A 144,179-nucleotide genomic window follows, 5' to 3' on the forward strand; every position below is an offset into this window, starting at 1 on the left:
CAACTTCAAATCTCCATACTCCATACATTCTGGATTAAAGTCACAGCGGAATATCCTGAGATTGCCACAAAAGCACTGAAAAGCCTGCTTCCATTTCCAACATCCTATCTTTGTGAAGCAGGGTTTCCTGCAGTGACAGCAACCAAAATGAGATTACGGAGTAGACTGGACATAAACAACCCACTTCGGGTGTCCCTGTCTCCCATCACCCCCAAATGGGAAGATATAGTTGCAGGAAAACAAGCTCAGGGCTCCAACTGATTCTGCATTATGGTGAGTTGTATAATTACTTCATTATATATTACAATGTAATAATAATAGAAATAAAGTGCACAATAAATATAATGTGCTTGACTCATCCCGAAACCATCTGCCCCACACCCGGTCCATGGAAAAATTGTCTTCCACGAAATGGGTCCCTGGTGCCAGAAAGGTTGGGGACTGCTGCACTAGAGGAAACTGGGAGTTCAAAGTATAGTGGCTTTTCATTGGTTAAGTTGTGACTGTCTCTCATTGTCTGAGCCATGCCAAGCAAGAAGAAAATCTCTCTTCCTCCTGCTGGTGGTAATAAAGTAGTATCATTCCTGTAGGAGATGGAAGGTACTTCTCTTCCTGTTGGGATCTTATAGACTTCAAATGGTATCTGTGTGACAGCTCCCCCTTCTGCCCTCCCAACTCTATTTTAGTGAGGTTTCCCTTCATTAAGAGAATGAAGAATGTCACCAGGCTTATCAGTAAATAAAGGATGTTGGGGCCATCAAGCCATCGACCACTGCAGATGCCCCATAATGTGCACCATGAAGAGATTCAGGATGGAGAAAAGCAGGATACCAGTCCTAGAGAGTTAAGGTGCATATCAAAGGAATAATTTTGATGAGCCCAGACTCTTGCATCTTCCCATAGATAGAAAAGTGCTAACTTGAGATGTCTGGTTTTCTTTAGTTAGCAGTAACTTTTGATGTTTTGAGTACCTGCTTTTAGTTGCAAAAACTCCTGTATATCCTGGATCCTCCCTTGCCTCTTTGGAGCAGTCCCTTAGAGCTATCAGAGACATTAAATCTGTGAAGCCGCAATGCTTGCAAACAAGGACCCTGGGTGGTGATTATTTTCACAATTTGCCTTCAAGACTGGGTCATCTACCAACTTCAATCTGGGCCTCACCGCACCTCCTGTGGCTATGAGGATGATTCAGAGGGCTGAGCAAAGCCTGAGACACATACAGTGAGCACTGGCATTCTAGCAGATAACATACATCCAGGATAACCCACAGAGGTGCAACCTGTGGCCAGGACAAAGCCAAAACCTATGGAGAACGTAGCTAAGATGCTAGCTTCCAGGCATCGGCAACCTAGGGACAGAGAGACTCCCACCAGGTATGATCTGTCCCAAGCCCTGATCCCAAGGCCTTCTACTTTTCATAGCAATGTCAGCTTCCTGGAAGGAGGAGGGAGTCTTCATTTCAGGAGGGCGGGAAAGGCCAGTTTCATCTATTCTTTCGATATCCCCCAAATCTGTGAGTCCTTAGCAATTTGGCATTTGAGTCTCAAACCCACTTTTCATACTTCTCAAGTTTTTTTTCTCAAACTAAAATCTCTGCCTTGAGACCTCAGAAGCCTACTCTGTAAATCAAAAGCCAAGAATTTTGTTATCTTCAGTCTTTTTCTGATCACCTCTCCTGTGAGGCAGAATAGTTGGAATGTTCTAAATAGATGAGCTCCAAACATGTTCGATCTCGAAGTTGAAAACCTTTTGAGCAAGCACCCCCATGTGTGAATGTGCTTCTAATGTGTGTCCATATATACTACTGCTAATCTTTACATAAAAAATTGGCAAAGCATAGCTTTTTCTCTCTGCCTTGGATGTCAATTAAATTCAATATAAGTTCGCCCAGCTAGAGTGCGTGCAGTGACTTTCTGCTAATGATAATGTTGTGTTGGTAGGTGGTGGAGGCTAAGGGGAAGAATTTTTAATTCCAGGAGATATGGTTTTTGGTTCTCAAGGACAAAAGTCAACTGGCCCTTTGAAGCTCTTCTTGGAGTAGTATCCGGCAAATCATTCCTTAATTACCCTGTTCACCCCTTATGTTCCAGGCTCCTCAGTGGGCTCTGTACCCCTCCTCCATTATTGCAGTCGAAGAGCTAGACTTCTGAGGGTAAAGGAAAAAAAAATGTTCCTTGCTATTCCAGTTCTACAACCATCAATCTATTAACCACTGCAGTTGCCTGTGCACCTGAGGGGAATTCAGGATGGAGAATAACAGGAAGCATTCTGGGTTTTGGATACCAGCCCCTAAGTAGTTAAGATGCATATCTAAGGAAAAATTTCAATGACCCCAGATTTTTGCATCTTTCCATATACAGCAAAGCACTAAAATCATTAACTTTATATGTCTGTTTTTTTTGTGATTAGCAGTAATCTGACGTTCAACTACATGTTTTTTTTGTTTGTCTTTTCCAGCAAAAATCTCATATATATGCTGGCTTCTCCCTTACTGCTTCGGAACAGTTTCTCAGGGCTGAGAGGCTGTCTCCTTGTCTACAGTCCTCAGCAAGACACTGAATATACTCAACTCACAGCTCTTACAGTGTGTGTGTTTTTTAAGTCAACATGAGTCATCGATCACCCTTGGGAAGAAAAGGAAGATGAAGGATTTTTTTTCTTGTTAAAACACTTTCTTACTAGAAAACTCATGCATACTTGCTGTAAAAGATACAAAGAATGACAGAAATGTATAAAATGAGCTCCACCTGCACCTTCAATGCTCAGGGAAGGCTCCTGTTGACCTACAGGGTCCTTCTTTTATTGGAAAAGTTCCTTCTTTTCAAAGCACATTTTGGATATCCTTGAGAGTAGCTCTTTGTACACATTTCAACTACTTTGTGGGGTAAACTTTGTTTTTTAAATCAATATTTGCTATATCAAAGTTACAAATTTAAAATTAGTGAATTCTAAAATTGTAAAAACCTAGTTCTTCTTTAAATAAACTTATAATTCATATTATTCTATTTATATATCTAGCAAATCTTTAAATAAATTTTAAGGCTTTTATACAACTTAAGTCTCCTTAAACATTTAACAATATATTTGATTTCCATCAACTATACTTAAATAAAAAATAGCAAAATACGTATATATGTGTGTATATATATGTGTGTGTTTGATTTCCTTTGTGAGTACTTTGGTTGTTTGATTAGTGAACAAAATTTTCCCAGTAATCACCAATCTTCATAAATTCATGAATTGTAAGTTCTTTTATTTATTTTTAAAATTTTTTTGCCGTATGCGGGTCTCTCACTGTTGTGGCCTCTCCCGTTGTGGAGTGCAGGCTCAGCAGCCATGGCTCACGGGCCCAGCCGCTCTGCGGCATGTGGGATCTTCCCGGACTGGGGCACGAACCCGTGTCCCCTGCATCGGCAGGCAGACTCTCAACCTCTGCGCCACCAGAGAAGCCCGTAAGTTCTTTTAAATGGTAATAATATTTACAAAGAGTAAGATTTTCTTTTAAAATTAAAAAAGTCTTGTCAGTTATTTAATTACACATTTTAAGCTGAAATTACAAGATTGTTGGGCCCCAAATCTCTGAAACTTTAAAAATACTTAAAATGCTAAGTATGCACAAAAATATTAACTCTATATGTTTGATTTATGAATTAGGTCTACACATACTTTAGATACATTGACACAACAAAGACACAAGCATGTGATGCCACCTGAGTGGAGTGAAGTAACCATCCCAAGCAAGGTTATTCTCTCAGCTCCAGAAAATCCAGGTGATCCTTCTCAAAATAAGGGACATATTTCTGTACCAAAGGGAGTCCCAGCCCATGTTTCAATCACTCCAGTTGTACATTATCTAATTCCTATCCGAAGATCAGCAGCCTCCCCCTTAAGATGGTACCTAACCTCCTTGCATTTGGGATTTTTGTCTTTTTGTGGCTCTTAAGATATTTAAGTGACATTATCTCCCAAGGCTCTAACTCTGCACCCACAAATTCTAAGGTCTGTGTTGGATTCTGTATTTCCCAAGGCTTTAACTCTGCACCAACAAATTCTAAGGTCCTTTGAAGGAATTCAGGAACACCACCCCAAACTATGCCTCTTTGGTATACTGATTATTTTGATCTGAAGGTACTTGAAAAAAGCAAATGCTTATCTGCCTAAAGACAAATCCTCCAAAAAAAACCAGGGACTTCCCTGGTGGTCCAGTGGGTAAGACTCTGTACCCCCAATGCAGGGGGCCCAGGTTCAGTCCCTGGCTGGGGAATTAGATCCCACATGCATGCCGCAACAGGTCCGCATTCTGCAACTAAAAAGTTCCCACATGTCACAACTAAGACCAGGGGCAGCCTAAATATAAATAAATAAATTTTTTTTTTAATTAAAGAAAAAAAAAAAAGAACTCAATTGTCATCAATTCCCTCCCAGGAGTTTTTCACTCACTAGGGAAGATTGACTCTTATCACAGGAGAAGAGACAGGAAGTCACCACCACTCTTAAATTTTGTCCCAAGCTACCACACCTTCCATCTGGTTTTTTGGGTTTTTTTTTTGTAAATCATTTACTCTCCCCTAAAATGCTCACATCCCTTCTCCCCTTCCCCTATTATGACAGTATATAAGTTCTCAAATCTCATCACCATTTTGGGTATTCACTTTTTTCTCTGAGACACCCCCATTCATGTGATGTTCAAAATAAACAAATTTGCATGCCTTTTGTTCTGTTTACTGTGCCTGTTGTCAGTGTGTTTCATAGACCCAGCCAGGGCAAGTCTTTCCTCCTCTACCCTTTCCAAACACAAATCTCTTCAAAGATAGTCTGGAGAGACAGGTACACAGAGTGAGGGGAGAGGGTGCTATCCTCCCTCACCTGCTACATCAGTGAAACAGATCTTGCCAATCAAGAGTAAGCAGTGAAAAAAAAAAAAAAAAAAGAGTAAGCAGTGTCCCCTCCTGTCTCTCACAGGAGCTGGCCTGTGAGCTGGGCCCAGGAGGACAAATGAGGGACATACAAGCATTCAAGCAGAGGGTCCTAGACCCACTGGCCACTCCTCCCCTGCCATCCTCATCTCTCCATTCTGAATGTGCCCTTTGTTTTCCACATGCCAGGGAGATTTTCCTTTGTCACTCACTTTAAGCAATTTTATTATGATATGTTTTGGAGTAATTATCTTCATGATCCTGCTGCTTGGGGTTGTTCAGTTTTGGTTTTTGTTCTTGTTTGTTTGAGCTGTGGGTTTATAGTTTTCATCAAATCCCCTCCCTCCATACTTCTAGGACTCAAGTCACAAAAATATTAGGCCACTTATATTGTCTCACAGTTCACTGATACTCTGTTTCATTTTGGATGATTTCTATTACTAGGTCTTCAAGTTCATTAATCTTTTCTTGTGCCTTGTCTAAAATGCTGTTAATTCCATCCAGTGTATTTTTCATCTCAGACATTATATTTTTTATTTATTGAGGTCCTTTCTATTTTTTTTTTCATATGTTCCAATAACTCTTTTATACATATGTGTTCCTCTGCCTTCTTGAACATCTGGAAAACATCCATAGTAGCTATTTTAACATGCTTGTCTACTAATTCTATCATTTGTATCATTTCTGGATCTGTCTCTACTGATTTATTTTTCTACTAATCATGAGTTATAGTTTCCTAGATCTTTGCATATTTGTTAATTTTTTTATTGCATGATAGATATGGTAAATATATTCTTGGGTGTAGGAATTTTTTTTAGTATTCCTTTAAATGTTACTAGCCTTTATCCTGGTACCTACTGAAAGTATTTGTAAATAGTTTGATCCTTCCAAGACTTGATTTTCACTCTAGGGCTAATTTGTCCCTACTCCTAAGCCAATACACTATTGACTACTTTTCTCAACACCCTGTTTCTTAGGAGTCTTTCCAGTCTGGCTAGTGGAACATGAATTATACCTGGACTGTGTGAACCTGGGGATTGTTCCCCTGATCCTTTCTGGTGATCTTTCTCTGGCCTGTCTCCTCAGGTACTCACACTTTTCAGAACTCATTCACATATCTGCAGACAGATTTCTGGAGTTCTCTGTGGAGATCTCTCCTCTGGGGCACTCTATCCTGTGAAGCATAGCTGCCTTGGCCACCCCCATCTCTGAGCTGTGTCTCCTTAACCCAGGGATCCTGCCACTGCTGGGCACCCTTTATGATGCTCCATGGCCAGCAAACCATCCAAGCAGTAATCCATAGTTGTTTCCTATATTTGATCTATTTTTCAGTTGGGTAAGGCAAGATACAAATTCTGTCCCCTTTATTCCACTCTTACTGGAAGGAGAATCACTCCCTTTGTGATCTTTGAATGGTCAGTTCTCTAGGACCTTCATGTTTAATGAATATGAGGCTCATGGACCAGCAGCAGCCCCTGGGAGACCCACCTGCTACTGAGTCACATTCTTCCTTTTAACCATCTCTCCTGGTTCTTCATACACAAGTTATGTGCTGCCTCAGGAAACAAGCTCAAGAACAATAAAATTCACACTCTAGTTTAAATAAAACACTAAAAACAGTGGAATGCAAGTTAAATAAGAACACCATCTATACATGGCATGCAAAATGCTGTATTGTTTAGCTTGCCTTTGGTCTAGAACGATTGCTGCAAAAGTATCATTACCACAGGGATCCTTGATCACATATTCTTTTCATTAAATTTAGCAAAAGATCCCCTCTATTTTGGTCTCATTTTGGTTTTAATATAAAGCTATCCTTACTTGTAAAGCTTTTTTAATCCTAGAATGAACCCAACACTGAACTGGGTCTTTTCATTTCAGCTACAGCAGACAGTGTCTGTAGCCAGAGAGCCTGCTTCACATTTAGGCAAGGAAAACACATGACAAATGTGTAAGTTATTCATTTGGCATTTTAACTGAACCAAAGAGCAATTCATTTTTGTAGAAAAAAATTTAAATTGCCTGGTTTCTCATACCTGGCTGTCAAGCAAACAAAGGCATAAAGTAGGATAGAAGATTCATTTGGACATATTCCAACAGCAGGTGTTTTCTAATGTAGGAAAGTAGCAAAAGCTCTCATCTTTCAAAGCATATTATTAATAAGTTCAAATAATATCAAAACAAATGAGTGCATAAATACTTGGAGGTCACTATGTATCTATTTTAATGACTCATTCATTTTCTAAACGTAGTAATACTTCTGATAGAATTTGACTCATTCAGAAATGTGACCCCACACTCTAGGTGATCAAATTCTTTAGACCACTTTTACACCATAATGGTGGGATTTTTATGTATTCATTGAGCATCTACACTGTGTTTAATTATGCTTTATTCCGATAAATTTACACCTTGCACACCAGAGATTCAGAGAGTCAGAGGCATAGAACTAGTGAACAATGACAAAGTAGGTTGGTGTTCATTAACCTATGAGAGAAAGCTCCTTAAAGCTAGTGAGTTTCCAGGTTTAATAAAACACTAAATAATGTATCACAAGGTTCCACGTCATAGTGAGTAACATTATTTCACAAATTTTGTAATGATAATTATAAAAGGTTTGCTTGTAAAGCATTTTAAGTACTTTAGTAATGTTATTGGTAAGCCATACTATGTAATTTATATACCTATGGTCAGTGTATCTGGAGATGGAGAACAAGATTATGCTCAACTGAAGGAAAAAATCATGACAATGGTAATAGCAGTTCTTTAATGGGGCAAACACGATTCTGGCAAATCCCACTCTAAAACCATCACAGCATGTAATAACAGCAAAATGCTAACATGATTTAAAAAGAAGTAAAAAAAAAAAAAAAATCCACTGAAATTTGACAATAAAATTCCCCGACATGGAGATCCCTACAAGATGCTGCCATTTTTTTGGAGTTGTTTATGTCAAAAGTATAGAAATAACAAGAGTCTTCAATTTATAGTTACAGATATCAGGCTTCCCTCCCTGCCCTCCTGCCCTTATTCAGTTAACAAATATTTTTTGGATGCCTATTGAGTTTTTAGGCACAGTTAGGTGCGAGGGATGTCATGCTTAATAAGACGTGAATAATGCCTGAAAAAAATGAAGTGCAACTACGACAACAAAAAAGGAAAATCAGTTTCCACCAATGAAGCCTGTGCAAAAGTTGTATCCTTTGGTGCCAGAACTTCTGCCCAGTCCTTGAGAGACATGAGGCCACAGGAGTCAGGCATCTGAGCCTCAGTGGTAGGAAACCACATTATTCCAAGTACAAGTTCCCAGAAATTGAGAGCATGTGTGGGGTAGAAGAGGCATTCTTCCTGTTTGTCTTTAAAGTATTTGTCTAGGTTTAGATAACTTAATTTATCTTTCTAAAAAGATTTCATTGTATTTTTCTCTTTTTTTGCCTATGCCGCGTGACTTGCAGGATCTTTGTTCCCCGACCAGGGATCGACACCAGGCCTCAGAAGTGAAAGTGCTGAGTCCTAACACTGGACTGCCAGGGAATTCCCTCACTGTATTTTTAAGTTAGGAGGTCTGGCCTTTTGAACATGGAATGATACATGAGAAATGTCCTACAGGGCCTTTTCGGACATCCTAAGAGATCTTTATAGCATGTATTGAGATATAATTTACATAGCATACAGTTTATCCATTTAAAGTGCATAACCATCACTACAATCGGTTTAAAATATGTTCATAACTCCAAAAGACCCATATCCTTAAGCAATCACCCTCCATTCCCTCCTCCCTAGGCAACTACTAATTTGCTTTCTGTTTCTATGGATTTACCTATTCTGGATGTTTCATATAATTGGAATTAAACCATTTGTGATTTTCTGTGACTGGCTTCTTTCACTTAGCATAATGTTTTCAAAGTTTATCTTTTTTCAATGTAATGTAGAGAATCACATTAATTGATTTTTTTTCTGTTTTTTAATTTTTTTTTAATTTTGGCTGCATTGGGTCTTCGTTGCTACACTTGGGCTTCCTCTAGTTGTGGCAAGTGGGGGCTTCTTTTTGTCATTGCAGGGGCTTCTCTTGTGGAGCACGGGCTCTAGGCACACAGGCTTCAGTAGTTGTGGCTCATGAGCTCTAGAGCACAGGGTCAGTAGTTGTGGCACACGGACTTCGTTGCTCTGTGGCATTTGGGATCTTCCTGGACCAGGGCTGGAACCCGTGTCCTGTGCATTACCAGGCGGATTCTTAACAACTGCGCCACCAGGGAAGCCCACATTAATTGATTTTTGTATGTTAAACCATCCTTATATTTCTAGGATAAGTCCCAGTGGGTCATGATAAGCCTAATTCTTGATATATTACTAAAGTAAATTTGCTGATATTTGTTAAGGATATTTGCATCTGTCTGTAATTTTCTTTACTTGCAAATTCTTAATCAGGTTTTGGTATCAGGGTCACACAGGCCTTACAAAACAAGTTGTGAAGTATTTCCTCTTCCTCCATTTTCTGAAAGAGCTTGTATAGTATATATATTATTTCTATCTTAAATGTTTGATAGAATTCACCAGGAAAGACCTCTAGGTCTGGGCCTTTCTGTAGAGGGAGGATTTTTTTTATTATGAATTCTTTATAGATTTGGGACTCTTTAGATGTTCTTATGTCATATTTGCTAATTATATTTTTCAAGGAATTTATCTAAGCTTATTTAACTCTTGAATGTGGGTTATAGATCAAAAGGTGAATGAATATTTCAAGCATAGAAGATTGCATGGTCAAAGGAGTGGAGTGTGTGCATGTGTGTGGATACAAGCAGTTGTTGCTGGAGCATGAAGTAAAGGCTGAGAAGTGATGGAAACAGAGAGTGAGACCAAACTTTAGACAGCCTCCTTTTTGACTATGCCTTGTCCTTGAGCCCTGTCCTTGGCCTAACAAGTCAAGCTATAGCCAAAATCCTGCTAACTCAGTTTAGAGAGAATCCCCTACCCTTGGTATTGTAGGGGAGGAAAGACTTTCCCTCTACCTTCCTGGATTTGATGGTTGGGTCTATGAAGTACCCTGACAACAGGCAGATTAGCAGAAGAAAATGTATACAAATGTATTAATTTTTTTCTTTTGTTTTTTTTTTGTTTTTTTGGCTGCACCATGTGGCTTGCATGTTCTTACTTCCCTGACCAGGGATTGAACCTGAGTTCCAGTATTGGAAGTGCGGAATCCTAACCACTGCGCCGCCAGGGAATTCCCAATTAATTTTTAATGTTACGTGCACAAAGCCATCACAGGAAAAAAAGTGAATACCTAAAAAAAACATATATAAGTAAGAGCTTATATACCATCTTAATAGGGGAAGGGGATAGGGAATATGGGTCCCTTAGGAGAGAGTAAGTGATTTTCAGGAAAGATGTCGGAGCCCTTAAAGGAATAGATGGGAGGTATGATAGACTGGGACAAATTCTGGATGTGATGTCAATTACTAGTCTTCTCTCCTGGTGGATGAAACTCCCAGGGATATGATTTATGACAACTGAATTCCTTTTGGAGGATCTGGCTTTAGGTGAATGAGGGGGGTTCAGACAAAGCCTCTCCCTGATTTTCTGTTTTTAAAGTGCCTTCAGCTCAAAATAATCAATATACCAAAATGGCATATTTTGGGGTAGCATGTTGTCAGGATTCAGGACAATCCTCTCAAAAATGTGCATGAGGATTAGTTCGAGCTAAAGGCAATTGAGACCCTGCTGGTTTAAGAGAAGCTATTGCTCCTCCCTTAAATACCTAGAAGAATTTAAACTGGGGATTTTTCCCAGAAAAGTTATTACTGGGAGATAAATTTTATCTAAGTGGCCCAATATATACAGCAGATCAAACATCTAATTACCAAACACCTGCTCTTCTTTTTACTGTCCTGTGAATTACCTCCCTGTCCTTGGAAGCCCCAGGCCCCTATCCCATTCCTTAGCTCAGGATGACATATATACCTCATTTTACCTTTCTGTCTCTGAACTGCTCATGTATGTGGGGTCTCTGACTCTCTCATGTATGTGGGATTTCTATACATACAAAATTAAATTTGATTTTTTCCTGTTAATCTGTCTCATATCAATTTAATTCTTAGACCAACCAGAGGAACCTAAGAAGGGTAGGGGAAAGTTTTCTTCTTCCCTGACAGTGCCCTGAATGCCTTCAATATCTGCTCACCCTGGATATCTGATCAAATTCCTCACCCCTGCACCCTTGATATCTGACAACCCCAGCCTGCCTTCAGCAAGAATCCTCTTAAGTTAGTTTAGCAAGAATCCTCTACCCTGGATGTATCCTCTTAGTGATTTCCTATCCACTGACCCCTCACTCTGATTTTTGGCTATAAACCACCAGCCAACTTTGCTGTTTTTGGAGTTGGACCTATATCTTGCCCCTATTGCAATAGTCTTGACACCTTTCAACATAGTGCTGAAGAGAGTCTTCTTTACTGTTTTAACAAGTGTCATAATGATATTTTCTTTAACAGGGCCGTAGTCTTAGGAAGTTTGGATTGGATTTTCTAAGTTTTGAGAGGTTATAAAAAAATCTAACTCATTGTTAGATTTTTCAGTATAAAGTTGAAAGTAACGATTCCTTCTGATGGGGTTCAGAACATCTTGGCACCTGGGCATATTGAATATTTTAAACTGAAGGCATTTGAGAAATGACAGGTTCTTGGAAGGGTTCTCTGACTTTCCACTTCCCCCAAAGCAGGTCATGAGATCCTCTTATAAGAGGTGCCCTCCTTATACCCAGAGTAAAGGAACCTCCTTATCTCCAGGTTGGAGAGACACTGAGAAGATTCTGAGCACACAGGCCTTGCTGTTTCCCCCAGTTTACTACACTGACTTCATACCCTGTCCTATCCTGTTCCTTCATGACCGTGCACTCTTCATCAAACTTAGCATAAAAACGCTCAGTTTTAACTGTTTCTTTAGGTCTTCATTTTCTTATGAAGGCTCCCATGTCATATAAAACTTATATTAAATAAATGTGTATGCTTTTCTCCTGTCCATTTGCCTTTATCAGTTTAATTTTCAGACCTAGCCAGGGACCCTGAGAGGGTCATCCCTCTTCATCCCATACACTTCCTTCCGATAACTGTATGAGGTTTTATCATTGTGAGCTAACTTAAGTGAAGTGAAATGAATGGCAATCTACTGTTCCCAAAACCGAAGGAAAGGCTAAAGGCCCAGGCTGAGAAAGGACAGGGAGACCGAGAAGCCTGAGAGGCCTGGAGCAGGAAGAGATGTGGTGTCTCCTCATGGGGAGCTTGGCCATTTTCAAGCCCTACATAGCTCTGCTTGAGGCTCCAATTCCAGCAAGAGTTGGGTTTTTGTCTCCCAGAGCTGCAAATCTCTCTAGTGACTGCACACTAGAATCTCCTGGGAAGATTTAAAAAAACATGCTGATTTCCCAGCTCTACCCCAGAAATTTTGATCAATGATAATTGGCCTGGGCTACAGGGCCTTGGTCTTTTCCAGAGTACCCTGGCACTTTAGGTGTGGCAGGAAGAAGAGCACTCCTTGGGGTAGGGGGCTGAGTCTGCAACCACCTGGAGGTACACTGGGCCAGGTGTGCTGGGGCTTGTTTTTGGCCAGTGTGGGGCAAATATAATTGCAAAATCCTTTCCCACCCCAGAATACTGCTCCACAGAAGCAGAAGAAAAAGAAAACAACATTATTATCAAATAAAGCATTAAACCAGAATTCGATGCACATCACAGGCATTCAATGTAACTCACTAAAAAGATTGAAAAGATAGAAAGAAATCTCACTCTTTGATACAGCCAAGGGCATACAACCCATCAAATTAGGTAGCCTTTGCCATTTGGAATCAGGTGACAAGTCTGGTCCACATCCTCCCAGGGCATCTTAAACTCTGTTATACTACTGGTATATAAATCCTGCATCATCATGGTTGTCCTTAAACATGGGCAGTGCATTTGGCCACCAATCAAGATTTGGGATTATTAAGGGCTATAGGGGATCAGAACAGGCCACCCCAAAACATGCCACATGGGCATAAAGATTATTTTGAGCTGAAGACAATTGAGAAACAGCAGATGCCAAACAAAACTCTCCAGCCTCCCCATCTGCCTAAAAGCACGATATAAATCCCCATTTGTAAAAGTGTCCCCTGTACTGTACCAGGAAGAGGAGGATGGCTCTGAGTCTCTTCTCAGCTCTCAAAATAGCAGGAGAGGAATCTATGTAACAAGGCTACTAAAATAACACTTATCTTCCATGAGTTCTCCCCATATATTTACCTTCCCAAGTTTGCTGCCTTTAAATTTTGAACATCTTTTCCTGAGTCTTGTCACATCTCTAGAGATTTATTGATTTTTGTTAAGATGTTATATAATCCCAAGTTCTAACCACCCCTTTGAGTTACTCATCCCTGAGTTTTCCCATGTCTATGTGTGTTGCACGCATTAATAAACTCTGAACTTCTCTACTTAATCTGTCTCTTATTAGTCTAATTTGCAGGGCCCCAGTTGGAGAACCTAGGAGGGAAGAGGGAGAGTTTTTTCCTCCCCTACAGAGCTAATATGTTTCCTCATAGTGGGGTTGGATACCCTTATCAATGCCTTGGGGATCCAGAATACTGAAGAGCAGCAGCAAAGAGAAGGAGGCATTGGCATGCCAGCCAGAAGCTCATGGTGCCATGTTGGGAAAGGAAAAAAATTCCCTCTACTCTTTCTAGGTTCCTCTAGCTGGTCTAAGAACCACACTGACATGAGACAGATTAACAAGAGAAAATAAAATTTAATTACATACTACATACCTACGGGGCCTCCATAAGAATGCGAGTTAGGTAATTGAGGCCTATATGTCATCTGAGGGAAGGAGAAAGGGTAGGGGTTTGGGACTTCAAAGGGGAGAAAGACAATTCACTTGGAAGTGGAAAAACAAATGTTTGGTGAACAGATGTTTGCTATGCCATGCAGAGACAGTGGGACGCAGAGAGCACTTTGGTCTCCAGGCCCTGCTGAGTGACCCCTGCCACACCCAGCCAGTATTCTTTGTAGATATCTCTGGTGATGGGGCTCTTCCTGGGTCAGGGCCTTTATCTAAATTCTTTAGGCAGTAAAAGGGAGGTAAAAAGAAAGACTTCCTGAGTCTTCTGTTTCTTAAAAATTATCAGCTTGAGATAATCCTCATGCCAAGGAGACATTCTAAGAGGAAAAATGGGGTTTGTTCAGTCAGTCAGTCAATTAAACTTTTTTTGAGCATCTATGTGCCAGCAGTTAGCTAGACTCTGTGGAATTACTGGGATTAAATAAAACAGCAAAATGAATTCTCCTATTGTCAGGGAGGAGGGAGGCAGGGAGAGAGAGAGAGGGAGGGAAGCTTCCCTGACTTGTCCTCCTCCCCTTTCCTTCTTTCCTCCCTTTGACGCTGCACCCCAGCTGCCTTGGACATCCCCATCCCCCCATCCCCGGTGTCCTGGGAGTGTCTGCATTTTCACCTCCCCTCCCAGACTGCAGGCTCCTCAAGAGTGGGGTCAAGATCCTCAGCACCTTCTCAGGGCCCAGCTCAGGTAGGTGTTCAACAAATGTTTGAGGACTAAAGGCAGAGTCCTCACCCTTAGGGTTTAGTATGCAGACTGTCCAGACATTGTGGGAATGAAGCCAGCCAGGCGGAATCCTGAAGGATGAGTACGACAGTGCTGTGGGCCAGTCCCCCCAACTCTTGTCTCGTTTCTTTGAAATTTCCCTGGCTGGTTTGTCTCCAAGACAAATAGCTGTTTTTCCCTGGGATTATAGTTGTATTTCAAAAAACAGATGGAGCAAACCTTTACTGGTTCAAATCTCTGGATAGAGGCAGGGCACCAATCCCCAAGCAGCTTGGAATGGAATAACTGGGCCTAGGGAAGTGACTTGTCTCATCTAAAAATACACTTGTTTCTGCCTCTCCCATTCCCATAATTAAACACACGTACATGCACATGCACATACGCTTGCTGCCCACATTTTTTTTTTTTTCAGTTTTCACATTTTTATTGGGGGATCCAGGGAAGAGGACCCTGCCCTGTCAATGTAGGTGCTCACAGTTTCTTCAGCCACTCTAAGCTTGGGCCCTGTGGGTCCTGTGAGTGGCTGGACCCATTGGTTATGTTCCCATGGTCTAGGAGGAGCACTGTGTGGTTGTAAGGTGAGGCCTGGTTGATCATGATGGCATATTTGGTGCAGGGGCTGATTGTGGGCAGAATTATAATGAGGCCCCCGATGGTGAAGGACACCACCAGCACCAGCTCCTTGGCCCAGGCATTCTTGAGGAAGGAAGGAGTCTTGCAGTTTCCCTGGCTACCCCAATTTAAGTCAGCTGGTTCACAAGGACTCTCTGTTTGACCAAACTTTAGACAGACTCCTCATCCACGGCCTGCTAAAGACAATCTTAGCAAAAAATCCTGCTAAGTCAGTTTAGCCTGATTCACCCACTCTTGATATCTGATCAAACTCCTCATCCCCCACTATTGGTGTCTCATCCTTGATGCCTTCAGCAAGAATCCAGTTAGACAGGTTTAGCTAGAATCCCCCATCCTGGATGTCTCCTCTTAGTGATTTCCCATCCACCAGCCTCACAGTCGGCTCATTGGCTGTAAACCCCTAGCCATCTTTGCTGCATTCAGAGTTGGGCCTGATCTCTTGCCCCTATCGCAATAGTCTTGAGAAAGGTCTTCCTTACCATTTGAACAAATATCAGGATAATTTCTTTTAGCTTGTTTGAGAAGGAAAAAGAGAAGTGGTCCAGTTGTTGCTCCTTGGTTTGTTCCTACAGGTGACTGGACTATGGCCAGAGTGACTGGGGAGAGAGCTGTCAGTTTCTGTATTTGGGAAGTGAAGAGTGGACTGCATCCCCAAATTTCTGTCCTTTAGAAGGATGCAGAAAAAGAGGTATGGGCAAAGAGATGCTCAGGAGAGGCAAGGCAGTGACCACCAGGGAGTTGGTAGGAAAGTGTTTACTTCTGCATTCTCAGAACTAAGGGAGAAGCGTGGTGCCTATCCATTAGCCTCTGGTGTTGGAAGGAAGAAGGTGGGGAAACACAAAGCAGGGCTGCAGCCTCAGGGAGATGTCTACATGTGTTCCCATGTCCCTGTAGTTCACAAGTGGACATTGCAAGATCCTTCTATCTACCTCAGATTATTTTCACATTAATATATATATATATATATATATATATACACACACACATATTTATTTATTTATTTATTTATTTATTTATGGCTGCTTTGGGTCTTAGTTGCTGTGCATGGGCTTTCTCCGGTTGCAGCGAGCGGGGGCTACTCTTCGTTGTGGTGCACAGGCTTCTCATTGTGGTGGCTTCTCTTGTTGTGGAGCATGGTCTCTAGGTGCATGGGCTTCAGTAGTTGTGGCATTCAGGTTCAGTAGTTGTGGCACACAGGCTTAGTTGCTCCACAGCATGTAGGATCTTCCCGGACCAGGGCTGGAACCTGTGTCCCCTGCATTGGCAGGCGGATTCTTAACCACCGTGTCACCAGGGAAGCTCCCTATTTTCACATTTAAGGCTTAATATGTGCTGAAGAGTGCTCCATCTGCTCCCCATTTAATTTTTTTTTAAACAAAATCTTTTGTAAAGAGAAAGGGAAGGAGGATGTAAGAGCTACATTGATTCATGACCAAACATGGATCAGATAGGACTATGTCATATTACTTATATAGTCCACCATCAGAAATGTTGCATAGTAATGGAAATAAATCAGTTAAGCAAAACCGGTTATATTAGTGCTACTGATGTAAATACCGAGACTTTGTTTTCACCCTCTGCAAAGTACAGAGACAAAAAGGGGTCATGAAGGAAAACTGACCCACTGCACAAGCACATGAGAATGTGAAAGACGCGAGGACCTTTCTCCCCTGCAAGGTTTCTAGTCTCTGTGTTTAACGTGTTGAATCACTTCTACCTTCTGAGAGCTGTTTAGTCACCATTAAAAAAATAAAGATCTTTGGGCTTCCCTGGTGGCGCAGTGGCTGAGAGTCCGCCTGCCGATGCAGGGGACATGGGTTCGTGCCCCAGTCCGGGAAGATCCCACATGCCGCGGAGCAGCTAGGCCTGTGAGCCATGGCCGCTGAGCCTGCACATCCGGAGCCTGTGCTCCACAACGGAAGAGGCCACAACAGTGAGAGGCCCGCGTACCGCAAAAAAAAAAAAAAAATAAATAAATAAATAAATAAATAAATATCTTTGATACAGATTGTTGATACTGTTTCTGCAGGAAAACACAGATTTATGCTTTGAGGTCCTATATGGAGAGAATATTTGGCTTCTATAGCTGAAAAATTTAGAGTTCTAGGGAAAAAATTTCTAGACATCAAATAAGATTTATAAAAAAAATGAATCAGTGCTAATATAATCCAACATAGTTTATATTATGGTTTATATAAAACCCAGAATAGATAATGTATGACATTTTAAATTAATATTTTATATCGTGATTTCTTCTTGACCTGAAGACTAGAAACAAGGTCCCAACTGCCAAGAAATTAAGCGGAGTAAGGGAGATGGTGATGTATGGGGGAGGGACAGTGGCTTTTAAAACCGCAGTCTTCACTAGAGAAACAGAACTATAAATACCAGAGCAGTTAACAACTCAATAGAATAAAATACAGTCAAGCATCTAGACTTTTTTCAAGGTGATAGTGAATGTGCAGTTTTTTGGGGAAAAATATCAAAACTATCCATTTTTCTTACAGATATTAGAGCTTGCTGAAAGGTAGCAGAATATGCCACCCCAAAATATGCCTCTTTGGCACAAGGATTATTTTGAGAAACAGCTGAGGCCATAGAAGCTCTGAAAACAGAGTAGAAGTTAACTTTTTGTAAGGGACATTTACGTTTATAAAGTAATTATCCATTTGTATGGTTATCACCTATTATGTACAAGGAAGAGGACGATGACTCTAAATTACAAGAGAGTCTAATAAGTGAGGGAGGCACACACTTGAATCTATATAACAACTTTACCCTTGTTTACTTTACTCTTCCTGGAAATAACCCCCACCATCACCATGACTGGCCTCCCTTCCCCAACGTCTTTCTTTTGTCTTTAGCTGAAGATGGTATTTAAGGTGGTGGCTTGGGTAATCTGGGGATTTACAGTTTTCCTGGGTATATTCCATGCACCTATGAGGTATACATGTTAATAAACTTCTGTTCTTTTTTTCTTGTCAGTCTGTCTTTTATTATTAAGAGGGTCTCAGCCAAGAACTCAGAGGGTAGAGGGAAAATTATTTTCTTCTCTTACACTTCCAAGCATGAATTTAAGTTCCCAAATTAGTTGTTAAATCTGTGAAAAATATTAGCTTTTCCAGGCCCAAGTTTCTGACCTCCAAAATGAAAGAGGAGGGCTAGCAGTTGGAGTATTTGTCCTATGCCTCCATGACCTGTGCGATTTATGGTTTAACGGTCTTTCTAATGAGGATGACTAAGAATTCTTTTATCCCCTGTGTCCATGGAATAAGTGATCCCCTTTGGCTACCAAGAATAAAGGGAAGCATTTCTCTTCTAGTCTTCATGACAGGCGCGTCATGGGAATGGATGTTGAGGGGTTAACACGTCTCTCCTCAACAGCTGAGGCATTCTGGCTTTAGCTGTAACAAGCAAGATGTGATTTGTCACCTGCTCCCTGACACTAATGCCCACAAGTTGATTGGCTTCAGACAGCTGACTTCCCAAGGGGCTGAAACACATACGTTCACAACGGGGGTTTTGTCTTATTACCTCATCTGCTGGGGCATCATCCATACACCGCCTCCACAGAGGAGACCAGTGGAAGGTGCCTTCGCAGTGCAGGGTGGTTATTCCTCACCTCTTCCCTGGGGAAGGCGTCTGTTTTCCTTTGTTAGGTCTTCAGGGTAGTGATGCCTTTGGTGAGGCTGCCTTCCCTCTTGTCCCAAGACAGCTGTATGTCGGAGGCAGACACATCCCAGGATGTGTGCCGCTTTCCAGGCACTTTCCCAGATGTCAAATCGAACAACTTCCGTTATCATCTCCTTTGGTACCACAGCTGCAAGAAGAACCATGCCGAGTAACTGGCCCTCTGTCTTATTTTTCATTATATTCTGTTTTTTTTTTATAATTGTAGTCTAATAGAGATAACATAATCGTAACCACTGTTTTTTTTTTAGTTTTTATTTATTTATTTATTTTATTTTTGGCTGTGTTGGGTCTTCGTTTCTGTGCGAGGGCTTTCTCTAGTTGTGGCAAGCAGGGGCCACTCTTCATTGCGGTGCATGGGCCTCTCACTATCGTGGCCTCTCTTGTCATGGAGCAAAGGCTCCAGACGTGCAGGCTCAGTAGTTGTGGCTCACGGGCCTAGTTGCTCCGCAGCATGTGGGATCTTCCCAGACCAGGGCTCGAACCCATGTCCCCTGCATTGGCAGGCAGATTCTCAACCACTGAGCCACCAGGGAAGGCCTGTAACCACTTTTAAGTGTGCAGTACAGTGGCATCAAGTGCATTCACACTGTTGTGCAACAATCACCACCCTCCACCTCCAGAACTCTTTTCAACTTCCCAGACTTGAACTCTGTACCCAGTACACAGTAACTCCACATTTATCTGGGTTTTATGTTGGCGAAAATCTTCTTACATTTCTCCAAGTATGTTAGAGACTTTTCATCTTATATGTTGTTCACAAATTATTGTTCCATGCCTGGCCATTTGTTTGTGTATTTCTCTTGTAAATTATTGGTTCTCTTTTTTCTGCATGGTGATTGGTGGATGTTTGTTACAGGAGAGCTCAGTGGCCAATGGAAATTTATGCTGTTGTTTTGGATGGAAGTCATGTCACCCCAGGGATCTTTCTAGTGAGTTTGACTGGGAACTCAGGGGACCACCCACTGACCAGCAGACTTCATTCAGTGTGTGTCGTCAGGGAGCTTTGGGATGAAGAAGGCACTGCTAGAAGCAGGAGGTCTCAGACAAGTGGAAGGTGGGATGTCTCATTGGTCTGCTGTCCTGAACTGGACTTTCTTATATCCTTTTAAACCACTGCATAGTTTTCTATAATATTAAGGTGACACAGTTTAATTAAATTCCCCTTCTGATGAACATCTAGGGTGTTTCTGTTTTTCATTATGATAAACAATACTTCTATAATCATCCACTTAACATTCATGATTATTTCTATAGAAGGGCTTTTTATAAATGTTATTGCTATCATAAAGTATATGTACACTTTAAAATCTGATTGATAGATGCTTACAAATAGTTCTTCGTAAAGTCCTATACCAATTTCCTACCGAAAATGTATAAGAATAAGTTTTCCTTCCCATGCCAGAAACATACAGATTCATTTGCTTACACTAGATATTATTATTTTTTTAAATAAATTTATTTATTTATTTATTTTTTGTTGCGTTGGGTCTTCGTTGCTGAGCACGGCTTCTTTTTCTCTAGTTGTGGCAAGCAGGGGCTGCTCTTTGTTGTGGTGCAAGGGCTTCTCATTGCCATGGCTTCTCTTGTTGCGGAGCACGGGCTCTAGGCATGTGGGCTTCAGTAGTTGTGTCTTGTGGGCTCTATAGCGCAGGCTCACGGTCTTAGTTGCTCCACAGCATGTGGGATCTTCCTGGACCATGGCTCAAACCTGTGTCCCCTGCATTGGCAGGCAGATTCTTAACCACTTCTCCACCAGTGAAGTCCCTACCCTGGATATTATTAATCTTTAATATTTATGCTAATCTAATTAGCTTAAATGATATCTCACTGTTTTAATTTTCATTTCTCTGATAACTATTACGAGAGAGTGTTTTTGTTAACCATTTGTAGTTTTCTTTATCTAAACAGTCTACTCACATCCTTTATGCATTTTCCCTCCTGCTGGGTTGTTGTAATTTTCTTCTTATGTTAAAAAAATTTTGTGCATTATTTGCTTAACTTTTTTTTGGTGTCTTGCCATATAGAAGTTTAAATTTTAATGCAGCCAAGTCCAACCTATTTATTTTCTTTATGGCTTTTGCATTTCATATCCTCATTAGTAAGTCATTGTCTTAGTCTGCTATAACAAAATACCATACATGGCTTACAAACAACAGAAATTTATTTCTCATCTTCTATGAGCTAAAAGTCCAGGACCAAGTCACCATCTGGTACAGTGTCTAGAGAGGACCCACTATCTGGTTCCTAGACAGCTGTCTTCTCACTGTGTCCCCACCTGGCAGGAATGAGGGAGATCTTTGATGCCTCTTTTATAAGGGCACAAATCCCATTCATAATTACCTCTCAAAGGCCCCACCTCCAGACTCCATCACCCTGGGGGTTAGGATTTCAGCATATGAATTTGGGGGAGACATAAACATTCTGTCCCTAACAGTACTTTTGTTACTAAACACAAGATTGTGTGCCCGATGCACAGTGAGGCCAAACAAACTGAAATGTGGGAGTCTGGAGTAGAGAAAGGTTTATTGCCAGGTCAAGCAAGGAAAATGGGTGGTTTGTGCTAAAAAACCTGAACTCCCTGATGGTTTTCAGCGAGAAGTATTTAAAGGTAAATTTAGGGTAAGGGCTGCAGGGTGTGTGACTTTCTTCTGATTGGCTGGTGGTGAGGTAAAAGGGTGGTGCTCCAGGAATCTCGTGCTCAGCTTGAAGTTACCATCTTCTACCTGGGTGGGGACCTTAGCTCCTGCAGAAGAATTCAAAGGTATTATTATATATATTCCTTCAGGAAGAACCAGGACCCAGCCCCAAGGCTGTACTATTGTTTCTTGACTTCTCCCTTATTTCTGCATTCCCTCCCTTCCCTGATTAGCAACTGTTTGAACCTGCCTTTTGGGACTCAGGGAAGGTCATGGAAGCTGAATTAAGCTTATTTTCTGCAAACAAGAAACAGGGAACACAGAAAGGATTTGTACCGGGAGACCCACAGGGTTCTGTTTGGTTTCACTTTCCCACCCAACAATCGAAAATATTCCCCCTTGGTTTCTTCTAGTACTTTTATAATTTCACTTTTTAACATTTACATCCTTAATCAATACAAAACATTTTAAGGCTGTGTGATTTTTTTTTTTTTTTTTGCCACACCACGTGGCATATGGGATCTTAGTTCCCTGAGCAGGGATCAAACATGCACCCCCTGCATTGGAAGTGCATTGTCTTAACCACTGGACCACCAGGGAAGTCCCAAGGCTGTGTGATTCTTAAAATGATGTTGGGGAAGAAGAAATTTTCCTCTACCTTTCCAGGTTCTTCTGGCTGGTCTAAGAATTAAATTGACATGAGACAGATTAACAGGGGAAAATCAAACAAAATTTTAATAACCTGTACATGGGAGAGACCCAGGAAAACTAAGTAACTCACCAAAATGGCCAAAACCCTGACCTTAAATACCATCTTCAGCTAAAGAAAAAAGAGATGTTGGGGATAGTAGTTTGGAACTTCAAAGGGGAGAAAGGCAATTCACAGGAAGTTGAAAAAGCAAATGTTTGGTAAATAAATGTTTGCTGGGCCAGGCAGAGGTGAGGGGACACAAAGCAAACTCTGGTCTCTGGGTCCTGCTGAGTTTCCCCCACCACACCTAATCTATATTCTTTGCAGATAACTCTGGACAGCTTTATTCTGTAAATAAGCCCTTTATTTAACTTCTTTAGGCAGCTAAGGGGAAGGGAGAGAAAAGACTTCCTGAATCTCTTGTTTCTTAAAAATAATCAGCCTGTTTTAATCCTCATGCCAAAGAGACACAATTTGGGGTGGCAGATTTTGCTCCCATACACCGGAAAGACATCTCAGATTTTCCTGTATGAACAGACAGTTGTCTCAATACCATTTAAAAAATAATGCATTCTTTCTCTACATTTTTGAACTTTGACTTTGTCATGTGCTAAATTCCCATTGGTCAAGTAGCCTGCAGCAGTGCAAAGCCACACTATTTTCATTTCACAGCCATCAGTATTTTACCTGTGATAGGACAGTGTGCTCTCATCATTCCTCTTCTTCAAAAAATCTTGGCAGATATTATTTATCTTTTAGAAAAATTTTAGAATTCACGTTTCAAGTTCCATTAGGTTTAAGATTGGTTGAATTTACTGAGTAATTTTTTTATAGTTTTTGTTGGGATTATTTTGCATTACATTTCTAACTGGATGTTCCTTGTAAGGTTGTTCTCCTATGTGAAAAACTATTACCAAACCAAACTTACATTTGCTCACCTGCCATGTAATAAAGCCAATCTACTGACACCAGGTTGTGGTGAAGGAAAGTACAGTGTTTATTTGCAGGGCACTAAGCAAGGAGAATGGGTAGCCAACGTTTAAAAGACCCAAACTTCCTCATGGCTTTCAGAGATTTTAAAGGCAACATTAGGGGTGAGGATCATAGGGTGCATGATCAGCTTGTGGACATTCTTCTTTTTGGTTGGTGGTGCAGTAACAAGGTGATATTTCAGGAATCTCAATCCTCAACCTTCTGGTTCCAACCAGTCTGATGTCTGTGTGCTTGTGGTTAGCAGTTTCCAACCCGGGGTTGGGGATGGGGCGGTCCTAGTTTCTGTAAAAAACTCAAGGATATGCATCGGATTGTTATCTATATCCCTTCAGAAGGAACTAGGAGTCCTGTGACTCTATTGTTCAGGCTTAGTACTTTTCCTGTTTGACTGCTTTTCCTTTGTTTCTGCGTTTTCTCACTTCTGTAATACTTAACTGCTTGAGTCTGATCTTTGGAACTTGGGGAAGGCCTAGGAGACTAAAGCTTTTTTTACAAATCGGAAGTCAGGACATGAAGGGACTTGTACCCAGGAGGGCCCCTCAGGGTCTGGCTTGGTTTCAGGGTGAATGGTTATTGTTTGTTGGAACCATATCTGCCCACCTAATGGAACTCTCTTACTACTTCCACTAGATTTTATGTTGATCATTTTGAATTTTGTAAGACAAGCATCATTCCATTATTTAACTTCCTAGTTTTTGTCTCTTTATTACATTGGCTAGGACCTTAATCACTGTGCATCCTTGTTTTATTTGAAAATTCAATATTGTAAATTAAAGTAGGCAATTGTATCTTTATAAAATCGTCAAAGTAAAACTTGTAATTTGAACTCTGAAATAGTCACTGCAAACAGCAAAAAAAGAAAGAAAAAGAACACATCACTAATGAAATTACACATTCAAATATAGAACATCATGAAATTTCTACTTGGTAGTTAAAGGCTTCCAACTGTACCCCTCCCCCCCACCATGTGCAACATTCTAAATTCTGAAAAAAAGAATCCAAAGCATCCTCTGGGCAATTTTTTTTTTTTTTTTGCGGTATGCGGGCCTCTCACTGTTGTGGCCTCTCCCGTTGCGGAGCACAGGCTCCGGATGCGCAGGCTCAGCGGCCATGCCTCATGGGCCCAGTCGCTCTGCGGCACGTGGGATCCTCCCATACCGGGGCATGAACCCACGTACCCTGCATCGGCAGGCGGACTCTCAACCACTGCGCCACCAGGAAAGCCCTGGGCAAAATATTTTTATAAGATACAAAAATCAGTCAATATATTGGGATATAGGACATTTATCTTATATGAAGCTACAAAGCTATACAAGAGCAGTTGAATATTGTGTTTTGCAACTGCAGAAAGAATATCAGTCTTAGATGGAACATAGTAGAATATGTTTCTACTTCAGAATAGTAGAGCTGTGTAATCTACCAGATTGCTTACTGTGAAGATGAAACTCAATCCACATCTTGTTCCGAGGACCCTATGAGCAAATCCCTTTTATGAAAAGAAATGGCATTGGTAATTCTTGAGTGACAATGTCACTATTTGTAATCACAGATTTTGGTTTTTTTTGGCCACACTGCATGGCATGTGGAACTTCCCTGACCAAGGATCAAACCCATACTCCTCTGCAGTGGAAGCATGGAACCTTAACCACTGGACCACCAGGGAAGTCCGTAATCACAGATTTCTCATTTTAGTCAATAATTTCTCACCTGGCTCCATACCTGAGCCCCCTTCACCTGGAATGTTCTTTTGTTCTTTGCCTTGCTAGCTCCTTTGGTCCTTCAGCTCTTAGCTTACTCATCACATTTCAAGGCAACTCTTCCTGATGCCTAGGCTGGGTCACATCTCCCCTGGGGAACCTGCAGCTTTCTCTACTTTACATTCCAGTTTCTGGTGTAAAAGAAAAATCAGAATGGAGTCAGTATTGCTGAGAGAGCTCTCTAAAATGGAACCAGGAGGCCACTGATGAGGTGGGACTTATGCATGTCTCAGCTTGGATGGAATCTTAACTTTTGACCACTTATTGCCTTAACACAGGCATCCAGATCATCTGCACAGTGTTCCAGAAACCCAAGATACTTATGGGACCCTTACCCTAAATAACTTGTGACAGCCTCTCTCTCTCTTTTTTTAAAAAAATTTTTAATTAAGTTAATTTTTGGCTGCTTTGGGTTTTTGTTGCTGTGGGCGGGCTTTCTCTAGTTGTGGCAAGCCGGGGTACTCTTCATTGTGGTGCACGGGCTTCTTATTGCGGTGGCTTCTCTTGTTGCAGAGCACGGGCTCTAAGCATGTGGGCTTCAGTAGTTGTGGCTCACGGGCTCTAGAGCACAGGCTCAGTAGTTGTGACTCACAGGCTTAGTTGTTCTGCAGCATGTGGTATCTTCCCAGACCAGGGATCAAACCTGTGTTCCATTCATTGGCAGGCAGATTCTTATCCACTGCGCCACCAGGGAAGCCCTTTCAGCCTATCTCTTCAAAACAAGTATTTCCCATAATAGCCAAGACATGGAAGCAACCTAAATGTCCCTCAACAATGGATAAAGAAGATGTGGTATATATACACAATGGGATACTACTCAGCCATAAAAAAGAATGAAATAATGCCATTTGCAGCAACATGAATAGACCTAGAGATTATCATACTAAATAAAGTAAGTCAGAAATAAGAAACGCAAAAACCATACAATATCACTTATATGCGAAATCTAAAAAAAAAATGATACAAATGAACTTATTTACAAAACAGAAATAGACTCACAGACATAGAAAGCAAACTTATGGTTACCAAAGGGGAAAGGTAGGGGAGAGGGATAAATTAGAAATTTGGGATTAGCAGATACAAACTACTATATATAAAATAGGTAAACAAAAATGTCCTACTGTATAGCACAGGGAACTATATTTAATATCCTGTACTAAATCATAACGCAAAAGAAAAAAATAAAGGAACAAATATTTCTCTTTTGCATCAGAGCCAATTATAAGTCTTGCAAGACAACTGTAATAACCTTGTAGCTTTTGCCTTTATAACCTCCTGTTTCTCTTCCCCAGAACACTCTTGGTTTTACCTGCATCTGTGTCTGCTGAATTGCAATTCCTAAGGCTTCAGACAAAACTCTGTTCTTTTCAGTCATGATGCTGATTATTATTTGATGTTGGTCACAACTCTACCTGGCCCTTCTACCAGAATAGAAGCTCCATTGGGCATGGACCACATGTGTCCCCAGCTCCTTAGTCCACACTTATCCAGATTTGTGGAGTGAATGAATGGATAATTTCATTCTTGAGTTTCTTAAGCATTTTTTTAAAACTAATTAATTATTATTTTTTTGGCTGCATTGCTGTGCGTGGGTTTTCTCTAGTTGCAGTGAGCAGGGGCTACTCTTTGTTGTGGTGCACGGGCTTCTCATTGTGGTGGCTTCTCTTGTTGAGGAGAATGGGCTTTAGGCACATGGGCTTAGTAGTTGTAGCACATGGGCTAAGTAGTTGTGGCACGTGGGCTCAGTAGTTGCAGAGCGCAGGGTCAGTAGTTGCAGCGTGTGGGCTCTAGGGCATCCGGCCTTCAATAATTGTGGCATGCAGGCTCAGTAGTTGTGGCTCGTGGGCTCTAGAGTGCAGGCTCAGTAGTTGTGGCACATGGGCTTAGTTGCTCCACGGCATGTGGGATCTTCCCGGAACATGAATCGAACCCGTGTCTCCTGCATTGGCAGGTGGATTCTTAACCACTGTACCACCAGGGAAGTCCCAGAATTTTTGTTTTGACAGAATCCTGTTCTACTTTTTTATTAATATGTAATATGTCAATTACCTTATTTACTTTCTATAGTAAATGCATTTTCTTTCCTACATCTAAGGTGCTTATAACTTTGTCAATAAAGTCAGGCCTCGAAAACATAAAATAATGGAGACTCACATCCCCTGGTCGTGGAGTAGAGAGCATCACCAAACATCACAACAAATATACTTTCTCAAGTCTTATTGGTAGCTTTTAAAAAATAATCAATAACTAAAGTCCAGAAAACTTAAAAAAAATTCTCTTCAAATTTAATAATTAATATTTTGTTTTTATAAAATTATGGTAGTGTCTTTATTTGTCATATCTTAAGTTTTTTTTCAAAAGGAAGAAAATATGAATATATTTTTAAGTGTTAAAAGAAAGATATTGAAAGTTGAGCAACGTAATCAGATATTAAAGCTTATTCTAAAGTTATAATAAATTAGGGACTTCCCTGGTAGTCCAGTGGGTAAGTCTCTGCACTGCCAGTGCAGGAGGACTGGGTTCTATCCCTATCAGGAAACTAGATTCCACATGCATGCCGCAACTAAGAGTTTGCATGCTGCAACTAAGGAAGTCTGCATGCTGCAACTAAGAAGTATGCATGCCACAACTAAAAGATCCCACATGCCGCAACTAAAGATCCTGTGTGCCGCAACTAAGACCCAGTGCAGCCTAAATAAATAAATTAAAAAATGTTTTTTAAGTTATATTAATTAAAAGTGTGATTTTTAAAAAAAATTTATTGGAGTGTAGTTGATTTACAATGTTGTGTTAGTTTGAGGTGTACAGCAAAGTGAATCAGTTATACATATACATATACCCACTCTTTTTTTTAGATTCTTTTCCCATATAGGCATATACAGAGTACTGAGTAGAGTTGCCTGTGCTATACAGTAGTTTCTTATTAGTTATCTATTTATATATAGTAGTGTGTATATGTCAATCACAACCTCCCAGTTTACCCCTCCTCCCCCCACTTATCTCCTGGTAACCGTAAGTTTGTTTTCTACATCTGTGACTCTACTTCTGTTTTATAAATAAGTTCATTTGTACCCTTTTTTTAGATTCCACATATAAGCGGTATCGTATATTTGTCTTTGCCTCTCTGACTTACTTCACTCCGTATGACAATCTCTATGTCCACCCATGTCACTGCAAATGGCATTATTTTGTTCCTTTTTATGGCTGAGTTATACTGCATTGTATATATGTACCACGTCTTCTTTACCCATTCCTCTGTTGATGGACATTTAGGTTGCTTCCATGTCCTGGCTATTGTAAATAGGGCTGCAATGAACATTGGGGTGATGTATCTTTTTGAATTATTGTTTTCTCCAGGTATATGCCTAGAAGTGGGATTGCTGGGTCATATGGTAGTTCTAAAAAGTGTGATATTGATTCAGTCATAGAGTTCAATGTTTTTTGCTGCATTCTAGCCTTGTGATTCAAGCTGGTCCTTCATATCACATTCTTTCCTTGTTTCATCCTGCTTCTTTTTCATTTCTACCTGTTTCACAACCATTTTCCCCCCTCCCCTTTGCTATTATCTTATCATTGTGTATTTTATCTAGTATTTTATAGCAATTGCTTTTCTTTTTTTCTTGAAGGGACACATCAAATGTTTGCTTCCAAATCATAAATCTTTAAATGTATTCTTTTCCTTTCATCTCAGGCGATCTTCTAAATTTTGACATTGCACATTCTTTTCATAGATTCCAGTTTCAGAAAGCTTGTTTTTAACATACAGTCCACTGTTATTTTTTTTAATTTTACATAAATGGTATTGTAGACATTATATAAAAGATTCACAACTTGTTTTCTCATTCAACATTTTGTTTTCAGACTTTATCCTTGATGATATGTGTAGTCCAGTTCATGTTTTTATTTTGTGTGATGTTCATTGTATGATCAATGCATTACTTTTTATAAAAAAATTATTTTATTGAAGTATAGTTGATTTACAATGTGTTAGTTTCTGGTGTATAGCAAAGTGATTCAGATATCATTCATACACATACACACACACACACACACATACACACACACATATTCTTTTCAGCCATGGTGTATCACAGGATATTGAATATAGTTCCCTGTGCTATACAGTAGGACCTTGTTTATCCATCCTATATATAATAGTTTGCACAGCAAATGCACTACTTTTTAATCCATTGGTAGATATTTAGGCTATTCCCATTTATTTTGCTTCCACGAACATCACCGCGTAAGCTGCTTATATGTTCTGTGTTGAGACAAATGCTTCCCAAACTTCCCACATCACATCACACACCAGACACAGCACTACTGGTGTGGCAGATTGGGGTCAGCACAGGATGGTGCTGCTCCTTCAGGAGGTGCTGCTCCCAGCAGCCCTAAATGCCCCTGGCCCTGCTCAGCCACCAGGGGACACCTGAGAACACATACAAACTCAGCACATCTGCATTCAACTTGGGGCACCTGGTCGGGAAGCTCTGCCCTAGAGGACAGACTCAAAAGGGAAATTACTTGGTGTGTGAACAGTCAGCCCCAGGAATTACTGTCAGGTCACTCTTCAAAGTGGCATATTAATTTATACTCTCAAAGCCTCTTTCAATCTCAAGATTGTGTCTTTCCTCAGCTCTTGGAAAAATTTCTCTATTTATTTGATAATTTTCTACTCTACATTTTATGTTCTCTTTCTTTCCTTCTCTCCCACTCTTTCTCTCTCCCTCCCCCTCTTCTTTTCCTCCTCTTCCTCCTCCTTCTTCTCTTCCCCTCTGTTTCTCTCCCTCTCTGTCTCTGTCTCTCTCAATTTCCTACTAGTTAGGCATTGTATCTGGATTAATCCTGGTTTAATCATCTATATCTCTTATTATTTCTGTCATATTTTCTGTCTCCTCTTTCTCTCTGTAGCTTCTGAAATGTCCCAAACGTTATTGTCCATCCATATTTGTTATTTTATGTTTTGTGAAACAATTTTAATTTCCAGAGGCTTTGTTGTGGGTATTTTCACATGGCTCATTTTTCATAGTGCCATGCTCTTGTTCTATGGATGCAATGTTTTCTAAAATCTCTCTGAGGATGCTGATCAAAGAGGTTTTATTCTGGTATGTTCTTTGTTTTATACTCTCTTGTTCTCTGAATTCCCTCTGCTTCCTCTGAGATAAGTTTCTGTCTCTGCCTTTCTCTCTCTCTTTAGAATCCTGGTTGCTTTCTTTCATGCTACAAGTTTTGTCTAATCTCTAGTGAGCCCCTAAAGGCAGACAAAAACTCTGGGACTGGAGCAGGGACTGCTGCCTTGGACTCCTCAGCAGGAGTGGGCAGAGAAGCACCTGAGGCTAAGATAAGGCTCTGCCCCTCTCCCCTCAACAGCTGCATTCCAGCAGGAGGTGGTCTTCACTCTGGGTCTGCACACCAGCTGCCCAAGTCCTTCCCTGGCTGGGCACATTCCTCTGGGCTCAGGGTAAGTTCCTGGCTGATGTTCCCAGCAGCTCTGTGCACAGACTGCGGAGGGGTAGGGGGATGTTGACCCTCCTGTACACAGATCTTCAGACAGTGCTTGGTTTTCAGCCCCATTCTTCTCTCCTGCCCCTAAGTGTCAAGCCCTGGGCCCATCCCACATTCTACAGGCAGAGCAGTCTATTCCCCTCCCCGCCATCCTCCCCCCAAAATGCATCTCCTAGTCCAGCTGTGGTTTCCTCTGGGCTGTGGTTTCCTTTGCTATTTCCTCCATCAACGCTCTTCCGTCTTTGTTCAGTGTTCCAGAAATGGGCTGTGAGCTCTCCTTTGTGCGCACCCATCCGTCAGCATCATTCATTCTATCAGGGTTTGCTGTCTGGTGTTTATTTACACCTATCCTTTTGCCTTCACTTCTAAACTTACTAGTGCCTAGAAGTGGCCCCCAGCCCACACCAAAGCCAAGCCCCAAGGATGATCAGTGAGCCCAGGTGAAGCCTGAAGGCTCTGAGGCAAGTGCTAGCTCCAAATGCACACATTTAGCACATCAAAATGTTTGGGACATTTGAATATTGATGGATAGGTATAAGTTTGAGGCAAGGAGAGAAAGGTTTTAGTTTGATTACCTGGTGAATGGCATGGCCATTTACTAAGATGGAGGAGAGGAGAGAGGCAAGAATAAGGGCACACTCAGGGGTATGCTTCTCAGTATATTATATTTGGGAAGGCTCTAATCATTGCAGGGGTTCAGAATATGTCATTCCAACATATGCCACTTTGGAATATTGATGATTTTGAATTGAAAGAACTTGAGAAACAGCTGTTGCAAGAAGGACACTCCGAACTTCCTTTTTCTCCCTGAAAGCAGGAGATAAATCTCTCCTGTGAAAAGTCCCCTCCCTGTACTAGGGGGTAGAAGGCACCCATATCACCAAAGATAGGGAATTTAGGGCTGAGAAACCTGTATAAGCAAACCTGTTACTTCCTAACTAATTTACTACTCCAAACCCAAACTTCTTCATCTTGTCAATTCTTCACACATTTATTGTTTCCTTGTCTAAAAGGTATAAAAGCAGTCTGCTTTGGTCACTTCTTTGAGTCCCATATTTTTATGGACTCCCGAACATACAAAATTAAATTTGTTTTTCTCCTGTTAATCTGTCTTATGTCAATTTAATTACTAGACTAGCCACTGGAAGGGAAAAAGGGAAGAGCTTTCCTCCCCTACAATACAAACAATTGTTTGGCAGTTGCTTTAAGTTCCTTCCTGGCTTACCGTGGTTCAGAGCACTTTCAGCTGAGAACCAGAACTCCTTGAACAAGGACAACTTTTACACTTACTACAAGTGGTATTTATCCACCAGCAAAATGTTAAACAGCTTTAGAAATCATTCAAAGAAATGTAGCAACTTAATTGTAAACATTGATTTCATTAATCATGTAATTGAATATTTGTTCAGAGAGAAGTAGGTCAAAGGTTATGATTTTCCTCGGAGTAGGGCATATGGTATAAGGCATGACTATCTGTTTAAAGCGCTTCTTTGGGCAGGTTTGTTTTTTCTGCATTCAATAACCCATCTGAGATTTCTTTGTCTAATCTAGTAATTCTCTGAAGTGCAGGGGAAGACAGAAATTCCTCAGGGCAGGCATCCAATGATTTATGTTTGGTCAAATTCAGGGATTAGCTCAGCATGGTATAAATAATAAGTAATGACAAGCTAAGGCAAGCTTCAGAATTAGTACTTTGTTTGGCAGAAGAAATTTAATAGACTTTAAAGACTGGAACCCAAGCTACAGTGAGTAATTTAACACGAGTTGAGTAAATATATATAGATCAAAGATACAAACTGCTGTCCTCCTGTTTAAAACATGTTTAAAAATCATGTTTTTTTAAAAAAGTTAGTTACCAACACTTAAAAGTTGGGCAACTTCTCATAAACATCCAAATTTATAAGATCAGGCAGCATTGAGTATGTGTGAGCACAGGAGAGGCTATCCATTAAATAAGATGTATTCCAGGTTGTCATGGGGCCTGTCACCTCTGTCTGTACACTTGGGGTTGGCCTCACCTGCTTTGGATTCTCTTTTACTCACTTTATCCTGGTTTAGGAAGATTGCAAAGAAAAGGGGATTGACTATTAATGGCTTCTAAGGAAACAGGAAGAAACCAGCAGGATTTAGTCTTGAACTGAAACAGCAACAGAAACTCACTCAGCAAGATACTGCACAACATCAAGAAAATGCAATAAGAGCAGACATGGTACGTGATTTCAAACCATGAATAGTACTTGGAATGCAAAATCCCCCATATATACTTTCCTAGGTAACAACATGAGTAGTTCTATTCAGAAATATTGTATAAACTCAGTTCAATAAATAATTTTTCAACATCTATTTTATGCCTTACATTAAGTTGGGCCCTGAGGATGCCAAAATTGGGAAGACCATTTCTGCCTCAAGGAAATCACAAACTAAAGGAGACTAGCATATATAAATGCATAAAAATAAATGGTTTTACAACTTTATAATAAAAAAGAAAAATAACTCAATTAAAAATAGTCAAAGGGCTTACCACATAAAAAATTAACTCAAAGTGGATTGAAGATCTAAACATAAGAGCTGAAACTATAAAACTCTTAGAAGAAAACATAGCAGAACATCTTCATGATTTTGGTTTCTTTGATGTGACGTCACAAGTAGAGCCAACAAAAGAAAAAATAGATTAATTGACTCCGTCAAAATTAAGAATTTTGCCCATCAAAGAACACTATCAACAGAGTACAAAGGCAACCCACAGAATGTGGGAAGATATTTGCAAATCACATATCTGATAAGAGATTAATACCCAGAATATATAAAGAACTCCAATGACTCAATGACAATAAAACAAACAACCCAATTAGGAAATGGAGAAAGAATTTGAATAGACATTTCTCCAGAGAAGTTATATAGGTGACCAATAACACATGACAAGATGTTCAATATCATTATCTATCAGGGAAATGTAATCAAAACCACAATGAGCTATCACTTTACACCTATTAGGATAGCTATAGTAAAAAAACAGATAATAATGTGTTGTCAAGGATGTGGAGAAATTTGAACCCTCATAAACTGCTGGTAGAATTATAAAATGATGCAGCTGCTGTGGAAAACAGTCTTGCAGTTCCTCAAACAGCTAAACGTAGAGTTACCATAAGATCCAGCACTCCACTTCTAGGTATATACCCACGAGAAATGAAAATATATGTCTACACAAAAACTTGTACACAAATGTTCCTAGCAGCAGCCAAAGAGTGGAACCAACCCAAATGTCCATCACCTGATGAATGGATAAACAAAATGTGGGCTATTCTTACAATAGAATAGTATTTAGCCATAAAGAGGAATGAAGTTCTGACACATGCTACAACATGGATGAACCTTGGAGACATTATGCTAAGAGAAATAACTCAGTCACAAAAGACCATGTGTTATATGGTTTCACCTATACAAAATGTCTAGAAGAGGCAAATCTATAGAGACAGAGTAGAGATTGGAGGTTGCCTGGGGCTAGGAAGATTGAGGAAAGGGGAGGTTGAAGGGTGATGGCTGAGAAATGTGTGGTTTCTCTTTGAGATAATAAAAGTGTTTTAAAATTGATTGTGGTGATAGATGTACAATTCTGTGAATATAATAGAAGTCAATTCAGTTGTACACTTTAAATGGGTGAATTGTATAGTATGTGAATACTCTCAATAAAGCTGTTATAAAATAAATGAATCAACACATTTGGTTGTGGCAGGTGCCCTAGTAGAAGCTGGTTGCAAGTATTATGTGACAACAAAAGAAGGAGTGTGACCATCCAAACTTAGAGGGCAGGAGGGATTTCATAGAGGAGGTGATTCACCAGACACACCCACAAACAAGAGAAAGGCTTTTTTGGCAGAAAAGCAAATACAAAGGCCTGGAAACATGACAAAGCCTGGAATGTTCACAAGTATTTAGTATGGCTGAAGAATAGGGGCAATAGGGACAAAGTAGGGGATGAAAATCCAGGTCATGGGGGACTTGGCTAGTGAGGTTAGGGATTTTAGCCTTTATAATATAGGAGATGGGATCTAGAAAGATCCTCTGGCACCAGTATAGAGGATGAATTTGAGAGAATTGGGTATTTACTACTTCCTGCATTGTCCCATTACACTTGGTATGAAATGCAATAAAATGCATTTGTTGGGTTTCTCTGATGGCGCAGTGGTTGAGAGTCTGCCTGCCGATGCAGGGGACACGGGTTCATGCCCTGGTCCGGGAAGATCCCACATGCCATGGAGCGGCTGGGCCTGTGAGCCATGGCTGCTGAGCCTGCGCGTCCGGAGCCTGTGCTCCGCAACGGGAGAGGCCACAACAGTGAGAGGCCCGCGTACCGCAAAAAAAAAAAAAAAAAAAAAAGCATTTGTTTTTATAAGTGTTTATATGCCAGTTTGTGACATCAGTTCCATCAGTTTGTGATGTCCTTGAGGAAAGAAACTCAGCACTTTTTAAATCTTGGCATTCCCTGGGTCCAGCCTGATGCAAGGCATAAAGTAGGTGCTGGGAAAATACTTACTGAATTGCATTTACATGAGAATTCTAGAAAGCCCTGCTCAGGTTGTTAACTTAAAAATTACATGGGAGATTTTGTATGCTTCCTGTATCTTATTCACATAATGATATTAGGTGTAAAGAACACCCTCAGATGACAGTTAAGAGAATTCTCAACAGGTAAGAGAATGGATGTCTGAATTAGACCACTGGCTGTAGAGATAAAGAAAATGGACTAACTTGAGAGATATTTAAGTAGAGTTAACATCTAGGGAAAAAATAGAAGTGGACATGAGAAAGAGGTTTCTTGGTTCACTCCCAGAAACTTGTTGGGTATTATCAGTACCATGGTAGAGGCACTATCAGTACCATGGTAGAGGTCTGAATTAGACCACTGGCTGTAGAGATAAAGAAAATGGACTAACTTGAGAGATATTTAAGTAGAGTTAACATCTAGGGAAAAAATAGAAGTGGACATGAGAAAGAGGTTTCTTGGTTCACTCCCAGAAACTTGTTGGGTATTATCAGTACCATGGTAGAGGCACTATGTGTCAGGGAAAGAAAGCACACAGAAATGAGCAGGTGAGGGCGGTGGACTTAGCAGGGGGTGGGGGATAGGACAGGCAGAGTTGAACATGCGGAATTCTAGGTGTCTGAGGAGCAAACAGATTTGAAGCCTCTGAGAAAAGACTGGATGAGGTGGTGGGGGGGGAATGGGTGACACCAAGCGTGAGCTGAAAAGCTTGCTTGAAAAAAGTCCTGTGCTGTACCAGTTTTAAGGGCAGGCAGAGGTGTGGGAGCCAGTAAAAGAGGCTAAGAAGATGATGGATGGGGAGCTAGATGCAAGGCCAAGAAACATGGAGTTTCCTGAAGGAAGTAGTAAACAGTGCTAAATGCCACAGAGAGGTCAGGTAACATAAGGTGGAAACATGACTACTGGAATTGGCAACATTTCCAAAGATGTGGGAGATCTTTGTCAGGACAGTTTCAGATGATTATAAAGGGCAGACACTGAGCATGGAGGGTCACAGAGGAAATGAAAGGGAAGAAAATCTTTTACGAAATGGAAACATCCCTCACACTTCTGTGTATATATCCAAAAGAATGGGAAACAGAATCTCAAAGAGATATCTGCACATGAATGCTCACTGCAGCATTATTCACAATAGCCAGGAAGTGGAAGCAACCTAAATGTCCATTGACAGGTGAATGGATAAAGCAAATGTGGTGTATACATACAATGGAATACTATTCAGCCTTAAAAAGAAGGAAATTCTGACACATGCTAGAACATGGATGGATCTTGAGGACATTATACTGAATGAAATGAGCCAGTCACAAAAAGACAAATACTGTGTGATTCCACTTATATGAGGTATCTAAAATAGTCAAAGACACAGAAACACAACGTAGAATGTGCTTACTAGCAAATGGGGGCGGGGGGAGTGGGGAGTTGTTTTTTAATGAGTATAGAGTTCCAGTTTTGCAAGATGAAAAGTTCTAGAGATCTGTTGCACAACAAGGTGCATATAGTTACTACTCTACTGTACACTTAAAAATGGCTAAGATGGGGGACTTCCCTAGCAGTCCAGTGGTTAAGACTCTGCGATTCCAATGAAGGGGGTGCAAGTTTGATCCCTAGTCGGGGAACTAAGATCCTACATGCCAGGTGGTGCAGCCAAAAACAAAAATGGCTAAGATGGTAAATTTTATGTTATATATATATGTATTTTTAACACACTAAAACAGTAAGAAATGAAAACAGTTAGTTTGAATGTGAAAATACTATACACTCACTGTTGCAAAATTCAAACCACACACAAACTATTTAAACCATAAATAGTGCACTGTAAGTAAGTAAAATTCAAGCCACAGATGTAATTTAAAAATTTCTCGCAGCCACTTTATTATTTATTTATTTATTATTTATTTTGGCTGCACTGGGTCTTAGTTGTGGCATGTGGGATCTTTAGTTTCAGCATGCATGCAGGATCTAATTCCCCAACCACGGATCAAACCCAGATCCCCTGCATTGGGAGCATGGAGTCTTACCCATTGGACCACCAGGGAAGTCCTTCAGCCACTTTAAAAAGAGAAAAAGAAACATATGAAATTATTTTAATAAGTTTTCATTTAAATTAATATATAAGCACCAGAGAGCAGAAAGCAGAAGCAAGAAGAACCACAATCCTGTAGCCTGTGGAACAAAAACCACATTCACAGAAAGACAGACAAGATGAAAAGTCAGAGGGCTATGTATCAGACGAACGAACAAGATAAAACCCCAGAGAAACAACTAAATGAAGTGGAGATAGGAAATCTTCCAGAAAAAGAATTCAGAATAATGATAGTGAAGATGATCCAGGACCTCTGAAAAAGAATGGAGGCAAAGATTAAGAAGATGCAAGAAATGTTTAACAAAGACTTAGAAGAATTAAAGAACAAACAAACAGAGATGAACAATACAATAACTGAAGTGAAAAATACACTAGAAGGAATCAATAGCAGAATAATGGTGGCATAAGAACAGATAAGTGACCTGGAAGACAGAATGGTGAAATTCACTGCCATAGAACAGAATAAAGAAAAAAGAATGAAAAGAAATGAAGACAGCCTAAGAGACCTCTGGGGCAACATTAAATGCAACAACATTCGCATTATGGGGGTCCCAGAAGGAAAAGAGAGAGAAAAAGGACCCGAGAAGATATTTGAAGAGATTATAGTTGAAAACTTCCCTAACATGGGAAAGGAAATAGTCACCCAAGTCCAGGAAGCACAGAGAGTCCAGGCAGGGTAAACCCAAGGAGAAACACGCCAACACACATAGTAATCAAATTGACAAAAATTAAAGATAAAGAAAAATTATTAAAAGCAACAGGGGGAAAATAACATACAAGGGAACTCCCATAAAGTTAAACTCTACAAGCCAGAAAGGAGTGGCATGATATATTTAAAGTGATGAAAGGGAAGAACCTACAACCAAGATTACTCTACCTAGCAAGGATCTCATTCAGATTTGAGGGAGAAATCAAAAGCTTTACAGACAAGAAAAAGCTAGAGAATTCAGCACCACCAAACCAGTTCTACAAAAAATGTTAAAGGAACTTCTCTAAGTGGGAAACACAAGAGAAGAAAAGGACCTACAAAAACAAACCCAAAATAATTAAGAAAATGGTCATAGGAACATACTTATCAAGAATTACCTTGAAAATGAATGGATTAAATGCTCTAACCAAATGACACAGGCTCGCTGAATGGACACAAAAACAAAACCCATATATATGCTATCTACACGAGACGCATTTCAGACCTAGGGACACATACAGACTGAAAGTGAGGGGATGGAAAAAGATATTCCATGCAAATGGAAATCAAAGGAAAGCTGGAGTAGCAATACTCATATCAGATAAAATAGACTTTAAAATAAAGAATGTTACAAGAGACAAGGAAGGAACTACATAATGATCAAGGGATCAATCCAAGAAGAAGATATAACAATTATAAATATGTATGCACCCAACATAGGACCACCTCAAGATATAAGGCAACTGCTAACAGCTATAAAAGAGGAAGTCAACTGTAACACAATAATAGTGGGGGACTTTAACACCTCACTTACACCAATGGAAACATCATTCAAACAGAAAATTAATAAGGAAATACAAGCTTTAAATAATACAATAGACCAGATAGATTTAATTGATATTTATAGGTCATTCCATCCCAAAACTGCAGATTACACTTCTCAAGTGAACACAGAACATTCTCCAGGATAGATCACATCTTGGGTCACAAGTCAAGCCTCAGTAAATTTAAGAAAATTGAAATCATACCAAGCATCTTTTCTGACCACAGCGCTATGAGATTAGAAATCAATTACAGGGAAAAAAATAGTAAAAAACACAAACACATGGAGGCTAAACAATACATTACTAAATAACCAAGGGATCACTGAAGAAATCAAAGAGGAAATCAAAAAATACCTAGAGACCAATGACAACGAAAACATGATGACACAAAACCTATGGGATGCAGCAAAAGCAGTTCTAAGAGGGAAGTTTATAGCAATACAAGCTTTCCTCAAAAAACAAGAAAAATCTCAAATAAACAATCTAACCTTACACCTAAAGGAACCAGAGAAAGAAGAACAAACAAAACCTAGAGTTAGTAGAAGGAAAGAAACTATAAAGATCAGAGCAGAAATAAATGAAATAGGAACAAAGAAAACAGTAGCAAAGATCAATAAAACTAAAAGCTGTTTCTCTGAGAAGATAAACAAAATGGATAAACCATTAGCCAGACTCATCAAAAAAAAAGAGAGAGAGGACTGAAATCAATAAAATTAGAAATGAAAAAAGAGAAGTTACAACAGACACCACAGAAATACAAAGCATCCTAAGAGATTACTACAAGCAACTCTATGCCAATAAAATGGACAGCCTGGAAGAAATGGACAAATTCTTAGAAAGGTACAACCTTCCAAGACTGAACCAGGAAGAAAGAGAAAATATGAACAGACCAATCACAAGTAATGAGATTGAAACTGTGATTAAAAATCTTCCAACAAACAAAAGTCCAGGACCAGATGGCTTCACAGGTGAATTCTATCAAAAATTTAGAGAAGAGCTAACACCTATCCTTCTCAAATTTTCCAAAAAATTGTAGAGGAAGAAACACTCCCAAACTCATTCTATGAGGCCACCATTACCCTGATACCAAAACCAGACAAAGATACTACAAAAAAGAAAATTACAGACCAATATCACTGATGACCATAGATGCAAAAATCCTCAACAAAGTACTAGCAAACAGAATCCAACAACACATTAAAAGGATCATGCATCATGATCAAGTGGGATTTATCCCAGGGATGCAAGAATTCTTCAATATATGCAAATCAATCAGTGTGATACACCATATTAACAAACTGAAGAATAAAAACCATATGATCATCTCAATAGATGCAGAAAAAGCTTTTGACAAAATTCAACACCATTTATGAAAAAAACTCCAGAAGGTGGGCATAGAGGGAACCTATCTCAACATAATAAAGGCCATATATGACAAACCCACAGCAAACGTCATTATCAATGGTGAAAAACTGAAAGCATTTCCTCTAAGATCAGGAACAAGACAAGGATGTCCACTCTCACCACTATTATTCAACATAGTTTTGGAAGTCCTAGCCATGGCAATCAGAGGAGAAAAAGAAATAAAAGGAATACAAATTGGAAAAGAAGAGTAAAACTGTCACTGTTTGCAGATGACATGATACTATACATAGAGAATCTTAAAGATGCCACCAGAAAACTACTAGAGCTAATCAGTGAATTTGGTAAAGTTACAGCATACAAATTAATGCACAGAAATCTCTTGCATTCCTATACATTAATGATGAAAAATCTGAAAGAGAAATTATGGAAACACTCCCACTTACCTTTGCAACAAAAAGAATAAAATACTTAGGAGTAAACCTACCTAGGGAGACAAAAGACCTCTATGCAGAAAACTATAAGACACTGATGAAAGAAATTAAAGATGTTACAAACAGATGAAGAGATATACCATATTCTTGGATTGGAAGAATCAACAATGTGAAAATGATTATACTACCCAAAGCAATCTACAGATTCAATGCAATCCCTATCAAATTACCAATGGCATTTTTTACAGAACTAGAACAAAAAATCTTAATATTTGTAATGAAACACAAAAGAACCCGAATAGCCAAAGCAGTCTTGAATGAAAAAAACGGAGCTCGAGGAATCAGACTCCCTGACTTCAGACTGTACTACAAAGCTACAGTAATCAAGATAGTATGGTACTGGCACAAAAAGAGAAATACAGATCAATGGAACAGGATAGAAAGCCCAGAGATAAACCCACACACCTATAGTCAACTAATATATGACAAAGGAGGCAAGGCTATACAATGGAGAAAAAGACAGTCTCTTCAATAAGTGGTGCTTGGAAAACTGGACAGCTACATGTAAAAGAATGAAATTAGAACACTCCCTAACACCATACACAAAAATAAACTCAAAATGGATTAGACACCTAAATGTAAGACCGTACACTATAAAACTCTTAGAGAAAAAACATAGGAAGAACACTCTTTGACATAAATCACAGCAAGACCTGTTTTGATCCACCTCCTAGAGTAATGGAAATAAAAACAAAAATAAACAAATGGGACCTAATGAAACTTAAAAGCTTTTGCAAAACAAAGGAAACTACAAAGAAGACGAAAAAACAACCCTCAGAATGGGAGAAAATATTTGCAAACGAATCAATGGACAAAGGATTAATCTCCAAAATATATAAACAACTCATGCAGCTCAATATTAATAAAACAAAGAAACCAATCAAAAAGTGGGCAGAAGACCTAAATAGACATTTCTCCAAAGAAGACATACAGATGGCCAAAAAGCACATGAAAAGCTGCTCAGCTTCACTAATTATTAGAGAAATGCAAATCAAAACTACAATGAGGTATCACATCACACCAGTTAGAATGGGCATCATCAGAAAATCTACAGACAACAAATGCTGAAGAGGGTATGGAGAAAAGGGAACCCTCTTGCACTGTTAGTGGGAATGTAAATTGATACAGCCACTATGGAGAACAGTATGGAGTTTCCTTAAAAAACTAAAAATAGAATTACCATATGACCCAGCAATCCCACTACTGGGCATATACCCAGAGAAATCCATTACTCAAAAAGACACATGCACCCCAATGTTCATTGCAGCACTACTTACAATAGCCAGGTCATGGAATCAACCTAAATGCCCATTGACAGACGAATGGATAAAGAACATGTGGTACATATATACAATGGAATATTACTCAGCCATTAAAAAGAATGAAATTTGGTCATTTGTAGAGACGTGGATGGATCTAGAGACTGTCATACAGAGTGAAGTAAGTCAGAAAGAGAAAAACAAATATTGTATATTAACGCATATATGTGGAACATAGAAAAATGGTACAGATGAACCGGTTTGTAGGGCAGAAATAGAGACACAGATGTAGAGAACAAACATATCGACACCAAGTGGGGAAAGTGGCAGGGGTGGGGGTGGGGGTGGTATGAACTGGGAGATTGGGATTGACATATATACACTAATATGTATAAAATGGATAACTAATAAGACCCTGCTGTATGAAAAAATAAAAAAAATCCAAAAAAATAATATATCAAAATGTTATTGATTAAATAAATAATCAGTAGAAAAGATTACTAAAGAGTTATTTTACATTCTCTTTTTTCAGTAAAACTTCAAAATCCAATGTGTATCTTATAGCACATCTCAACTCAGAGTAGCCACATTCAAAGGATCAATTGCCACATGTGGCTAGTGACTATTGTACTGGATAGTGCAGATTTAGACCATAAAAAATCCTTGTAATTCCACTCTTGAGATAATAAATATTAATTACAACCATTTTCTTTTCATATTTCAAGCTATTAAGATACATAGTCTTATGTATTATCTTACTTCATAACTAAAAATAAACAAATATAAGATTTAAAAATATTTTTTCAAAGGGAAGAAGCGGAGACAGTGTGTAAAAAACTATTCTTTAAAGAGAACTTGGCTGCAAAGTATAAGGGAAATAGTGGTTAACTAAGATGATACAGGAAGGGAGTGAGGATTGTTTGTTTTCTGATGTTTAATGAGAGACACAAGTGTATTTATAGACCGAAGAAAGGAGACAGAAATACAGGATGAGACAGAAAATACAGAAAAAGTGATGTTAAAAATTTAAGAGTATTCTGTCCTTACCCCATTGGTTAGACTCTCTCCTTATCATAAATAGAATTCCCATGTATATTTGTATTTGGCTCCAGATTTCCTATTCTGATCCACTGATCTGTCTGTTCATGTGCTGATACCATGCTGTGGTCATTACTGAGGCTTCATAATATGTTTTAATATCTGGTTGCACCATTATTTTCACCTAATTGTCCTCCCTCTTTTTAAGATTTTCTTCCATTGGCTATTCTTGTTTGTTCATTTTTTCATATAAATTTTAGAATCAGCTTGTCTAGTCCAAAAAAATTTTTTTGATGATATTTTTATGGAGAAGAGTTAACTTTTGGTCAATTCAATTCACATGGGCTCTTCCCTTTATTTTAAAACTAACTCTCAACAGCAAGAAACTAATGATGAAGAAAGATGACCAAAATGTGAGGCAGAAAACAGGAAGAGTAGAGTCACAGAAGTCAGAGAGGAAGAAAGATCCAAGACAATGGCAGTGATAGACAAAACCAAATACTCAGATAGAATGAAAGATATATGGACAGAAAAGTTTTTATGGACTTGACTACAAGGAAGTGTAGGGCAGCAAAACTTGCCATCCCAAAATGTCTCTTTAGCATGCTGATTATTTTGAGCTAAAAACAATCAAGGCCCAAAAGACTCAGGAAGAAACTTTGACCTTCCTCCTAACTGCCTAAAAGAATTTAGATAGAGGGCCAGTCCCCAGAATAGAGCTGTCACCAGATATACCTGCACAGAATATGGGCCAGGTGTGGTGAAAGGAACTCTAGGCAGGGCCTAGAGGTCAGAATTCACTCTGTGTTCCACTGTCTCTGCAGGGCCCAGCAAACATTTGTTTACCAAACATTTGCTTTTCTATTTCTGAGTTGCCTTCCTCCCCTTTGAAGTCCCAAACTACTACCCCAACATTCTCTTTTGTCTCTAGCTGAAGATGGTAATTAGGTGAGGGCTTCAGCCACTTTGGCAAGTTACTCAATTTTCCTGGGTCTCTCCTATGGATACATATTATTAAACTTTTGTTTGATTTTCTCCTGTTAATCTGTCTCATGTCAATTTAATTCTTAGACCAGACAGAAGAACCTAGAAGTGTAGGCAAAAATTTATTTCTCCTTGACAGAAATCATTGGTAACCTTGACAAGAACAGTTTCCATGGAGTTGTAGGGGCAAAGACCCAGTATCAGGGGGCTGAGGAATGAATGGGAGAAAAGGAAATGGAGACTGAATGAATTGTGTGTGTGTGTTTGTGTGTTCATTGCAATGTGATAGAGAGGGGTTGGGCATTGGACAGCAGCTGCAGAATTGGGTGGGGGCTGTTTTAATGAAAAAGATGTGAGAATGTTCATAGGCTGAGAGAAAACTAGTAGAGAGCAGGAGGTTAAAAATATAAGGAAAGGAAGATGGAGCAAGGATGAAGCGGGGAGGCTGAGAGCACAGATGGAGGATGAATCTTGGATCTGAGGTCATTTTAAAAAGAAAGAGAATGTCAATGTGTCTGCAAGGGTGGGATGGAGAGCTGATGGGGCTTATTTTCTCTGTCAGGTAGGACCCAGGTCAAATGTAAGATGCTGAGGGGCACTAATAGACCAGTAAAAATGGTGACCCTCATTTGAGTGCCACCATTTGCTTGGTTATACTCCTCGGTTTTTGCATCTGAGTGAAGGGTCAGCTGCAGACTGATTCAGTGTTAGGAGAACATAGAAGGATAAGGAGGTAAGGGCGTGGTGAATACAGATGGAAAAGAAGTTGATGTCATCAATCATAGGATCTTGGGTGATCAGTGAGGTAAGGAAAGGAACAAAAGACAGGGACAAGAGGACACAGACAGCATGGAAGGACAAAGAGGAAGAGTCAAGAGACATATGAGCTCCAAATCAGGCCTGGGGACATGGCAGGGTATTATGGACTGAGTGTCTGTGTCCTCCCCCCAAAATTCGTATGTTGAAATCCTAATCCCAGCATGATGATATTAGGAAGTAGGACCTTTGGGAGGTGATTAGGTCATGAGGATGGATCCCTCATGAATGGGATTGGTGCTCTTATAAATGAGACCTCAGAGAGCTCCCTCTCCCCTTCCACCATGTGAGGATTCTGTGTGAAGATGTCCGTCTAGGAACCAGGAAGTGGGCCCTCATCAGACACCAAATCTACCAGCATCCTGATCTTGGACTTCCAGTTTCCAGAACCGTGAGAAATTCCTGTTTTTAATAAGCTGCCCAGTCTATGGTATTCCATTATAGCAGCCTGCATGGACTAAGACACAGTGCAAAGAATATGAAAGGCTAGGGGTCTGTCTGAAGAGTAAACTTGAGGGTTCACAGTTTCATAAGTGCAGCAATTGCTAAGAACTGATCATTCCCAGGATTTAGCTATGGAACCAGCTAAATGAATTGAAATGGAGGTGAATATATCTGGAGTTAAGGAACTATAAGAACTAGCTACTGGATGGACCCGTGAACCATGAAATCATCAAGATGTTGGCAGAAGTCAAAGTGGAGAGAGGTACTTAGAGTCACATGTCACAGTTTTAATGAGGTCAGGAAGAAGCCACAGAACATTGCAACGATTTTTTTTTTTTTTTTTTTGCGGTACACGGGCCTCTCACTGTTGTGGCCTCTCCTGCTGCAGAGCACAGGCTCTGGACGCGCAGGCCCAGCGGCCATGGCTCACGGGCCCAGCAGCTCCGCGGCATGTGGGATCCTCCCGGATCGGGGCACGAACCCGTGTCCCCTGCATCGGCAGGCGGACTCTCAACCACTGCGCCACCAGGGAAGCCCTGCAATGATTTTCAAACTTAAAAAAAAAAAATGAAATACAGTGTGCGCTCAAATACATGTGCATGACTGAAATAAAACAAGAGTATTGCAAAAATAATTCTATTTACTAATTTCTATTCTATTCTATTCTATTCTTTCTGTTCCGTTCTATTTTATCTAAAAATAAATGCTGGTCACAACTCCCTACACTAATTTCATCACCCAACTGCTAGATTGCACAGCATCCATGGACTCTGGATCCAGATGGCTTAAATTTTAATCCTGGCTCTATCAGTTATTAATAGGGTCCCCTTAGACAAGTCACTTGATTGTTCTGGGCCTCAGTGTCCTCATTTGTAAAATGGGGATCATGGTATTAATCCTTATCTTGTACATAATTGTGTTGGAGAGTGGAATGACTTAGTACATGAAATGCACTTGGAACAGTGCCTGCCACACTGTCCACGAGCTACTATCATCATCATGTAGAAGAGTGCAGTCAGGGACAGGAGAAGCTGCTATTGCCAGGGGACAAAGCTGGCAAAGGAGGATGCTCTTTCTACAATGGCAGAGAGGAAAGGAGATCGCCTGCCTCCCTGGGAGAGTGTGGGAGAATGGCAGCCAGGACACGAAGATCCTACAAGGAGGCAAGGCCTCAGGAAGAATCAGAGGTGGGGGAGCATGGCCTGCTCACACTGGAGGGGGGCTTCCAGGAGGCAAAGTTTTAAGTGAAAGGTTAGCAGTGGGAAGACAAGCTACAGTGAGGGGAGACAGGACCAGGGGGAATCAGCTCTGCATCAACACTAGAAATTTGGTTCAGATGGCCTTTGAAGCAAGTAAGACAGACTCAGGGAAGTTGCCTTTCCTTCATTTTTATAACACATGCTCAAGCCATAAAAATTGGGCATCGATAATCATCAGGAAAAGTTGGCATTGAAAGAGCTGCTGGACCATCTAGACTCTGCTCTATGTTTGAAGTCCCAGAAGTTTTAGAGACATGCTAAGGCCCATAGGTAATTCATGGAAGAGCCAAGACAGACCTCTGCTCTAGAAACAATGATTCTTTTGCTTTCTCTGGCAGTAAAATTATTTTATCCCAGAGTTTACATTTTGAGAATAGTTACCCCTCCCACTCCACTGCCCACAATGAAACCTCCATCTTTACAAGTCCTTACAGCCCTTATCCTTATAATTCCCCCTTGACCTGTTCACATGTGGCCTAAAGATGTTATATGCATGCTGTACATCCAGCTCCATATTTGTGGATATGGATTTTATCTCCTCAGCTCCTGTGAGAACAGGGGCATTGCAGTGTGCCTCATTCATTCATTCATTCAAAAAAATTAACTGGGGCCCTACTATGCACCAGGTACTATTCTAGATGCTGGGAAACATAGTGCTTAGAAGTGGGGGAAAACAAGTTGCAGGGGGGACAATTTACCAATAAACAAATAATCAAGTGACTGCACCGTGGGTGGAGAAAAGAGCTCTGGAGAAGATTAAAGCAGGGTAAACACTTAATTAGTACTCAAAGAACGTTGACTACTCAACCAATACTCAACTGGTAATCAACTCCTTGATTGATCTGAGGGTCAAATTCTGAAGTCCATACAGGACACAGTTTGGGGGCACCAAAACATGCTTGATGGTCTTGCCTTAGGACACACTGGCGACTCTTCCCTGAGGCCAGCATTACACTGCTGACTGTCACAGCCACACCATGGTCTCCAGCCTGGCTCTGTGAGCCGTTCTTGGAAGCGGGAGGTGCATCACCTCTTATCAAGTGTTGGATGCTAAGGGGTCTGGGGGTGGGCTTCCGCCTCCCTGTGACCTGACTGCAAGGCTGGCAGGGAGCCCCACTGATCAGAGGGAGGCAGGTTCCACCCAACACATCTCAGGCAGCCCACAGAATTTGAAAAGCAAGGACTAGCAAGGGCTTTTTGAGCACAGCTTTCCACAGCCCCCCACCCCTTACCTCAATGTGGATGAATTATAATAGGCCACAGGAAAATGTCTCGAGAAAGTGTGAAAACCATACCCCAAAGAACACTTTAAAAGGGTATTCCTTATGTACAGAATTCCCCAAGCTGTCTAATAAAGCTTCCTTGTTTTCATAGTTTTCCTTCAATCAATTGTTTTCAAGGTGAACTAATATGAGAAATTTCCATTTTTATTTCACCTCACATTCTAACAAATGCCCTTGGTCAATCTCCACCACAATTAGACACAGGCAGGTGCATTGTTGGCTTGTATTAGAAGGTGGGTACACACAGGATGTCTGGCACTGGGGTGGTTATATCAGAGAGAGCCTTGCCCACACCCAACCGTCTCACCTACTTATGTTGCTTCTGTGAGCTGGTAACACTGTCCTGGCAATCACTGCGAACCTAGATGAGTAAGCAGAAGCTGGTGCTTTTCCTTTTTTCTTTCTACAGTCTGGTCGTTTGAGCGTATTTTGAAACAGTAGACCCATGACATTACCCTGCAAAATATGTACAACAAAAATGAACTAATTAAATAATGCAACCTGATACTACAATAATTTACAATCATACTATCTAACATTGGAACAGAGTATCAGGGGCCAGGAGGGATGACATTCATGGCAAGAGGTAGAGAAGGGAAGGATGAGATGAGTGACTGACTTCAGAAATGTTTATCCTTTCACCAGAGTTGTAAAGAAAGCCTGTGCTCTAGGAAGTGGTCTCATCCAGCCAGAAAAAAGTTTAGGCACACACACCCATATTCTACACTGTGCAACTGCAGGACAGTTTCCTGGGAGGAGAAATAGTAGCTCAGAGAGAGAAGTGGACAAGACACGGCCCTTCACTGCACACTCTGCCTCTTTCATTTGTTCCTGGAAGCAAGGGGAGTTCCAGATGCTGCTGGCGGTGGAGGAACAAAAGCAAGGGCTGTCTCCTGGCCACAGGAATTGAATCCAATCCAAGTTGAGCCAATACTAATATTGGCCAACAGTCCTTTTTTTTTTTTTTTTTTTTGGAATTTTTCATTTATTTTTGGTTGCTGTGTGTGGCTTTCTCTAGTTGCGGCGAGCGGGGGCTACTCTTCATTGTGTTGTGCAGGCTTCTCATTGTGGTGACTTCTCTTGTTGTGGAGCACAGGCTCTAGAGCACAGGCTCAGTAGTTGTGGCACACGGGCTCAGCAGTTGTGGCACACGGGCTTAGTTTCTCCACGGCATGTGGGATCTTCCTGGACCACACTCGAACCCGTGTCCCCTGCATTGGCAGGCGGGTTCTTAACCACTGCGTCACCAGGGAAGTCCCAACAGTCCTTTATTTTTCCTTTTTTTTTTTACATCTTTATTGGAGTATAATTCCTTTACAGTGGTTTGTTAGTTTCTGCTTTATAACAAAGTGAATCAGTTATACGTATGTTCCCATATCTCTTCCCTCTTGCATCTCCCTCCCTCCCACTCTCCCTATCCCACCCCTCTAGGTGGTCACAGAGCACCGAGCTGATCTCCCTGTGCTATGCGGCTGCTTCCCACTAGCTATCTATTTTATGTTTGGTAGTGTATATATGTCCATGCCACTCTCTCGCTTTGTCACAGCTTACCGTTCCCCCTCCCCATATCCTCAAGTCCATTCTCTAGTAGGTCTGTGTCTTTATTCCTGTCTTACCCATAGGTTCTTCATGACATTTTTTTTTCTTAAATTCCATATATATGTGTTAGCATATGGTATTTGTCTTTCTCTTTCTGACTTACTTCACTCTGTATGACAGACTCTAGGTCCATCCACCTCATTACAAATAGCTCAATTTCGTTTCTTTTTATGGCTGAGTAATATTCCATTGTATGTATGTGCCACATCTTCTTTATCCATTCATCCAATGATGGGCACTTAGGTTGTTTCCATCTCCGGGCTATTGTAAATAGAGCTGCAATGAACATTTTGGTACATGACCAACAGTTCTTTTTATAACGATGACCATTCTGAGTTTGCTAAAGGTCACAGAGGCATCTAATGAATGACAACAAGAGACTGTCCTTTGTTCTACAAAGATAACACCACTGACCCAGTTTAGCTTCAGCAAGGGCTTACACTTGTAAGTAGGTCTAGACCACATGTTTGTTTATGTGAAGGGAACAGCCTGTCTGTACTTCCCAAGGTGGGCCAGCCCTCTGACGCTGCAGCTACATTCACAGAGGTAGCAGAGGAGTTAAAATAGATTTCTTTGAACTTTTTCTTCTTTAAGTCATAAGCAGGGGAGGAAAGTTGGCCAGCTTTCATTTCTAGACCTAGCTGATTGAAAAAACCAAAAAGTTTGATAGTACAGTATGCTTACAAGCTTCTGGTTTGCTTGTATACAGCTTTTTATAATTTAATTTCTCTCAATTAAAGGGAAAAGATTTTTGATATTCAAATCATCACAGGGTAGTCACTGGGAGTCCCTAAAAGCTAGTTCTTTGTCCCCTTAGCATCCTATTGACATCCTTGAAAGCTTCTTAGTTTCCTGGCAATGACAGGTATTCCAGGCCCACTGTGAGTTTTCTCAGCCTTGAGACAGTTCTCAGCTATTCTCCAAGATGCCTTTTAGGGGAGAATAGAATTGGAAACCAAAGGGTGGATGTTTGGGGTGCACATGAGAAATGATGGTGGGCAGAGACACTGTGGTGGTTGTTGAGACAATTTTTTTTAACAGGGGAAATGTTTCTGTGAGTTCACACTGACTTTTCCAATTTGAATTTAGATATGTTTTTCTCTGCCACACATTTACTAAATTCCTTGACCCTCGGGCAACCTATGATTATACCTACATGTCTTCCCTTTCATTATTGTGCGGTCAATTTATTGAAGCATTTAATAGATTAAAATACTTAACAAAAAAAGCATGTTATTAAACAATTTAATGTAAATCCTTCATTTCCTTTACTATATTAAAACCATTTTCTTAGGTCCTGCATTTTATCTACTAACTATACCGGGTAACTGACATGTCTTACCTTTGCGGTACGATGCTGGCCCTTGTTAACTAAGAGGCAGGGGGAGATCTGAATTGATTCCAGTTGCCAGCTTCTTTCATCTCCTCTCTCAGAGACGGGCCTGGTTATTTGGTTTTGTAACAGCTTTACTGAGATTTAGGCTGTCCAAATATGTGTCAATGGCAAATTGATTACTTTGAATTAAAGTTACTTAAGAAACAGCCTATGCAAGAGGGACACACTGACCCTCCTTTCTGTCTCCCTGAAAGCAGGAAATTAATCTCTCATATGAAAGATACACTCCCTGCATCTGGAGGTAGAAGGACACCCTTATCACTAGAGATATGAAATTCAGGCCAAGAAGCCTGTATAAACAAACCTTATTTACTTTACTACCCCAAGCCCAAACTCCAGATTCTTGACTAATTAAGTACTCATAGCCTAAATTTCTTTGTCCTGACAATTCCTCGCAAATTTATTGTTTCTTTGTCTAAAAAGTATATAAGCTGCCTGCTTTGGTCACTTCTTAGATTCCATTTCTATGAGACTCTGTGTGCACAAATTAAAATTTATTTGTTTTTCTCCTGTTATTCTGTCTTGTCTCAGTTTCATTATGAATCCAGGCACAAGAACTCAAGATGGGTAGAGGGAAATTTTCCCCTCCCTGACAATAAACTTCACATACCTTTAGAAGAGGAAAAACTAATTTTATGTTGATTGACTGGGACTCTGTAAATTAGACTAACAAAAGATAGATTAACAAGAGAAAGAGAGAAGTTCATACAGGCAGGAACACTCAGAAATGAGTAACTCCAGGGTGTAACCTGGACTTATGTTGCATCTCTACAGAACAATAAATATTTATTGAAGTGACAAGATGAAGGAAACGACTTTGAGTTTCTAGGGACCACAACTTGTGGGAAGGTAAATACATGGGGAAATTGATGGAAGATAAGAGCTACTTGCAATGCAGATTCCTCTGCTGTGTCTCAGGGCTGATCTGGGTCTAGTGCGGTCCGTCCTTCCTGGTAGAGAAAGGAAGAGGGGGACGCCTTTACAAATTGATGTCTTTTTAGGCAAATGGGAGGGCAGAGAGCTTTTCTTGCATCTGCTGTTTCTCAATTGCCTTCAGCTTAAAAGAATCCCTATGTCAAAGTGGCATATTTTGGGTGGCATGTTCTCCTACCCTTTACCATACAATTCATCCATTTAAAGTATATAATTCAATGTTTCTAGTATAGTCGTAGAGTTGTTCAACCATGACTGCAATCTAATTTTAGAACATTTTTAGTTCCCCAGCACCCCCGAAAGAAACTTCATACCTATCAGCATTCAATCCCCATTCTCCCACCTAATCCCCCCGACCCAGCCTTAGGCACTATTTTACATTTCCACAAGCACCATATGAGATTACCAATTTCTCTATATTCTTGCTAGCATTTGTTCTGTCCTTTTGATTGTATACACTCTAGTGAGTGTGAGTGAAGTGTTCTCACTGTGGTTTTGATTGGCAGTTCCCTAATGACTAATGATGTTGAACATCTTTGCATGAGCTTGTTGACTATGTCTTTGGAGAAATGCCTAGTCAAATCCTGTGGCTAGTTTTTTTTTTTTTTTTTAACATCTTTATTGGGGTATAATTGCTTTACAATGGTGTGTTAGTTTCTGCTTTATAACAAAGTGAATCAGTCATACATAAACATATGTTCCCATATGTCTTCCCTCTTGCGTCTCCCTCCCTCCCACCCTCCCTATCCCACCCCTCCAGGCTGTCACAAAGCACCGAGCCAATATCCCTGTGCCATGCGGCTGCTTCCCACTAGCTATCTACCTTACTACGTTTGTTAGTGTGTATATGCCCATGACTCTCTCTCGCCCTGTCACAGCTCACCCTTCCCCCTCCCCATAACCTCAAGTCCGTTCTCTAGGAGGTCTGCGTCTTTATTCCTGCTTTACCCCTAAGTTCTTCATGACATTTTTTTTTCTTAAATTCCATATATATGTGTTAGCATACGGTATTTGTCTTTTTCTTTCTGACTTACTTCACTCTGTATGACAGACTCTAGGTCTATCCACCTCATTACAAATAGCTCAATTTCGTTTCTTTTTATGGCTGAGTAATATTGCATTGTATATATGTGCCACATCTTCTTTATCCATTCATCCGATGATGGGCACTTAGGTTGTTTCCATCTCCGGGCTATTGTAAATAGAGCTGCAATGAACATTTTGGTACATGACTCTTTTTGAATTTTGGTTTTCTCAGGGTATATGCCCAGTAGTGGGATTGCTGGGTCATATGGTAGTTCTATTTGTAGTTTTTTAAGGAACCTCCATACTGTTCTCCATAGTGGCTGAACCAATTCACATTCCCACCAGCAGTGCAAGAGTGTTCCCTTTTCTCCACACCCTCTCCAGCATTTATTGTTTCTAGATTTTTTGATGATGGCCATTCTGACTGGTGTGAGATGATATCTCATTGTAGTTTTGATTTGCATTTCTCTAATGATTAATGATGTTGAGCATTCTTTCATGTGTTTGTTGGCAGTCTGTATATCTTCTTTGGAGAAATGTCTATTTAGGTCTTCTGCCCATTTTTGGATTGGGTTGTTTGTTTTCTTGTTATTGAGCTGCATGAGCTGCTTGTAAATTTTGGAGATTAATCCTTTGTCGGTTGCTTCATTTGCAAATATTTTCTCCCATTCTGAGGGTTGTCTTTTGGTCTTGTTTATGGTTTCCTTTGCTGTGCAAAAGCTTTGAAGTTTCATTAGGTCCCATTTGTTTATTTTTGTTTTTATTTCCATTACTCTAGGAGGTGGGTCAGAAAGGATCTTGCTGTGATTTATGTCATAGAGTGTCCTGCCTATGTTTTCCTCTAAGAGTTTTATAGTTTCTGGCCTTACATTTAGGTCTTTAATCCATTTTGAGCTTATTTTTGTGTATGGTGTTAGGGAGTGATCTAATCTCATACTTTTACATGTACCTGTCCAGTTTTCCCAGCACCACTTATTGAAGAGGCTGTCCTTTATCCACTGTACATTACTGCCACCTTTATCAAAGATAAGGTGTCCATATGTGCATGGGCTTATCTCTGGGCTTTCTATCCTGTTCCGTTGATCTATCTTTCTGTTTTTGTGCCAGTACCATACCGTCTTGATAACTGTAGCTTTGTAGTATAGTCTGAAGTCAGGGAGCCTGATTCCTCCAGTTCCTTCTTTCGTTCTCAAGATTGCTTTGGCTATTCGGGGTCTTTTGTGTTTCCATACAAATTGCAAAATTTTTTGTTCTAGTTCTGTGAAAAATGCCAGTCGTAGTTTGATAGGGATTGCATTGAATCTATAGATTGCTTTGGGTAGTAGAGTCATTTTCACAATGTTGATTCTTCCAATCCAAGAACATGGTATATCTCTCCATCTATTTGTATCATCTTTAATTTCTTTCATCAGTGTCTTATAATTTTCTGCATACAGGTCTTTTGTCTCCTTAGGTAGGTTTATTCCTAGGTATTTTATTCTTTTTGTTGCAATAGTAAATGGGAGTGTTTTCTTGATTTCACTTTCAGATTTTTCATCATTAGTATATAGGAATGCCAGAGATTTCTGTGCATTAATTTTGTATCCTGCCACTTTACCAAATTCATTGATTAGCTCTAGTAGTTTTCTGGTAGCATCTTTAGGGTTCTCTATGTATAGGATCATGTCATCTGCAAACAGTGACAGCTTTACTTCTTCTTTTCCGATTTGGATTCCTTTTATTTCCTTTTCTTCTCTGATTGCTGTGGCTAAAACTTCCAAAACTATGTTGAATAAGAGTGGTGAGAGTGGGCAACCTTGTCTTGTTCCTGATCTTAGTGGAAATGCTTTCAGTTTTTCACCATTGAGGATGATGTTTGCTGTGGGCTTGTCATATATGGCCTTTATTATGTTGAGGAAAGTTCCCTCTATGCCTACTTTCTGCAGGGTTTTTATCATAAATGGGTGTTGAATTTTGTCAAAAGCTTTCTCTGCATCTATTGAGATGATCATATGGTTTTTCTCCTTCAATTTGTTAATATGGTTTATCACATTGATAGATTTGTGTATATTGAAGAATCCTTGCATTCCTGGAATAAACCCCACTTGATCATGGTGTATGATCCTTTTAATGTGCTGTTGGATTCTGTTTGCTAGTATTTTGTTGAGGATTTTTGCATCTATGTTCATCAGTGATATTGGCCTGTAGTTTTCTTTCTTTGTGACATCCTTGTCTGGTTTTGGTATCAAGGTGATGGTGGCCTCGTAGAAGGAGTTTGGGAGTGTTCCTCCCTCTGCTATATTTTGGAAGAGTTTGAGAAGGATAGGTGTTAGCTCTTCTCTAAATGTTTGATAGAATTCGCCTGTGAAGCCATCTGGTCCTGGGCTTTTCTTTGTTGGAAGATTTTTAATCACAGTTTCAATTTCAGTGCTTGTGATTGGTCTGTTCATATTTTCTATTTCTTCCTGATTCAGTCTTGGCAGGTTGTGCATTTCTAAGAATTTGTCCATTTCTTCCAGATTGTCCATTTTATTGGCATAGAGTTGCTTGTAGTAATCTCTCATGATCTCTTTTATTTCTGCAGTGTCAGTTGTTACCTCTCTTTTTTCATTTCTAATTCTATTGATTTGAGTCTTCTCCCTTTTTTTCTTGATGAGTCTGGCTAGTGGTTTATCTATTTTGTTTATCTTCTCAAAGAACCAGCTTTTAGTTTTATTGATCTTTGCTATTGTTTCCTTCATTTCTTTTTCATTTATTTCTGATCTGATTTTTATGATTTCTTTCCTTCTGCTAGCTTTGGGTTTTTTTTGTTCTTCTTTCTCTAATTGCTTGAGGTGCAACGTTAGGTTGTTTATTTGAGATGTTTCCTGCTTCTTAAGGTGGGCTTGTATTGCTATAAACTTCCCCCTTAGAACTGCTTTTGCTGCATCCCACAGGTTTTGGGTCGTTGTGTCTCCATTGTCATTTGTTTCTAGGTATTTTTTGATTTCCTCTTTGATTTCTTCAGTGATCACTTCATTATTAAGTAGTGTATTGTTTAGCCTCCATGTGTTTGTATTTTTTACAGATCTTTTCCTGTAATTGATATCTAGTCTCATGGCGTTGTGGTCAGAAAAGATTCTTGATACAATTTCAATTTTCTTAAATTTACCAAGGCTTGTTTTGTGACCTAAGATATGATCTATCCTGGAGAATGTTCCATGAGCACTTGAGAAAAATGTGTATTCCGTTGTTTTTGGATGGAGTGTCCTATAAATATCAATTAAGTCCATCTTGTTTAATGTATCATTTAAGGCTTGTGTTTCCTTATTTATTTTCATTTTGGATGATCTGTCCATGGGTGAAAGTGGGGTGTTTAAGTCCCCTACTATGAATGTGTTACTGTCGATTTCCCCTTTTATGGCTGTTAGTATTTGCCTTATGTATTGAGGTGCTCTTATGTTGGGTGCATAAATATTTACAATTGTTATATCTTCTTCTTGGATCGATCCCTTGATCATTATGTAGTGTCCTTCTTTTTCTCTTTTAATAGTCCTTATTTTAAAGTCTATTTTGTCTGATATGAGAATTGCTACACCAGCTTTCTTTTGGTTTCCATTTGCATGGAATATCTTTTTCCATCCCCTTACTTTCAGTCTGTATGTGTCTCTAGGTCTGAAGTGGGTCTCTTGTAGACAGCATATATAAGGGTCTTGTTTTTGTCTCCATTCAGCTAATCTGTGTCTTTTGGTGGGAGCATTTAGTCCATTTACATTTAAGGTAATTATCGATATGTATGTTCCTATTCCCATTTTCTAAATTGTTTTGGGTTCGTTATTATAGGTCTTTTCCTTCTCTTGTGTTTCTTGCCTAGAGAAGATCCTTTAGCATTTGTTGTAAAGCTGGTTTGGTGGTGCTGAACTCTCTCAGCTTTTGCTTGTCTGTAAAGGTTTTAATTTCTCCATCAAATCTGAATGAGATCCTTGCTGGGTAGAGTAGTCTTGGCTGCAGGTTTTTCTCCTTCATCACTTTCAGTATGTCCTGCCACTCCCTTCTGGCTTGTAGTGTTTCTGCTGAGAGATCAGCTGTTAACCTTATGGGGATTCCCTTATGTGTTATTTGTTGTTTTTCCCTTGCTGCTTTTAATATGCTTTCTTTGTATTTAATTTTTGACAGTTTGATTAATATGTGTCTTGGCGTATTTCTCCTTGTATTTATCCTGTATGGGACTCTCTGTGCTTCCTGGACTTGATTAACTATTTCCTTTCCCATATTAGGGAAGTTTTCAACTATAATCTCTTCAAATATTTTCTCAGTCCCTTTCTTTTTCTCTTCTTCTTCTGGAACCCCTATAATTCGAATGTTGGTGCGTTTAATTTTGTCCCAGAGGTCTCTGAGACTGTCCTCAGTTCTTTTCATTCTTTTTTCTTTATTCTGCTCTGCAGTAGTTATTTCCATTATTTTATCTTCCAGGTCACTTATCCGTTCTTCTGCCTCAGTTATTCTGCTATTGATCCCATCTAGAGTACTTTTAATTTCATTTATTGTGTTGTTCATCGTTGCTTGTTTCATCTTTAGTTCTTCTAGGTCCTTGTTAACGGATTCTTGCATTTTGTCCATTCTATTGTCCATTCTATCTCCATGATTTCGGATCAACCTTACTATCATTATTCTGAATTCTTTTTCAGGTAGACTGCCTATTTCCTCTTCATTTGTTAGGTCTGGTGCATTTTTATCTTGCTCCTTTATCTGCTGTGTGTTTTTCTGTCTTCTCATTTTGCTTATCTTACTGTGTTTGGGGTCTCCTTTTTGCAGGCTGCAGGTTCGTAGTTCCTCCTGTTTTTGATGTCTGTCTCCAGTGGCTAAGGTTGGTTCAGTGGGTTGTGTAGGCTTCCTGGTGGAGGGGACTAGTGCCTGTGTTGTGGTGGATGAGGCTGGATCTTGTCTCTCTAGTGGGCAGGTTCATGTCTGGTGGTGTGTTTTGGGGTGTCTGTGGCCTTATTATGATTTTAGGCAGCCTCTCTGTTAATGGGCGGGGTTGTGTTCCTGTTTTGCTAGTTGTTTGGCATAGATTTTCCAGCACTGTGTCTTGCTGGTCGTTGAGTGAAGCTGGGTGCTGGTGTTAAGATGGAGGTCTCTGGGAGATTTTCGCCATTTGATATTATGTGGAGCTGGGAGGTCTCTTGTTGACCAGTGTCCTGAAGTTGGCTCTCCTACCTCAGAGGCAGAGCCCTGCCTCCTGGCTGGAGCACCAAGAGCTTTTCATCCACACGGCTCAGGATAAAAGGGAGAAAAAGTAGAGGGAATTAGTAGAAGTATGAGGAAAGAAAGAAGGAAAGGAGGGTAGGAAGGAAGGAAGAAAGAAAGAAAGAAGCAAAGAAGGAAAGAAGGCAAGAAGGAAAGAAAGGAGGGAGGGAGGGAGGAAGGAAGGAAGGAGGGAAAGAAGGAAAAAAGACAGAAAGAAAGAAGATCAGTAAAAATAAAATAAAGTATAATAAAGTTATTGAATTAAAAAATTCTTATTTAGAAAAAAAAAAAAAAGGGACGGATAGAACCTTAGGACAAATGTTGGAAGCAAAGCTATACAGACAAAATCTTACACAGAAGCATACACATACACCCTCACTAAAAGAGGTAAATGGGGAAAAATCCTAAATCTTGCTGTCAAAGACCACCTCCTCAATTTGGGATGATTCGTTGTCTAAAGGAGGGAAAGAAGGAAGGAAAGAAAGAAAGAAAGAAAGAAAGAACGAAGGTAAAGTATAATAAGGTTATTAAAATTAATTATTAAGAAAAAAATTTAAAAAAAAAACAAAAAAAAACATGGACGGATAGAACCCTAGACAAATGGTGGAAGCAAGACTATACAGACAAGATCTCACACAGAAGCATACACATACACATTCACAAAAAGAGGAAAAGGGAAAAAATCATAGATCTTGCTCCTAAAGTCCACTTCCTTAATTTGGGATGATTGGTTGTCTATTCAGGTATTCCACAGATGCAGGGTATATCAAGTTGATTGTGGAGCTTTAATCCGCTGCTTCTGAGGCTGCTGGGAGAGATTTCCCTTTCTCTTCTTTGTTCTCACAGCTCCCAGGGCTCAGCTTTGGATTTGGCCCTGCCACTGCGTGTAGGTCGCTGGAGGGCGTCTGTTTTTTGCTCAGACAGGATGGGGTTAAAAGAGCCGCTGATTGGGGGCTCTGGCGCACTCAGGCCGGCGGGGAGGGTGGGGCACGGAGTGCGGGTCGGGCCTGCGGTGGCAAAGGCCTGCGTGACTTTGCACCAGCCTGAGGCGCGCTGTGCGTTCTCCCAGGGAAGTTGTCCCTGGATCCCGGGAACCTGGCAGTGGCGGGCTGCACAGGCTCCGCGGAAGAGGGGTGTGGAGCGTGACCTGTGCTCGCACACAGGCCCCTTGGTGGCGGCAGCAGCAGCCTTAACGTCTCCCGCCCGCCTCTGGGGTCCGCGCTTTTAGCCGCGGTTTGCGCCCGTCTCTGGATTCCGCACTTTCAGCCGCGGCTCGCACCCGTCTCTGGATTCCGCGCTTTTAGCCGCGGCTCGCGCCCGTCTCTGGATTCCGCGCTTTCAGCCGCGGCTCGCGCCCGTCTCTGGGGTCCGCGCTTTCAGCCGCGGCTCGCGCCCGTCTCTGGGGTCCGCGCTTTCAGCCGCGGCTCGCGCCCGTCTCTGGAGTTCCTTTAAGCAGCGTTCTTAAACCCCTCTCCTCACGCCCCAGGAAACAAAGAGGGAAGGAAAAGTCTCCTGCCTCTTCGGCAGGTGCAGACTTTTCCCCGGACTCCCTCCCGGCTAGCTGTGGTGCACTAACCCCTTCAGGCTATGTTCAAGCCGCCAACCCCAGTCCTCTCCCTGCGCTCCGACCGAAGCCCAAGCCTCAGAGCCTCAGCTCGCAGCCCCGCCCGCCCCAGCGGGTGAGCAGACAAGCCTCTCGGGCTGGTGAGTGCCGGTCGGCACCGATCCTCTGTGCGGGAATCTCCCCGCTTTGCCCTCCGCACCCGTTGCTGTGCACTCCTCCGTGGCTTCGAAGCTCCCCCCTCCGCCTCCCGCAGTCTCCGCCCGCGAAGGGGCTTCCTAGTGCGTGGAAACTTTTCCTCCTTCACAGCTCCCTCCCACTGGTGCAGGTGCCGTCCCTATTCTTTTGTCTCTGTTTTTTCTTTTGCCCTACCCAGGTACGTGGGGAGTTTCTTGCCTTTTGGGAGGTCTGAGGTCTTCTGCCAGCCTTCAGTAGGTGTTCTGTAGGAGTTGTTCCACGTGTAGATGTATTTCTGGTGTATCTGTGGGGAGGAAGGTGATCTCCGCGTCTTACTCTTCCGCCATCTTCCGCCTTCCTCCTGAAACTTCAAGCGAAGCAAGGCAAATCAATCTTTGAAGTTATTCAATCAGTCTTAAGAGTTGGAGGCAATGCTCATTCACCATGGGTGATGCATCAGTATTTGAAGGGGTTGAGGTGACCACCTCTCATTGCCTCCTTGGTTTCTGCAGGTCACAGGGTAAGGATAATAATGCTCTTTGTGAGAGAAGCATTTGCTGTGCTCTTCATTCCGTTATGTAGATCCAAATTTCCATCCGGTAGTATTTTCCCTGGACTAAAGAACTACTTTTAAAATTTCTTGAGTGCAGATCTGCTGGTAAGGAATTCTCTCAGCTTTATTTGTCTTTTTTCCTTTGTGCTTCCTCCAGTTTCACTTGCTCGTAGAGGGCCATGTGCAGAGGCCTTGCACCAGGCACTTCAGACCAGAGTTCCTAGTGAGAATTCGGCTAGTTTTAAATTAGGTTACTTGTCTTTTTCTTATTGAGTTGTAGGAGTTCATTGTCTGTTCTAGATACAAGTTTGTTAACAGATATATAATTTGAGTAAATTTTCTGAGTTGTCTTTTCCCTTGTTTGATGATATTATGTATAGCACAAAAGTTTTTAATTTTGATGTGGTCTAATTCATCTATTTTTTCTCTTGTTTCTTTTGTGGTGTCATATCTAAGAAACTATTGCCTAAAACAAAGTCATGAAGAATTCTTCCTATATTTTCTTCTAAGAGTTTAATAGTTTCAGCTCTTATATTTAGGTCTATGAATCATTTTGAGTTAATTTTTGCATGCAGTGTTTAGGTCCAATTTATTTTATTGCATGTGAATGTCCAGTTGTCCCAGTACTGTTTGTCAAAGAGGCTATTCTTTCCCCATTGAATGCTCTTGGAACTTTTACCAGAATCATTTGACCATAATGTGAGGGTTTATTTCCAGGCCCTCAATGTATTTCATTGATGGATAGGAGGTGGGCCTTTTCTCTCCCATCTGCAGACAGATCCATGACTCAGTTGCTAAGACATATTCTGATCCTAGGTAGGGTCTTTCAAGTCCCTTTCTTCCATCACTGTGGGGTTGAATCTGTGTCTGCTGGCATCTCTGACTTTAGGCCTCAGTTCTGTTCACAGTGTCTCTGCCTATTTTAGAAGCCAGCTTCTATGGCTGGGGTCTTAGGTGAACTCCCGGCTGCCTTCTGTGCAGTAACTGCTTCCAGGCCCCTCTGGGGTGTGGGCCTGTGATAGCAAAAGATGTCTTTGATCCAACTGCTCATGCTTCACCTCCTGCTCTGCCTGTATTCCCGACACTATTCACCTCCTGGTTGCTGGCTGTTTCACTGGGTGACAAACCCAGAGACTTGGTGGCTTCAAATAACAACCACCATTTTATTTGTGCAGAATTCTGCAGCGTCAGGGGCCAGGGCAGGGTTCAGGTGGGTAGTCCTGCTCCACGCTGTGTTGGTGAGCAAATCGGTGAGGGGCTGGGACCCCTGCAGCTGGCACTTGAGAACCTGGCCCTGTGGTGGCTGAAGCCTGGGGCCTGGCTGGATCTCTCTCTCCAGGTTGTTCTTTATATGGTGCTCAGGGAGGGAGGCAGAGGAACCCAGCTTTCCCATGGTCCCACCTTGAGGCAGGAGATAGACGGGCTCCAGGCTAGGCATTTAGAACCGGCCTCCTGTTCCTGGGGTGAGAAGATGGGCTCCAGGCCGGATATTCATTACCAGCCCCTTGTTTACATTACCTGAGGCAAGAGACAAACAGGCTCCAGACTACATATTTACGACCGGACTCCTGTCTATATTTAGAGATTGGCACTTCGATATAAGAAACAACAACAGGAATAGGGTAGATAATAGGACATTGGACACTTTTATGGCAGGGACAGAAAGGGGCTAAACCCTGTTAAAAGATCAAGAGGTCATATATTTCCCATCCTTGGGGCAAGGGAGACATTGTACATGTGCAGAAAGGCTCCTTGGGGGTCAAAGAGGAGGGGGCACCACCCCGTAATATGTGATGCTAAGGCCTCTATAATCCATTTTTACTGCACTCCTCCTCATTAGGGAGGACGCCCACACCCTTTCTCTCTGGGTGTGCATCTCTGCCTTGCTTCTATCTTAACTATACAAACTGTTTCTCTGTGTGGTCTCCCACTTGTTGTTGTGCTGTGTCTCTAATAATAAACTTTGTATCTGTTTCTACAGTTTTGCCTCAGTGAGAAATGCATTTTCCACTGGGGGCAAGAGCCCAGGGAGTATGGTGGCTAGGATTGCTGGTTTTCATCCAGGCTATCCAGGTTCCATTCCTGGGCAGGGAATTAAGATCTTGCTTCACACCACCACTCACTGCTGTCTCTCTGAGATCAGTCTCGGCAGTTACACTTCTGCATTCTCGTGGTCAAAGTCTGTCCAGAGCCTGCTGAGATGCAAAGGGAAAGACTGGACTGTACCCCTTGAGGGAAGGGTGCACAGTCACACTGTGGAAGGGCAAAGGGGATGCGAGACATTGCTGCAGGCTTCTTTGGAAACACAGTCTACCACCAGGACCGCACATTGACTCTCCCCGGGGATGACCTCTAACTAATAAAAATCCAGGATAAGGAATGTGGCAGCATCTCACCAAGTCCTGAGCAGAGTAGAAATGCCTTTGGAATCATCGAATAAATGTTTGGACCATGTTGTGCTTGTCTAACATTTTTTTCTCATAAAGAAAAATGATTTTTGCAATGATTTTTTGTCTTGGTAAACATTTTTGCCTAGGATTGTGTTCCAAAATTTATTGGCAATTTTACTGTTGCTTACTCCTCCCTAATAGGAGTTCAGTGAAATCTCCACGGAACATGTTCAAATGTTATGTGAAATAAAAATTATGCAATTAGGCATCGATTCTCCCAGACTGGAGGTTTCAGGGGACTTTAAGATAGAGATGGGCACACAAGAAATAAAACGACTTATAACAGCTAGTCACTTCTAACCAACCCCTTCTCCCCTCAAGAAAGCTCAAAGATGTACAGAAATAAATCCTTTTATTTTCCGTACAAAGTGACGAGAGGCAAGGATGATAGCTCTGCAAGCCAGCAGGATGGAGGAAAGATTCCCCATCAGTGAGGTGGCGAGGCCTTGGAGAGGGGGTCTGTCCCCTTGGATGGGGTGCTAGGCAAACACACCCATGTCCCTGCTCCACTACTTTAGTTATTGACAGAATACAGCTTTCTTTACCAAAGAGGTAACAACAAATAGCAAATCCTTCAGTAAATGGTTTAGATGGATTTTCTACAAAGAAGGATAATTCTCTTGCGTATCAATCTGAGTAAACCATCTAAAAAATTGTTGGCATCTGGGAACATTCTAGCCTTACAGAAAAGGCATAAAGTCTACAGATAACTTATGATCTGATGTATTTCTTCTTGTGCCAATGAATTAAGCTTAAGGAACAACAAACTGAAAATGCTGTAGTCATTGAATTCTCCATGGCCAGACCTAGAGACAGCAGAAAGGGCTTTACATATTAGGTTTACAAATGCAGCTGGATGGGTACTGACTGGTAGGTTGGGGATAGGCCAAGCGGCTCATCCAGAGACTTGGATACAAACCCAAATCCACCATAATTCAAGGAGAGTTGGGCACCAGCCATGAGTCAGGCCTCTTAGATTAATATGGACACACCCAGAGGCTGCTGGTTGTTTTTCCTGTAGAGGGTGTGGATTATACTGTGAGAGGGTTTAAGTGGGATTCTGTGGATCAGTGGCCTCTCTTCCAGCAAACACATGTGACTGCATTATAAATATCCAAGCACATTCTTGTCAAACCTCAGTCATCATAAAAAAAAAAAATCCTTAAATAAAAATTGAAAAAAACGTTTTAATTAGGTTAAATTTCCATATCTATAAGAGTTCTACCTTCTATTGAAGAAATAACTTTATTCTGCATAAAAATTTGCAAATTGAGGGACTTCCCTTGTGGTCCACAGGCTAAGACTTTATGCTCTCAATGCAGGGGGCCTGGGTTCTATCCCTGGTCAGGGAACTAGATCCCACATGCTGTAACTAAGAGTTTGCATGTCGCAACTAAAGATCCTGTGTGACATAATGAAAATCAAAAATCCCGTGTGTGCTGCGACTAAGACCTGGCACAGCCAAATAAATAAATATTTTTTAAAAAATTATTTTAAAAAATTTGCAATTTGAGTGCCAATGTGGTCATTTTTGGTCTCTCTCCCTCTCTTGATCCTTCTTTCTCTGTTGTCTCTGGTGAAAATGGGCTACAGAAGCATGTTAATGGGAAAGGAGAGGCAGAGCGGAAGCAGAGGGGAAGAGCCTTTTTGGGGGTCACTCCTCAGAGCCAAGCTCTGAGGGCTCCACACTCACAGATGACAGGGATGTGAACATGCAGATAAAGTCCAAACTCAAGACCCCCAGGGTCCAGTGCACAGACAGTGAGCCCCAAACTTGGGCTTGTCCACTCACCTGTTCACATGTGGTTCAGGTAGTGCTGGAGCTAAGTTTTGGACCCAGGGACCTGGTTTTCTCCCCTTGCCCCTGTCTGCTCTCCCTCCACCACATTGTAGAGCACATCGTTTATTCATCTGAAATTAGAGAAGTCCTGCCCAGAGAGAGACAGACAAACATAGTTCTTACCCTGCTAAGGGCAACTGGGGAAAAGAAGAATCTTGGATAAACTCTGAAAACCCTCACTCATGCCCGCTCCCACCTCCCACCCCATTTATACCTTGGCGCAGAGCATCCTCTGGAGTAGAAATCCCTCCTTCCCTCCAAAGGAGGAAAATTGCTGGACTCATAGGCCTGATTTGCCCTGGCTAGGCACAGAATGGTGACTCAGAGTCAACTTTCTTCAATAGTAATTGGAGGGTCGCCCACAGAGGAAAACAAAAGAAAGGAAAGCAAGAAAAAAAAGAAAGAAAAGAGGAGTGAAGATGAGTACTGTATAAGGGAGAGGACACAGTCCCTAGTGGGAATATCAAGATGCATCAAGACCCCAAAACAGTGACTTCCCTGGCCGTCCAGTGGTAAAGACTCCAAGCTTCCACTGCAGGGGGCATGGGTTCGATCCCTTGTCGGGGAACTAGGATCCTGCAAGCCACAAGGCCAAAAAAATAAAATAAAAAAAGACCCCAAAACAACCCACAGGGGATTTCAAGAACAAGTTCACGGACGACTTCCTTCCTCCCCTGCTCCCAGCAGTGGGTGTGGACGCCTGGAGAAAAAACACTACAAATTATCTCTTCAAACGTCCATGGAAGTCTTTAAAATACAGACTTGGAAAACAAAAACAAGACCCAAAGCGATAAAACTCTGGGACTAACTTTAATTTTCAACCTCTTCCTTTCCTTTCCAACAAATAAAATTTCTTACAGGTTGTTTTAGTTTCTTGGAGCTGCCTTAAGAAAAACTCGCAAAACAGGTGACGTAAAAAATAGAAATTTATGCTCTCAGTTCTGGAGTCCGGAGGTCTGAAATCAAGGTATGGGCAGTGCCACCCTCTCTCCAGAGGCTCTAGGGGAGCATCCTTCCTGCCTCTTCCAGCTCCTGGCGTTCCCAGGCATCCCTTAGTTTGTGGCTGCACCACTCCAATCTCTGCCTCTGTTCTCTCATAGCCTTCTCTGTGTCTGTGACTCTCTTCCATCCCTTACAAGGATACCAGTCATTGGCTTTAATCCTGCCTGAATCCAGGATGATCCTATCTTAAGATCTTTAACTTAATCACACCTGAAAAGATCCTTTTCCCAAATAACTCACATTCACACTTTCTGGGGGGTAGGATCTGGGCATATGTTTTGGGGAAAACATCGTTCAACCCACTACTTAGATATATGAAATATAATCTAAAAATTGGTCAGATTAAATACAGAGTGGATTTTTGTCAAACTCTTAAAATACAGAGAAATATATTTTAAAAGTAATTTCCAAGTGCTACTATTTGGTTAAGATTTTGATCTTAAACTTTTATTTCCTGGTCTGTTTGGTTTAAACAAGGGTTTAAGACTAGAGTCACACTTTCCACTCAGATCGAGGAGTTCAGGGGGCTGGGCTGGGGTGAGTGTCCAAGTCAGAATGGGTGTCCCTAGTCCTCTTGTCAGGACATCTCCTGGAAAGTCTGCAAAACCCTGCCTTGCAAATCAATCCCCTTTTCACCCCTTTTCACTTGATATGCCAAGTCAGGTTGCCATTCTCTGATGGGCCAACCATCAATCCCCATTGTGTTATAAATCATCCGCATTTAACCCTCCAGAACTCCACCACCAGCCTTACCCATGCCGACTGACACCCATGCTGCTCTGAGGTGCAACCTGACAGGAGCAGATTTTGGGAATGTGATCTTTTCAGAAATCAAGGCCAATGTTCCCTTGGAGATTACGCTCCTTTTCCTGAGTAACTGCAGCATAAAATGTTTTGTTTATTATTTTTCCAGATAGTGATTCTCAGAACACGTCTTATTAGTGGCTGGTTAAGGTCATATTTCTTGATTAAGCCAACTCATTAACTCATTTTTTACCTCTATTGTGAGCAGTGACCTACATCTCTCCAATCGCAGCTTGGGGTGCATGGGGTGCCAGGCATGAGCTGGAGGCTTTTAACACAGAAATAAACTTCACGGTTGTGGATGCCTGGTGTGTTGAGGGGAAATTTTGGTTTAGTTTTTCCTTTTAAAATCTGAGGCTTTCGACAGAAATAAACCTCACTGACTCTGCATGCCTGCTGCTTGGATGAAAAAATTTTGGTTCAGCTCCATGTTTTAAAATCTAATACTTGTGAGCCGTCTCTCTATCCACCGCTCTTTAGTGAAGACCTACTTTGTGCCAGGCATTGTGCTAGGTATGTGATGCTGCCTTGAGACATCTATCATTTAATTAAGGAGAGGAGACAGACAATGGGAGATGTGGCAATGACATAGGGGAGATAAATCACATGTCAGGGTAAGGTAGGGCAGTGTAAGGTGAAATCCCCGAAAGAGTGGTGAACAGAGGCATCATACTTTCCATTATGCAATGATGGCGCTGTGGTGGTTTCAAGCAAGCATCCAAGGGCTAGCTGACCTCTGGTTGCAACATTAAAATTGCCTCCAGAAACCAGATCAGAGGCCATGTTCATTGCTTCAGTCAGACGATGATGAAATTGGACTCAGCCCAGTAAAAAACTTAGAAACAACTAGAGAAGTAAGGGATGATGATTTTGTGGATATGTTAACCAAGTTTTGTTCATTTTACACTTTCTATGAGCACAGACCTCATAGGATCAATCAGCTGATATTTATTGAGGATCGAAATGCAGGACAAAGGGATGCCTGTTTAATCGAAGTAAGGGTATTGCTGAGCTGATAAGTCCCACACCCACTAGAGCTGGAGGACTTCTCAGGAAGGATTTAATTAAGGGTAAGTATGCCCATTTGGAAAAGTTGGATCTGGGGAGGTAGGGAAAGCAGGGGTTAAAGCTGAGAGAAAGAAGAGAACTGGGAAGATTCTGAGAAGTCGTAGGACTCAGATGTGATTGGAGGCCTTTAATCTAAACCAATGTTTCCCAAAACGTGTTCCTTGAATCTTTGAAATGCTAGTGCTGAGAGATACCCTGAAAAAGGGAAAAAAGAAAAAGAAAAAGGATCTCAGTCTACTAAGTAAGCCTGCAGAGTCATAAGAAATTTCAACTTCTAGAGGCAGAGTTAGTAAGACCAAATTCTGACTTTTCCCATGAAATCCAAAGACTCAAAAAGAACAAGCTAAAATGTAAAACTAAAGTCATTTCCAGGTTGCGGTTCAAATGGCCACTCTACAGAGATGTGAAACTGCACAATTCTTAAAATAAGGATGAGATATTTAAGGGTGCTTTGTGGGCCATGGCTCAGGTGGAGGTTGTGAGGAAACTGGTGCAGGGACTGCAGGCGTCCAGAGATGCCCTCCTACACCCAGTGCCTCAAGCCTGCTTTCTCCTCCTGGTGGCTGCCTGACCAGCAACCAGGGCTGCTTCAGGGGTACAGGACCCTGTCCCCATACAAATTCTAGTTAGTAAATTTATCTTAAGACTTCTAGGGCTTCCCTGGTGGCACGTGGTTAAGAATCTGCCTGCCAATGCAGGGGACATGGGTTCAAGCCCTGGTTGGGGAAGATCCCACATGCCACGGAACAACTAAGCCCATGCGCCACAACTACTGAAGCCCGCGAGCCACAACTACGGAAGCCCGCGTGCCTAGAGCCCATGCTCCGCAGCAAGAGAAACCACTGCGATGAGAAGCCCGTGCCTGCTTGCCGCAACTAGAGAAAGCCCGCGCGCAGCAATGAAGACCCAACGCAGCCAAAAATAATAATAAATAAAATTAATTAATTAAAAAAAAAAGACTCCTAGCCTCGTGTGAGATCACGTGCTTTATGGAGGCTCCAGAGTGATGCGCAGGGAAGTGGCACCTTTGACTTGTTTATCCCCCTCAGGGCACATGACTGTTCCACACTATCCAAGCACTGTCTCTTTTTGTTTCAGTCTAGGGACCACCTCTGTTTTCTAATTGCCAAGTATACTCTTCCCAGCTAACCTCAAATCTCCCACCATGAGTTAAGGTGGTAAACACACCTCCATGGTCTCTGAGAACATTACTGTGTGACAACAAAACTGTTCAAAAGGGTGACCCAGAGACTTAGCAAAAAGCTTAGGTTAGATTTCATATTCACTTATTTCATGAATATTTCTGTGCCAAACTCACTAGGTGTTTTCATCTTCTTACATTCTCTGCTCAGAACATACACACTTTCAACAAGAGTTGTTGTTAAAGTTTCTGAATGGGTGTGCTTCATTTATCTGAGCAATTTTATATTTTTGAATATTTTTTGAGTATCCCCCACATCGACAGCTACGTTAGCAATTCTACGACATGCTTTGAATGTGATGTCTTATCTCAGTCACTGCTTGTTACTACAGATTAATCAATCTGTATGAGTCCATTTTAATTAGGCCCTCTCTCGTCTAGGGAAGAGAGCATCCAGTAGGAATAAGTAAATAAGATTCTGAATGCTACGTATTTAAGTGTGAATATCCTGCTTGATGTTTAGCTCACCACTAAAGTCATTGAGACGTGATAATGAAATTGGTTCTAGAAGTTGGGAAGTGTTGAAACCATGGAGATGAAAGATGTAATGAGAAACATAGGTGTATTGCTTAGAGACTGCCTAACACATCTAGTTGCCAACCTAAGGGGCTAAATTTAGATGCGGGAACAAAGCACACATGTTAAAGGAAGCTTGTTCCTTCTCTTGATCCATGGGATAGAACAGGCCACCTGGATATGAAACAACCAGAATTGCAAGTGGAGGTTAGTTAGCAGGGTGTTCTGGTCTCCAACTACTGTGTTATCTTGGGACCTCCCCTCTCTGGGCCTCAGTTTACTCATCTGTAAATTGAGGGGTGTCCCAGCTTTGCTAAGCCTAAGAACACTCAGAACCCAGAAAATCTCTTTGCTCATAGGAAAATTGTTCTTGGAAGACAAATCACTAAAAGGCTGAAAGTCACAGCTGTTCTGGCTGCAGGGTGGTGGGACAGGCGCTTTCCCCTCCCATTTCCCATCCCTGTGATCCCAGTGCAGGAAGAACAGCCAGTCCCTAAGAAAGCACAACTTTGCTTCTCCAAATCCCCACACTGCACATTGCTCCAATCTCTATCACTTGTGGCAAGCCACCCCAAAGTGCATGCGTCATGCAGGGCCATGATGCCACTCACAGGTCCTACGGGGCAGGATTCACTCTGGGCTAGCCTAGCACTTCCTGTGCTTTGCGTGGTATCAACAGGATTATTCAGTGGTACCTTGGCTGGTAGGTTGGCTGGTCTGGAGGATCCAAAATCCCTTCCCTCACATGTCTGTGCCTCAATGGAGATGGCGGAGGCTGGGATCTGGCAACACTGTCACCACTGTGCATATGGTCTCTCCAGCACCGCATTCTTGCACACTTGGACATCTTATATGAGGGCGCCCTTCTGGGCGCTCGTATCCCAGGATGTCACATCCCTCACCCTAATTCAATCTACATGCTTCAGACTTCATACACAGCTGAAGCATACCCAGTGAAAACAGGGTAGAGACAGGTCCTGTGATGTAATAAAGGGTACATATTTGGTCTCTGTCCCTGGTTCCTAGCATACAGTTCCTGAAATCCTTGGAATCTCGGGAGTGGTAAGAGTGTCTCTTATTGCTAATGAGATAACTTTTGGGGCTGGGGGTCCTTCCTGGGGGGCCTCAGGGTAGGGGCTGGTCTCCAGAAAGACCCAGGTGGAACGTTCAGCCCCATCCCTCAACTTCCAGGGAGGGGAGAGGGGTTATAGATTGAGCTCAAGCACCAAAACCTATGATTTAATCAACGATGCTTACATAGTGGAATGTCCATAGAAACCTCTCACTGATGGGGTTTGGGGAGCTTCTGGGGTGGTGAAGGGAGGTGCTGGGAGGGTGGTGCACCCAGAGAGGACATGGAAGTTCCCACTTCCCATTCTGTCTCACTGCCCTGTGCATCTCTTCCATCTGGCTCTTCCTGAATTATATCCTTTACAATAAACTAGCAATAGGTAACTAAACAGTTTCCTGAGTTCTGTGGGTCATTCTGGCAAATTATCAAACCAGAGGAGGGGCTTATGGGAACCCCATGAATTTACAGCAGGGTGATCAGAAGTACAGGAGACAAGCTGGTGTCGGAAGTGAGGGCAGTCTTGCCAGATTGAGCCCTTAACCTATGGGGTCTGTGCTATCTCCAGGACACCCGGCTGGTGTCAGAGAATTGGAGAATCGGTGTTGGAAAAGACCCTGTTCTTTTGGTGCCAGAAGCATTGTGAGGGAAATGCTCGCTCGAGTCCCACAGCCTTCCTCAGCCTGGAGGTGAGTGAGTGGACAGGCAGGGCTCCTCAAAAAATTTGAGTGGAGGCATGACCTCCGCTGTCAGACCCTCCCCTCTTCCGTGGGCCTGCCATTCACCTTCTCTATTACCCAGCCCAGGGTCCCTCAAACTGTCATGTGTGCACAGATCACCTGGGGATCTTGTTAAAATGGAGGTTTTGACTGCAGGTCAGGGCTCAGTCCTGAAACTCTGCCTTGCCAGCCAGTTCCCAGGTGATGCCACTTCAAGTGTTAAGGCCCTGGGCCCTCTGTCCTCACAGATGTTTCTGATGTCGAATCTCAGCTGCTGATGCCTCTTGCTTCCTTCCCAGTCCCCAGTTTAGGCAGAACACTTTCAGCTCCTGTCCTTCTCTACTACCATCTCACAGAGGCAAAACGATGCTGGGTGTAAAAGCCATGCACCAGAATTTATTTTCATCAGTGAGAACACACTTCAGTATATGTACGAATAAAAGTGTGGGGACAGTGCAGGTTTTGTGCACAGCAGTGCTGAGCATGGACAGGATTTCCATGGCATCGTGGAGCAGAGATGGAGGCATTGCAAATGTGGTGGCTTGGGAGCAGGGCAGGAGGGATTCCCCCAAACTTCAGACGTGTCCCCCAACCTAGAATCAGTCAGTCTCCTTGCTCTAGGCCAGCCATAAAAAGCTTCATAGAGAATAGGGGTGCAGCATTGGTGCAGAGGCTGCTCTGTTACATGGGCTGTGAGGCTGGAGAAGTTGCCTGGAACCTCTGCAAGCCTTGATTTTTCATTGGTCAAGGGTGGCTGCTGATCCCTGCCCAGTAGGCTTGGAAAGGCATCCAAATGAAGGAAAGGGCTTTTGTGATGAAAGTTGTTAAAGGATTATCATTGAAAATGCTGAAAGTACCAATGTCAGGGGTGAGTCCAAAGGGAGGTGGAGACCTTGGAGGAAGCAGAAGGGACATGGCGAGGAGGTGGCATCAGTAACGACACAGGACTACCAAGAGGAGACAAGAGTGTCTGAGCAGAGATGATAGTGCACAGAAGGATGTGATCACCCTTCCTGGCCCATGAATGAATGAAGGTAGAGGAAGCAGCCATCTCTTAGAGATGGCTTCCAGGTTTGGGACGTTGTCGAGTAAAACCAAGCTACATCATGGAAGTTTAGGGGATGGGAACATGCCAGCCCAAACGTGCCATTTGGCATAAAGATTGTTTTGAGTTGGAGGCAAATAAGAATCAACAGATACAGTAAGATGCCTTCCCAGAGCTTCCTTTATCTGACTAAAAGCAGAAAGTTCTGAGAAATGGGAGTGCCATAAATCCCCTCTCCTGGGAAAGTTTTATGACCGTGAAGAAGATGGGAAGCTGGCACCAAGATGGGCCTTCACAGACAAATCTTACTCCATAAATGGCCCCCATATATTGACCTTCCCACAGTTCAACCTCTTTTCCTTTGTCTTGTCACTTCTCTACAAATTGTTCTTCTGTTAAGATGCTATATAAGCCCCCAAGTTGTAACTACCTCTTTGAGTAACTCATCTCTGAGTTTGTCCCGCATGAAGACAGGCTGCATGCAAGTATAAACTCTGCTTGTTTTCTTCTTCTTGATTTGTTTTTTGCCAGTCTAATTTGTAGTGCTCCAGCCAAGGAACCTAAGATGGGTAGAGGAAAAAATGTTTTCCTTCCCTATGGAAGGACTTGGGAAACGTTTTTCTTTCCCCATGCGAACAAAGGTGATTTAGTTATTCATTAATAGATCAGTAGGGAGATGGCAGTGGAGGGCACAGGAAAGAATAGGATCCGTGCAGAGGACAGATTACTTACCGCCATGTGTCCATCATGAGTCGAGGAACCTGGAATCACAGAGGAGGCCTTGAAGGGAGGGTAGCAACTCTGGAGGGGAGTTTGGGTGTGAATAAAGGGGTTTGTAGAATAGAAAGCCTTCAAGTCCAGCTGAGGTTCGATTTGGCTCAGGTGGTGGCTCTCAGCTCCAGGCAGGGTGCTGCTGGCCCCCTCTGTACCTTGCTCACTGCTGCATCTGCAGAAATGGCACACACTCCAGGGTTGTTCTTGAACGAAAGAAGAGTGAGTTACTCCAGAAATGCCTGTTTTGTGAAGACTCACTGAAGCAGGGGGAGAAAGATTTGCCCTTAGAGTGACATTAGGATGGAATCTCATGTGTATTCATAAGCACATTTAAATTCTGGAAACTATTAAATTGGATGCAGATCTCAGCTTTCAGTATGTGGATGCTGGGAATCCCAGCTTTGTTCATTTATTGTTTTATTACTCTTGCAAGCTTCTGAAAATGAAGAGCTCCCATTCTGCCATATTTTAGATCATGATTCAAAGAAAAATTATTTGCAGCCAACAAAGAAAAACAATGAAGCTCCAAGTAGCATTCTTCGAGAAGCAATATAACTGATGGTCAACACTGATTTAGGTGACACCTGGTTTACCTCAGGATAATGCAGAAGTGCCCTCATGTAACAGTCCAAAGGTGATGAGGCCTCAAAGGCAGCCTGGGTGTGAGGTCAAGTTCAAGATGCTTGTGTGGGGTTGGGATGGAGGGGTGCTCTATCAGGATCATAACAAGGCAATCCAGAGTGGGGAATGTTGATGTTCACATTTTATTGATTTCCTTCATGTCTTAGTGACAGATTCTGTTTGCCCATGCTGGCTACAACTGCATTCTGGCCCCATGGGCTCTTCGGAATATTTGTCACTGCACACAAAGAGGCTGCATCTCTGAACTCTCCCCTTGGACCTGGGGAGCTCTGCAATTGCTGCGGGAATGGCCTGGGTGGTTGATGAGGCTGTGTTAGAAGAGGTGACATGGCTTCTTCCTGGGCCTCTCTCAGGACCCCTGCCTTGGGCCACTGTTGTGGGGGATCTGGTTCCACTGACGCGGCTGTGGAGCAAAGATGCCCAGTCCCCAGTGAGCCTGTCCACACTGCAGGTTTGTGAGCTAAATAAATGCTGGTGTTCTTTTAAGTCTCTGAGTTTTGAGGAGGTTTGATATACAGCTACAGGGAACCGGAAGCATCTCTATGGATCTTCTCAGACACTCTCATTTCAGGATATTTTATAGGCCAGAAATTGGAGCGAAAGAGAAGGTACTCCCTCCCATTCATCCCCATCATTGACCTCAGTGTGTCTGGTTTCCACAACCCTCTAGAATTCCTTAGCAGGTCCCTAGGGCTTCGGTCATTTTGTTGTTATATTTTTAAGGCTCTTTGTATATATGTTTGTTTGCTTGTTCCCTAATGCATGAAAATATAAATGACATCCAGGAATCGAAAGAGAGGGAGACCAGTCAAGTCTCCTCATCTATCTGTATCCGTCAGGGTCTTGGCAGGACACACTTGAGATCATTTGTCTGAAAAGGGGAGATACATGATCTCTGAGATGAAGAGACTCTTTGCAGAGTTGGGTAAAAATCCAACAAGGGGTGTGAGGCACAGGGGACTAGTGAGAGTTAGCCCCCAAGGCCTGAAAGGCAGAAAGAATGTGCCGCTGATGTCAGAGCCTGGTGAGGACTTGGGATTGTGTCAAGGGGCTACACAGAGCACATCCGGTTTCTGACTGGAGGGAGGCAGAAAAAGGCAAGAACAAGAACTGACTTCTCTCTCTTCCCATCCCCAGCCTCTCATTGGCTGAGGCCAGCTGGAAACCAGGAGGTGAAGGAGCCCAGGTGATGCTGTATTTGGGGTCAACTTCCCTGGATGAACAAAGCTGAGAGTGAGGCTGGGAGCTAACCAAGAATGCAGCCTTCCTGCCTCCACTGCACTGCTGGTTCAGGGCTCAAATAGTCAGGGAGATGTTCCCGAGGTCAGGCTTGAAATTTGCTTGGGTTTTGAAAAAAAGGGAGTTTTTGAGATAACAACCATGAGAGCCTCATAATAATAAAGTCCCTAAGTAATGAATAACATCTAGTTCGAATGAAAAACTTACTTCAAATGAATATCAGAAAAGAATTTCTTATAGTAAAATTCTTCAAAGCCTGATCTTCTAATGAGCTCTAATTTTTACCAAATTTCTAAAAAATCAATTTTTACCCTATTTAACTTTGTTGTAGGGAGAATTGAGATGGGATTCAAGATTACTGGCCCCTGGTGGACACCACCTCCTCTCAGTTATTCAGTCGAACACTAACCTAAGTCTTTGTAAGAAGGAATTTTGCAGTTGTAATTAAGGTCCCTATCAGTTGATTTTAAAAAGATCATCCTTGGCGGGCCTGACCTAGTCAGGCAAGCCCTTGAAAAGGACTAGATTGAAAAAGGATTCAATGTGAGGTAGATTCTCAATATAATGCACCTTTGGGAAAAGCTTAGTAAGCTCACAGGTGCCCCATTTATCTGAACTGATATAAGTTTTGAACCATCATTAAATTTCATAGATATTGTAATTTATCTAAATAACATGTTGCAAGCATTAGAAGCAACCAATCACATAATAAAAGGTCTTTGCAAATTAAAAAAGTAAAGAAAGACAGATTCTCCATTGCTGGCTGAGTGGCTCTGGCTGACAACAGTGAGGAAATGGTGACCTCAGTTCTACAACCACAAGGAATTGAAATCTGCCACAACTATGTGAACTTGGAAGGGGACTCTGAGCTCCAGATGAGAGTGCTGCAGCTAGCCGACACATTGATGTTAGTCTTGTGGGACCCTGAGCAGATAACCCGGTCATGCTGTGCTGGACCACGACCTACAGAACTGTGAACTGATAAATGGGTGTTGTTCTAAGTCACAAATTTATGGTAATTTGTTACATGGCAATAGACAACTAATACAAACTCCATGAATGTGAACGCCCCTCATAGATATTATCCCATCTTCCCAATGTTTCCTCTCTGTTCCCCCACATACAGATGCACTAGACCCAAGATGAACAGCTTGCATCTTGTCCCAGCATCTTCCCTCCTTGGTGCCCTTTCCCTCCCAGGGTACCAAGCTGGGATGCTGTATTAAATGGTCATCCCAGTCAGAGGTTATCTCCCTGACAGTCTCCAGGTCAGGATTTCCAGTCAAAATTTTGCCCAAGAAACAAATGAATGCCAGACATGTGGAACTTCTGACTGTTGCCACTTTCAGGTATCTTGGAAGAAAATTGTCTAGAAAAAATGTAAAATTGTTTGCTGCTTTTATTGATCTTACTATTTTAGACTCTGTAGTCAGAACTGGCTGTAGATTAAGCTACTTGAGCCAGACAGAGACTTTCAGTTGAGGTACCTATGCAAACTTGTATTTTGACACTGCAGTGAGCATCTGGGGAAAGCAATCTCTGTCTGGGACAACAGGTGCGGACCATGTGAACTCACACCCACATAAACTGAGGTTTAGTCATTCTGCCTTTTTCACTTATCAAGGTATGGTTTGACCCGCTTCGACCGAAAGTTAGAATTCAATATCATTTAGTGGTTTATACGCTTTTGTGTTTTTACTCTGATGAAGGAGGAATGACCAGTTAGTTCTATTATTAAATGTCATTACTATTAGTGACTAAAGAGAAAAGAGAAAATGGTAATAGTGATTTCTTATCTGGAAAGGAAGTGGGTGCCTGGCCAAAGGGGACTATGAGGTACTTTTTTTTTTTTTTTTCTTTTGCGGTACGTGGGCCTCTCACTGTTGTGGCCTCTCCCGTTGTGGAGCACAGGCTCCGGACGCACAGGCTCAGTGGCCATGGCTCACGGGCCCAGCCGCTTTGCGGCATGTGGGATCTTCCCGGACCGGGGCACGAACCCGTGTCCCCTGCATTGGCAGGCAGACTCCCAACCACTGCGCCACCAGGGAAGCCCTATGAGGTACTTTTTATTCTTTGTTCCATTTAAATTTTGTACTTTGTATAGGTGTTGCCTATCAAAAATAAATTAATAATTTAAAAAATGCATAATCTCAACTATCATAAAATTAAAATAATTCTGTTTGGTGCAAGCCTTCCAGAATTTGTTTATATCTAACACTTCTATAGAGTAGATAAATTAATTTACTGATTTAGGAATCTATACTTTCGACAAAATGATCCTGATCGTTTCAACAATCTATATTTCTCAAAAATAAATGCTGAGTTTTCAAATTTTATTTATTTATTTTTGGCTGCATTGGGTCTTCATTGCTGTGCATGGGCTTTCTCTAGTTGCGGCGAGTGGGGGCTACTCTTCGTTGCGGTGCACGGGCTTCTCATTGCGGTGGCTTCTCTTTGTTGCAGAGCACGGGCTCTAGGCACGTGGGTTTCAGCAGTTGTGGTACGAGGACTCGGTAGTTGTGGTGCATGGGCTTAGTTCCTCCCCGGCATGTGGGATCTTTCCGGACCAGGGCTTGAACCCGTGTCCCCTGCATTGGCAGGCTGATTCATAACAACTGCACCACCAGGGAAGCTCAAATGCTATTTTTGTGTGTGACTTGAAAGATGTGTGATAACAGCTGCCTTGAAAATGATACCGATTACAATGGCTGACAATTAATATGGCACTTACTACATTTGGGGCACTATCCTAAGTACTTTTTCCTACATTAGCTTATTGAATGTCATAGCAACCCCCTGAAGTGGTACGGTTGACATTCCCAGGTTACAGCTGAAGAAACTGAAGTACTGAAATGTTAAGTAACAAGGTAACACAGTTAGCGGGGCATCCAAAACCAGCCTGTGCAGCTCCACCAGCACTCAGCACATCCAAGTCTTGTGAGTCAAGAAGATTTCAACCACATATTCAATACAGTGGCCAGCATGCAAACTGTAATGTGTGGTGGTCATCACAGTGTGTATAAAAGCCTGATTCTCAGAACTCATTTGGACACAGCAGGTTTGTGGTGATGCTCAATAGCCTACTTTTTGAATAAGCTGATTCTTATTTGGAGAATCTGTGGGCTACAATACAAAATAAATCTACTCTATAGTATAACCCCGCTAACTTGGACGTTGGATCTATGTTTTTCAGAGATCAAAAGATGAACATGGAAATGCCTGATGGAGACCAGGGTCTGGGGAGATGGCCTAGAGCTAAGGAAATTACGCAGGAAGGTGGGATAGTTTTGATAAGGACACTCTTGGGTCCACTTCAATTAATGGATGATTGGTCAATAACCGACCTCCCCTTCTTGTACCTGCCCAGTTCTTGTTGAAAGTTTGCATAAGAGATGCAGAATGTATGGAAAAATGTGTATCAAATATGTGATTTGATAGAAATCTTAGGTTTTATGTTGGGAATAGGTGGCATTATTGTAAAAGGGGCATAATTGAATTTGAATTTTGACCATTTGAATTTGAATTTTGCTCCAAATTGAATTTTGAATTTGACCATCTGAATTTTGCTTCCCCAGTTCCCACCTAGAGAGTTGTGTGTGCTGTTGTCATAATTTTACTTCTATTAAAGGATGCTACGAGAAAGAGTTGTGTGGAACCCCAGGTACTTTCACATTGTGAGGATGTTATCTATTACAGGGTTTCTTAAACTTGAGAGAGGCTAAGAATCACTTGGAGGGTTTTTAAACACAGACTGCTGGTCCCCACAAGAATTTCTGATTCAGATGTCAGGTGAGTTTGCCTTTCCAAGAAGTTCCCATGTGATGCTGATGCTGTTGGTCAGGGGATCTCATGCAAGATGTTTCAGAACTTAGAATTGAAAAAACTTTACTGCCCTCACAGGTCTGTCTTGCTTCCTCCTTATTAATAATGGGAACTATGCAACTGTATTCTTCTTTTCACTTTTACTGCCGGGAGCTAAATTTGTGGTTCAGCTTTCTTATCTGTGAAAGCCTCTGTAGTGACTCCTCAAAATTCATGTTCACTCAGAATCTAAGAATGTGATATTATTTGGAAATAGAGTCTTTGCAGATATAATTAGTTAAGGATCTTAGGATGAAATCATCCTGAATTTAGGGTGGGCCCTAAATCCAATGAGTGGTGTCCTTATAAGAAGAGGACACAGAGAGACACAGAAGAAATAGCCATGTCAGGATGGAGACAGCTATTCGAAATGATTCCGCCACAATCCAAGGAACTCCTGGAGCCATGAGAAGCCGGAAGAGGCAAGAAAGGATCCTTCCATGGAGTTTTTGAGGGAGCATTGTCCTTCTGATAGCATGTTTCAGACTTCTGGCCGCCAGAACTGTGAGAGAATTAATTTCTATTGTTTTAACCACCTGGTTTGTAATCTCTCTCTTTCTCTCTCTCTCTCTCTCTCTTTCTCTGTCTTTCTTTATCTCTATGTATATATGTGTGCATGTTTGTGTTTGTATACTTTCAATGTATATATTTGGAGATGTCAATGAAAAATTAATCAATAGTCAATCAAAAAGAGAAGTAGAGAATGCCATTCAAGCCAACCTGAGAATTATAACCTGGGTGACAGTTTTTCAGCAATCTCTGAGGACTGTTCCACTTTTTAGAAGTTGAAAGCACAGTCATATACATTTTCAAGACAAAGGATCGTAAATCAAAATGACACACTGACACACTGACATTTTACATAAAGTTCACCAAAGGTACTTAGTCCAGATCTGTACATACGAAGTGAGCAGCAAGATGCCATGACCCCTTACAGAATTAGGAAAAGAAAAATTAATCTAAAGGGTTATGTTGCTGGCATTAGAAGAATGAAAAATCAACAACAACAACAACATTCATCTTTATGGTTGAGCAGGCATTCCCACCTTTGAGAAGGTCTGGTTTCTATGTAACACAGATGCACACTGCACATTAGGGAGGGCCCAATACGTGCAGGGAATATGTTATGCTTAAATTTTCTTGTCCTGCCTTAAAACATAACTTTTATTCCATCAGAGCCATTTCAGAGTAAGTTGAAGACAGCATGTTACTTCACTCCTAAATACTTCTGTGTTTTTAAAGAGTGATGGAGACATACCAAAAATGGCATCAACACCAAATCTTGAATGATTGAGCATCAGAATAATTAACAACAAAAACAGATTACAACTTACTGATGCAGTGGAATGACTACTAAGAAATAAACTGGTATTTTAGAGAAAAGAAATCTGGCAGAATCCACCTTAACCAAACAACCAAAGTTAACATTGTCAGTATTGGGACAAACTGATACCATGTGCTTCTTGATATAAGGCGTTGTGAAAGTATACTTTGATAGTATTCCTTCTAAAACCTAACTATGAGACAACATCAGACAAACCAGAATTGAGGGACATTCTACAAAACTAGTGTAATGAAAATGAATTGTAATTTAAATATTACAAGGTCATAAAAGACAAAAGCTGAGGAACTGTTCCAGATTAATAGAGATTAAAGGGATATGAAACAAAATGTATTGTATAATTATGGATTTGATCAAAGACCAGAAAAAAAAAAAGAGCCACAAAAAGAACATTATTGGGACAACTGACAACAGTAGACAGTGTTCTGTGGATTAGATAATAGCATTGTGCCAAAGTTAAATTTCTTGGTTTTGATGATTGTGTTGTGGTTATGTAAGAGAATGTTCTTGTTCTTAGGAAATTCTTACCACTTTAAAACTTTAATCGTAATATATATTTTCCTTTTTTTTTTTGCCTTTTAAATTTTTTATGGCTTTTTATTTTTTCACTTAATAATTTATTATAAACATTGAAAAGTATGATAATGTTATGGGCTGAATTGTGTCCCTCCAAAATTTATACCTTGGAGTCCTAACCCTCAGTACCTCACAGTGAGGCTATATTTGGAGGTAGGGTCTTTAAGGAGGTAATTAAGTTAAACTGAGGTCATTAGGGTGGGCTCTAATCCAATATGATTGGTGTCCTTAGGGAAAAGATGTGCAGACAAGAAGAGTGGGAACACCATGTGAAGATACAGGGAAAAGACTGTTGTCTATAAGCCAAGGAGAGAGGCCTCAGGAGAAACCAACCCTGCCCACAACTTGATCTTAGACTTCCAACCTCTAGGACTGGGAGAAATAAATTTCTGTTGCTTAAGCTGCCCAGTGTGTGGAACTTTGTTATGGCTGTCCTAGCTAACTAATACAGATTTATACAGTAGAATTTATGAAAGTCATAGAGTTTAAGTAATAATACTTCTAATGATGATGATGATAATAATAAACAACCAAGTTCCTCTGTTTACCACTCAAGCTAAGAATTAAAACATTACCGAGGGGACCTTCAAGATGGAGGAGGAGTAAGACGTGGAGATCAACTTCCTCCCCACAAATACATCAGAAATACATCTACATGTGGAACAACTCCTACAGAACACCTACTGAATGCTGGCAGAAGACCTCAGACTTCCCAAAAGGCAAGAAACTACCCATGTACCTAGGTAGGGCAAAAGAAAAAGAAAAAACAGAGACAAAAGAATAGGGATGGGACCTGCACCAGTGGGAGGGAGCTGTGAAGGAGGAAAAGTTTCCACACACTAGGAAGACCCTTCACTGGCGGAGATGGCGGGTGGCAGTGGGGAAGCTATGGAGCCACGGAGGAGAGTGTAGCAATAGGGGTGCGGAGGGCAAAGCGGAGAGATTCCTGCACAGAGGATCAGTGCTGACCAGCACTCACCAGCCCGAGAGGCTTGTCTGCTCACCCGCCGGGACGGGCGGGGGCTGAGAGCTGAGGCTCGGGCTTCCGAGGTCAGACCCCAGAGAGAGGACTGGGGTTGGTGCGTGAACACAGCCTGAAGGGGGCTAGTGCACCTGCCGGGTGGGAGTCCGGGAAAAAGTCTGGAACTGCCGAAGAGGCAAGAGACCATTGTTTCGGGGTGTGCCAAGAGAGGAGATTCAAAACACCGCCAAAACAAGCTCCAGAGACAGGCGCAAGCCGCGGATATCAGCGTGGACACCAGAGACCGGCATGAGACACTAAGGCTGCTGCTGCCGCCACCAAGAAGCCTGTGAGCAAGCACAGGTCACTTGTCCACACCTCCCCTCCCGGGAGGCTGTGCAGCCTGCCACTGCCAGGGTCCCATGATCCAGGGACAACTTCACTGGGAGAATACACAGCTCGCCTCAGGCTGTTGCAACGTCACTCTGGTCTCTGTTGCTGCAGGCTCACCCCGCATTCCGTACACCTCCCTCCCACAGGCCTGAGTGAGCCAGAGTCCCCTAATCAGCTGCTACTTTACCCCATCCTGTCTGAGCGAAGAACAGATGCCCTCAGGCGACCTACACACAGAAGCGAGGCCAAATCCAAAGAAAACCCCAGGAGCTGTGTGAACAAAGAAGAGAAAGGGAAGTCTCTCCCAGCTGCCTCAGGAGCAGCGGATTAAATCTCCACAATCTCTGGAATACCTGAATAGACAACAAGTCATCCCAAAATGGAGATGGTGGACTTTGTGTGATTTTGTCTGTATAGTTCTGCTTTTACCATTTGTCCTAGGGTTCTGTCTGTCCATTATAATTATTTTTTTTGGATAGTTTTAGCCCTTGTTATCATTGGCAGATTTGTTTTTTGGTTTGATTGCTCTCTTCTTTCTTTTTTTTAAAATTACTTTTTAATTATCTTTATTCTTAATAATTTTTTAATAACTTTATTTTTTTCTTTCTTTATTTCTTTCTTTTATTCTCCCTTTTCTTCTAGCTGTGTGGCTGACAGGGTCTTGGTGCTCTGGCCGGCTGTCAGGCCCGTGTCTCAGAGGTGGGAGACCCGAGTTCAGGACATTGGTCCACCAGAGACCTCCCAGCTCCATGTAATATCAAATGGCGAAAGCTCTCCCAAAGATCTCCATCTCAATGCTAAGACCCAGCTCCACTCAATGACTAGCAAGCTACGGTGCTGGACACCCTATGCCAAACAACTAGCAAGACAGGAACACAACCCCACACATGAGCAGAGAGGCTGCCTAAAATCAAAATAAGTTCACAGACACCCCAAAACAAACCACCAGAAGCAGTCCTGCCCACAAGAAAGACAAGATCCATCCTCATCCCCCAGAACACAGGCACCAGTCCCCTCCATAAGGAAGCCTACACAACCCACTGAACCAACCTTAGCCACTGGGGGCAGACACCAAAAACAAAGGGAACTATAAACCTGCAGCCTGTGTAAAGGAGACCCCAAACACAGTAAGTTAAGCAAAATGAGAAGACAGAGAAACACACAGCAGATGAAGGAGTAAGGTAAAAACCCACCAGACAAAACAAATGAAGAGGAAATAGGCAGTCTACGTGAAAAAGAATTCAGAGTAATGATAGAAAAGATGATCCAAAATCTTGGAAATAGAATGGAGAAAATACAAGAAACGTTTAACAAGGACCTACAAAAACTAAAGAGCAAACAAACAGTGATGAGCAACACAATAAATGAAATTAAAAATTCTCTAGAAAGAATCAATAGCAGAAATACTGAGGCAGAAGGACGGATAAGTTACCTGGAAGATAAAATAGTGGAAATAACTACCACAGAGCAGAATAAGGAAAAAAGAATGAAAAGAATTGAGGACAGTCTCAGAGACCTCTGGGACAACATTAAATGCACCAACATTTGATTTATAGGGGTCCCAGAAGAAGAGGAAAAAAAAGGGACTGAGAAAATATTTGAAGAGATTATACTTGAAAACTTCCCTAATATGGGAAAGGAAATAGTCAACCAAGTCCAGGAAGCACAGAGAGTCCCATACAGGATAAATCCAGGGACAAACATGCCAAGACACGTATTAATCAAACTATCAAAAATTAAATGCAAAGAGAAAATATTAAAAGCAACAAGGGAAAAACAACAAATAACATACACGGGAATTCCCATAAGGTTAACAGCTGATCTTTCAGCAGAAACTCTGCAAGGTAGAAGGGAGTGGCAGGACATATTTAAAGTGATGAAAGGGAAAAACCTACAGCCAAGATTACTCAACCCAGCAAGGATTTCATTCAGATTCGGCAGAGAAATTAAAACCTTTACAGACAAGCAAAAACTAAGAGAATTCAGCACCACCAAACCAACTTTACAACAAATGGTAAAGGAATTTCTCTAGGCAGGAAACATGAGAGAAGGAAAAGACCTACAGTAACAAACCCAAAACAATTAAGAAAATGGTAATAGGAGCATACATATTGATAATTACCATAAATATAAGTGGATTAAATGCTCCAACAAAAAGACATAGACTGGCTGAATGGATACAAAAACAAGACCCATATATATGCTGTCTACAAGAGACCCACTTCAGACCCAGGGACACATGAAGACTGAAAGTGAGGGGATGGAATAAGATATTTCACACAAATGGAAATAGAAACAAAGCTGGAGTAGCAATTCTCATATCAGACAAAATAGATTTTAAAATAAAGACTATTACAAGAGACAAAGAAGGACACTACATAATGATCAGGGAATCTATCAAAGAAGAAGATATAACAATTGTAAGTATTTACACACTCAACATAGGAGCACCTCAATACATAAGGCAAAGGCTAACAGCCATAAAAGGGGAAATTGACAGTAACACAATCATAATAGGGGACTTTAACACACCACTTTCACCAATGGACAGACCATCCATAATGAAAATAATAAGGGAACACAAGCTTTAAATGATACATTAAACAAAATGGACTTAATTGATATTTATTAGGACACTCCATTCAAAAACAACAGAAAACACATTCTTCCCAAGTGCTCATGGAACATTACCCAGGATAAATCATACCTTGGGTCACAAATCAAGCCCTGGTAAATTTAAGAAAATTGAAATTGTATCAAGTATCTTTTCCAACCACATGCTATTAGACTAGATATCAATTACATGAAAAAATCTGTAAAATGTACAAACACATGGAGGCTAAACAATGCACTACTAAATAACCAAGAGATCACTGAAGAAATCAAAGAGGAAATCAAAAATACCTAGAAACAAATGACAATGAAAGCATGATGACAGAAAACCTGTGGGATGCAGCGAAAGCAGTTCTAAGAAGGAAGTTTATAACAATACAATCCTACCTCAGGAAACAAGAAACATCTCAAATAAACAACCTAACCTTACACCTAAAGCAATTAGAGAAAGAAGAACAAAAAAACTCCGAAGTTAGCAGAAGGAAAGAAATCATAGAGATCAAATCAGAAATAAATGAAAAAGAAATGAAGGAAACAATAGCAAAGATCAATAAAACTAAAAGCTGGTTCTTTGAGAAGATAAACAAAATTGATAAACCATTAGCCAGACTCATCACGAAAAAAAGGGAGAAGACTCAAATCAATAGAATTAGAAATGAAAAAGAAGAAGTAACAACTGACACTGCAGAAATCCAAAGGATCATGAGAGATTACTACAAGGAACTATATGCCAATAAAATGGCAACCTGTAAGAAATGGACAAATTCTTAGAAAAGCACAACTTTCTGAGACTGAACCAGGAAGAAATAGAAAATATAAACAGAAAAATCACAAGCACTGAAATTGAGACTGTGATTAAAAATCTTCCAACAAACAAAAGCCCAGGACCAGACGGCTTCACAGGCAAATTCTATCAAACATTTAGAGAAGAGCTAACACTTATCCTTCTCAAACTCTTCCGAAGTATATCAGATGGAGGAACACTCCCAAACTCATTTTACAAGGCCACCATCACCCTGATACCAAAACCAGACAAAGATGTCAAAAAGAAAGAAAACTACAGGCCAATATCACTGATGAACAGAGATGCAAACATCCTCAACAAAATACTAGTAAACAGAATCCAGCAGCATAGAATACACCATGATCAAGTGGGGTTTATCCTAGGGATGCAAGGAGTCTTCAATATAGGCAAATCAATCAATGTGAAACACCATGTTAACAAACTGAAGGAGAAAAACCATATGATCATCTCAATAGCTGCAGAAAAAGCTTTCACAAAATACAACACCCATTCATGATAAAAATCCTCCAGAAAGTAAGCTTGGAGGGAACTTACGTCAACATAATAAAGGCCATATATGCAAACCCACAGCCAACATTGTTCTGAATGGTGAAAAGCTGAAACAATTTTCCTCAAAAATCAGGAACAAGGCAAGGTTGTCCACTCTCACCACTATTATTCAACATAGTTTTGGAAATTTTAGCCACAGCAATCAGAGAAGAAAAAGAAATAAAAGGAATCCAAATTAGAAAAGAAGAAGTAAAGCTGTCACTGTTTGCAGATGACATGTTACTATACATAGAGAATCCTAAAGATGCTACCAGAAAACTACTAGATCTAATCAATGAATTTGGTAAAGTTGCAGGATACAAAATTAATGCACAGAAATCTCTTGTATTCCTATACACTAATGATGAAAAATATGAAAGAGAAATTAAGGAAACGCTCCCATTTACCACTGCAACAAAAAGAATAAAATTCTCAGGAATAAACCTACCTAGGGAGGCAAAAGATCTGTATGCAGAAAACTATAAGACACTGATGAAAGAAATTAAAGATGATACAAACAGATGGGGAGATATATCGTGTTCTTGGATTGGAAGTATCAACATTGTGAAAATGACTATACTACCCAAAGCAATCTACAGATTCAATGCAACCTCTATCAAACTACCAATGGCATTTTTCACAGAACTAGAACAAAAAATTTCACAATTTGTATGGAAATATAAAGGACACTGAATAGCCAAAGCAATCTTGAGAAAGAAAAACAGAGCTGGTGGAATCAGGCTCCCGGACTTCAGACTATACAACAAAGCTACAGTAATCAAGACAGTATGGTGTTGGCACAAAAATAGAAATACAGATCAATGGAGCAGGATAGAAAGCTCAGAGATAAACCCACACACTTATGGTCACCTTATCTTTGATAAAGGAGGCAAGAATATACAATGGAGAAAAGATTGCCTCTTCAATAAGTGGTTCTGGGAAAACTGGACAGCTACATGTAAAAGAATGAAATTAGAACACTCCCTAACACCAAACACACAAATAAATTCAAAATGGATTAAAGCCCTAAATGTAAGGCCAGACAGTATAAAACTCTTAGAGGAAAACATAGGCAGAACACTCTTTGACATAAATCACAGCAAGATCCTTTTTGACCCATCTCCCAGAGAAATGGAAATAAAAACAAAAATAAACAAATGGGACTCACTGAAATGTAAAAGCTTTTTCACAGCAAAGGAAAACATAAACAAGATGAAAAGACAACCCTTGGAATGGGAGAAAATATTTGCAAATGAAGCAACTGACAAAGGATTAATCTTTAAAATTTACAAGCAGCTCATGGAGCTCAATATGAAAAATACAAACAACCCAATTCAGAAATGGGCAGAAGACCTAAACAGACATTTCTCCAAAGAAGATATACAGATTGCCAACAAACACATGAAAGGATGCTCAACATCACTAATCATTAGAGAAATGCAAATCAAAAGTACATTGAGGAGAGAAGGCGGAAGATGGCGGAAGAGTAAGACGCGGAGATCACCTTCCTCCCCACAGATACACCAGAAATACATCTACACGTGGAACAACTCCTACAGAACACCTACTGAAGGCTGGCAGAAGACCTCAGACCTCCCAAAAGGCAAGAAACTCCCCACGTACCTGGGTAGGGCAAAAGAAAAAACAGAGACAAAAGAATAGGGACGGCACCTGCACCAGTGGGAGGGAGCTGTGAAGGAGGAAAAGTTTCCACACTCTAGGAAGCCCCTTCGCGGGCGGAGACTGCGGGAGGCGGAGGGGGGAGCTTCGAAGCCGCGGAGGAGTGCACAGCAACGGGTGCGGAGGGCAAAGCGGGGAGATTCCCGCACAGAGGGTCGGTGCCTACCGGCACTCACCAGCCCGACAGGCTTGTCTGCTCACCCGCCGGGGCGGGCGGGGCTGCGAGCTGAGGCCGGAGCGCAGGGAGAGAACTGGGGTTGGCGGCTTGAACATAGCCTGAAGGGGTTAGTGCACCACAGCTAGCCGGGAGGGAGTCCGGGGAAAAGCCTGCACCTGCAGAAGAGGCAGGAGAATTTTCCTTCCCTCTTTGTTTCCTGGGGCGTGAGGAGAGGGGTTTAAGAACGCTGCTTAAAGGAACTCCAGAGACGGGCGCGAGCCGCGGCTAAAAGCGCGAACCCCAGAGACGGGCGCGAGCCGCGGCTGAAAGCGCGGACCCCAGAGATGGGCGCGAGCCGCGGCTGAAAGCGCGGAATCCAGAGACGGGCGCGAGCCGCGGCTGAAAGCGCGGAATCCAGAGACGGGCGCGAGCCGCGGCTGAAAGCGCGGAATCCAGAGACGGGCGCGAGCCGCGGCTGAAAGCGCGGAATCCAGAGACGGGCGTGAGCCGCGGCTGAAAGCGCGGAATCCAGAGACGGGCGCAAGCCGCGGCTAAAAGCGCGGACCCCAGAGGCGGGCGGGAGACGTTAAGGCTGCTGCTGCCGCCACCGAGGGGCCTGTGTGCGAGCACAGGTCACTCTCCACACCCCTCTTCCGCGGAGCCTGTGCAGCCCGCCACTGCCGGGTTCCCGGGATCCAGGGACAACTTCCCCGGGAGAGCGCACAGCGCGCCTCAGGCTGGTGCAAAGTAACGCCGGCCTTTGCCACCGCAGGCCCGCCCAGCACTCTGTGCCCCTCCGTCCCCGCCGGCCTGAGTGCGCCAGAGCCCCCAATCAGCGGCTCTTTTAACCCCATCCTGTCTGAGCAAAAAACAGACGCCCTCCAGCGATCTACACGCAGTGGCAGGGCCAAATCCAAAGCTTAGCCCTGGGAGCTGTGAGAACAAAGAAGAGAAAGGGAAATCTCTCCCAGCAGCCTCAGAAGCAGCGGATTAAAGCTCCACAATCAACTTGATGTACCCTGCATCTGTGGAATACCTGAATAGACAACCAATCATCCCAAATTAAGGAAGTGGACTTTAGGAGCAAGATCTATGATTTTTTCCCCTTTCCTCTTTTTGTGAATGTGTATGTGTATGCTTCTATGTGAGAGCTTGTCTGTATAGTCTTGCTTCCACCATTTGTCCTAGGGTTCTATCCGTCCATGTTTTTTTTTTTAATTTTTTTTTCTTAATAATTAATTTTAATAACCTTATTATACTTTACCTTCGTTCTTTCTTTCTTTCTTTCCGTCCTTCCTTCCCTCCTTTAGACAACGAATCATCCCAAATTGAGGAGGTGGTCTCTGACAGCAAGATTTAGGATTTTTCCCCATTTACCTCTTTTAGTGAGGGTGTATGTGTATGCTTCTGTGTAAGATTTTGTCTGTATAGCTTTGCTTCCAACATTTGTCCTAAGGTTCTTTCCGTCCCTTTTTTTTTTTCTAAATAAGAATTTTTTAATTCAATAACTTTATTATACTTTATTTTATTTTTACTGTATCTTCTTTCTTTCTTTTTTCCTTCTTTCCCTCCTTCCTTCCTTCCTCCCTCCCTCCCTCCCTCCTTTCTTTCCTTCTTGCCTTCTTTCCTTCTTTGCTTCTTTCTTTCTTTCTTCCTTCCTTCCTACCCTCCTTTCCTTCTTTCTTTCCTCATACTTCTACTAATTCCCTCTACTTTTTCTCCCTTTTATCCTGAGCCTGTGGATGAAAAGCTTTTGGTGCTCCAGCCAGGAGGCAGGGCTCTGCCTCTGAGGTAGGACAGCCAACTTCAGGACACTGATCAACAAGAGACCTCCCAGCTCCACATAATATCAAACGGCGAAAATCTCCCAGAGACCTCCATCTTAACACCAGCACCCAGCTTCACTCAACGACCAGCAAGCCACAGTGCTGGAAAACCTATGCCAAACAACTAGCAAAACAGGAACACAACACCACCCATTAGCAGAGAGGCTGCCTAAAATCATAATAAGGCCACAGACACCCCCAAACACACCACCAGACGTGAACCTGCCCACTAGAGAGACAAGATCCAGCCTCATCCACCACAACACAAGCACTAGTCCCCTCCACCAGGAAGCCTACACAACCCACTGAACCAACCTTAGCCACTGGAGACAGACATCAAAAACAGGAGGAACTACAAACCTGCAGCCTGCAAAAAGGAGACCCCAAACACAGTAAGATAAGCAAAATGAGAAGACAGAAAAACACACAGCAGATAAAGGAGCAAGATAAAAATGCACCAGACCTAACAAATGAAGAGGAAATAGGCAGTCTACCTGAAAGAGAATTCAGAATAATGATAGTAAGGTTGATCCGAAATCTTGGAGATAGAATGGACAATAGATTGGACAAAATGCAAGAATCAGTTAACAAGGACCTAGAAGAACTAAAGATGAAACAAGCAACGATGAACAACACAATAAATGAAATTAAAAGTACTCTAGATGGGATCAATAGCAGAATAACTGAGGCAGAAGAACGGATAAGTGACCTGGAAGATAAAATAGTGGAAATAACTACAGCAGAGCAGAATAAAGAAAAAAGAATGAAAAGAACTGAGGACAGTCTCAGAGACCTCTGGGACAACATTAAATGCACCAACATTCGAATTATAGGGGTTCCAGAAGAAGAAGAGAAAAAGAAAGGGACTGAGAAAATATTTGAAGAGATTATAGTTGAAAACTTCCCTAATATGGGAAAGGAAATAGTTAATCAAGTCCAGGAAGCACAGAGAGTCCCATACAAGATAAATACAAGGAGAAATACGCCAAGACACATATTAATCAAACTGTCAAAAATTAAATACAAAGAAAGCATATTAAAAGCAGCAAGGGAAAAACAACAAATAACACATAAGGGAATCCCCATAAGGTTAACAGCTGATCTCTCAGCAGAAACCCTACAAGCCAGAAGGGAGTGGCAGGACATATTGAAAGTGATGAAGGAGAAAAACCTGCAGCCAAGACTACTCTACCCAGCAAGGATCTCATTCAGATTTGATGGAGAAATTAAAACCTTTACAGACAAGCAAAAGCTGAGAGAGTTCAGCACCACCAAACCAGCTTTACAACAAATGCTAAAGGATCTTCTCTAGGCAAGAAACACAAGAGAAGGAAAAGACCTATAATAACAAACCCAAAACAATTTAGAAAATGGGAATAGGAACATACATATCGATAATTACCTTAAATGTAAATGGACTAAATGCTCCCACCAAAAGACACAGATTAGCTGAATGGAGACAAAAACAAGACCCTTATATATGCTGTCTACAAGAGACCCACTTCAGACCTAGAGACACATACAGACTGAAAGTAAGGGGATGGAAAAAGATATTCCATGCAAATGGAAACCAAAAGAAAGCTGGAGTAGCAATTCTCATATCAGACAAAATAGACTTTAAAATAAGGACTATTAAAAGAGACAAAGAAGGACACTACATAATGATCAAGGGATCGATCCAAGAAGAAGATATAACAATTGTAAATATTTATGCACCCAACATAGGAGCACCTCAATACATAAGGCAAATACTAACAGCCATAAAAGGGGAAATCGACAGTAACACATTCATAGTAGGGGACTTAAACACCCCACTTTCACCCATGGACAGATCATCCAAAATGAAAATAAATAAGGAAACACAAGCTTTAAATGATACATTAAACAAGATGGACTTAATTGATATTTATAGGACACTCCATCCAAAAACAACAGAATACACATTTTTCTCAAGTGCTCATGGAACATTCTCCAGGATAGATCATATCTTAGGTCACAAATCAAGCCTTGGTAAATTTAAGAAAATTGAAATTGTATCAAGTATCTTTTCTGACCACAACGCCATGAGACTAGATATCAATTACAGGAAAAGATCTGTAAAAAATACAAACACATGGAGGCTAAACAATACACTACTTAATAATGAAGAGATCACTGAAGAAATCAAAGAGGAAATCAAAAAATACCTAGAAACAAATGACAATGGAGACACAACGACCCAAAACCTGTGGGATGCAGCAAAAGCAGTTCTAAGGGGGAAGTTTATAGCAATACAAGCCCACCTTAAGAAGCAGGAAACATCTCGAATAAACAACCTAACCTTGCACCTCAAGCAATTAGAGAAAGAAGAACAAAAAAACCCCAAAGCTAGCAGAAGGAAAGAAATCATAAAAATCAGATCAGAAATAAATGAAAAAGAAATGAAGGAAACAATAGCAAAGATCAATAAAACTAAAAGCTGGTTCTTTGAGAAGATAAACAAAATAGATAAACCACTAGCCAGACTCATCAAGAAAAAAAGGGAGAAGACTCAAATCAATAGAATTAGAAATGAAAAAGGAGAGGTAACAACTGACACTGCAGAGATAAAAGAGATCATGAGAGATTACTACAAGCAACTCTATGCCAATAAAATGGACAATCTGGAAGAAATGGACAAATTCTTAGAAATGCACAACCTGCCAAGACTGAATCAGGAAGAAATAGAAAATATGAACAGACCAATCACAAGCACTGAAATTGAAACTGTGATTAAAAATCTTCCAACAAAGAAAAGCCCAGGACCAGATGGCTTCACAGGCGAATTCTATCAAACATTTAGAGAAGAGCTAACACCTATCCTTCTCAAACTCTTCCAAAATATAGCAGAGGGAGGAACACTCCCTAACTCCTTCTACGAGGCCACCATCACCTTGATACCAAAACCAGACAAGGATGTCACAAAGAAAGAAAACTACAGGCCAATATCACTGATGAACATAGATGCAAAAATCCTCAACAAAATACTAGCAAACAGAATCCAACAGCACATTAAAAGGATCATACACCATGATCAAGTGGGGTTTATTCCAGGAATGCAAGGATTCTTCAATATACGCAAATCTATCAATGTGATAAACCATATTAACAAATTGAAGGAGAAAAACCATATGATCATCTCAATAGATGCAGAGAAAGCTTTTGACAAAATTCAACACCCATTTATGATAAAATCCCTGCAGAAAGTAGGCATAGAGGGAACTTTCCTCAACATAATAAAGGCCATATATGACAAGCCCACAGCAAACATCATCCTCAATGGTGAAAAACTGAAAGCATTTCCACTAAGATCAGGAACAAGACAAGGTTGCCCACTCTCACCACTATTATTCAACATTGTTTTGGAAGTTTTAGCCACAGCAATCAGAGAAGAAAAGGAAATAAAAGGAATCCAAATTGGAAAAGAAGAAGTAAAGCTGTCACTGTTTGCAGATAACATGATCCTATACATAGAGAACCCTAAAGATGCTACCAGAAAACTACTAGAGCTAATCAATGAATTTGGTAAAGTGGCAGGATACAAAATTAATGCACAGAAATCTCTGGCATTCCTATATACTAATGATGAAAAATCTGAAAGTGAAATCAAGAAAACACTCCCATTTACCATTGCAACAAAAAGAATAAAATATCTAGGAATAAACCTACCTAAGGAGACAAAAGACCTGTATGCAGAAAATTATAAGACACTGATGAAAGAAATTAAAGATGATATAAATAGATGGAGAGATATACCATGTTCTTGGATTGGAAGAATCAACATTGTGAAAATGACTCTACTACCCAAAGCAATCTATAGATTCAATGCAATCCCTATCAAACTACGACTGGCATTTTTCACAGAACTAGAACAAAAAATTTTGCAATTTGTATGGAAACACAAAAGACCCCGAATAGCCAAAGCAATCTTGAGAACGAAAGAAGGAACTGGAGGAATCAGGCTCCCTGACTTCAGACTATACTACAAAGCTACAGTCATCAAGACGGTATGGTACTGGCACAAAAACAGAAAGATAGATCAATGGAACAGGATAGAAAGCCCAGAGATAAACCCATGCACATATGGACACCTTATCTTTGATAAAGGTGGCAGTAATGTACAATGGAGAAAGGACAGCGTCTTCAATAAGTGGTGCTGGGAAAACTGGACAGGTACATGTAAAAGTATGAGATTAGATCACTCCCTAACACCATACACAAAAATAAGCTCAAAATGGATTAAAGACCTAAATGTAAGGCCAGACACTGTAAAACTCTTAGAGGAAAACATAGGCAGAACACTCTATGACATAAATCAAAGCAAGATCCTTTCTGACCCACCTCCTAGAGTAATGGAAATAAAAACAAAAATAAACAAATGGGACCTAATGAAACTTCAAAGCTTTTGCACAGCAAAGGAAACCATAAACAAGACCAAAAGACAACCCTCAGAATGGGAGAAAATATTTGCAAATGAAGCAACCGACAAAGGATTAATCTCCAAAATTTACAAGCAGCTCATGCAGCTCAATAACAAGAAAACAAACAACCCAATCCAAAAATGGGCAGAAGACCTAAATAGACATTTCTCCAAAGAAGATATACAGACTGCCAACAAACACATGAAAGAATGCTCAACATCATTAATCATTAGAGAAATGCAAATCAAAACTACAATGAGATATCATCTCACACCAGTCAGAATGGCCATCATCAAAAAATCTAGAAACAATAAATGCTGGAGAGGGTGTGGAGAAAAGGGAACACTCTTGCACTGCTGGTGGGAATGTGAATTGGTTCAGCCACTATGGAGAACAGTATGGAGGTTCCTTAAAAAACTACAAATAGAACTACCATATGACCCAGCAATCCCACTACTGGGCATATACCCTGAGAAAACCAAAATTCAAAAAGAGTCATGTACCAAAATGTTCATTGCAGCTCTATTTACAATAGCCCAGAGATGGAAACAACCTAAGTGCCCGTCATCGGATGAATGGATAAAGAAGATGTGGCACATATATACAATGGAATATTACTCAGCCATAAAAAGAAACGAAATTGAGCTATTTGTGATGAGGTGGATAGACCTAGAGTCTGTCATACAGAGTGAAGTAAGTCAGAAAGAAAAAGACAAATACCGTATGCTAACACATATATATGGAATTTAAGAAAAAAAAGTCATGAAGAACCTAGGGGTAAAGCAGGAATAAAGACGCAGACCTCTTAGAGAACGGACTTGAGGTTATGGGGAGGGGGAAGGGTGAGCTGTGACAGGGCGAGAGAGAGTCATGGGCTTATACACACTAACAAAGGCAGTAAGGTAGATAGCTAGTGGGAAGCAGCCACATGGCACAGGGATATTGGCTCGGTGCTTTGTGACAGCCTGGAGGGGTGGGATAGGGAGGGTGGGAGGGAGGGAGACGCAACAGGGAAGACATATGGGAACATATGTTTATGTATGACTGATTCACTTTGTTATAAAGCAGAAACTAACACACCATTGTAAAGCAATTATACCCCAATAAAGATGTTAAAAAAAAAAAAAAAAAAAAAAGTACATTGAGGTATCACCTCACACCAGTCAGAATTGCCATCATAAAAAAATCTACAAACAATAAATGCTGGAGAAGGTGTGGAGAAAAGGAAACCCTCATACACTGTTGGTGGGAATTTAAATTGATACAGCCATTATGGAGAACAGTATGAAGCGTCCTTAAAAAACTAAAAATAGAACTACCATACGACCCAGCATCCCACTACTGGGCATATACCCTGAGAAAAACCACAATTCAAAAAGAGTCATATACCCCAATATTCATTGCAGCTCTATTTACAATACCCAGGACATGGAAGCAACCTAAGTGTCCATTGACAGATGAATGGATAAAGAAGATGTGGCAAATATATATAATGGAATGTTACTCGGCCATAAAAAGAAATGAAATTGAGTTATTTGTAGTGAGGTGAATGGACCTAGAGTCTGTCATACAGAATGAAGTAAGTCAGAAAGAGAAAAACAAATACCATATACTAACACATATATATGGAATCTTAAAAATAATAATAGTAATAAATGGTTCTGCAGAACCTAGGGGCAGGGCAGGAATAAAGATGCAGACATAGAGAAGGGGCTTGAGGATGCTGGGAGCAGGAAGGGTAAGCCCAGACGAAGTAAGAGAGTGGCATGGACATATATAAACTATCAATGTAAAATAGATAGCTAGTGGGAAGAAGCCACATTGCACAGGGAGATCAGCTCAGTGCTTTGTGACCACCTAGGGGGGTGGGATAGGGAGGGTGGGAGGGAGACGCAAGAGGGAGGATATATATATATGTATAGCTGATTCACTTTGTTATAAAGCAGAAACTAACACATCATTGTAAGGCAATTATACTCCAATAAAGATGTTAAAAAAAAAAGAATTAAAACATTACCAGTCATCTAGAAACCCTATTGGCTCACCCTTAATGGAACCCCTCCAGAAATAACAACTATACCAACATTTTTCTGTCATCAGCATATATAGTGTGAAAAAAACAATTGCTATGGTTTGAAATCTAAATAGCAAGCACAAGACTAACTTGAATAAGGGGAGGTCAATATTGCCAGGGTGGATAAAAGTTTTCAGGAGAAGACAAGCCATAGAGAATTCCTGGGAAGTAACCTGGCTTTACTTTTGGGTAAGGTCATGAGAGAACCTTGGGAAATAGGGGCCTTACCACATTTGGGGCATCTGCAGGGCTAAGATGTGGGTCAAGACCTGGATACCTGGCAAGAATATGGGCAGAGGAAGTGGGCTGCTCTGAATTTTGTTTTTCTAAGCTTACCATGGCTGATGTCCAACTCTTAGGCACATATCAAACAAAACACTTTGTGGGGTGAAATGAAAGTACCTAGACAGACATGGTGGGACTGTCAGAAGTATCATATCTCTGGGTCCAGCAAATCAAATGTAAATAAGAATCTGCACCAAGTTCACCTGAGAGAATTTTCAGGTTAACAAGATAATAAAATAGCAGCAGGGATTTTGGTGATGATAACTCTCTTTCCTCTGGATCATGCTGGTCCAATGTGGACTGGTTGCTTTCTGTTTGGTGCTCTGCTGCTGTCCTTGGGCATCCCTTTCCATCATCTTGGGGGTCCCCTTGTCCATTGTTGCATCTCTTGTTTCCTGCATCCCATGTCTTTTTTTCCTGGTTGATATTCTCATTTTGGTTGAGCATATTCTTCAGCAGCTTCTGGAGGAAGTGTGCATGGCACCTTGGGTGTCTGAAAATATCATTATTCTGTCCTTATATTTGGTTGATAGTTTGGCTGGATATAGAAATCCAGGATGTCATTTTCATACAGTTTTGAAGGCATGGCCTTACTGTCTTCTAACAGCTGACAAGTCTGGTGCTATTCTGATTCATGTCTTGTGTAAGTGACATTTTTTCCCTGAAATCTTTGTAGAATCCTTGTTCCTGGGTTGTGAAATTTCAGAATGCAATGCCTTGATGTGGAACTATTTCCATCCATTGTGCCAGGTATGCTTTCCATCTGGAAACTCAGGTCCTTCAGTGGGAGAAATTTTCTTAAATTATTTCTTTGATTTTTCTCTTCTTTTTCAGAAACTAGTTATTCAGATCTAGGCCTCACCCTGTGACCTTCTCTTCTTTTCATTCCTTTTTTACTTCTGTCTTTTTGTTTTACTTTCTAGGCGATTTCCTTAAATATTTCATCTAAGCAACATGCTGAGTTTATTTCTACAATTATTAAAAAATCTCTAAACATTTATTTTTAATAGCATCTTATTATGGATTTTCTTATCTTTCTGAGGATATTAGTTATCATTTTTGTTTTTTGAAATGTTCTTCTTCTTGCATAGTCTATGTTTATTTCAAGTTGTTTTTATAAGCTTCATTCTCCCATTCTTTCCTCATCTCATAATTTGTGGGAGAGGTTCTAGCTGTCCTCTATCATTCCATTCTCCATTAGTGATATAGAACCCCTGATCCAGGTGGACACATCCAGCCCTGAAGGAAGACTACATTTTCCAGATGCCCTTGCAGCTGCATGGGGGTCATGTGATCTCATTCTACACAATAGGCTATGTGTATGAACAATTAGTTCCTCCCCAAGGGCAGGGTGTGCCCTTCATTTCCTCTTCCTCCTCCTGTTACCTGGAACATAGGTGAGGTTGTGAACCACATTTGACCATGCAGTTGGGGCAAGACCCTGAGGATGGCAGTCTCATGATCTGCAGGTTTTAGAGGGGGAGGGAGGGAAGAAGGAAGGGATGATCACATCCTTCACATTTTCTGTTTGAGGAAAGCACCTTATCTGTCATTGTATTAATCAGACCCTTTTATTTTCTGTATTTCTGATGTTTTGACATCTGAGGTCTTGCCGATCCTGGAGACACGGCTCCTCCCAGGGCTAGCCAATTCCTAAATAGCTAAGAAGTCACAAGGAGCATGCTTTTCATACACAAACCAACCCAGCAGAGCTCACACCTCAACCACCTCCTCTACTGGGCTTTCACACTCTGAGTCACTGTCCCCCTGGCCTGATCAGCCCAGGGCCAGATACCAGACAACCAAGGACAGCCCCTGTGCCTCAGAGCCTGCTGAAATTATTAACTAGATAATTCTAAACCTACTTATCCTGTATTGCTTGTTCCTTCCTGCAGAAACCACAAAAAAAGGCTTTTGTCCACATTTCCTCCTTTTCTTCTGCCTCCTGGCTGATCCTGGTGCTTCCCTGAGTGGCCCTGCATGGCATGCTCCCACCTCTTGGAAACTGTGGGTAACAAACTGTCTTTTCAATGACAACCATCTGATCTGTTGTCCTCACCATACCTGGATAATAATAAAATCTACATTTTTCAACAGTCCTGAGTTGGTTGCACTTGTATCATCACATGAGAGAAGTGAACTTCTATGTTTTTTAAGACCCTGTTGCTTTCAGAGTAAACTGCTATTTTATTTTTATAACTATATAAATAAAATATTTATAAATATTGTTCCCCTTTTACATCTGTGTAGATTGTTGCTATCTTATAACTATTTTTCAGATTTCAAAAATAATACCTATTTTTTATAAAAATTCAAATTAAGAGTAGTCCTTCATGTTACACATTTTGTTTTTCTTTTGATTACAATATTTCCTGATCTCACCCCCATGCTTAGCAAACGGCTCTTCTGGTGCTCAGCTCAGATCCCTGTGCCTTATTCCTGAAAGCATGAAAAGAACAAGATGAAACACACGCTCATTGTTAGGCCCCTCCTGTGTGCTGTTCTGTAGGAGTTAGAATACAGGTCAGGTGCCACAAGGAAAAATTCCTTCCTGTGAACTGGCTAATTTGTCTTACTTGTCATTGGCACTGGGGCTCAGAATGCTGCCCATGCCAAGGACTGGAGCCTCCAGCAATCTGAAATCCCGTGAGTAGCTCCAATTAGAATGACGACCAGTCTGCAGAGGACAGAGGCACTCAGCTCATCTGACTGCTCAAGATGGGACTTGAGCCTTTCAACTTGTGGGATTTAACTCCATCTCTGAATAGATGGTGGAATTGAATTGAATTGGACACCAGCTGGTGTTGGAGAATCAGAGGGCCATACCCAGGGGTGGGGAGGGGTCAGCACCATGAAGGCACCTGCCAGGGAATAACTCAAGAGTAAACGAAGGCGTAGGATCCTCTTACCCAACATACACAGGTGCAAGATCCCTTCACTGAGACCTGTAGGGGTTAGAAACATCTCACTGACTGAGAGCTTTCAGATTTTAGAAAAGTGATAGGGAGCACATTCTCTAATATAAAACACCTCTGTCAGGGCTGGGCAGCAGCCCCAAATCAAACATATTAATATTTTGTGCAATGAATCATATGATTATTCATACTAAGTGAAATAAATGAAAAATATAAGAAACCACAGGTTGGGCTTTGGTGCCTTGAACTCAGGCAAAGATTTGGCTTTGAAAATGTCTGGATTTTGGAATTGCTGGTGAGGACTGTGGACCTTTGTCAGCTGAGAAAGTCCCTCCTAGGGAGGTGGAGGCTTGAATCTTGCTCAGGAAAGGGTGATCAGCTGAGGTGGGATGGAGAGGTTGCCTGGGGAGCAAAGTGGAACGCTTGATGAAAAAGGGCATACCCAGCAGAGGCTGAACAGCTAAATACGTTAACAACCTGTATATTTTTGTGAATTGCATAGACAGCGTCATCAAGCAATTCTACTTCCCATCATTGAAATGTCTTTTTGGTTCATTTTGTTTTATTCTTACATCTCTCCACAAAATAAACATGCTTCGAAACCAAAGAGAAATCATGCTTGACCCACAGATCTTCAGCAAAAAGTTTCTCTGTTGTATAATATTTCAGAGCGTTTATTAACGACACTTTTCCTTGTTCATGACGGTCACTGTTTTTCAGGCGTTTTATTTACCACTGCAGATATTCATAATGTAGAGCAGCAGTCCACAAGCTTCTTGGCACCAGCAGCCAGTTTTGTGGAAGACAATTTTTCTATGGGCCAACGGCCGGGATGCGGGAGGAGGGGGGGAATGGTTTAGGCGGTGATGCGAGCGATGGGGAGAGGTAGATGAAGTTCTGCTCCCTTGCTGCTTGCCTCCTGCTGTGCAACCCAGTTCCTAACACACCGAGAACCAGTACCGGTCCACGGCCTGGGGGTTGGGGACCCCTGATGTACAGCACAAGTCAGAAAGTGTAGATTTGTATGATCTGAATACACTGTATTAGAGTGACGTGATCCACTTTGGTTAGGAAAAGCTAAAATTCTATACTCCTAGCTAGAATGTTTACACAGTTTTATTTTATGAATGTGAAGTCTGAAAAAAAATATTTTTCTGGCAAGACAGGACTGAGTAATTTGTCACAGCTGCTATATTACTGTAACTATTCATGTTTTGGGAATTTAGTTTACCAAGTGATATTCTATTAATCACATAAGTACATGAGAAACAAACAGAAATGTCAGGGAGAAACAAAGGGCAAATCGGAGTTTCTAGGGCACTTTTGTAGAGTCTTAGCTTAGAAATTACTGCTATGGTGATAACCTCTGGATACACCTACTGCAAAATCTAATGGCAGTTAATATTTTAAGTGACAAGACTCTCGAATAAAGCAGTGAATCTGTCTTCAAACTAATTATGAAAATATGTCATAACCATGAAGCCTGGAAGGTGTGCAGGTGGACGAGAATTTTTCAGAACTTGAATGAAGGCAGGAAGGAGGCTGACACTTACTAAGAGTCTCCAATGCTAGGCTCTGTGAGATTGGAATTAATTAGCCCAGGATCTGGAAATGCTGAAATGTAGTTTAGGTCTTCTAGATGCCCACTGATTTCTCTTCCTTAAAATTGCACATTTCCTTTTTCATCTGTACAGCACCTTCTTCCTGTAATAAATACTTAGGTTAGTCCCCAGGCTGGATTATTTCAGAGGGGGCACTCTGGCCTTGTACATGGCCCAACCCTTTCTCACATCAGCCCCAGATGGGATTTGAAAATTGGGCAGAGACTTGGGGAACTGAAGACCTAAGGCAATTGGAGCTCCAGGATCCCTAGAGTGTGGTCCCACCGCCCTTCCAGACTTCTCTGGTTCCCTGCCCATGCGCACACCACCAACTTGGTCTGGGATGTTTTCTTCACTTTACTTTTGAATTTGACAGCCTAACCATCAAGGGTTTAATTGACAAAAAAGAAAAAAAACTTTTCTTAGGGCTTCTCAAATTGATACTCAAATCATTCTCATTGAGAGCATTGATCTTTATTTTCTTCTCTTTAACCATTACATAATCCTTTTTAGGGGGACAAATCTTTTCGCAGCAGATTTAGCCTGATCTGAGCAGTGTTTCCCTGAGATTTTCATCAACCTCATGAAGCTCTGCATTATTTTCAAGATTTCAAATTTTAACTTAGTTAATGCGCATTATATTTACCTTGTGTCCTTGGACGCCTAACACCATGTGGACCAGTGAGAGATGGGTTGACTAGATGGGTGTGCCCTGGGGTAAAACAACAGGTTTCAGACGGAAGGATACTGAATGGACTGGGTTTGAATGTGGCCAATAACAAATATTTATGATGCTAAAATATTAAAACCTCATTTGTGACCTGTAGAGTTACCAGGAATTATAAATATTTGATACTTAGAGAAGGAAGAAACTCTATGTTTCTTTCTGGTTGTTTATACATCTTTCTGTTTCTTTTTAGTACATTTCTATGTACGCCTACATAAATGTATCCTCTCATATCATTCCTTTTTTCCTTTACATTATGTCACAGGAATTTTCTCAAGCCATTACACAGGTTTTGTAAACATTTTAGTGGCCTTATTATAGTCTTTCACATAAATGAGCTACATTTTACTTAACTTTTACTCAAATAATAATATCCTAAATTGTTTCAAAGATACATTTTTAATTAAGTAACATAAAATTTTGTGCATAAATCTTTTCTGCCTTTTCTGGTTATTTCTTTACAGATAAATTCAGAGAAGTGGGATTACTGGGTTAGTGTTCATAAAATCATTTTAAGGCATTTTTTAAAAATCACAAAATTATACCAAATTATTTTCCCATCAGCTGTTTCATTACAGTTTTGCCATTGAAACCTTTTGCTAATTTGAGAGACAAAAATGGATATCTTATTGTTTTAATTTGCATTTTTGATTTCTAGTAAGGTGGAATATACTTTCTCTTCTTTTAATCCTCTTTAATAAATAGTTTACTTATGTTCTCTGCCCTCACTAAACTCTAGGGGTCATGTTTTCTCTAATCACTATGTACAAATCAGGAATATTAAAGAGTACTAAGCTCATCATGTTTGTTACACACTCCTTCTCTCTTTGTGGTATGTAATTTTAAATGTAAAAATTGTTTTACATTTTATATTTTTTACATTTTCAATGCAATCCATGACATCAGTTTTTTACTTTGTAATTTCTTCCATTTATATTAAGTGTACACATATCTTCCCATACAGAAAATGGATAAATGTTTACCTTTACTTTCTTCTGCTCTTTGTAAATTTATATTCAAATACTTTATTTTTTAATTCACATATCCTGAGCTGATGGTTAACAGAGCCCTGTTCCAGGACATGTGATTTACTCATTTATTTGTACATGCGGTCATCTATTATTATACAGAAATGATTATTGTGTGTGTATTATTGTAAGGCTCTGTGCTTGGGATTGGAAAAATAGCATTTACTCTCATGAAAGCATACAGTGTTGAGAAGCAAGATGCCAGGTTCAAGAAGTTCTGCCATGGCAGAGAGAGGAAAATTGTCAAGTTGAAGGAGATACTTGCAGGAAGAAATAAAACAATTAGCACTCAGGTAAACAGGGTAATTCAAGTTTTCATACCTGCTTGTAGTTTTAAGGATGGTCGGGAAGGTCTCGTGGAGGAGGGGGCATGGAAGCTGGGTTTTAAGGATGCTAAGATCAGAGGAGAAGGAAGCTGCCCAGGCAAATGCCTCCAGGTAGGATGGCCGAATGTGATGAAGTGACAGATTGTCCACATTCTGACTGGAGCTCAGAGAGAGAGAAAAGTGGAAGAGACAAGCAGACTCCTGAAATCAAGGATGGATTTTATTCCAGTGGGCAGAGCTGTAAGCAGGGGAGAGAGATGAGTCTTCGTATTACAAACGCTTGTTCAGCATCCTGGTCTGAACACTGCCAAGGGGCAAAAGTGGAGAGAAGGACACATGTGGCCATCAGATAAGAAGTGATGGTGGCTGGACGGGCAGTGGGCACTATATGGAAAGGAGGATTCAGCGGCTACTTGGAGATACCTTGAAGGGCATATACAAATTGGATGTGGCACATGAATGGAAGGAGGAGTTAAGGATAAATTCTAGGGCTTTGGCTTGAAACTGGGTAAATGTGCTGTTTATTTGGGATGGAGGGAAAGGACAAGTGAAGAATTCTGTTTTTTAAAAAAATTTTTACTGGAATATATTTGATTTACAATGTGTTAGTTTCAGGTGTACAGCAAAGGGAATCAGTTATACATATACATATACCCACTCTTTTTTAGATTCTTTTCCCATATAGGCCATTACAGAATATTGAGTAGAGTTCCCTGTGCTATACAGTAGGTCCTTATTAGTTATCTATTTTATATATAGTAGTGTGTATATGTTGATCCCAATCTCCTAATTTATCCCTCTCCCCACTTTCCACACTGGTAACCATAAGTTTATTTTCTACATCTGTGACTCTATTTCTGTTTTGTAAATAAGTTCATTTGTACCATTTTTTAAAATTCCACATATAAGTAATATATGATTTTGTCTTTCTCTGACTTACTTCACTCAAAATTTTTAGGTCCATCCATGTTGCTGCAAATGGCATTATTTCATTCTTTTTTATGGCTGAGTAGTATTCCATTGTATATATGTACCACATCTTCTTTATCCACTCATCCGTCGATGAACAGTTAGGTTCCTTCCATGTCCTGGCTATTGTAAATAGTGCTGCACTGAACATTGGGGTGCATATATCTTTTCGAATTATAGTTTTCTCCAGATACATGCCCAGGAGTGGGATTGCTGGATCATGTGGTAGCTGTATTTTTCGTTTTTTAAGGGAACTCCATACTGTTCTCCATAGTGGCTGTACCAATTTACATTCCCACTGACAGTGTAGGAGGGTTCCCTTTTCTCCACATCCTCTCCAACATTTATTGTTTGTAGACTGGTGTGAGGTGATACCTCATTGTAGTTTTGATTTGCATTTCTCTAATAATTACCAATGTTGAGCATCTTTTCATGTGTTTTTTGGCCATCTGTATATCTTTTTTGGAGAAATGTCTACTTAGATCTTCTGCCCATTTTTGGATTGGGTTGTTTGTTTTTTTGATATTGAGCTGCATGAGCTGTTTGTATATTTTGGAGATTAATCCCTTGTTGGTTGCTTCATTTGCAAATATTTTCTCCCATTCTGAGGGTTGTCTTTTCATTTTGTTTATGGTTTCCTTTGCTGTGCAAAAGCTTTTAAGTTTAATTAGGTCCGATTTGTTTATTTTTGTTTTCATTTTCATTACTTTAGGAGGTGGATCAAAAAAGATCTTGCTGCAATTTATGTCAGAGAGTGTTCTGCCTATGTTTTCCTCTAAGAGTTTTATAGGATCTGGCCTTACATTTAGGGCTTTAATCCATTTTGAGTTTATTTTTGTGTATGGTGTTAGGGAGTTGTTCTAATTTCATTCTTTTACATGTATCTGTACAGTTTTCACAGCACCACTTATTGAAGAGACTGTCTTTTCTCCATTGTATATTCTTGATTCCTTTGTCATAGATTAGGTGACCATAGGTGCATGGGTTTATCTCTGAACTTTCTGTCCTGTTCCACTGATCTATAGTTCTGTTTTTGTGCCATAGTCTGAAGTCAGGGAGCCTGATTCCTCCAGCTCTGTTTTTCTTTCTCAGGATTGCTTTAGCTCTTCAGGGTTTTTGTGTTTCCATACAAATTATAAGATTTTTTTGTTCTCATTCTGTGAAAAATGCCATTGGTAATTTGATAGGGATTGCAATAAATTTGTAGATTGCTTTGGATAGTATAGTCATTTTGACAGTATTCATTCTTCTAATTCAAGAACATGGTATACCTCTCCATCTGTGTCATCTTTGATTTCTTTCATCAGTACCTTGTAGTTTTCTGAGTACAGGTCTTTTGCCCCCTTTAGTAGATTTATTCCTAAGTATTTTATTCTTTTTAATGTGATGGTGAATGGAATTGTTTCCTTAATTTCTCTTTCTGATCTTTCGTTGTTAGTGTATAGGAATGCAAGAGATTTCTGTGTGTTAATTCTGTATCCTGCAACTTTGCCAAATTCATTGATTAGCTCTAGTAGTTTTCTGGTGGCATATTTAGGGTTTTCTATGTATAGTATCCTGACTTCTGCAAACAGTTACAGTTTTAGTTCTTCTTTTCCAATTTGTATTCCTTTTCTTTTTCTTCTCTGATTGCCTTGGCTAGGACTTCCAAATAATAGTGGAAGTTGAATAGTTGAATAGTAGTGGTGAGAGTGGACATCCTTGTCTTGTTCCTGATCTTAGAGGAAATGGTTTCAGTTTTTCACCAGTGAGAAGGATGTTTCCTATGTGTTTGTCATATATGGTCCTTATTATGTTGAAGTAACCTCCCTCTATACCCACTTTCTGGAGAGTTTTTTTCATAAATGGGTGTTGAATTTTGTCAAAAGCTTTTTCTGCATCTATTGAAATGGGTTTTATTCTTCAGTTCATAAATGTATTATATCACATTGATTGATTTGCGGATGTTGAAGAATCCTTGCATCCCTAGGATAAATCCCACTTGATCATGATGTATGATGCTTTTAATGTGTTGTTGTTGAAGAATTCTGTTTAAATTTAAACTTGGAGATATTGAAGTAGTAACTAAGGAGTAGAAATTTGAGTCTGGAGTTCAGGGGAGGATTCTGGGCTCTATATTATTTGGGGAGCATCTAGATGTTATTTAAAGCCATGGGACTGGATAACGTTAGCAAAGGTGTGAGTATAACTAGAAAAGAGGAGTCAGTGACTGTTCCTGCATAACTGGAGAGACCCCCCTCGCCCCACCTAATTTAGGTTCTGATGTCAAGACTGATAAAGCCACATACACAGCAAAATGATATGAAGAGGTTTATTGCTTAACATCAGGGACGAAAAACTTCTCCTCTACGCTCTTATATTCTGTAAAGAGGGACTGTGAATTAAGCTAACAAAGGGCAGATTAACAGGAGAAAATGCACACAATTTTTATTAATATTTATGTGCATGAGAGTTCACGGAAAAGAAAACTCAAAGAAGTGGTTAGACTCAGAGACTTATATACTATTTTAACAAAGGGAAGGGGAATTGGGCTTCAAGGGACAATAAATTGTGGGTAAGTGATGAGGAAATACATAGTAGAACTAACGGGAGATAAGGGTAATTTTAGTAAGGTGTGTTTATGTAAGTGCAAGTCTGTGTTGACTCCTTGTCTCAGGTGATAAGAGTGCTCTTCTCTCCCTGATATGAGGGAGGGATCACCATTCTCAAGTGAAATTGGTGCCCTGCTTTCAGGTAGATAGGGAAGGGCATCTGTTGTATCTCAATTGCCTTTAGCTTAAAATAATCTCTATGCCAAAGGAGCATACTTGGGGTGGCATATTTGATCCCCTTCACTTACATAAATGAGGTCTCTGGGAGAGCAGGGCAGCCTTTGCAAGCAGGTGCAAAAGGCTTGAGAGCACAATGAAGGGAGACTGGCTCCGGGTTTCATCATGGTTAACGGGTGGGCCAAGCTGTAGGTTGCCGCACAGGCAGGGGCTCATTCAGTTTGAGTCTCCTGATGGTGCCAAAGGAAGGAGCACCAAATTTCTTACCAGTGTGTCCAGATGTGCACCAGCAGGGAAGGGAGGTGAGGGGGTTTAAAGGCAGTCATCAGACATCAAAAAGTAGAGTCAGATCTTCATTCCACATGCCAACCCCAGGGTGCTGGAAGAGAGAAGTATAAGCCAGCAAAGTGGTGAAGCTGGGACTTCCAGGGCTATGGCAAAGCCAGGAGAGGGAATGAGAGGGAAGTTCAGTTAGGAGGAGATTTCAAAATGGGGGACTGGCCTTCTGGGTTGAATGAGATGAACACACTGGGCGTTCACTGGATTTGCCAAGAGGCAGACCATTGGTGGCCAGGAGAAAAGTAATCTCAGTGGAGTGGTTGAGCTGGAAGTCTAATTGAAGAGGCTGGAGTTCATGGAAGGAGTGAAGACACAAGCAATGTGTGCCGGAAGTAGGGTGGGTTCAGGGAAAGCTGTTAAGTGACAGGAGAGGCCAGAACAGGTTAGGATGCCAAAGGGAACGGCTGCATGTGCTTGGCCATAGTCAGATTGTGCCTGTTCCATGCCACTGTGGATCGGAAGGAGGGAGGAGGCGTTTCCTCTGGTGGATTCTGTTTTCCCACTGAGTGTGAGGTGGCTCATCAGCTGTGAGTGGAAGAGGAGGAAGTTTGCATCTCGTGTGTGCGTCTGTGTAATCCCTTTTCCACCCCACCCTTCTTGGCTACAGAGAGACCCCCGACCTCATGCTGAGTTGGGCATTCTATGGACTCCCTCCAGGGAAGCTACAGAAAGAAAATTCAACCAAGTTGAGGGCATACCTACCTTACAAAATTATTCCACCTCAGCAGGATGCAGTCAGACCCAGGAGTCCTAGTCTTCTGTTGGTCTTAGATTCCTTTGAGATTCTGATGAAAGCTACAGACTCACTCCCCAGAAAAATTTGCATATCATTTTGGGGAAATTCAAAAGAACCCCTCAAAGCTCTAGATCTCCTGAACCTGATGCTGGAAGATACACTGAGGAGTGGAAGGAGCATGCTGTCAATGCAGCCCTGACCTCTTCTTGGAAGAGTGGAAGATGTTGTCACATCCATAGAACTCAACCCTGCCCCATCCCTAAGCATCTGGTTCACATGGGAGACTTGTCTGTGGCTTTGTGAGATCCTGGATTCCTACCCTCAGTCCCTTCCCACCCCCACAACGATTATAATTTACAATCTCCTAATACAAACAGTGGCTCTCTTACTCATCACTGACTAAACCCTGGATGAAATTCAAATTCTCAGAACAACCCACTTGCTACTAACGGAATTGTGTCCCCCCAGGATTCACATGTTGAAGCCTCCACCCCCAGTGGGATGGTATTTGGAGGTGGGGTCTTTGGGAGGTGATTAGGCTTAGATGAGTTCATGAGGGTGGAGCCCCAAGATAGGATTAGTGCCTTTAAAAGAAGAGGAAGAGACACCAGAGCCCTCTCTCTGCCATGTGAGGACAGTGAGAAGGCAGCCAGCTGTCTGCAAACCAGGAAGAGAGCCCTCACCAGAACGAAGCCATGCTGGCACCCTGATCTCAGACTCCCAGGTTCCAGAAATGTGAGAAAGTATCTGTAGTTCAAGCCACCTGGTCTGTGGTATTTTGTTATGGTAGCTGGAGCTGACAAATATACCACATTTTTTCCTTAGTGGTCCTTTTTGTGAGCAAGAATGTAATTCATTTCCAAAGGGTGTAAAGCCTTCATTTGACTTACTTAGGAAATATGTTTAGAGGGCTGGGATGCCTCAGGCTCTGTCCCAGGAGTTGAGGAGACCCAGAAGCTCCAGATAAAAAGGTTGCCTTCATTGTGGGGAGGGGACAGAAAGAGATCAGTAAATACATTTTAAAATGATAACTTGAAACAGACATAACTGCTATGAATAAAATGAACCTAACATCAAAAAGATAGTGGCTTTTAATAAGAATAAAAAGTAAGGGGGAGGGACAAAATAGGGGTAGGAGATTAAGAGGTACCAAACACTGTGTAAAAAATGAATAAGCTACAGGGATATATTATACAGCACAGGGAATATAGTCAATATTTTATAATAAATATAAGTGGAGTATAATCTTTTTTTTAAAGCTTTTTTTGATATGGACCATTTTTAAAGTCTTTATTGAATTTGTTACAACATTGCTTCTGGTCTATGTTTTGGTGTTTTTGGCCACGAGGCATTTGGGATCTTAGCTCCCCGACCAGGGATCGAACCTTCACCCCCTGCATTGGAAGGTGAAGTCTTAACCACTGGACCACCAGGGAAGTCCCTGGAGTATAACCTTTAAAAATTGTGAATCCCTATGCTGTACACCTGAAACATATAATATTGTAAATCAACTATACCTCAATTTTTAAAAATGAAAAAAAATGTAATGTCAAAAAGTTTTTCCTCTTCTCCACAGTGTGAAGCAGGACGTTTAGGGCCTGTCAGGTCTTCCTTTGCTGTGAAGGTGAGAACAACGTTATTCTCCTGGTTTCTCATCTTTGGTTCAATTCTAAGCACATTTTTTCAACCACATTCCCAGCCAGTAGGGGTGGATTCCTCAGTTCTATCTGTCCCCAGTTGATACAGGTCTATCTTTTTCCTGTACTTAAAAACAGTAGTTTCTTACCTAATGGTGGGATGAACCCTGGTTGGAAATCTGCTTTTCAAATAAACTGAGTGTAGAGAGAGAACCCCAAACACTTGTTTATCACAGCTACAGATGGGCAAAGAAAGAAACCATTCCTGCTATTCTAACCTGGGGCTTCTCTAACTCTAGTGAGCATCAGAGCTACCAGCAGGCTTGGGGAGACAGGGCTGTGATTTCACAGGACTGGGGGTGGGTCTGAGAATTTTGCATCTCTAACTGGTTCACAAGGCTGCAGGGGCTTGTCTGGGGGCAGCACTCAGAACCCCCAGTGTATACTGAGCTTAGCCTGTCCATTGTGTTTGATGGTTTAGTTGCAGTTTCATGGCGAGTGAATTCACACTGAATTCAAACATTCAGAAACCTAGAGGATGAGAAAGGAATTATATCTGCTAGAGACCATGAAAGGCAGTTTGGGGGCGTATCGACGCTCACTACTTTTAATATTAATAACAGTGGTGATAAAGACAAAACATCTTAGACAAATTGATCATATGTCATTGTTTATCAACCAGATTATCATCAGGGAACCAGCAAGGTGATGAAGAGGTGACCTGCAGCAGAGTGTGTTTGCAAATCTTGGGGGTTTGTACTCGGGAAATCAAGTTTGCAGATTTTAATCTGTGAGCAGCTAACTAGGTAATGATTTCAGTTTTGTTTCATGAAGTCATGAACAGGTGTTCCCATCACTCTTTACAGAGGAAGCCCCACACTGAAACTGTACTCCTCAGATGGGACTCGAACCCACAGTCTCTGACTCAGGAGGGGACTCGAATCCACAGTCATTTGATTGAAGCTGCACACCTGGCCTCAGGACTTACTGAAGAAAGAATTCAGTGAAAGGCAAAGTGACAGGCAAAGAGTGAGTTTATTAGCATAGGACGCTTGTGAGAGATACAAGCTGGCAGGCAAGGGAGTGCAGCCCTGAGAACAAAGGCGGCTATGTTTTTATAATCAGAGAAGAATTAGAGCGGGAAGAAGACTACCTTCTTCCTCATTCTTGGGTAGACATAAAGGCTTACATCATCATTTCCTCCTTTGACCCTATACAGTCTAACTGGGACTGTCATGGAGCTTTTAAAATCATATGTATATTAACAAAAGGGTGGTAACATATACTAAAATACGGTAATTCATCTCAGGTTTTGCTATAATGTCCCCTTTCACCTAGTTTCTTTCCCCTTTCACCTATGTTTCTGCCTTGGCTACATGCAGGAATGCAGTTTTTCCAGGTTCCATTATCTTATTGACCTCCCAAGGCCAAATTCAGGTCTTGTATCCATTTTTCTATGGTAGTGGCCTAAGTCTGTTTAGTTTCAAAATGTTCTGATTATTGCTTAGCTGCCAGATGTTCTGGGCATTTTCTGGTTGGTGTCTAGCTTATGGTGATCTCCTAAAGTCTCTCTCTATCTAGCTTCCCCTAGTGGGATTTCTAGCTGTGTAACTATCTTATTCTATCCCTATCAACTGGATGATGGGAGGAACCAAGCAAGGCAACTATTGATCAGAAATCACCGAATCTCAGAAGCAAGGGACTGATAGGGGGCCTAAGGCCATAGGATGGATTCACACAGAAGCCTCAGGGATGTTAGACAGAGGCCAGGACCTCACCACACAGTCTGCTCTTAAATAGGTGCCACTTGTGAATATCTCAGGCCAGTGAGGAAGACCTAGAACACGGTTTGTCTGTTCTCAGTGTGGGACACTTTTTTTTCTTTGACAGTGTTTAAAATAATTAGCATTTGTATCTTGCTTTACAGTTTATAAAAAGTTCTCTGTGCTCTATTTCCTCACAGTTGCTCTGAACGTGCTATGATCCTTTATGACAAATGAGAAAACCAGACTCTAACAGTTTAAGTAAATTATTCAGGGCTCTGCAGCTGACCAGCACTAGAGCAGAGCTTGGAACATGCTTCCTGATGTAGCTGGTGTTGCTGCTACATGAAGTTCAGATAACGGCTTTTTAAAAATATTTATTTATTTATTTATTTATTTTCGGCTGCGTTGGGTCTTTGTTGCTACGTGCGGGCTTTCTCTAACTGCAGCGAGTGGGGGTTACTCTTCATTGCGATGCACGAGCTTCTCATTGCAGTGGCTTCTCTTGCCGCAGAGCACGGGCTCTAGGTGTGCAGGCTTCAATAGTTGTTGCGCATGGGCTTAGTCGCTCCGTGGCACGTTAAGCCAGATAAGGTTAATACATAGCCAAGTAGACTATAAATCCCTTAAGGACAAGACTCACATTGTTCTCTCACAATGTAAAATATTCAGATAATTATATTTCAGTATAATTGCTTTCCTTTGTAATTTTATACACTTAACTTTATTTGGAGACATCGAAAAGATACATGCTCACAGTCAACCTCCCGCCCCCAGGTGCCAGTGGTTTTATAGCTAGTCTTTCTCTGTCTCTTCCTGTGATATCACTTTTAAGCTTCTGGCTTGTCTGCCTCTATTGGTATCAATAGATACCAGCTATTTGCCTTTGTTAATTAGCTGACTGCTGTATTGTTTTGAATGACACCCTGGGGCATAAATTGCTCTGCAGTCTGATCCAATTAAAGCTGAACTTCTTAATGCGCATAGACTTTGGGGCCAATCTTTAAAGCTTGTTCAGAACCTGGACAGTTCTTAGCTGTCTCTTTGCTTGGTTCTCTTTGTTAAACTTCAGTTTGTGTATTATTTCACTCATTGCTATCATAGAAGTCTCCAAGATTGTTCACCACCAAAATATCCTTGGAGTACTCTTATGCTTGAACTTCCCCAAGTACTTTTCTAAATAAAATCTGTCCCATTAGAGACAGATACAGAGTCCTTCATTCCCCTGGCATGGCTTTGCTCCAGAAAGACCCTCTGTGTCTTTGTTCTGGGACTTGTAGCTGGAACAGTAGCCCGCTTCTCTCAGACCAACACCCTGCTCTGGATCAGGCATAGGGTTGGAGCAGTAGCGCCTGCATTTCTTGGTTTTTTCCTCCTACTATAGAACCTCTGCTTTATCAGGGTACTGGGTGGAGGTGATGGGGGTCTAGAATTCTCAGCCTGCCCTACTTGCAGTGAAGCTTCTGCCCTAGAGTAGGAACTGAGTAGAGGAAGGAAGACTCAGATTCTTGGCCATGCTTGCCTGGAATAGAGTTTCTGCAACACAGAGCTGAGGGATGCAAGTGCTGGTGGTCTCCCCTTCCAAGAAGGTATTGTAGCTCTTGACTGGGAGGTAGGGAAGAGGGAGTCCCATCTTCTTGGCCACATCTGGGCAGAGTACAGCTTCAGTCACCCTGAGGTAAGGATAGAAGTGTGTCAATGCTCAAAAGGCATAGACTTTCTGTTATTACTGAGACAGTAGCTTTCTTGAGTAAATATTTCTCCATTTGCTCATAGGACAACTTATTGAGAGTTTAAATAATTGGGTTTTTTTAAAAAATATAATTTTTACTAGTTTTGACTCATTTGCTGGGGAGAGGGTCCATGTCTATCCACACAGACAGTCCAGAAGTGCTTCTCATCTCATTTATTTTAATTACTCAGATGTTAGTTAAAGGTTTCTTTTGACCACCACTTTCCCTTGTCAGAAGCCAGCCTTTCAGGGGTTTCCCTGGTGGTCCAGTGGTTAAGACTTCACCTCCCAATGCCGGGGGTGCGGGTTTGATCCCTGCTCAGGGAGCTGAGATCCCACATGCCTCATGGCCAAAAATCCAAAACATAAACAGAAGCAATATTGTAACAAATTCAATAAAGACTTTAAAAATGGTCCATATTAAAAAAAACTGAAAAAAAGGCTATTAGTAATGTTAAAAAAAAAGTAAGTTTTTCATTTTTCAGTGAAAAAACTTCCAAACCTCTGTTCTATGCATATGCATAGCTCTATATGGACCTATAAACATTTCCAATTGTAAATAGTCTTTTATTTACTTATTTTATAAGTGGAATCACAATGCGTGTTGCTATTCAGGAGTAAAGCTTGTTAAGGCAGCAGTTCTAACCCATTCTTTTTCATTGCTGTGTGGTTTTACATAGTGTAGATTGACATTGTTTTGAATGTTCCTTATTGATGGGAAGTTAAATTGCTTCCAATTTTTCAGGAGTACACACAATGCTGCACTGGAAATTCTGCTATGTGCTTCTCTGTGTCCCTCCGGACTATAAGTATTTTCCAGCACACACACATGTAGGAGGAACTGCTGGGTAAGAGGATATTTGTAGCATTCAGGTTTGCTACAGTAACAAACAAGCCCACACTGCCAGTGATGCACATTTTTTCTCACATAAGGGCTGCACAGCACCAGCTCCTCTGCTCCTGGATGAGGCTCAGGTCTATATTCTTCTCATCCCAGGTCCCTGTTGCTGAAGGTGGGATCCCTACACTGAGTAGTACGAAGTGGCCAAACACACAGTGCTGTTGCTGGACAGATGAGAGGGACAGCAGTTTATTAGTCACAAGTTCTTCCAGCCTCAGGAAGGAGGACTCCACACACTGTGCAGGGTCACACAGGGGTGCACTTGGGAGTAGAGTGAAACAGCAGGGCTGTGGGAGGCAGGCTTTGGCATAACAAGGGGTTCCCCCTCATTCCCACAGGAGGATGTGATTGGCTTGTTTAAATACTTCCACAGGCTGACAGGGAGGTGAAACCCATTAAGTTGAGGACTGGGTGGAAGGGGAATATTTCCTGCTGGTTGGGGGTCACACCTGTTGAGAGCAGGGGAACTCACTTAGAACTTTGGAGCCCTGTGAGGCTCAAAGATGTCAAGGCAGCTCTTAAAAATTTAGGTCTTACAATACAGGATGTACTCTTGGCCTAGGGGTGGGCCCTGGGAGTCTCATGGCAGTGGACAGACATGAAAACTCTTCTTACAGCAAAGTGGGGGTGAATGCTGACAAGTGACACTCATTCTACTCCAAGTATGCATGTTAAAAATAGCAATACATTCTTGCCAAAATGCCCTTCAAAAAAGGCTGTACCAATTTATTCTCTTTTCTATAGTGTATTACCAAAGAGAGAATGTCATTCTGAGAAAGATAACATAATACATAATAGATTTTTAAACTAATTTCCACAATCATTATAAAGGTGAAAATATTTCTATATGTCTATAGGCCATTTGTATGACTGTCTATATCCTTTGTCTAACTACCTATTGGGTTGTTTGTCTATTTTTAAAAATTGATTTATAAAAGTTAAAATAAATGTATACTCTAAATATAAACCCTTTATAGACATAGTGCATATATTTGTTCTCTCATCTTTTTTTTAATTAATTAATTTAATTTAATTTTTTTTTTTGGCTGTGTTGGGTCTTTGTTGCTGTGCGCAGGCTTTCTCTAATTGCCACAGGCAGGGGCTACTCTTCATTGCTGTGCACGGTCTTCTCATTGTGGTGGCTTCTCTTGTTGCAGAGCACGGACTCTAGGCACATGGGCTTCAGTAGTTGTGGCTCGTGGACTCTAGAGAGCAAGCTCAGTAGTTGTGGTGCACGGACTTAGTTGCTCCATGGCATGTGGGATCTTCCCGGGTGAGGGCTCGAACCTGTGTGCCCTGCATTGGCAGGCGGATTCTTAACCACTGTACCACCAGGGAAGCTGGGTTCTCTCATCTTTTTACTTTGTTTATAATCTTTTTTTGTATAGAAGTTTAAAATTTTTATGTAGTCAAGTTATCACACGCTTATCATTTCCATGCTGTGTGTCTTTCTTAAGAAGGTCTTTTCTACATGGTTTTGTAAATTATGCTTCTATACTTTTATTTTTTAATATTTTTATTATTTATTTATTTGGTTGCACCCGGTCTTAGCTGTAGCAGGCGGGCTCCTTAGTTGAGGCACACGAGTGCCTTAGTTGCGGCACACAGGATCCTTAGTTGTGTCATTCTAACTCTTAGTTGCAACATGCATGTGGGATCTACTTCCCTGACCAGGGATCAAACCCAGGCTCTCTGCATTGGGAGCATGGAGTCTTAACCACTGTGCCACCAGGGAAGTCCCTCTATACTTCTAAAGTATTTTCTGTATGTTTATGCCTTAATTATGAATTTATTTTTGTACAACATGAGAAAAGGATCTAACTTTCCATTGTAACTGCTCCAGGAATCTCTATTTCATCCCATTGTTTCATGTGTCCAACTCCTTGCCAGTATTTGAATTGCTAGAATGTGTGTAATTATCATGTAATATACGTATGGTATTCATGCTTTTATATCTGGCAGGAACGTTTTCTCTTTCATTTCTTCTTTTGAAAAATTTCTTGGCTTCTTCCATGTGTTTTCTTTTCCTAATGAAGTTTAGAATTATCTTGTTGAGTTTCATAAAATATTCTGTGAGGTTGTATTAAATTTATAGATTAAGTTACACAGATTTGAAGTTGTTCAAGAACAGGATTTTTTATTGTAGTTTTAAAAATCAGGAGGGAGAAATATCTAGATGTACTCTTCCTAATTATTAAGATAGTACATAATGTTTGTATATTGACAGAGTTAATGTTTATAAGATCAGAGAGGTCAGAGTTGGTGGGTAGTTATGATAATGTAGGTGAACAAATTCGAAATTTTATGGCAAACATTCTTTCTAAATTTCAATGAATAAATACAATTTTCTGTAACAAACATTCTAACATTCCAACAAATGCAGTTTATAGATCATCCTTGAGTTTTTTGATTAGCAACCTTCATAGTTATAAACTGACTATGACAGGGGCATCCTACTCTTACTTTCTAAACATTTAAGAAGAAACGTAGTTATGTATAAGTTTAAAATGAAGAATCTTGTCTCATTGGTCCATAATTATTTGTCAGTCTTTTGCGATCACCAAATAAAAGCATTCCTTAATCTTCCTTATCTCAGTTACTCGCTAAATATTGCCCTTTAGCTAGATGCACAAGAATGACAACAATCTTTCTCTCAAGGTTTCTCACTAAATACCCCTCTTACTTACGACTTAATGGTTTCAATAATTTTAAACAAAACTGAGTCTAAATTTGGGGGATTCTATTTCTACAACTTTGAGTCTTACTATGTGGCATTATTTATTCATTTATATAGGCCTTTTGTATTTTCAGTAAAATGTACATTTTTTCATAAGGATCTTGCACATTTCTTGTTAGGCTCCTAGGATTGTATAATTTTTGTCATTATTGTTAATGGATCACTTTTTAAATTCAGTACATTTAAAAATGTATATACAGATATTAACTTTTATACATATATATTATTTTGATCATCTTGCTGAGTTCTGTTGCTATTTCTAACACTTTTTCAATGGATTCTCTTGGGCTTTCTAGTTAAATGATCACACATCAGTAAATAGGTGATTCTTTCCCTCTTTCTTCCTAACTCAGATCCTCTGATTTTCTTCTTCCACTGGCCAGGACCTGAAATATCTTGTGGAATGGAAGTAATGACAGTAAGTGTTCCTGTCTTCCAGAATTTAATAGGAATTCTGATATTTCAACTTAAGGGTGTAATTTGCCAGATACATTTTTATCAATAAATAAGGTTTTATCTAATCCAAGTTTATTGATTCTTTTTCCCCCCAAATCTCAGATATGTGTTGAATTTTATTTTATTATCACTAAGAGGGTCACCCTTCCCCCACCTTTAGTCCTTTGGTTTATTACCTTAATGGATTTCCTAATGTTAAAATAGCCTTGCATTCTTAAGATACACTCTACTTGTTGGTGATATTTTATTTTAGTACAGGCTGGATTTGATTTGATAATATTGTGAGGGCTGCAGAGTTGAGCACTAACAGTTAAAGGCTTCACAAATGTCACTTCTCACATTTTATTGACCAGAACTATTCTCACGGCCACACCTAATGTCAAGAGAGCAGAAATAGAGAACTTATTATTATTGAACAATATGAAAGTCTGCCATTGGGAACCTTAACATTTATCAACCAAACTGGAACACTTTTTTTTTTGCTGCGTCAGGTCTTAGTTGCGGCATGCAGGATCTTTCCTTGCAGTGTGCAGGCTCTTTGTTGCGGCGTGAGGGCTTCTCTCTAGTTGTGGCGTGCAAGTTTTCTCTCTCTAGTTGTGGCGCACGGGCTCCAGAGTGCGTGGTTTCTCTAATTGAGGCATGCAGGCTCAGTAGTTGTGGCACGTGGGCTTAGTTGCCCCGTGGCATGTGGGATCTTAGTTTTCTGACCAGGGGTTGAACTTGCGTCCCCTGAATTGAAAGACGGATTCTTTACTACTGGACCACCAGGGAAGTCCCTGGAACACTTTTGAGAGTGAAAGGGGGAGCTATTAAGAATTATGCTGAGGTGAAAAGTATGTTGGGTTTTTAATATTCATCTTTGTTAATTTTCTCCTGAATGTGTATGTACTGGGATGAATAGTTTCCCCCCCAAATTCATGTCCACGTGGGATGTGTGAATATGACCATATTTGGAAATAGAATGTTTGTTTGCAGATGTAATCATGTTAAGACAAGTTCATACTGGAGTAGGGTGAACCCTAATCCAATGACTGGCGTCCTTGTAAGAAGAGGGAAATTTGGACTCAGACACACACAGCAGAAAGACTGCCCTGTGAAGATGGAGATAGAAAATGGAATTATTCTGCCATAAACCAAGGATCACCATGAATTTCCAGCCACCACCAAAAGCTGGAAGCGGAGGGAGGATTTCCCCCTAGAGCCCTTGGAGGCAGCTTGGCTTCAATAACACCTCGATTTCAGACTTCTGGCCTTCAGAACTGTGAAAGAATACATTTCTGTTATTTAAATCACCCAGTTTGTTCAACCTTGTTATGGCAGTTATGGGAAACAAACAGCATCAGAGACCAAGTTCTTAATGAAACCTCACAGACCATACAAGATGATCAAGTGTGCTGGCACCCCTTTGGTCCAGGTCTTTAACCCTGGAGAGACAGGAGGCAAGCTCGGGGGGAATGTTTCTGACACGGGTGGCAGGATGAAGTGAAGGTTTGAGGGAAAAGGATTCTTCTCTGCACATAAAGGGAAGGAGGCAGCTGTTCTTGCTCCTTCTGAAAGGGTCTCTTTGGAAATATAATGGGCCTGAGTCCTTAATTCAACCTTTTGATATATAAATAAAGTCTCCAGGGGCCAGACAGTCCTGTGTTGTGTGTGTGTGTGTGTGTGTGTCTTGGCTTTTTAGACTTAGAGAGTTTTCCAAGTTCTGAGGCTCACTCTTCCTTGAAATGTCTATAACTAGGGAGAGAGTTGCTTCCCTTTTTGCCACCTTGGGGAGGTTGGTCTGTATTGTTTGGCCTTCTTGGGGAGACAAGAGAAGTTTTATTATTCTTATGGATCTAAGAAATTAACTAGACAAAAGAATGAGAATTAGTAACTACTATTAGTAGTTAGTATTAATTAGTAACTACTATTAGTAGAAATAGTAACTACTATTCCATCCTCCAGATGGAATTCTCATGGCATGTGAGGAATATCAGGAAGCAGGTCTTTTACAGGAGCACTGAGAAAACCGGGGAAGTTTTATTTCCCCACACAGTGTAAGCTGAGAGTGTCCTGGGAAAACTGGGACACATGGCCATCCTTTCTGTCACAGGGTACAAAGTAATAAAGCTAGAAATTAACTACACATATGTGTGCACATGCATACACACACACACACACACACACACTGAAGATATGGGAATTTTTTTTAACATCTTTATTGGAGTATAATTGCTTTACAATGGTATGTTAGTTTCTGCTTTATAACAAAGTGAATCAACTATACATATACATATATCCCCATATCTGAAGATATGGGAATTTATAAAACACTCCAGTGGAAAAAAATGTGTCAACGAGGAAAGTAAATCACTTTAGAAAACCTCACAATGAGAACCTGCAGAACAGTACTAATAACCTTCAATTATTACATTATAAACAATAATAGTAAACAAGAATAATCTAAGCAAAGTTTACAAAACACCATCAACAATAAGCAAATCACCCTTATGAATAGAAGAAAACAGAATAGCAACTACTAGAAGATATTAGTAAATACTAAATTGATACATAAATTCAAGAGCTGCTACTTTCAGAGTCTCCCAACCATATACAAATAATACACGGATAGCCTAGAAAAAATGTAGTGAAAAAGAACATGAAATCAACAAAGTTAGAAATGCAAAAGGGGTTATAACCAGATTAATAAGAGGCCAGATTAATAAGAGAATATCATATACATATCCATGAATAAATTTGAAAAATCTTAATAAAACAAATGATTTTCTGGAAATAAATAATGACCCAAACTGACTCAAGAAAGGAAATAACTGAGTATATTAAGAACAGTGGAAAAGATTGAAGGAATTAATAAAGAGTTCTTCTAAAAACAAAAGTTTTGATTCCTAAATTATTTCACAAGTGCTCATTTGAAAGTTAAAAGGAATAAATAATTTCATCATAGAAAAAGATTTTAAAAACTTACCCCAATTCATTAAATATCATAAGATAGTTTCCCAACTCCAAAACCTAAAGATAATTTTAGTTAAGATTATCGTATTAATTATCTATTGCTGCCTAAAAAATTATCCCAAAACTTGGTGGCTTAAAACAACACATATTTTTTATCCCACTGTCTCTGTGGGTGAGGAGTCTGGCTCGGCTAAGCTGTGTCCTCTGCAGGGCTGCACTCACCTTGCTGGTTGGGGCTGGGGTCATCTGACGGCTTGACAGGGGTTCGGTCTGCTTCGTACTCACTCACGTGGCTGTCAGCCTCAGGTCCTCTCTGGCAGACAAAAGAGACAGCAGCCATTGGCCTCTCCCAAGGGCAGCTCAAACATGGCTGTGGGCTTCCTGCAGAGAGGGAGGGAGAAAGTCAGGAGGACACCCAAGAGGGAAGCCAGAGTCTTTTTATATGCAACCAACAGAGACAATGCCATCGCTTCTGCCTATTTGTTCCTTAAGAGCATGAGCCCCAGATTCAGTCCGCATGGTGTGGGAAGAATGACACAAGGGTGTGAATACAGAGTGTGATCATCGGGGCATCCTGAAGGCTGCTGTCCACAAACTGGCTAAATTCTGACTACAAGACGAGTAAATCAAATTTATGTTACAGTAAAAAAATAGTCCGACAGAATTTGTGCCGGGAATGGCGTAAAATGAAGAAATCTCTTCACATGGCACACTACTTCATTAAGTCAAACCAAATACATGTGATGAGATTCAACATTCATCATAACTGTCAAAAATCTCCCCTAAGTAGCTAAGGGCCATCTACTGTGCCAGGTGCCCCTTCAGGGCTGATGCCTGTCTGACAAGGGAGTTTGATAAACCCTGCATCATCATGGGGCTGTGTAGGGCCGAGGCTTCCTGTTGGAAGGGAAACACAGGCTGGTGATGCACAGGATCCCCTGGTCTCCACCATCTCATCAAGAGGTCACCCAGGCATCTGCTGAATGTAGATGGTTGTTCTAGAGCATAGCCTCCCCCTGTGGGGTTTCCTTCTTACAGGGTAAGTGCAAACGGGGTGACAGATGTTTACGGGAGTTGCTTAGAGATCTTGGGGTCAATGGTGACAAGAGAAAAATATACACTCTGACTCAAGGTGAATTCCTGGTTGGGCAGGAAACAAACTAATTGAGGGATTAGACACTGCAGGATGGGCTTCAGATGATCTGTCAGGGAATAACCAAGAAACACGTAGGTTAAAGCACTGAGGATTCACCAGTACGTGTGTATTAGTCAGCTTGGGATGTCGTTAACAAATACCATAGACTGGGCAGCTTAAACAACAGAAATGTACTGTCCCACAGTTCTGTAGACTAGAAATCTGAGATCCAGGTGTCGGCAGGGTTGGTTTCTTCTGAGAACTCTACTTGGCTTGTAGATGGCTGTGCCTTCTTCCTGTGTCCTTCATGGTCTTCCCTCTGTGCATGTCTGTGTCTCAATCTTCTCTTCTTATAAGGACACAAGTCATACTGGATTAGGGCTCACCCTAGTGACTACATTTAACCTTAACTACTTCTGTAAAGACCTTATGTCTTAATATACTCACATTCTGAGGTACTGGGGGTTAGGACTCAAACATATGAATTTGTGTGTTTCCCTGGGGTGGGGGGGCTACAATTCAACCCCTAGCAGCATGGGAAGGCAGCCCTTGGTAAGACCTGCTTTTAGACCAATAAAACCCAAATAGAGGATACTTCCTTAACATAAAATGTTTATCTATTGTGGAAATGAACCAAGGCCATCCAAATGAGAAGAAGCAAAGGCTATATATTCAGAGCTTACAAGGGAGTCAGCTACCATCATTGCATTTGGAAGATCCTTGAAGGGAAGGAAAAGGGTGGAATATCAGTGGGAAAAGAGCAGGTTCAGGTGAGCACTTGTGGAGGTTATGGGGGCCTAGCTAGAAGGGGGCATCTTGTGTGACTGGTTAGGGGAGCATATCCGGCTTTCTGTGGTTGGTCCTGAGTTGGAAGTGGGAACAAAAATTAGGGAAGCTGCCGGTTATTGATCAAGTTCTGGCCATTTGGAGCTGATTGTTAGGGGGTTGTTGTTTGATGGCAGGCTGGCTTCTGACACTGAACAAGAAAGTGAACTCAGTGTGACCTCTTTATTTAATATTGTCCTGGAGGCTCATCCAGTTAACCAGGATGAAATTGAAGGTATGAAACTTGGTTAGGAACAGGCTAAGTTACCGCTGTTAGCAGATAACATGACAGAACACATGGTAGGTGCAAGAAAACAAACTGCAAACAAGTTTATATAAGAAAATCAATATATAGTTATTCTACATAGAAATAATACCTAGTTAGAAAATACATTGGAAGAAAAAATCTCATGTATAATAACCATACAAACAATATTTAGAAATACTATTAACAAGAAGTGTATAAAAATACATATGAAGAAACACATGATGATAAAACAAGTTTTGAATTTGAATACATGGGATGATATATTTTGTCCTGGAGTCAAAATATAGAAAATGAAAAATGTAATTCTCCTTAAATTAATCTATACTTATAGTATAATCCCAATAAAAATTTTACAGAGAAAAGAAAATTCAAATGTGAATATAAAGCCACAAGTCACTGGGCTTTGCTGGACCTCTGACTTCATCATCAATAGAAAGTCACAGATCTGTGCACATTACAATTGTGGTGGATTTCTCAAAATATCATTCAAGCTCATCACAACCTTAAAACTGGTAATTAGTGGCAGTTAGAGCCACCACTAGATCTTGTTTCCAACGTGTTAATAAAGAGGCACATATATTACTATTCCACAAATTATGTTTTTAACTTGTATTCCAATATAATTGGTTTCCTTTATAATTATAAATATTTTATTTATTCATTAAAAACATTGCTTTGAGATGGGACTGTGGCAGATTGTATTTTCCAAAGTCGGCCACAGCAATATCTTCCACCCACCAGCTCTTCTGCAAGTGATGGCGTCAAGACCCCTGTCAACAAAAATAATCAATAAACAGTCTATAATAAGAAAAGAGTTTTATTTGAGCCAAACTAAGGACTAGCCCAGAAGCCAGCTTCCCGTATTACTCTGAGAAGCTGCTCCAGAGAACCATGGTTTCCAGCACAGTTTTATATCTTGTCAGAACAAAGAACATTAAACAAGTCAGGGATACATTTCTTCAAGGCTTCAAAAAACAAAACAAAACAAAGAAAAACAAAAAAACCCACCACCAACAACAAAAATCACACAGATAAGCATTTATATAGCAAGTCAGCATGGCCTTGGCATCTGGGAAGGGAGTCTTATCATCAAAGGAGGAGTACTAGCACTGGTGTCCTGGGAAGTGAGGAATTTAAACTTTATTTTTAACATGGACATTCTTTACTTTTGGTCAACGTGCCCTTTTCTCTAATAATTAAAGCAGATGTACAATGTATGTTTGATAGGCCAAACAGGATATTTTAGTTAGCATAAAATTCAAGTTAACTCATGCATAAGCCAGAATGGCTTCTCTGTATCTCAATATGTGAAAATTTCTTTTATCACTCCTCAGGGTGGCATTTAACTTCCCCATGTGTGTCTAGTGATCTAGCTGTCTAGAGACAGCTCTAGTGACCTCTCATCACCAGTGGAATGTGGGAGCAGCAATGTGCCTGACGTGGGAGAGGAGGCCAGAAAAACCCATTCGGTATTCTCCTGGTTCTCTTGGAATGCTCAGTCTTTCCTGGGACCCAGCGGTGAGCTCTGAGAAGCCCAAGCCACATAGGCCACATGCTGGCCCTTTGGTTGACAGTCCCAAACAAGCACACCTCGAGCACCAGTCATGAGTGTAGAAGACTCTGGTCCAGGTTCCGGTATTCTGAGTCCTCCCAGCCGAGTGTCCTGTCCCAACTGCTGACGCACACCCCGTGAGCATAACTAAACAATGGTTGGTGTCCACAACCCTTTCTGTGATGCAGCATGGACACCTGAAACAGGGCCCATGGGCTTCATCAAAGTGGTCCAAGGCAAGAGCAGTTCTTAACTACAATATTTATTGGCTGGGTCTGGAGATGCCAGTGCTGCTGTCTTGACCTTGCCACCCCTGGCTCCTGCAAGGCCGAGGTACAACTGCAGGTCTGGGCGTGCACAGAGCTTGGACTGCGGCAGGCAGTGGGAGTGCCCCAGTTGGGTTGATGGAGGGAATTCCAGGTTGTCCCACAGTTCCAGCTGAAGTAAAGTTCCACATTGTGGTGCTTCTTGACACAGATAGTTGGAATCTCTGGGGAGGAAGGGCCAGATGAATCCCTGCTGCAACTTGGTATCTAAGTAATTGCAGGTCTTTACCTCACCTTTGTTGTCTTCATGCTACAGAGGAAAAACAGGGCCTTAGACACTTGCCCAAGGTCACAGAGCCCAGCACTAGAGCCACAGGCTTAATTACTGCAGTTTCTGTAGCACATCATTGGGAGATTTTTGTTTTTTAGAAATTGACAAGATAATTCCAATTTTTTCTTGAAGAATGAAAATTGAGAATCCAGCAGGGTTGCATCTTCTCAGAGCTGTGTCTAAAGTGAGTATGTATTGTAATTAGAACATATGTAGAATAAAATTACTACCAAAAACCCCTGGTAGCAGGCTCAAGTCACCAAGGCTATGATCCTTGCAGCATAGAAGCTAGGAATAATAAGGCAAGGTGTTCCCCTACCATTGACTTGATTTTTATTCTCAGCTCATGTCATCAGATTTTTGTAAGTAAAGTGTGTACATGATGCAATTCCTCTGTAGTCAGGAAAGTTGGACGAAGAGGCAGCATGGGGACATGCACCGACTGGGCAAGCCTCAGCCCAGCCCTGGCCACACAGCCAAGGGGACAGGGCTCCAGCCTCAGTGGTCCCCCCAGGAATGGGGCTACACCACACTTCTAACTCCAACGTTCTGTAATCCCAAAGGGCAATTTCCAGACCTCCTGTGTTCTAGTTAGAGCCGTCAACTCCCAAGTCTCGGTGTCCTTTACCAAATAATCAATTGATCAATCACAGAAGCAGTTATTCTGTTTTATAAAGGAGTGACATCACAGGATTTAAATACTGCTTTTGATAGAGTAAAAAGTTTTAAAATATGTCCTTTTATGAGGAAGGAAGGAATAAGTAGGAAAAAACAATGGACAGGAATAGAAATAAAATTAGTAAAGTTTCCCAGAAAATATGGAAAAAAATTATAACTTCACTTGAAAACAAAATAATATAAATTTAAAACTACATAAAGAAAAATAAAATTAACTTTAAAATTTAGCAAGTACATAAAGATATTATTCCATATTATTTCAATTCACTTATTATTTGCAAAAAATAATATCCTATGTTGATATGTTGACATGGTACATTTGATAAAAATACATACTGTTGTTGTATAACAGCTTTTGACAAGCTTTTATGTATTCTCTGTAATATAACATCTGGGTATAATAGCACATAATAATCATTGCGTCCTTCTCTAAGATAAGCATTTTTACATGTATGTTTTTACCTAATTTTCACAATGATACTATGAGATGAGTACCCTTATCTCTCACTTTACATACAAAACTCAGAGAGGTTAAGTTATAAGCCCAGGACCACACAGCAAGAGAGGATGGAGCAAAGATTGAACCCAGGCAGGAAGAATTTGGAGACTGTCATCCTTTTACTCAGCTAAGTATATTTAATCTGTATTCTGAACCACTAAATAGTACAACAGACAAAAGAAAAAAATTGTAGTGGTTTGACCATTTAGAGAACCAGTTTAGAGAACCAGCAAATATTGATATAAAAGAGAAATAAAACATAAAGTGATGAAAAAGAAGAGAAGATTTCCTAGGGGTAGTTTAAAACAGTTTAGTTCTACTTGGAAGTATAGATGGGACAGGAAGACAATAATACAGAATAAATAAAGGACACATTTTATGAATCTCACAATTACAGAAACACTAAATATAATCAGTAATGCCTCCACTGGGCACTGTTGTTCATACTCTCTGGGAAAAATTTAAATTACCTTGTGTAATGGGCTGAATTGTGTCCCCCCGCCCCACCAAAATTCATATGTTGAAGTCCTAACCCACAGTACTTCAGAATGTGACTGTCTTTGGAGATAAGGCCCTTTAGAAGGTGATTAATGTAAAATGAGTTCGTTAGAGTGGGCCCTAATCCAATCTGACTGTGTTCTCATAAAAAGAGGCTATTAGGACACAGACATGCACCCAGGGAAGGCCATGTGAGGACACAGGGAGAAGATGGCCATCTACACTCCAAGGAGAGAGACCTCAAGAGAAACCAGCCCTGGCTGTACCTTGACCTTGGACTTCCAGACTCTGGAACTGTGAGAAATAAATTCCTATTGTTTAAGTCACCCAGTCAGTGGTGTTTGTTATGCAGTTTGAGCTGACTGATACACTTTGCATCCATGTACCTTGGTGATGTGCAGAGCCACCTGAGGGTAGTTTGTTTAGTCTCCTCATCCTCTTTACAGCCCTAACCTGCCTTTGTCCCACCTACCAGTTCTGGCCAGCACTGTTGAGACGGAACCTTCTGCCTCAGTTTTCTGTACTGCTGCACAAATTCTAAAGTTCCAGCATTTCAGGGGCAGCAAGGAGGAGTGACAGCTGTAATGCTCATTGTTTGTGCACTCCTAGATGGAGCGATTAATACACATGCTGCAGGATGCCTCACCTCAGCCCTTGTTTTCCTATTATCTGGCATGCTTCATTTGTACAGGCAGGAAACTGGCTTATCATACATGTCACCCACTCAGCTGCAGCATCTCTAAATTAATATAATTCTGCTTGGAAGTACATAAGCCTGCCCAGTCATCAATCAAATAATTCAAGATGTTGTCAAATGGGGTGTCTGTTTTCTTCTTACCAGTAAAAATAGTCCATTGCCAGTTAATGGACATTGCAGGGCTTCACACTGCAGAACCCAGCACCACCATGTGGAGTCCATTCTGATGAGCCGGTTGTTGATGGCTGAGTCATTTGAAGAGGTTGAGAAGAGAAACAGCAGACCCTGCCTCTGTTCCTCTCATCCTTTGAGCTGTGTAGCTGGAGAAAGCACTTGAGTATGGAGGATGCTGGTGACTATGGAACATTGTGAAAACCCAAAATAATAAATTCTTTTGTTTACATATCCCTGCTTTTGGAATCTGGATAAGACCAAAGACCCACTCAGGCACTGGGCACATGCTTTACGGGCTTTCTTCACCAGAACCGACTTCACAGGAACACGTTCCCAGGGCCCCATGCTTCTGCATGGCCATCTTGGAATCCTTAATAATTTTGAGCAATCAGTCCTGCATTTTCACTTTGCACTGGGCCACACAAATTATATAGCTGGTCCTGCTCTTTAACCAGGAGCTAGAAAAATGTCCTCAAAAAAGCAATGAACCTATTACTAGGTGAAAGTAGCTGGTGTGAAAAGACTACATACTGTATAATTTCAACTAAACGACATTCTGGAAAAGGCAAAATTATGGAGTCAGTAAAAATATCAGTGGTTGCCATAGATTAGTGGGGAGAGAGGGATGAACAGGTGGAGCACACAGGATTTTTAGGGCAGTGAAACTACTATGTATGATATAGTAATGATGCATACATCTGAACCTATAGAATGTACAACACCCAGAGTGACCCTAATGTAAGCTATGCACTCTGGCTGCTGCTGGTGTGTCAATGTAGTTTCATTGATTGTAACAAATGTACCGTGCTGATAGGGGTGTTGATAACGGGGGAGGCTGTACATGTATTGGAAATCTCTGTACCTTCCTCTCAGTTTTTCTGTAAACCTAAAACTGCTCTAAAAAATAAGATCTATTAAAAAACAAACAATGTACCAGTGATGGTCCGGGAGGCTGAAGACATGCCTTCCACGTGCAGAATGCTGAACAGTTGTAGAGTTGTAGAGGTTTTTTGTTTTTGTTTTTTAATGCATTTTTGCCAAAGATAAACATAAAATATTTTATTTACTTAATTTTTAAAAACTTTTTGTGGTAACTATTTCTGAGATTGGGTTTTCCTTCTCTTTCATGCTGGCATTTTACGGTATTCTCATTTCACAAGCAAAACATGTTTTAAGCTTTAAAACAAATTTAGACAGGCTGCCGTTGGAATTCACCAATTTCTAAAAATCCATGATGTATTTAATGTTGTTGATTAAAACCTGGCTTCCAAAATGTTTCCTTGTGAGACACATGCTTGGTCTTAGTTTCTGGAAGGCTGAGTTCTGCACCACTAACCCATGTGCAATGACTTCACTCTTTCATCTGCCTGGGAAAGGAAGCCGACTCCAGCATCTACAGCTTAACGCAGCCTCATCTGACACTCGTTTCCTGTCGCAGGAATCCACTGGCTGACTCTGGTTTCAGTCGGACTGCTCAAAGCTGAGAGCTCAATTTTGGCAGGAAATGAAGAATCAGCATTAAGAAAGCAAATGTTTCCCGAATCCCAACCTAGGAGTGAGTTTCAAAAGTGTACAGTAATGCAGTAGCCTTTGGATAGAAAGCAAGCAGGCAGTTAGGCAGTAGAAAAGCCCATTCTCCAGTCGGTGTGGTTTGTGTTGCCAAAAGCTGAGCAGGTGCAAGGTGATTCTAGTCACTTAAGCAGCAAAAGTAAATGCGTGTGTGCCGAGGGTAACGTGGACAGAGCTCCTTTCTAGTGTGATCCTTACAACCAATCACTCCTTGATCGTGTTATGTGGACACCTCGGTTAAAAACATCTAACCTTGACGTCTCACGATCTTGAACTGTAATCTTTTACACACTGAAGGGAGAACACAGGCACACAGAAACATTTGGGGGCACCAAAGCCTGTACAGCAGTCACCCACAGTGTCAGGGATGTGGGGCCTCCCCTCGCTGTCCATGGTCCTCTTCTTGCTCGGCTGGAGTCCCCCTGGGGAGACCTGGCTGCAGGTGATAGGCTGCCCCTCCACCCCCACCCATATCCTCTCTCTGGGTCTCTGTCACCCACCAGCTCCACTTCCTCCCCTGACGGGTCCCAGGCAGTATCATGATGGGAAATGCTGGGGGGTTCTACTACTGCCAACTGACCAGGAGAAAGCGCCCGCCCTCTGGACTCACTTTCCCACCTGCCCAGTGAGGAGTGTCTTCCTAATTCTAAGACATTAAGATGCTTGGGAGTCTTTGGGTTAGAATCACAGTGGTTCCTGGAGAACCCACAGGCACCCCAAGAACTCCGCCATATTGGAGGAGCTGAGTGAGGCACTCTGGTTGGGACCGGTCATCCAGGGCAGCTACAGTGGCCTCCGCACACCCCATGGACAGCAGAATTTCCTCTTGTTTCTGTGTTTTCTCACCTTAGCAGCCCACGCTGCTCTGAGAAAATATAAATTGGACACTTGTTTAGTACTTTAAGTCATGAATGGCATTTCCAGATCAATCACTGTACTCAAGTGACAGTGGTTTGAGACTGGCAAGTGCACAGATTCTCATTTAACAGAAGGAATGCGAAGCAGTTAATTCAGACGTGGAGTCAAGAGAAATTTATCTTCATAACCGCTAGGAGGTATCCTTTCTTTGTGCCTCATCTTCCTTTCCTGCAAAATAGGAACCCTGCATAGGCCTATTGTGAGGTGTCACAGCCAGGGCCTCTGACATACCCACAGCAGTGGGTAGGAGAAAGTCCCCTCACAGAGTGCAAGCCTACAGGAGATCATGGTATGGTCAGAGGGAAATGGATGGCCTGTCAACCTGTCTTTACTCTTTTTTAAGTTGTATAATGTACACACAGTAAAGTGCATGAATCTTAAATGTAGAGCTTGGTGAATGTCTACATATGTATATGCTGGTTTAACCACCACCCAGATCAAGATATAGGATCTTCATCCCTTCATCCCTGCAGAGGAGGAAAAAGTCACTTTTTCTTCTACCCTCTTATGTTCAGGGAATAAGGAATGCAAATTAAATTGACAAAAACAGATTAACAGGAGAGGAAAAAAATAGAATTTATTTATTTGTGCAGCGTTCATACATGTGGGAGAACTCAAAGAATTGGTTAGAATTTGGGGCTGGATGAGAAATCGTAGAGCAGTGACAAGACAAAGGAAAAGGGGTGTGGGCTCCTGGGGTGATAAGTTGTGGGAAGGTAAACATATGGGGAAACTAATGGAAGATGAGGGTTACTTAGTAAGGTTTGTTGTGCAGACCCAAGTCAGTGCTGACTTTCTGACTCCAATGATGACTGTTTTTTTCCTCCTGGTGCAGAAGCATGGTGGGGGTGGGGTGGGGGAAGCAGCTTCTTAAAGGGGAATTTATGCCCTGCTTTTAAGCAGATACGGAGGGTAGAGAGCTCTTCCTCCATCTGTTGTTTCTCAACTGCCTTCTGCTCAAAATAATCCTTATGTCAAAATGGCACATTTTGGGGTGGCATGTTCTGGTCCCCTTTCACTCCTGAAGATGTGCCTCACCCAGTCAATTCCCCCCCTCTCCCAAGGAAGGCTCTATTATTTTATTTATTTTCTGGGATAATTTTTTTGAGGTAGGTTTCCCCACCACTGTTTCCTTCCAGCTCTCCCAGCCCACCATGGGGAAGTAGTAGGAGTTCTGTGTTTGGGGTACAGCTTGCCTATTGATCTGTCCACTTTGTGATGAAGGGTGGTAACTGAGGTCAAATTCAGAATTGGGGTGCACCAGCCTCAGCTCTCCCATTCTGACTTTTTCCTCAGGCTGTTTTATCCACTTTCTAAAGGGAGAATTCCCATTGCTTCCTGCAGGTAAAATGCTGGGCCATGGTGGGAAGCAGCAGTGGAAGCAGGCAGCCGTTGGCAGACTTATTCATAAGACACACCTCCAAAGGCGCTCCTTGCTCCCTACTCATTCTTGACCTGGGCTCTGCCTGCAGCTTCCTCTTCTAGCCACTGCCCCTTCCTTCCAGGCCCCTCTACATATTCTGGGAAGTGCCTTATCTGCTGACAGCTGGCTTCTATCTCCCAGAATTGTCCTGACATTTATGTCCCCTAAGATCCCCTTCTCATTCCTTTCACTTGAATGAGCTGATTCCTTCAATGCTGTAGTCCTGGGGGCAGAAAAGACAAAGGATGACACCCAGTCTGACCTGCTGAAGTGAAACCCTATCCAGGTTTTCAAAAAGAGTTGTGTTTTATTATTTGTTTGCTTATTTGCTTTTCATGGAAAAGTATCCTTGTCTGAATAGTATAAGTATTTGATTTTTTGCACTCTGCTCTCAGGAAAACCCCCCTTGCTGCCCATGAAGCCATCAGGGACCCCTGGCTGCCCCCAAATAAGTTCAGATGCAGGGGTTCTTAGGAGGCAGAGGGGAAGGTGTGAGGTCCATGACTGGGAAGTGTGTCAGTATTTTCACTGTAAGCATCTCTGCCACAAGCATTTTTGTTGCAAACATATACACTAATTGACTGTAAGGTAATTTTGCCTCAAACTGGAAACTACCCAAATGCCCATCAACAGTAAGATGGATAAATGAATGGTGATATTTTCATGCAATGGAATATTACTTAGCAATAAAAAGGAACCACCTATAACAACACCAATAAAATGGGTAGGCTCCCTCCCTCTCCCCTTCCTTCCCTTCCTCCCTCCCTCCCTTTCTTCCTTTCTCCTTCTTCCTCTCTCCTTCCCTCCTTCCTTCCTCTGTTTTCTTCCTTGCCTTTCATGTCTTATTCATAAACTTAAATTTGTAATTTGATAAAAATTAAGATGTTCCTCTACATGCATTAAAAACCATTTCTTTATCCACCTTTATGATTTATTTTAATTTTCTTTTTGATAAATACAAATAGTTACTGAGATCTACTTTTCTGATGATTTCACAGCTCTCTAACTAATATGCTATCTTAAACAAAATAGGTCCAAACAATCCATACTCTAACACCCCATCCCTAGGAATATGTACCATCTCGTTCATTCACAGAGAATTTACTGAGCCACTGGCACAGCTAGGAGGTGGATCTGCCCTGGAGAAGTTTCAGGCATGGCTCAAGGAAAGAAGGAGCCAGAATTGAAGCAGCCAACAGAGATGCAGGTACTTAAATCCAAGTTATAGGGACATCCCAGGGGTGGACCAACTGCTTGGAGTCATCAGAACAGCTGGCTATGCTGAGCCCACTGCTGCCCCCACCCTGGATGCAGGGGTCAGGACTTTTCTGTTAAAGGGAAGCTAACAAATTGGCACTGGCTGTGTTCTGTCTTGAGGTTTGGGAAAGCAAGATAACCAGATTCCAAAGACAAATGAAGCAGCCCTGCAGAGAGAAGCAGAGGCTTCGGGGCTCCTAGATGACGTTTCTGCCCTGCGCTCCAATGGGTGGTCCACCTCTTCTGCATCTTTACAGTGACTTGGCCCTTTCCCTTTGCTATTTCCACTTTTTCCCTCATGACCAAGAGTCTAAGCATGCCATATTTTAATAAGGCAAAATATCCCATTCATTGGATACATCTAACCCTGTAGTATCAGGGTGGAAGGTCTGGCTTTCAAGTTCATCTAATGTAGGGTGTTTCAAACTTTTATCTTTTAACAGAAGCCACAGAAAAGAAAAAAAAATACACTGGGGCCCATTTTGTACACATACATGCCTCATGGACATATGAAACACTGTAATGAAAGTTTGATAAGACAATATTTATCTTTACTGTATGTGATACATCTCATCTCCCTTCCCTTCTCTTCAATTTACTCTCTATTAGATTCTGTTAGAAAAGGTGGTTGTTAATCTACTAAATTAATTTTAGGATCTATGAATGGTTGTTCCCTGTAGATTGGAAAATACTGCTTTGATCATCTTGTCTCTGCTTACTGTCCAATCCCCTGAGTAAAATATTGTGTCTCATAAGATTTTCTTACATAGCTAGGAAGAAAATGAACCAACAATCAGTGTGAGTATTTCTGCTTGTTTGGGATCTATTTCCCACCATAGAAGATCAAACTGGGCTTCTGCCTGTCTGTGAGCTCATGGCCTCTGTCAGTTTAGTTGTACAAGGCTCCCCCAGGAGACTGGGCATTTACAGAACTGAATTTCTGACTCTGCAAAGCTGAGGGTCCAGCCCTAGACTTGGCGTCCTCTCTCATTCTGGGTACATGCAATCACCAATACTGTCAATACGTCATTTTAATATCACCTTCTCTGGGAACCTTCTGTTAGGGGCTGAATTATGTCTGCTCAAATCCATATGTTGAAGTCCTAACCCCCACCCCCAGTGCCCCAGAAAGTTACTGTATTTGGAGGTAAGGACTTTAAAGCCCTATGTCCTTCTGTGCCCACAGGCAAGTGGCCTTTCTTGGTTCCAAGGCATGCTTGGAGGGTGAAGCTGGGACGGTGAGGTCCAGGAATACAGGGTGGAGGCACACTGATGGTGGTCATTTCAGGACCTGTCTCAGAATAATGATTAAAACAAACAGGATTATGAAAAAAATCCATTTTATTGAAAATCCTGGATAGAATATAAGAAATAAATTTGTGATATAGTAATATGGATGCTTCTTTATTAACAATGTAATAAGCCCTAGAAGCGGGTCTAATGGTCACTGTAATTTTGAATAGTGATGAGCACAAACAGTAATTCAGGGTGAGATGAGATGACTGAGATTTCTATTATTGACAAAGGCACCAAGTTGTGCTGTTGCTGCTGTGGTTTGCTACCTGCATTCATAGTAGAAGGAAATGCTAAGTTGTAGTTAGAAGTTAGTGAAAATGGGTAAGTTAGTTAGTTAGCTAGCCAGTTAGCTAGTAATTTTTTTCCATCCACATTCTTGGTCCCCTGAATTTTGTCCATGGGCCCCATGGTACAGCTTCTGCCCACGCAGAAGTGACCATAAAATGCAAGACACAGCTTACAAGTGACAGCTTCCCAACACACTTCCCTGGCTGAGGAAGGCCTCCCCCAGGGCAGGTACACCCTTGATGTTTCCCCAAAAGACACAGTTTCTTCCTGAGGTCCTACTGGAGCCCTTTCCATCTAACCCCTGGACCGGGGTCATCCCTGCATTTCCTGCAGGTCTCCAGCTTTGATCAAACACACAGATGCCTGGGTCTGCAGGGTCCAGGCTGCGTTACATACTGCAGGATGGAAGGAACAACTCACCTGGCTGAAACCCGGACAGATTGAAAACAGCTGGTTGGAACAGTGTGACAAGTACCAGGGTGCCATGGTTGGCCTCACACGCACAGATGCATGCATAATCAAGAATTTCAGAACTGTGAGAAACACTCCCTCTTCAGGAAGCAGCAGAAGCCCACATGGCCTGGGGGCAGAGGGCCGGCTGAGGGGCCTTCCCTGCACACAGCACAGTTGCGCAGGCAGGGCCTGCAGGGCGGAGGAGGAGTGTGGGGAGAAGCGGTACCCAGGATCAATCCTGCAAAATGATGGGAAATTACTCAGTGAAATTCAGAAGAACACATTGACCCCTGCTTGACTAGGGCTCAAGACAGGACTCACATTTCTAGCAAAGTCTGCAAAAGCATGTGAAGTGAAATAATGGGGAACAGATTAAAAACCGGCCCAAGACGAGTGGGAGTGCCAGGGGTCAGAGTTCAGGCAGCATTTCTGGAAAGAGAATAAAGAGCGTGTTTCTTGGTTCTAATTTTCACATGCCTGAACTATGCAACCAGACAAATATTTGTGGATCTCCTCCAGCACTGTAGAGCCCGTCATGGGAGCCCGAGGAGGAATGTTCCTGCATACCAGTCTCCCTGCCGGCCCCAGATTGCCCTGCGGTTCACCCTAGCTCTCAGGAACCCCGAATTTCCCAAAGGAAGCTGCAGTGAAACCCAGACTGTCTGCTTCCCCGGGTTAGGCTGCTCACACCTCCCACCACCTCTGAGCCTCAGTCTGTGCTCAGAGCTGGGGGTCACTAGGCTTTGGGGGAGGGGACATGGGGTCTGGACACTCAGCTAAGGGCTCAGTGAGCTCAGGAGGAGGACGGGGGATGAGCACACATTTGTCCATGGTGCATCTGACTGTCACAGGGTGTGGGTGAGCCTGAGAGAGTTGTCACAGCTGGGCAGATGGCTCACATCCCTGCCCTGCAATGTCTGCAGCTCTGTAAACCTGGGAACATGGAATTCCACGGGCCTGACTTTGGCCAAAAGGGCAGAAGCCCAATGTGACATATCTGTCTATGACTTCGTTCACATAGCTGCTTAATAAAGACCTGGGAAAGGCTGCCCTGTTCAGTCAGCCTGTTCCTGATACAGTCTCCTGGCTAACTACTGATTGGACCATATTGTCCACTCTAAGACACATAATTTTTCACAATCTGACATTTCTGAAACCCAAACACTGCCACCAGCCAGGAGGTGAATTGTGGCATCACTGCAGGAGCAATAGCTCTGTCACTGGTGTTGGTGATGACACTAATAGCTAAAGTTTAAATTAAATTTGGGTGTCTCTGGTTTTTACTGAAGTCACATCACCATGAACTTTGAAAGCAAATGTTGTTTTTAGCATATAAGTTTGCCTAAGGTGTACACCACGCAATAATGCAATTGAAGATATAAGACAGAGGCTCATCTCTTATGCCTGACTCTTATGCGCTACCTAAGGGTGGAAACGCCCTCTTAAGAAACCTCCAGGGACTTTTCTGGTGGCACAGTGATTAAGAATCCACCTGCCAATGCAAGGGACACGGGTTCGAACCCTGGTCCGGGAGGATCCCACATGCCGCGGAGCAACTAAGCCCATGCGCCACAACTACTGAGTCTGTGCTCTAGAGCCCGCAAGCCACAACTACTGAGCCTGCATGCCACAACTACTGAAGCCCACGCACCTAGAGCCCGTGCTCTGCAACAAGAGAAGCCACCGCAATGAGAAGCCCTCGCATGGCAACGAAGAGTAGCCCCTGCTCACTGCAACTAGAGAAAGCCCGCGTGCAGCAACAAAGACCCAACGCATCCAAAAAACAAGTAATTAAATAAATAGAATTTAAAAAAAGAAACCTCCAGATGATTTCCAGAAATAGGTAATTCAGATAAAAAGATAGCAAAACTTTAGACTCAACTAATCAGAGTTGGTTTTCACGGCCCCCACCAAAAAAATCCTCAATGAAAAATACTAGATTACAAAATAATGTACATTTAATATGGAGTTTTCTTTTTCCCAAATAGCTGTTATTAAGTTGATGATGTTCTAACAAGTTGATGACTTGTTAGAAGCAAGGAAATGTCACAGTTCTGGACTACACATTTTGAGATGCATTCCACAGCTTCCTGATGGTTCCTGCTTTCTCTCCCAGAGATACGCCCTCCACTCTGCCACCTGGAACGTGACTCTGAAGTGAGCATCTGATCCTCTGACTCTGGCATGAATTCCAGCAATGGGTCCGCAGGGTTCCACATCAGGGGCTCTTTTCTTCACACCCCAGTGCCCTGTAGACCCTCTGAAATTATAGACACAATTGTATTTGTGGGCAGCATTTCAAGGAATGTGGCCATAGCTTTGTTTGGATTCTCAAAGAGGTTTGTTCCCAGACCTCCAAATGAGGTGCACTGCCTACAGAAAAGCATCCACATTCCTTCACATGTACATTAGCCCATCCACAATTTGGACCTCCTGCTGCCTGAGTTTCTCCCTTGTATTCTATAAATCCAACAACCGTGAAGCACTTGTAATTCTTTGAATGTGCTGGGGTATTTAATGGTTTCATATTACTGTACCTGTGGCACCTTCTGGAATGTTCTCCCCATACAGCCTGCTTGCTCTTGCCAGCTGGCACCCTCTCCTTCATCCTTCAATGTCCCCTCCAGGTATGACTCCCTCTGCACAGCTTTGATCAACCGCCTGAAGAGAACCAGCTTCTCCCTGATACGGCTTCAGCATCATCAACACAGTTCTGTTATTGTGCAGGTCACGGCACTGCAATCCTGCTCCTTTCCACTAGGACTGTATGTTTTCTCTTTGCGTTCCAACACACTGCTGGCCACACAGCAGGCCTCAATAAACACATGTAGGAGAAATGAATCTTCCCAATAAATATTAATACTTTTCCCTCTGGAATTCCCAGATTACTTTATCTTGATTTCATCAGGCCTGCGTGATAGTTATTTGCATGCAATTTTTACCTACCTCTGCAGAGTGGAGGTTATTTGAGGGCAGACGGTACCTGTGGTCCATCTTTGTAACCTGTACAGGGCCCTACATGGGATCTGATGCAGCCGGTCTGCTCAGCGCGGGATCAGGATCGGTTCTGAACGGGATTTCTCATGCATCCCTGCACAACAGTTCATTATGGTGCTGGAGATATGCAGCCTACCTGGCTTGACTTTCAATTGCCTTCACTTGCTCACATCAGAATTTGTTAAGAAAACATGAGACTAGTACATCATTTGTTTTCTGCTAAAGTATTTGTTATAACATTGTCTCTCAGCCTTCAGCTGTTTCAGAAACAAGGATTTTCTGAAACCTCAAAAAGTTGAATATAAGTGCCCATCCTGTCATAGGAAATTCTTGTTTTAAATCTTCATTTTATAAAAGATCAACAGAAAAACCAATGACAAGGGAAAGGTGGTTCAGAGACAACCTTCTGTGTTGTACAACTATCACTTTACTAATTGTCCCCCCAACAGACATGGCCACTGGACATTCCTTCTTTGAAAAAAGACCAGAAAAGCTGGAGGCATAAGACCTTAAAATTGCTTTTAGGTGTCCTGTATTAATTAGCCCAAGACCTTCCCCTCCACCCCTCTTAGCATGCCTGCAGAGCAAGACAGAAAAAAGTGAGATTCAAGCCAGATGACACCGGGCTTTGCTCTCAACAGTCATTGCCAAGCTAGTCTGAAGGCTCGCTCCTGTGGTCAGAACCCTGGTTTCCACGCTTGAGGGACCAGATGCCCTTTCCTGGAGGTGACCGCTCATCAGCGCTCACTGAGGTTGGTGTGGGGCAGCCAAAGCTTCGGGTGGGCTGACCAGAAGGCTCTGGAACCCTGAGGGATTCTCTGGGTCGGGGAATGTGGGTATACTTCCATTATTTCTACACTGTTGGGAACACAGCTCTGGAAATAACTGGCAAATTCTCCAGGCTGGGCAGGCTGCAGGCCACCACCAGAGAGTTTGGGCTGCTGATGAAGGAGCCACCAGGGTGAATTGTGACTGATGTCTGATTTGCAAAAGGGAACAAATTCTGATTTTCCTTTACCACTAGCCGGTGTACTCTACCTATCTCTCCCAGCTAAGCATTTCTATGGTACTTGTGGTAGCCAGCTACTACGATGGCCCCCAGGAAACCCCACCTCCTGGCTTTCACGCCCTTGTGGAGTCCCCTCTAACAGCATGCGAGGTAGGTCTGTGTGACCATTGCATACAGTGTAAGTAATGGCATGTCACTGACATGATGAGGTCAGAGGAGAAACCATGACTTTGGTCTTGGGGCTAGCCATCTTCTCTCATCACTTGCACTGGGGGAAGCCAGCGATCATTTTGTGAGCAACTCTATAGACTGGCCCTGCATGGGGAGGAACTGAAGCTTCAGTCAAATAGTGAAGAGCTGAGGCATGGGGACAGCAGTTTAGACTCCAACTCTCCAGTCGCACTCACGCCCTCAGAGGAGACTGAGGCCTGGCAGACAGCTGGGCTGCAGCCTGTGGGAGGGCCTGAGCCAGAAACACCCAAATAAGCCACTCCTAATTTCCCAACCTCAGAGACTGTGTGAGTCTTGGAGTAATTTGTTATGTAGCCATAGTTAACTAAAACAGTTCTTATGAAAATTTTCAGAACTTCAAATAATTATTTACATTCATGAAGTATCAAAGTACTGTATGATTATTATGACGCTTTTCAGAAAGTGAAAATTAGGTTCAAGGAGATTGACTTAACTAAGATCCCATTGATCTGTGAGCCAGCTGCCATTAGAAATTAAAACTTCAAGTTTTAGCACCAGTGGAACCTCTTTGTGAATTTCTGTTCATTTTTGTTTGAAGTAAATGAGAAGAAAATGTCTTTCTTAAAGTCTCGTGGCATTCTAGGTGTGTGTGCCTGGCTGAAATTGCTCATTAAACTATATTTCAACACCTTCTTAAAAGCCATAAATGGGGATGAGTGGAGAGAACTATGGAGCAGGAAATATCTGTGGTGTGGAGACCAGGGAGTGCTCTGGCTCCTGCGATTATGGGGGACTGACAAGGTGAACTACAAGGAATTCACATTAATGCTGCATTTTTCATGCAGTGATAAGATATATAGCTACAATTGTACATGAAGTTCTCATCATTTCTATTATAATGCTCATACGGGTTCATAGTGAGATGGGACACCTCATTCCAGCTGAAACTCTTAAAACACAGTCTTAACTTGGAAATGAAATTTAAAACAAAACACAATAGCTAAAGGCCTTGTCTCCCTTCCTCACCCACCAGGGCTATATATTCTCAGAGGTACTTGATCTCTGGCTTGAATTACGTGAAAGTACAAAAAAGGAAGAATTTTAGTGTACAGAAAATATGGACTATTGCCCCAAATGAGGGTTTCTCCTGCATTTTGTTCCCAGGATATTGAAGGTGGGATGACCCTGAAGGGTGAGGGTAGAAAGAGGTGACTCTGCCATTTGATGTTAAAAAGACAGTGTAATTGAAGTGCTTATTGTGTGGAATGCACTGTTCTGTATTTTCTTAATATCAACTCATTTATTCTTTCCTGTGTTCTTGTTTGGAACCCACGTGGAACACACTACAAGATATTAGTGAGGAAAGTAACAAAATATTCGTGAGAAAAGTTAACATCTATTAAAAATGTGCCAGGCATTATTCTAACCACTGAGAAACATTTATTTGTTTAATTTTCACAACCATCTTATGAAGTGCTACTCTTATTATCCACATTTTATATACATAAAATCTGAGGCACAGAGAGGTTTAATATCTCACTGAGGGTCACACAGTAAGAAACTTTCTGAGCTGGGATTTGAACCCAGACCATGTAGGTGAAAAGTTCATACTCTTAGCCATTATTTTTTTCACTGAAATGGAAATTCATGCCTTCTTTTTGGATGCGAAGCCTAACTATTGTTTTGTAGATTTAAAAATTTAAAAAAATTCAAATCAAAATTTCCTTAGGGGAAACTTGACAAAATGTTCTAAAGTTTATTCAGAAAAAAAATAGCTTGGAAATTCTAAAAGAGAAAACAATGAAGGTAACTTTCCTAGCAAATTTTTAATAGATATTGTAAAAATTATAATGATTAGTATGGTACTGCTATTAGGGCCAATTAATTAGTGGAAAAAATAAGGAAGTCCAGAATCACACAGAAACATACATAACTTTACTACACTTTCTTAAACAATCAAGGAGAATTTCACATCAGTGGGAAAGGAGTTACCAAATTGTGATTGTTACAATCAGCCAAACTTCAGGTGGAAAAAAGTTAGATCCCCCTCTCATGTGTTACATCAAAATGAATCCCAAATGGTTTAAATAATTAAATGGCAAAAATAAAAACTATGAGAATAGCATAAAAGTCAACATCCATTTGATCTTTTAGGATGCCGACAAACTTGCTGGGCCTGACAACAAAGGCAAAACGCACAAACAGAATCATTAGATTTGTCCCCATAAAGATGTCTGCCTGTGATAAAATAGTAAACAAAGGTTGAAGACAAAGACACATTTGCAACATATGTGACAAACAAAGGATTAAAAACTTTAATATAAGTAGGTCTTGAAAAGCGAAACAACCCAAGGAAGAAGATAATGTAACCCAGGAATACTGAAGTCACAAAAGAAGAAATGCAAAGTGATAATATCTGCAAAAAAGATCAGCCTCACTAGTAATCAGAGATATGCAAGTTCAGAGGAATTCTCCCTCGGTCTCTGTCTCTGTATCTCTCTCTCTTCTCTCTCTCTCTGTCTTTGTCTCTCTCTACCTCTCTGTCTCTTTCTTCCTTGTTCTCTGTCTCTCTCTCTCTGTTCTCTCTATCTCTTGTCTCTCTTGGCCTATTGGATGAACAAACTTAAAAAGAACACTAATAATGAGTTTTTGGAGGACAAGTGGGAAAATATCCTTAAATGTTTTTTTTTGAAAGTGATTCACTCCTATGAAATACTTGAGAAAATATTGAAAACTCTAAGAAAACAAAAGTTCCTCACCATCCCCCACCTGAAGCTGATCTTGTCACCATGCATATTTTGTGCCCCCTGGCTGTCCCAGGAGTCATCCTCAGCAAGCCCCATCTTCCACACAGTGCAGAGTGTGCTGATCATTGAATCTGGGCTTCCCCAGACAGATGGCTGCCCTCCGCAGCAGAAAGCATACTTTCCCTGCCATGATGTTCCTGTTGCTGTGTGGGACAATTAGTAGACACCCTGTGGATGTTTGTGGAGAGAGGCATGAAGTCCACGCCTTTGTAAATCTCTCGGAAGTCCCTCAGAAAGCCCTGAGGGCTCCAGGGCTCATGTCGTGAGCACAAGCAGTGAGGTGAGCTCTGGGCCCAAAGCTGGCCCAACCAAAGTGCCTTGACAGAGGGATGAGGTGACAGCCATGCTCCGGGGATCACGGCCACTGATAGTGATTCCCATGAACAGGGGCCCCCTGCATCACTCCCTCAGCACCACTCATTCCAGGCAACTCAACAGATGTCAGGGAAGGGGGTGAGGGGCCAAGGGCTTCAGGGACAGTCTGGTGACCTTGGACCCTAAACAACTGATGGCAGCTGAAGTCCCTGCCTACTGGGTCCGTCCCACCAAGTTTGAGTGGTTGGTGAAAACATCACCACAGAACAGTCTATTGTGGTTATAGCAAGCACTTAGTGATAATCCAATATATCACTGGATATAACTTCGACTTTTGTGAACCTGGGCAAGTGACACAGTCTCTGTGTATCCACTGTCTCCTCTTCTGATAAAAGCAGTGCCTGCTTCACGGTGTCAGGGTGGGAAGGAAAGTCCTGGAAGGTAACAGAGCATGGCAAGTGCTGGCTTTAGCTGTTAATGGTTATTGTTATTGTTACTGTGAATTTCCCTTCTCAAGAAACTCATGAAGATGTTGTTGGGAGGGTCACAGTGATGGGTCCATTGGCTCACACCTGTTCTCAGGGGACTGAACCATCAAGCAGTGAAGAATGTCAGGCTCAAGTATTGTATACACCTTATATGTGCAAAGCCTGACTCTTTCTAGCTGTGCGAACTGGGCCAAGTCCTTATCCTTTGAGCCTTACTTTCCTCACCTGTAAAATACAATGAATGACGGTTGTATGGATCAAATCACATAATAACTATCAGCCGTTAGTCTACCCTTCTACTGAACAGGTGTATGAGCTAAGACAGTGTGTTAGGGCTCTGCAGTGAAGCAGAACCAATAAGATACCTATACCTCTGTCTATATATCTATACCTATCTATATCCTATCCTATCCTAATCTGTCTGCCTATCTATCTATCTATCCACCTATCTATCAATCTATCATCTATCTATCAAAAGGGTAAGAGAGACATAAAGAGAGTTATTTAAGGAATTGGTCCATACAATTGCGGGGGCTGGCAAGTCTGACATCTGTAGGACAGGATGGCAGTCTGGAAACTCAGGGAAGAGTGGAGGTTGCAGTCTTCAGTCCAAATTCATTAGGGCAGCAGGCTGGAAACTCAAGCAGGGTTTTTCTATTTTACAGTCTGAGGCATAATTTCTTCTTTTGGGGGAAATCCTCAGTCTTCGCTCTTAAGATTTTCTACTGATTGGATGGGGCCCACCCATAATGTGGAAAGTCATCTGCTTTACTCAACGTCTACTGATTTTAATGTTAATCGCACCTTTAAGATACCGTCACAGTGACATCTTGACTGGTGTTTGACCAAAAAACTGGGCACCGTAGCCTTGTCAAGTTGACACACAAAATTAATCATCACAGTTTTGTAGCTTCTCCAAGCCTGTTTCTCAAGCATCAAATGATGTTGATAATACCTAAGTTATAACATTTTTTAAACAAATATTTTTCCCATATATTTTGTGTTCCAGGAAGTTCTAGGTGCTTGAGATATAACAATGAGCAGAACAGATTCTCCATCATCACTGAGCTCACATTTCGAGGTGATGAGGAGGGGACATTATTTAATTTCTGTATAGACGGTCAATATCGATAAGTGCTAGGAAGGAAAACAAAGCAGAAACTGCTGTTGAGAGGATTAAATGGGATAATGTAGACAAGGAGCATAGCTAAGGATTGGGCAGAATTTAGGTGCTCAGTTGATGTGGGCTTCCTTCCTTTCCCATATCACAGTGTAATGTGATAAACAGTTTTCTTTACCTTACCAGAAATTATGTTTCCCCTTCTTGGCATAGCCCATCTTTCAGCAAATCTTGATCATGCCTGTGGCCTTCAGACAAACACTGGGAAAATGGTGAAAAATATACTTTTTCTTCCCTAGGTGCCTAAGCAAAGTTATTTTATCCCTGGTCACAGAAATCTGGAATTTTAGAAGGGGTAAAAAAAATTGTTTTTAATTTATTTTTTATTGAAGTATAGTTGATTTACAGTTTATAGTTGTTAGTTTCTGGTGCACAGAAAAGTGATTCATATATATATATATATATATATATATATGTATGTATTCTTTTTCATATTCTTTTCCATTATGATTTATTACAGGATATTGAATATAATTCCCTGTGCTATACAGTAGGACCTTGTTGTTTATCCATTTTATATATAATAGTCTGTTTCTGCTAATCCCAAACTCGCAATCCATCCCTCCCCCACTCCTCCTCCCCCTTGGCAACCACAAGTCTGTTCTCTATGTCTGTGAGTTTGTTTCTGTTTTGTAGTAAGTTCATTGGTGTTATATTTTAGATTTCACATATAAGTGATATCATATGGTATTTGTCTTCCTCTTTTTGAAGTACTTCATTTAGTATGGTAATCTCTAGGTCCATCCATGTTGCTGCAAATGGCATTATTTCATTCTTTTTTATGGCTGAGGACTGTCCCATTGTATATATGTACCACATCTTCTTTATCCATTCCTCTGTTGATGGGCATTTAGGTTGTTTCCTTGTCTTGGCTATTGTAAATAGTGCTGCTATATAGAACATAGGGCTGTATGTATCTTTTTGAATTATAGTTTTGTCCAGATAAATGACCAGAAGTGGAATTGCTGGATGATATGGCAACTCTATTTCTAGTTTTTTGAGGACCTGACTCCAATGAGCATGGTACATTACATGGCAAAGGTGAAGGGATTTTGTATATGTAATTAAGGTCTCTAATCAGTTGATTTTGAGCCCTCCCTGACATCAGAGAGTTTCTCTTGCTGCCATGCTGTGAGGAAGCCTCTTGAAGGGTCCACAGGGCCAGAACTGGAGCTGAGAATGCTGAGGATGGTCCCCAGTCAACAGCCAGCAAGGAAATGGGAAACTTGGTCCTACAACTCCAAGGAGCTGAAGTCTGGCAACAACCAGTGAGCTTGGAAAAGGACACCAAACTTCAGAAAGGCATGTAGCCCGGTTATGCCTAGATTGCAGACCTAAGAGTAAGAGGGCCAGGCCACACTGTGACCAGACTCCTGACCCAGGGAAGCTGTGAGGTAATGAATGTATGTTGTTTTAAGCTGCTAAGTTTATGGTGATTTGTTACACAGCAACAGAATACTAATATACCAACCGGGCCAAAATGCAAGGAGATTGTAGATGAACTCCTGATGAGCAGAGCAAGATGGGGAAAGGTGGGGAGACCCCTGGAAAACACCCAGTACAGCACCTCAGGGGACCTGGCTACTGCAAAGACAGCACTGCCTACCCCCTTTTCCAAAGATTCTGAGCTGGGA

The 144,179-nt window shown here is 41.4% G+C and overlaps 1 protein-coding gene across 1 annotated transcript; it reads right to left on the bottom strand.

Moving 5' to 3' along the window:
• Positions 1-14,970: 14,970 nt before the first annotated feature.
• On the bottom strand, positions 14,971-119,770 carry LOC125964791 (NADH dehydrogenase [ubiquinone] 1 alpha subcomplex subunit 3-like). The gene is made up of 2 exons (XM_049711370.1): positions 119,653-119,770; positions 14,971-15,266 (listed from the first exon to the last, which is right to left on the bottom strand). Exons 1-2 carry the CDS (start codon positions 119,768-119,770, stop codon positions 14,971-14,973), a joined length of 414 nt encoding a protein of 137 aa, XP_049567327.1.
• Positions 119,771-144,179: the final 24,409 nt, after the last annotated feature.

Source organism: Orcinus orca, chromosome 6 (genome assembly GCF_937001465.1).
Source record: "Orcinus orca chromosome 6, mOrcOrc1.1, whole genome shotgun sequence".
NCBI lineage: Eukaryota > Metazoa > Chordata > Mammalia > Artiodactyla > Delphinidae > Orcinus > Orcinus orca.

Excerpts from the sequence above, each read along its gene's own strand:
- LOC125964791 (XM_049711370.1), bottom strand. The coding sequence starts at position 119,770 with ATGGCTGCTGTCTCTTTTGTCTGCCAGAGAGGACCTGAGGCTGACAGC. Across the intron at positions 15,267-119,652 it reads CCCCAGCCCCAACCAGCAAG|AGAGTCCTTGTGAACCAGCT; the intron begins GTGAGTGCAGCC and ends TTGGTCAAACAG.